This window comes from Protopterus annectens, chromosome 7.part0 (assembly GCF_019279795.1).
Source record: "Protopterus annectens isolate FY-2018-M chromosome 7.part0, PAN1.0, whole genome shotgun sequence".
In the NCBI taxonomy this organism is placed as follows: Eukaryota; Metazoa; Chordata; order Ceratodontiformes; family Protopteridae; genus Protopterus; species Protopterus annectens.
Window position 1 is genome coordinate 1,828,434,913 of NC_056739.1, and position 144,179 is coordinate 1,828,579,091.

A 144,179-nucleotide genomic window follows, 5' to 3' on the forward strand; every position below is an offset into this window, starting at 1 on the left:
ATATAGATATATACTTAGATGGTAATTTAGCCAGGATGTGATGGGAATTTATTTTTTTGCAGAACATCTAAAACCCTATCTCTCTTTTTTTGTCTGTTGGACACTCCAAGAAGGTGATCTATGCCTGACCAACATTACTGTAAGTGATCCTTTATTACATATATACAAAACAACTACTAACATGAATATACAACTAGAACTCAACTATACATTGAAATATAAATAGCACTTTTTGGTTTAACAGATATCTCTCTTAAAAATTTCTTGACCTCTCGAACAAACTAATGCTTTCTTTAAAACATTGTATGCCCTTCACTATCTTCTAGTTTTCCATAGAAGAATTGATGGGAAACCATAAATGTACCCCAGGACTATTCCCAATCCCTTATGGACTTGGGAAGTATGTAATCAGGTCTACCAGCAGGACTGCAGTAGCTTGAACTCAAAAGGCTTAACTGGTTTATTGTCCAGTTGTAACTTATTAATGTATGAACCTATAACTGTTGGAGCTGCAGACCAACCATGAATATCACTGTATACTTCATTTTTGAAATATTTCTTGCCAGATGCTAAAGCTTCCACCAAGAAATGACAGCATTATCAGTTTCACCCCAGATATTAATTTTCAGCATTTTTTGTTAGTCACCTTTTTGCTCTGATGGACATTAATGGTGTTTCAGAATACAGATATACAAAAATAAAGGAGGAGTTTAGTCATCCACATGACCCCCTTATCAGAGTTTCAACAGGTAATTAATCAATTAACTGTCCTGACATTGACAGTCTCCAGCAAATATGGAGAATAAGTATAAACTGCATTCTTACATGACTTGGTGGTGGTGATGTGGAACAAAATTAAGCAAACAAACAGAAGGAGAAACTGTATTTTACATGACTAAGTAGGGGTCGAGGAAAAAAGCTTCAAATGGATCTTACATGATGTGGTTGGGGGGAGGAGCTAAAAAGAAGCCTGAGATTCCATGTAGTAATATGTATGTTTCATTTATCTACTTGTATGGGAAAGTATATTAAAGTAGTTTTATCAAGTTGTAGGAATAATTAGCTAGAATTCCAGTTAGCTACTTCTTGTATATAAATTGAAGTTTGGGACTTCTTAACATGATTGTCAGAATGTTGCAAAATAATATCTACTAATTTCAAAATAGTGTTAATTGCTGAAATACCTGACTGATGTAATAGTCCCAACAAGCATCATGTGGCAAAGAATCTTGTATTTGTTATTGAAAATTCTGCCTGTTAAGCACTTTAAAAAGCAGGTGATGGCAACAAAGCCTACTTCAACGTTTTTCATTTTACTCATCTCACTGGCAAGCTCTGTACCATTCAGTATTTAAAGAACTTGTAGTGCGAGCTTTGGCACATATGTCTAAATTCTCTCACCTTCCTGCTGGCCCATTTTCAGTGTAGACCCAGGGAGAAAAGCTTCAACACATGAACAAGTTACAGACAATTCTTATTTTAACATCAGGAATTTGAACAGATAAAACCTAAGTTATACAAGAAATGCATTTAAGCATCAAAAATTCAGTTATACAAAAAATATAAATAAAAGTTAGAAATAGCAATGCATGCACATTTTTTTTGATAGTAGCAATTTTATTTACATAAGTACAAGCAGAGTTTTAACCAACAGAACTGATTAGAAAACATTAGCACATATCCTAAGATAGTGGAGTACTTATCTGAGAGAGGAGAGCAGAAGAAAGGTATTTCAGTGGGGTGACTAACTTGGCGCCTGACAATGACAACGTTTGAAGTTAAGTAAATAAATTTTGAGTTTTTCTTTAAAGTGTGCTGGGTTGATGATGGAACGTAAATCTATAGGGAGTTTGTTCCATGCTTGTGGAATGGAGTATTTGTAAAGGAGTTTGCCTATAGATGTTCTGGTTGGTATGTGAGCAGAAGTTGCTGACTGGAAGTGCGAAGAGTCCTAGGTGTTGTATACATAGAGAAGAGTGAAGAGAGAGCAGGACAGGATGCAGGCTTATTAAAAAGTAAATGTAATATTTGAAGTTGAGATAGAAGTAGGAGCTGTGGGAATTCAAGCCACTGGAGAGAGTTTAAAGCAAGGCAGTGATGTGCATTGTAAGGTGAGTTTGTGACAAACATAGTAAACCAAGTTTCTGGTTTGTCTTTTTTATGCCTTGGAGCAGGTGGAGATTAAATTTGAGTTAATCATCAGTGATAACCCCCAAGAGATTTGTGTAAGCTTCTGGTTGGATTATAGTCTTATTAGTGGATGTAATTTCAAAGGTGGATTTGTGGTGAGTGAGAGACTGAGGCAGAAAGAGTAAGAGTTTGGTCTTTTTGGGGTTAAAGATAAGTAGATTATTGGATAACCACTGTTCTGTGGATAGAAATGCCTGTTGAGTTAGGGTGTGGAGTTTAGAGATATTGTCAGAGATAGAGATGAGGGTTGAGTTGTCAGCATACTGGATGAGGGAGGATTCTTTACAGGATGTATAGAGATCGTTGGTAAAGACATTGAACAGGAAAGCACCCAGGATGGAATCTTGTGGTACTCTGGTAGGAAAAGATATAAATGGAGAGGTGGAAGAAAGCCATTTGACAGATTTTTGCCTGCAGGATAGGCAACTGGAGAACCAGGCTAGGGAAGAAAAAGACAGATTTAGATTTTGAAGTTTAGATAGTAGCAGGGGATGAGAGACAGTGTCAAAGGCTTTGGAAAGGTCGAGGAAGAGACAGGATATAAGTTTATTGTTGTCTAGGGCCTCAGCTATGGTATGTATGAAGGATAGGAGGGTGGCAGTGGTACTATGGTTAGGCCGGAAACCATGTTGAGTGGGAGTGAGCAGTTTGTTCTGGAGGAAATGGTAAAGAAGCTGAGAGTGTATGCATTTTTCAACTATCTTAGGGAGTGGGGATAGGATGGCTATGTGGCGATAGTTAGAAGGATCTGTAGAGTTACCACCTTTATGCAGGGGGAATGGTGAAGAAGGATTTCCAAAGGGTAGGTACAGTGGATTCCTGAATGGATCTATTGATAAGGATAGATACAGGATATGCTATGGAATCAGCAGCAATTTTGAGGAAGGTAGGAGGTAGGTTGTCAGTGGAGGGAGAGCAGGGTTTAAGCTTTTGAAGAAGAGATCTAATGTAGGAGGTAGGAATTGAGTGTAAAAAGAATGGAGTATTACTGGGAGGGTTAGGAGCATTAGGCAGAGAAGTAGTGTTAGAGTTGGTAGGTAAGAGTTTTTGGATGGAGTCTATGAAGTGCGGAAGTGCGTAATGAGAAGTGTAGCTGTTTCCAGTGTTGATGTGTCTGGGAAGGACAGGGAGTAGAGGGGCAACCAGGAGAAAGAATTCTATTTAGAGCTGACCAAAACTTCCGAGAGTTAGATTTGCCGTTGAGCTGTGAAGAGTTATAGAAGGACCATTTGTCATTATTTGTTTGTTTTTTTTGTCAAATTCATAAGATGCCTATATTTGTGGAGTAGTGGAATTTCCTTAGTTTTAGTCCAGGCTTTCCAGGTACTATCTCTCTTGTGCATGAGGGACTTGGTTTCACTTGATAGCCATGGGGCATGGTTAGATTTTATTCTGATCTTCCTAGAGGGGGCAAGGGAATTAAGGGTATTCAGGATGATGCTATTGAACATGGTTACTGCATCACTGAGAGGGATTTGTTTAAGGATGGACCAGTCTATGCTAGAGAGAATGGAGTTAAACTGGATTGCATTGAAGTTTGATAGTTTACGGCAGTCCCTGTAAAGTTGGGGTTTTGGGGAGTGGGTGGTATATCTAAGGACAGAGGTGGGAAGGTGATCACTAAGACAGTCAGGCAAGGCTGTAGGATTATGGTAGTGGTGGGGGGAGTTGGTGAGTATCCAGTCTATAATGGGGCTAGAAGATGAGTTTTTATGGAGACTGGTAGGGGTAGATATCAACTGATGGAAACCATGCAGGTTGATACTCAGTTGTGGAGAGTTAGTTTTACGTTTTGACCAATTTAGGTTAACATCTCCCAAAATGATGGTTTCATAGGGTATATTGTGGGAAAACCAGTAAAGGATATTTTCTAGGGTGGTCAGATTATTCCCAGGAGGGATGTAAATGGAAGCTATGGCAAATTTCTTTTGAGCATTAAGGTGGCAATTAAGAATGATAAGTTCTGCAGGGCAAAAGTCAGGGATGGGTGTGGGAAAAGGTGATAGGTCTAGGTTATTAGAGTGGAGAATGGCTACACCACCCCCTTTTCTTGCAGTTCTATCAGACTGATAGATATTTTAGCCTGGTGGGAGAATTTCAGTATTGGCGATGTGTGGCTTAAGCCAGTTTCAGATAAGGAGAGGATGTGAGGAGTTTTATGTGCTAACCAGGAATAGAACTCAGTGATTTTGTTAGTTAGGCTCTGAATATTTAGAGAGTATATTATCAGGTGCTTGGGTAAGCATGATTTTGTTGTATGAGGGTGGTTGAGAGTATTTGGGGAGGGAGTGGATGTGAGATTATTTTGAGAGAGGCAGGGGCCAGGGTTAGGGTGGATGTCCCCAGATATAAGTAAGTTACTTAAGATACATATATATCTTTCAGTACACAGTTCATAGCTGAAGTTTAAAAGTGAATGAACTGTGCATGTCTGAGGAATGAATGGCACGTGCAGATTTATTATGCATGCTAATGGGAGGAGGTTCTTTATCCAGTATGGCTCACATGATAGTATTAGTTTTAGAACTAAATCATGATTTTCCACAATTTACATTTCATTTTTCCTAATTCCTTATAACAGTGAATTGCACTAATGCCCACCTTATGTGAAAAGCATTTTAGTACACTGGGTTAAAATGATCACATATAGGCAAATCTTCTGGATGTGAATTTAGAATTATAGAGGTATAGGTGCTAGCAGTTTGCTAGTCAGACAAGGAAGATAGAGTGGACAAGGTATGAGGAGGTAGCAAGACACCAGTAGGCAGAATGGACTGACAAAGTATGGGGGTATGAGACAGAAGACAGGAGGGCTTCAACAGAAGTTGCCAAAAAATATCAAGCAAGTTGGGAGGTACAGAGTATGGTGAAGGAAATGTGAGATACTCAGCCATGAAACATAAACTGGAGAGAAAGAAGTTAATGTAGAAGAGCAAGTGCAGACAAAAGTAGCAAATGATAAATTCGAGTCAGAAACATATGTGGCCATGCAGGTGGCAGTACCACAGTCAGAACAGGAGGAAAATGAGAAGGAAGGGGCATTCAACCAGATGGGATCTACAAAGAATGACAGTGGCATGATGATGGAAAAGGCTTGAAGGAAGAAAGGCAAAAGAATAAGGTGCAGCAAAGGGAAGAAGAAAACCAGTTAGTCCAGCACAGGACTGGTGTTTGGAATGGAGGGAGATGTATCAGGTATGAGGGCAATATTACAGAGTAGGAAGTGAAGGAGACTGTAGACAATGTGTGGACACAAGAGGAATTTAGTGACTGGAGACTCAGCCTTCAAAGGTTAAGACTCTTAGTATGCAAGACAGGAGAGACAGATTTACAATGAAATTGGTCCGGCATTAATAGGGTCATAGGTTCATAGGTGTATAGTAGGCTATTGACCACTAGGGCCCTTAAAAGCCTAAAGGTGTACCCCAAATGTGACTCATAAATTTGATTTATATTTGATTTATAGAGAGTGATTTAATGGCTGCCTCTGTCCATCAGAGACATAGGAGGCAGACCTGGGATGAATTTCTAATAACCTATGTACTGGTTCAAGTTGCACATGGATGGGGAGCCATCTGTCTCTCCAACATGTCCTATTTATGTTGCAAGCAAAATTTATGTATTTCAGTCTAGTAGCTCTGATGCTGTTTTTTTGTGTATGTGCAAAACATTCATTAAAACAGGGTCCAGGGATGCCTTGTATACAAGGCAAAGATCACCTCTCAGAAGTCTGTATGATACCGAGTAAAAAGACAGGACTTTGACATGATCAGCATAGGACATTGTGTTTACTCCCTGTATTCTTTTTGCAAGGAACCTTTGTGGATGTTCCAGTTGTTGCACATGTCTTGTCAGCTACATACCAAATGGGGTATTATACTCTATGATGGGCCCGATGAGGCTCAAGTACAGTGGTATGATGACCTCTCTGGACCTAAATGCCATGAACATGCTTATAAGTTGAGAAGCATAAAAGGATTTTCTCACTACTTTGGACACATGTTGGTAGAAGACTAGGTTGTTATCTACATGTGTTCCCAGATCCCTGACTATTGAATCAACTCTAAGGGTGTTTTATTGATGATAAAGTTACCCATGGTGGCAAACTTTCCAAAAGGTACTATAATTTATTTCTTGGTATTGAGCTTTAAGCTATGGCTTTGTCACTAAGACTCTGTCTGTATTAGACCTTCCTGAAGGGTGTTCTCATCTTGGAAGGATTCAATGACTTCCCAGTTTGCAATCACCTGTGAACTTGGTTAGCCAGATATGTTTGACATTGGCTTTGACATCTAAGAAGTAGATTACAAAGAGGGGGGGCCCACTGGTGTCCAGCCTCTTTGTGGCAGTGGCCTTAGTGATTCTAACCTCCTCTATCAGTGGGCCAGTTTGCTATCCAGTGGGTTGTAAAAGGGTTTATACCTTGTTCTATAAGTTTGTTGACAATACCTGAGTGGGGTATTGTATCAAATGCCTTATCTAGATCTAGATAGGCACTGTGCACAGTTTTCCCCTCATTCATTGCCTTAATAACCTTTTCAAAAAAGTCCAATACATTCAGTAAACATGATCTTTCTTTAACAAAGCCAAACTGAGACTGATCCTGTATCTGGAGGTTTTCTATGTCCTTGTTGATAATTTCCATCTTAATTATTTCCATGGCTTTGCAAATAAGACTAGTCAGACTAATGGGTCAGTAGTTCCCAGCATCTGTTAGAGGTTCTCCTTTATGAAGGGGGATGACTATCACAGTCCTTCACTCATCGCACAAAGCCTATTTTAAGATTATAGTTAAATAACGACTCCAGGATTCCTGATAAGTTGTATTTTAGACTATTCAGGAGGCAACCTGGGATGTTATTGGGGACCACTGACACTTTGTTTTCTTGGCTTTAATGAGTGCAGCCAGAACATGCTCCCTAATTTTAGTTGGAGGGATTATATTTGAGTGTATTATTTGAGGGATGGTTGGGCATGGGGGGGGGGGGTAAAGCTGGAACTGAATTTGTCTGCTAACAGGTTCACTATATCACCAGGCTTAGGGAATGTGGCACCATTAAGCATCAGATCACCGCATTGCTGTCTGCTGCCCTTGAGGATTTTGACATAGCTGTAGAAGACATTATGGTTATCATTCACCTGGAAGGATATTTTAACCTCAACATTGGCTTTGCTTGACCTAATTAGCCCTCTTAGTTGCCTATTTACTTTGATAGGAGCATTTTTATCATTATTTGAATTATTCTTCCTGATTTTTACCATATTTTTTTTCTTTTTGTTGTATATCCTGTTTTATTTGGGATGCTATCAGGTCAATTTGTTTCCTTGGCTAGTCCTGGGCTTACTTCTGGTAGGTGCAGCAGCCTTTATGTAGCCATTGACATGGTTATAAAGAGTTTCTGAGAGCAATTCAGTATTGGCTGGTGTGTTCTCAGGATATGGAGGGGCACTGAATTTTGACAAACCATCACTTAATAACAGGCAACTTGTGTTGCAATAGTTCCTAACTATTACTGTGTTTAATGGGATTACAGAGCTTCACAATTCTAACCCCATCTCAGACCTTAGAAATTACAGACCTATCAGCCTAATGAGTCTTGCATGCAAAGCCATTGAAGATGTCATAACTGGCCTGATTAACTGATACCAGAAACCTTAGCAGAGTTGACCACCATCACTAAGATTTTGTCAAGGGTAAGTCCTTACTAATGAAGCTTATGAACTTCCTTGAGAGGGTTATTCAGACTGTAGCCTTTTTAAGTCCCAGTCTGACATACATGAACTCCACCAAGAGATCACACTTGTCAATAGATGGTTTACTAAAAATAGGCTCAATCTCAATGCCAAAAAAGTACAGCATTGCAGCATTTGGTATGCACCCCCTAGATCTGGCTAATAGGATAAATAATGCACCACTTCAAAATTAAAATGTGAGAAACCTGGGTACTTGAGAGGACAGCTCCCTTATATTTGACCATGTAGCAAATGTGGTTAGAAAATTCTTCTACCTTGCACAGCTCATAAAGGTATTGCTTACAGATCAAAAGAAGTTCTCAACTCCTTGTCTACTGCACTGATTAGACCTAGTGTTAAGTTTAATGCCCCCTTTGGGTTGTACCTTACTAAACATATTATGCGATTGGAAAGACCTTAGAGTGTTGTATCTAAAACATCAGGGGATTAAAAGACATGAAAACTAAAAAGAATGGATTTTTTCCATACTCAGTTTTATATAGCCTCCACAGGTGTGGTGTATGTATTGCTTTTAGGGCTATAAGGGATCCAGTAGTCAAAAAACTCTTACACATCAGCAAATCAAACACTCAAGCTAACCACAAGGCCCAGAGATCTAAATCTACTTCAATAGATGAATGAAATAAGGCAAATGATTATATTTGTCACATAGTGCATACCCGTTCTCTGCAAGAAACATCATTTCCAAGTTAAGCAGTGTGGCACACTGTCTGCCTTTAAAAAGGAGATGGACAACAGTATGGGCATTCATAAATTTACACCTGATGTGACTAACCTGGCCTACTTAAGAAGAGGCCTAAGTGTGGATATGGGCAAGGCAGAAATGACCTCATAGTTCAGTTGCCTTGTATCTCCTATAATTCTAGAATCATACAAACATAAAACAGTCAAGCTCCATTAAAATGAATTACAAATGGTAACACCTGTCTATTTGAATTAAACAAGGGGTTAATGTATCATTTAGCTGAAGCTGTAGTCAATAAACTGGAACTTGACAATATATTATGATTCATATTCAGGATCAAGTTCTGACATTTTAACTGCTAGAGAAATTTGTACTGTTGATCCAGGCTAGAATACAAATTTTGGCATTAGTAGCTGCTGCATTACTTACCTCTTGAGATCTGCTTTTTAAGTGAGCCCCATGGTTGTCATACACCTGTGGTTCAGGTCACTGTAATGAAAAGAAGTTTTAATTGCACCATTCACATGTTTTACAAATGAAAGAAAAAAATGAAGTGCAATACAATTAAAAAAAAAAAAACAAATAAAAAAACAAGCAAAAAAAACATATTTGCCTTTTAGCATGAGAGTTTCTAGACAAAACTTCTATACGTTCTTCTAGTAACCACTGTTGCAAATGTAACCTTTAGGACAGGCAACATCTGATGTTCAGCTGAACTTCCAAGGCTTTGCACCCTTCATTCCAGCCCACCTGGGTGAAATACTCGTTTAAGTCTCATTGTCACTCTCCTAGTAAAAGAAGGCAACAGCCTGTGTATTCATCAATTGATTTTCTTTTTTTTTTTTCTGGCTGTACCTAGAGTACTAGTTATTGTGCAAAATATACAAAGATGTCAGGATATTGCTGGCAGCTTGGTTTTGTGCCTGAGCTGGGCAAATAAATGTACTTCCTCTATTTTTTTGTATGTGTTGCTCCTTGTCAGATTTTGCTATTTTATCATGTATATATGACTACTGTGGTATTGTCAAGGGCAGACCTAGTATGTCCACTCTTAGCAAAGAGTCAAGTGCACATATGGACATCACATCACTGAAAGGGACTTCCACTCACACTGGATGTTCTGTATAGGCTCAGCTTTAGCTAGGTCAGGTGAGTGCCTCATGTGCAAGCTGTCTGGGCAAGATCTTCAAGTTTGTGATTTGCTCCAGATGTACCTATTGTTCTTTGTATAAAGCCATCTCATGCCATGTCTTCTTGTGGCACCTGTGCTGCATTCAGAAAAAAATATCTCAAAAGAATGTAAAAAGATATCTAGACTTACATCATCAAGAAGAAACTGGAGACCTTTTCTCTAAAGACCATATTACCAGGGGAGCAACAGTCTTATGCGTTAGGCACCACACAGAAGAAAGACTGGAAAATTAAGAAACAAAATAATTATAAGAAGAAACATTGGAGATAGGGGATGATGCAGCTGTCCTGGATGCCACCCCCCCCAGCTTGAGGGGTTTAGAGGATTATTATTACTGAGTTCTCTGGTAGTACCCCTCTGGAGGCTTCCATTCTGTTGGCTGTAAGTACGCTCTCTTAAACTGACACTATTTTTCCCATGTTCAGTCTGGACATTAGCTCCCAGGAGTTTGGATCCAGTACCTAATTAGTTTTCACTTTTGTAGATGGGGCTATTCCCATTTCTTTACTTAAAGATAGTACCCAAAACTATAACATTAATAATTACAATTACAAACCTGGAATCCTTTCATCAGAGGTGGCACCATCCACCTTTCAGAGGACCGTGCATGTCTGTCAGTTAGATGGTTGCCATGTTAGATACTTTCTCAACTGCCAATTAGTCCTTGGACCACCCCATCATGCTGTATTAAAAGATTGTCAGTATTTTATTTTTCTTCCTGACTTGCACACAAGTTTGGATCATATATCCACCACAGAGATCACCCTGTTCAGAAGAGGAAGAGACAGCCTTGCCTGTCCTCCCTCATATATATGACAAGGATGATGTTGACAATGTGTCTTCTGATTCCTCATGAGAAAACATCTCATTTGAAAGACTTTAGTCTTAATGAAGAGATATTCAAAGAGAAAATAGAGACCTCACTTATCCCCATAAGAGATACTTGGACCTTTATGGCCTAGCTACTCTAAAACCTTTTCTAATCTCTGCAGAGTCTGGGGATAGTGTGGATGTTTTCAGAAAAATATACTTCACCAGACACCCCCAGCGCCACCACCATCTGCTACTTCTAGGAAACCTGATTACTTTTTCAGGGTCCAAGATCTTCTGAAGGATGTCTTTATATTTCTGTACAAAAATGCCATACAATAACCAGCAAGAGTGCCCCTTAATGCTGCTGAGAGATCTAGAACAGTACTGACCCAAAGTATCCACCCTGGTAACTGAGAGAAGACAGTCATGGCCACTTTAAGAACAAAGATGCATATTTCAGTAAATCTGGGCTTCAGAACAATCATTTGTCAGAGCAATATGACTAAATATCAAAGTGAAGTCCTTTAGCAGTTGGTGAACAAATAAGGTAAGATTACCAATGTTTCCCAGAAAGCACATTTACTCATGTTTGCCCACTCAGCTATGCAGGTTGGCAGCTAGGTAGTAAAATGTGGGTAGCTGTTGCTACAGGGCCTGTGACTAGGACATCTTGAGATGGTGATTCTGCCACTGTTAGATGATTCATCAGTTTGTAATTTGTAGCAATTACCTTCTGGCAAGGGTTATTTATTTTATTTATTTATTTTTATTTATTTATATTTGTTAACCAGATTAGTCCAACTGAGATTGCGAACAACCACATTTTCAGTGGAGACCCAAGGGGAATAGCCACAGCAAACATAAGTAAAGATAAAGTGACAATATACAAATATTAAATAATAATCACAATAAAAAATAATTGTAAAAATTAAAGGTTATTAGCTATTTGCATTGCATTGACAGTAAGTAATCAATTTTTAGTGGAAACCCAAGGGGGAAGAGCCTCACCAAACATAAGCAAAAATAAATATACAGGACAAAAACTATTAAAAATATCAGTGCAAGTATGAAATTCATTATAAAGAGAAAAAAAACAAAAGAAAAAATGATGAACATTAAGGGTTGCACTGATAGCAGTGGTTTAAAATTTATTACATATGAGAGTAAAAACAAAAAGATAATCATTGTTCAAAAGAAGGACAATTGTATAGACACTGATAGGAACTGGGGGGGGGTAAATAGTGTGGAGAATGGGAGGGGGAGAGAAAGGAAGGGGCTATAGCAGTAGAGCTGAGGGTTTAGGAGGTTAGTTTAAGCAGATGTTACTAACAGAGAAAGAAAGTTAGGAGATGCAACAGGTTGCACAGTAGGTCAGACTAAGATTATGTGTGGTCAAGGCAATGGCATAATTTAAATTTAGTAGGTTAGATTTAAGCTCCTTTTTAAAATAGGTAAAGGAAAGGTTGGATCTAATATGGAGAGGGAGTTTATTCCAATTTAGTAAGACAAGAGTGTTTGTAAAGTAGTTTGCCAATAATCCTTTTGGGTTTATAAACTGAGAGAAGATGCTGATCAGCACTCCGGAGATGTTGAGGGGGGACTAGAGAGTAACATGGGAGGTGACAGCAGGGCAGGCAGTAGGGTTGTTGAGTATGGAAAAGGTAGTGTGAAGTTGCAATTGTAGGAAAAGGTGTGGAAATTCCAGCCACTGAAGTTTGTTTAGTGAGAGGCAGTGATGTGAAGAGAGTTGTTGGTTTAGAATAAATCTGGCAATTTTGTTGTATGTTTGTTCCAGTTTCTGCATTAAGGTAGTTTGGAGATTGTTAAGGATGGGCGAAGCGTATAGAAGACTAGGTAAGAGAAATGCCTATGCAAGAGTGTGTTTAGTGGCAGTAGCGAGGAATTTTTTGTTCCTATAAGGTAGCTCCAGTTTTTAGTGGGTTTTTTTTGATGGCCTATTGTATGTGCAAGTCAAATTTCAGTCGGCCATCAATTATTACCCCAAAGAGTTTGGTGTGTGAGGCAGGCGAGATAGTGGTGCCATCTAGGGAGGAAAGAGAAACATTGGATTTAAAGTGAGAGAGTGTCTGAGGTAGGAAGAGAAGGAGCTGAGTTTTCTTAGGGTTAAGGATTAGCTGATTGTTTCTGAGCCATTTTTCAACAGAGATAAAGGAATTCTGTGTTAGTATGTGTAAATTAGAGATAGTATTGGAGATAGATAAGAGAGTAGAGTCATCTGCGTATTGTATTACAGATGAGAGACTGCAGGATGAATATAGGTTGCTGGTAAAAATGTTGAAAAGGAGTGGTCCAAGTATAGAGCCTTGAGGTACTCCTGTTTGAACAGCAAGGAAGGATGAGAAAGCCTGCTGCCATCTAACAGTTTGTTTTTTGCCAGTAAGGTAGCACTGGAACCAGCCAAGAGTAGAAGGAGAGAGGTTTAAGTCTGAGAGTTTGTTAACAAGGATGGGATGCGACACAGTGTCAAAGGCTTTAGAGAGATCGAGGAATAGACAGGAGATGAGGTTGTTGCCCCTAGCTTCTGCAACTTTTTGAGTAAAGGATAGTAAGGCAGGTGATGTATTGTGTTTAGGGTGGAAACCATGTTGGAAGGGGGTGAGGAGATTTTCGTGAATGAGATAAAACAGTAGTTGAGTATGTATACATTTTTCAAGGATCTTAGAGATCAGTGAGAGAATAGCGATTGGTTTATAGTTAGAAGGTTCAACAGAGTTGTCACCTTTGTGCAGAGGAGTGGTATAGAAGGATCTCCATATTTCTGGTATGGTAGATTCCTGAATGCAATGGTTGATTAAGATAGATACAGAGGGTGCAATAGAGTCAGCAGCAATTTTTCAGAAATTGAGGGGGGAGTTTATAACTGGATGGAGAGAATGTTTTTAGTTTAAGAAGCAGGAATTTGATATATTTAGTAGAAACAGGTCACAAGGTAAAAGGCTGAGAGACAGAGGAGCATATAGGTTTAGGGGGGGTGAGGGTAACACAGAAGAGTTAGGATGAGCAGAGTTACCAGAAGGTAGGAGTTTAGAGATGCTGTCTATGAAGTGTTTGTTGACTAAGTCTGTAATTTCAGAGGGAGAGTGATAGGGAAAAGGTTAGGGATTGTAGGACAACCAGTGTGCAGCAGGGAGTTGATAGTACTGCAGACTTTTTTGGGGTCATTTGGATGAGAGCTTTGAAATTTAATGAAATATTGGCGTTTATCCAAAATAATATGTTTTTTACATGATTTCTGAGTTGCTCATAACCTTGGAGAAAGGTGGGAGTTTTATCGGTTTGCAATTTTTTCCATAGAGCATCTCTTTAATGCATCAAAGCATGAGTAGCTTTGGAGAGCCAGGGTGTAAAATTCGATTTAATTCTGATTTTGTGAGTTGGAGCAAGAGAGTTAAGGACATCAAGAAAAATGTGGTTGAATTTAGTAACAGCATCATTGAATGGGAGCATTTTTAGGAAAGACCAGTTGATGGCAGGGAACCTATAGTTAAAGGTTTCAGGGGAAAAGTTAGTTAGTTTCCTATAATCTCTGAAGAGGTGGGGCTTAGAGAGATGAGGAGAGTGCCTTAAGATAGAGATGGGAGAATGGTCACCAATAGAGTCAGGGAAGGCAGAAGGGTTACAGTAGTTGTTTGGAGAGTTGGTCAAGGTCATGTCAATTGTGGAACCTGTAGCATTTTTACTGTAGTGGGTAGGGGTAGTGTTCAGTTGTGAGAATCCATACAGGTTTATGAAATGTTGGGATGAGTCACAGGGAGTTCCAATCTATATTAACATCTCCAAGAATGATGGTTTCATAGGGGATGGAGATGTTTATCCAGGAGAGTATATGTTCAAGGATAGGGATGATTTATCTGGGGGGATATAGATAGAGGCAATAGCAAACTTCCTATAGTTATTGATGTGGCAGTCTAGGAGCAGTAGTTCAGCAGGGGAGAAACTAGGCAGGGTAATGTCTACAGGTGCTAGCGTTAGTGAGACAGAGTACAAGATAGCCACCCCGCCGCCTTTTTTGGGTGTCTTATCAGACCTATAGATATTGAATTGAGGTGGGAGAAATTCAGAGGAATTGATATGAGGTTTTAGCCAGGTTTCCAATAGGGCCAGGATGTGAGGTTTGTGTTGGGCCAACCATGTGTGACGTTTGGACGTTCTGTTGTTTAGGCTTTGGATGTTCATTGCAGAGATAGAGAGATATTTGAGGTTGGAGATTTTTGAATATGTTTTTGGGGGGACAGCAGATGAAGGTGGAGGGGGAGTGGTGAGAGGGGAGGGACCAGGATCAGGATGGATGTCACCAGAAACCAGAAGAGCAAAGACAAGATGGAAAAGGTGAGGGTGGTCAGTAAGGGGAATGGAATGGTTTGTGCCTTTAAAGGTACCAGTCCATTTACCTGAAAACCTAAAAAATTAAATAATCAAAAATAAATAAATAAACAAAGAAGCAAACAAACAAATAAATGTATATGTACAACTCCTTAATGTAGTACTGAATGTAGAGATGTTGACTGGAAAAGCATGAAATCATAGTCAGTCATCTAACAATTCTTTTCACTGATCCCCAAATGTAATAGAAATTGTCCTTCCAAACAATGTTGGCAAGCTGATGAGAAGCAGCAGAAGTAGAAAAAGGCCTTTTAGAGACCTAACTGACAAAGCAATCACAAATGAAATCTTGGGAAACCTCGAGGCTGAGATCAACCCAGGTAACAACATTTGACTATGTTATACCTTTCACTCTCCCATTACCCTCCTAAAATCCTAGCTCAGGTTTTAACCCCCCCCCCCTTTATGCTGAGAAAATGTCCCCAGAGATGGGGATATCCATCCATGTTTACAGAAAAAGAGAAAGAAACTGCAGGGTACAGATATGTGTTGTACTTTGTATACCAAATTTTTCAGGCTGCAGTTGTAATCTATCCTAGCCTTTAAGGGGTGCATCATGTTCCACAAGACTACACTGATCTGGTACTGTCCTTTTGTGTGTTATAGTTGTGCAAAATGTAGAAGGATAATTTTCATTTGATGAAAATGCAACAGGCTTAAACACAATGCTATTCCTTGTACTACGGAAAGAAGATCTTTGGAGCATAGTCCATGATCTGCCCATTCAAAACATTATCTCAAAGTACAAGCCTTAATTTTATATATTTTATTGCCTCTCCTGTTCCCTTAGTCCATTATACCTGCCCTACACCTGAAAGATGTTAAACTCCAAATTCCAATATACAGGGACTACAGATACATTCTTAGATTTAAGGCAAAATGATCCCTTGAGCAATTTATCCCCTGCCTTTTGGTTTAACAGCAACAACCATTATGTTTACCAAATGCCTGGGTATGTTAATAGTACAATGCTTTATCTGAGGCATAAACATTTACCCTTACTTAGGTAATTGCCAGAAATGGGCCCAGTCACAGACAATAATACATTGATCACTGAATGATTATGTAAGCTGCTTTCAAAACCTGGGATTTTACCCAAATTCACCAAAATCTATATGGACCCCAGCAATACAGTGGTAGCCTTTGGGGGGGTATGTTGGACTTCCATAAACAGAATGTATTTGTCCCAGGAAAAAGCAGATTTCCTGAAAAAGTTCTTCTTAGATATTTTCTGGATGGATTTATTAACAGTGAGGGAATTCTTGAAGATTCAAAATTATATGACATCTGTCATACCTATGGTCCAAGCAGCACGAAAGCACATGAGAAAATGACAGTCACGCCTCAAGAGTGTCAGGAGTCAATATACTTTATCTTATAGATTCATAGATTAGTACTAGGCTAACTGCCCTTGTAGGCCCCTTTAATCCTAGCCAAGTACCCCCTGTGAGAATCAAACCCTACACCTTGTGTCAGTAAGGTAAAGACATTAACCATTACGCCAACCTCCCACTTAAATGGGCCATTTCTTTATCATCCAGTATAATGCAAGAGGTCTCATGGGGCAGTCACCAGGTAATGCTCAGTTCAGTTGTTCTTTTCACAGAGGTCCATGAGGCTTTGACACTAAACACAGATGTGTCAGACATGACTTAAAGTGCCCACTCATACAACTTGAGAATTCAAAGCATTTTACCAGTCACTAAACCAAAAGTCACATCAGCATCAAAGAGGTGACTGCTGTGATCTTTTCAATAAAAGCTTTCAACGTGGATGTCAAGGGTCTCACGTGTCATTATGAATGACACAAGAGTGATGTGATACCTAAACTGGTGGGGGTGGAGATTCCCTCCCACCTTCTTTCCAGGTTAACTATGCAGCTAGAAGTAGGAATGACCCTCAGGACTTCTTACTTTCCATCATAGCAGAATGTTCTGGCAGGTCATTTACTCCGAACAGCTACAGACATTCATGAATGAATGAATGTCAAAGATAGACATCTGTCAAGACCTTATTCATAGGGTGTATATAAGAAATGTATCTTTTTTCTCCCTGATCAATAGACAACTGAAGAAATTCTGTTCAAGTGCAAACTGCAAAGGGTCTTGTGAAGTAGACTCCTTCTTCTTCAAATAGACTGATCTATTTCTTTATAAACACCATTTTAATCCCCTTTCTCCATGGGGTGATTAAGAATAAAAGACAGGAAAGCCAAGTGATACTTGCAGTAGTGCTCTTTGGTCCATTGGAGCACTGATTTTCTAGCTGGTGCAGATGGTTGCAGAAAAAAACAGTAGCCATGCCTTTGCATGTATACATCTTTACCCAAATCAACAAGGTCTTGTAAAACACAAACCTACATACTCTTGTATTGACACTTGAGTGATTTGACTAAGTTACCTTTGTTCATAGGACATGCAAAAAATAATCCCCCAGATTCACGAATCCTCCGTGTAAGACTAAATAAGTCTTACTCGGAGACTGCAGTTGAACAGTATGACATCAGCGTGCCATGAATATTCATGAGGGCACGCTGACTCCACTCTAAGTCTAACACGGACCATGCAGGAAAGCAGGGGGCATGTCCAACTGCCAAGCAGTCCAAAGCTCCATGCCCCTGCAAGTGTCTGAATTGTAAAATGTCAACACACAAGAGCTAGTCTTCTCAAATGTCCACGTACCCAACACCACACTCCCAGACATTGTAAAGCCCCAGCACAGTTATAAAAAGTAAAACTTTAATTTTTTTTTTCTAATTCCCGATATAGCTGCCCGCATTTGCGCGCGTGTGTGTGTGCCCATTGCTTAGCTGCAGTTAGCAATCTTGACATGGAAGAGCATAATAAGGAATGTTTATGCAAATCACACCAAATAGCAATAGCATAGTGGTAGAGCCTTTGCACAAAAAGGAGGCATTCACGGTTCGAATCCCACCACTCCCCTTCCTATTTAATGTTTTAAATTAGTATATGAAAAACACCCGACATATATGATTAAAGTTTTGCTAAACAGCATTGAAATGGCCTATGTATCAGTGAACAAAATGTATATTTATAAAGGATCCTGACATATAATTGCCCGCAGTTAAGTAACGCTTTACCCAGCGCAATATAGGTGCCCATAGTTAAGCAGGGCTTTAGCCAGTGCAATAGAGGTGCCCGTAGTTAAGCAGCACTTTACCCAGCACAATAGAGGTGCCCATAGCTAAATAGCGCTTTATCCGGTGCAACCAGTTTGCGCGAGGTGCGCGCTGTGCCAACCAGCGCACCGTAGGGCAACATGGAGCAACATAGAGCAAAGTTGCCTAAGCACAGCCACACCCCTAGCCTGTCTGGACAGTAGTAAAATAAAAAGCAATGACAAGGTTCGAACGCGGGAAACCTTGCACCATAATCAAAGTACTGAACCACTAAGCCATGACAGGTTAAGATAAACAGCCACTGTTAACATACATATACTTATAAATGGTAGATTAACCATTGCTAAGCAGGTCTGCAGTCAGCCGAGAATTTTCAAAAACGGCCAATCACAAAAAAGTGTGGGAAATGCTGCCTATGTAAGCCCCATAGGTGGGAATACTCGCCATAACTGATTGTAGCTGCCATCTGCAGTTAGAATGGCTGGTGCTGGAGAGGGTACATGCTTTAGAGCGCAGCGCTGGGGTATCGAGGAGTCAAAATACATGGTTTGGCTCCTTGTCCACCATCATGAGTCAAGACTCCTGCAGGGCCAGTTCCAAGGGACAGAGTACAAAGCAGAGGCTTGGAACCGGTTAGCTCATGACCTCACCAGTGTCACAGGCATTCCTCGGACTGGTGAGCAGGTCCGTCACCACCATGCAGACCTGAAGAGATGGAAGCAGGTCCTACTGAACCAATGGATACAGGAGGCCCGTGGGATGCAAGATGCCCCACTACTGAGTAGGTAGCCATGGAATGCAGTATGTAAGACATGCTAATTTATTCTATATAATGGATAGGTATGTCTCAATATCCCTTCATTTACTTCACAGCTGCAGGTGTCCATGCTGCGAATCATCAAGCCTATGCAGATAGGCTGCTAAGGCTGCACCACCAGGCAGGTTAGTAATTATTCTGCATGTATTGTTATATAAAATAGGTGAGAGAGCCTGAAAGAAAGTGTTGTAGCCCAATAATACAGCCATAAAATGCCCTGAATAATTCTTCTGCATGTACTGTTATATAAAATAAGTCAGAGAGCCAGAAAAAGAGTGTAGTAACCCATTAAGAAAGGTAAAATATGTCCAGAATAATATCTCTGCATGTACTGTCATATAAAATAAGTGAGCGAGCCTTAACAAGAGTGTTCTAAAGTATTAATAAAGGTATAATATGTCTTGAATATGTTTTCCATATGCACTGTAATATCAAATAAAGGAGATAGCCTGTGGAAAAGTGTGTAATGTAATTAATAAAGGTATAAAACCTGGAGTGTGTCTGTGTCACTTACTTTGAAATGTTGTTGTACCCTTGCATTATACAAACAGTACTGTTTTAATAAGTGCTGGCAACCCACAGTTGGGCAGTCCCATCTAAAGTGGTTGATGGAAGTGCCAGTAGCTGTGAAGCATATATACAGTCCTCAACAGTCAGTTACTGGCCAGCATGCATAAGTAAATCTGGCACACGAGTAGCTTTTTAATTCGATTCCCAGAAATGTGAGTGTGCTACACAAAATGTAGGGTTCTGTACAAATTTAACTGAAAATGTCATGTGAACACATCCAGATATGTAGATAAAGAAATATAAATAAAATCAATAAATATGTAGCAGTAACATCTGCATCTTGGACAGTTAGTATGCCAAATATAGGTCAGGTATATAATGAACTAGCCAAACCCAGTACACAACCTAATGCATGTTGCCAAGTGTAATAATACATGTAGGGGATATACACCTGCAGTCAATAGGAATGTAGTGTAGACTAAAAGTACTTATAAGATGTTAATTGAGGTTTCTTTCTACACCCTACTGTATGTGCATAAACAATGCAATTCCACACCTCAATGGGTATGTGTAATCTCAAAACATTTGTTGGGACATATGTCCTATTGTTCTATAAATATCTGCATTCACTTTGATGCATGTGCCCTGTTCAAACACCACAATCATGGTGGCCTGTTGCCACCAATCATCCCTGCATGCTGTTGGAATGTCCACTGTCGTTCAATATATGCATGTGTTATGCTTGCTGTTCAACTGTTGGAACCTTGGTGTGTTGGGTTAATAGGAATATTACTGCATGCTGTTACAACTAACTTGGAATGCTGTTGTTTATGTTGTAATTAAACACACCTAATCACAGAACGTATGGGAAGGCTGGTCCCAGTGGACCCACCTGTCCCTCCTCAGCTGGCGAGTGCACCTGGCACCAGCAGGTCCTGTGCCCAGCCCAGGCTCCCCTCCTCCATTGGTCCTGTGCCACCTTTGGGTGGAAGCACTGCAGAGGATGGGGCTCATCCCTCCCATGCAAGCGTGGGCAGAGAAGGGACACCTGTCACCCTTCAAAGGGTCCGGGCTGTGGTGCATAGGGAGATCCAGCGTTCAGTCGCTGATCCCCTATGCCAGCTCAAGGCGAGAGTGGCTCATCTCATGGGTGAGCCTGCCCGTCCTACGCAGTCCCTAGCACAGCCACCCTCAGGGCTCTGAAGGTGCAGTGGTGACTGACCATGGATGGGGATATCAGTTCCACTGTTACCATCTGTGGGCTCATGGACTTGCGATTTCCAAACACCCGTTCCCATCAATTGTGTTCACCCATCCCATGTGTCATACATCGCCCCTGTATGCGTCTTGTTTGTCTTGTCTGTTTTCCTCCCCAACCTACCTCCCCAAATATACCTACTTCCTCTACCTCACTTTCTACTCTCACCTGAAAAAAAAAAAGGGCAATCTGTACCCACAAAAAATTATGCTCCATACATAGCTGCCCATTTCACACACATGTCCGCTGGACATGTAAACTGATAATTATAATTGACAGTACAACATACTTTGTTGTCCTCACCCCTCTCCCAGGGGTGGAAGGTTTCAAATTTCACTCCAAATTTATTGCATATGCACAGCTGTTGCTGGTAAAGAAATGGGCAGCTATGGACCTTCCCTTCACCCGTCCTGCACATCCCAAGCTTGTTTTCCTACTGTCTTTCCCTCTTTGTGCCCCCTTTTTCACCACTTTCCTATCTCCCCATTTTCTTTTCTTTCAAAGAAATTAGCGTGAGGGTTAGCGGAAGTAAGCACTTTTAAGCAGTAGTAAGTGGGTTTAAGTGAGTGTGCGCATGTGTGCACTTAGCTAAGCATCGCTAAGCATCATGCAAACCCGCGCAAACCTGCTTACAACTGCTTAAAAGTGCCTTAGTCACTCTGCATGGCAGGGCCCTTGTTCTGCTGAGCAGCAAAATAAAACAACTTTGTCAGTCTCGAACCCCAGACCTTGGACACACTAGACTGCATGAAGTACCACTAAGCCACAGCAGATATACAATAACTTGGTGCTGAAATAAATATATCATGCATTACAATGAGTGAATGTAAAGGAAAAATAGGAAGGCCATAACACAAAGCTTGTTCTGTGGATCTTTACCAGCAATTGTTGTGGAATTGCATTACATGAGTGTGATATGAGAAGCAGCCATTCTAGCAGAAAATAATGTTACAGAGGCACTTTACAACCCCACACAGTATCATAGCAGGACAAACACTGGCATATCTGATTAGGGCAGAGGCCATACTTCCTAACTGTGACTACATTTCAGGGATGTCCCTGATTGTGAAACATATTTTAGCTGTGTCCCTCTGAATCCCTCTGAAAAGTACTGATGTCAGTCAGAAAGGTGGGGTATTACACAATGAATACTGACAATAATAACAGTAGACACCACTTGTACTTCATAAAAGGTGTACTAATCCATATGCACTGCTTCACTCAAGTCTACACTTACTGTCTCTATAATGTGTAAGGTGTACCATACTTTTAACTACCTATCCCTGACTCCATGCAAAGATGTATCTGAGTGTTTCATAGGCCTGGCAGAGGCATAAACACACAGGCATATCAGCTATTCTGCTGTTACACACTCTGCAAATAGCTTTGGTAGGACTTCCACAAGCATACCCTTATGTAGTAGTACAATACAGAATTCCCAAAGGATGTAGCCATGTACTGGTAGCAACTGACTGTAACAATGCCATTGTACCAGTGCTGAAAACACCTGTGGGTTGCACAGACAAAGAATAACAGTGTAACATCTGGCTACCATCTGGATAGGTTCACAGTTGGGAACTATGCAGACAGACCACCTGCCTTGATAAACTAACAGGTACACACCAATCCTTTAAGTCCAGTAAGATAACATTCACGCAATAATACATAATGTTCTCTGTATGTCAGCACCCCCCCCACAATTAAATATACTTGTGTGTTTAGGGTCTACCAAGGATGTAGGTAGGCATACTCAGTACTGGAATTGTCCAGTTGTCCTGAGAACCCTGTGCTAATGTCAACAATAAAAAACACAAACCCTGCAGAAGTGAGTACATTAATATTCAAAGTATAACAGTTCACAAACAGTTAATGTGCCAAAAGAATACTTCTCAATAACTAATTTTGTATGGCAGTTAATTATATGAGTAGAAAAGAAACTACATAGTCACATATATCCTGTGTAAGTATTTGTAGGGGTGAGTTAAACTCTACACTGATAGCTCTGTACTGGAAGTGGCAACAGTCAGGTCTGAGTACAACATGTACATCACTGTCTACACCTCTAGCTTCAGATATAAAAAGTATACCAACCTTCTGACTTACACAACAGTGTCCACAGCAAACAAGCATGGGCCCCACTCTGGAAATCTGAAAGGGCTATGCCTACATACCTTAGCAATTTATAGCATTGGGTTGCTATGACAGTGAGTACTGCAATTACCACACAGTAGGCTGTATGTATTTACCAAATGCTGGGCACCAATTGGTGCAGAGGGCATCACATGCACATGCGCAGATACCTATAAAAGAAGACTGTACTAGCTATCCCCACATGCAATCCTTACATTACACGTGTCAGAGACTATATAACTCCTGGAGAGTAGTGAGAAAAAATTATTACTTAATAAAAAAATATTTAATTAAGTAAAACAATATATACTTAATTACTAACTAAAAATATTAATTAAGAAAAAAAATACTTAATTAATAACCACAAATAAAACTTAAGTAAAACAACTTTACTTAATAAATAAAAAAAAATAAATAAAAAAGTTGTCAAAGCATATACAGACGGATCTGAAAGTGACAAACAGGTATGTAACAGATATGTAGTTACCGGCAAGTGGTAGATGTTTATGAATAGTACTGTACATACTTTGAAACATGCATATGTGGCAGCAGTAGGTATGTATGCACTGATGCCATGCATAACTACTGCCATGGACAAATTAGTGTGTAGCTGTGCGCAATGGGACATAACTGTGACATATGTAGCTCAGCATGATATGTCAAACATCTGATCATGTTATCTATGTTCTGTACAGTACTGTGTATAATGGCAGTTTGGGGGAGTAGTGCAAACACCTATATAAATTTGGATGTGACAGAGTAAGACATGCATGATAGTCATATAATGTGTAGCTTAGCATTGGCAACCGCTGTACCAGGCTAGTATAGTAATTTAGCATTTGCAGCTATATATACTCCCTGTACTATTACTGTATGCACACATGTTTCAACTGTCCATGTTGTTCCAAGGCCCAACAGGTCATCCGTGAGGTGTACAGACTTGCAACAGTATAGACCTTGTGTGTGTATGGCATACACATATTTATGTGTCCGATATATTAGCATCTTAACATGTGCATAGAACAAGGGACATACTGCAACTGTTTGTGAAGGGTGGACATTTATATGATGGTGCAGGTTGTTATGTGCATATTTATATGTAGGTTGTAGTGTGTGGCAAACAAGACAGCATACAGTGCTGGCATATGACATGTGGTGTTTAAATGCTGTGGGTATGATTTGTTAGGTTTTTAGTCTTCCAGACAGGGGGTCCTGCTAAAGATACATGGGCTGAGAATACCTTCCATGCATTCTGCACAAGACTGTGCAATATTATTACATAACTGTATCCCTCTCAACTTTTGCATAATTGATATTCCCACCATGAAAGGTGGACTGTATATGTGCCTATATGTATATCTATATGTACACCAATGGATGTTCATATGTACGCTCACGCTCAATGTTGTAAATGTATTGCCATCCCTTTTGTTAAAAACCCTGTACCCATGAACTACCACATAGGCGGTAGTCTGCTCAACACCAAAAGTGTGATAAGAGACTACATGACACAGGTGGACAGTAGTGTCCCTTTTGATAATCACAGTGCCACACTAGTCATGTAAACTGTGTATGGTCCACATGTCATCAGAAAAGGTGTGTCATCCATGGAAAAAGAGGTCAGTGTTCCACTCTACTCATCAGTCATAACACCCATCATAGAGTACAATGGCCCTGTTGGTATGTACCTCAGAAGACATGTACAGCAACTGTAGACGCCAGACACATACCTCACAAAGAGTATTACCAGACTCCAACAGATGCCCTATGCAGACTGTCTTACAAAACCAGAGCTACACTGTGTCGCATACTGCCTACCCAGAGGCAACCTCTGCCTAACATACAAAGATATGCCAAACCCACAGGTGTTGGACATGCTCCGTATAAACAGATTAAAATCCATACAAGCTACACACTGTACTGATCTAAAACTTGTACCATCAAAAAGCAGAACTTGCTGGAGTGGTACATCACCATGTCAGACACATACTATACTCTGGAACTAACTACCTATCAATAGCAAATGAAGGTCTTCATTAGCAGTTGTCATGAATAATCATGATGATTGGATGTGAGATAGGAAACACAACCCGGGAATCACCTCTGTGGCCCTGCATGACAGGGGCACATGAACCTAAATTACATGGGTGTTGAAGGGCAGGGTACCATATGGCTTGGCTTCCTTAGGCCCTACTGCTGATAGCTTATAAGCTACCTAGGACCCGATACACATACGCATGTACTTGTTGCATTACTTGATATGTGAGGTTGACTAAGTGTGATGGTGAATGTGTCAAAGTTGTGTATATGTGTGATAGCCTAGTGGGAAACTGTTTATATCATGGTATGTAGTGTTGTAGCTCTGATTCCAGCAAAAGAGATGTATGCTACTGCTAAGCAGGAAAAGCAGTATGGCATACAGTGTGACGTAATCCCATGGTGTTGACTGGACTGTGCCAGTATAGGCTAAAGCAGTACATGTATGTTTATTGATTGTTAACAGTAGTGAATACAAATCCTGTATGAACTGTAGCAATACCTGAAGCTGTAGGCCTAAACAGCACAGTATGGTGTATATCCACACTGCTTGTAAACACTGTTTTGTTTGTTACCTGTAGTCCTCACACATTACATACTTCAGGCATGAGGTTTTGTAAGTGCTGACACACAGTACTGTATGGTACACAGGTAAAACTCATCTGGGTTGCCATACCTATGTGTCTTGTAGGTATTTCTGATGTGTGTGTGGGCATGCCTGTAACATGGCCTTGGTGGTATGTGTGTCACAGGATATAAGTGCATATCTGGCAACATGTATAGTGTAGTACAGCAGTATGCCACCTATATTGATGAATGTGCACATATGTTACTGAGGGGTTTGCTATCAACAAGTAGTGTGGTGTACTGGTAGTACTGTAACTGTACTACATTCATTTCAATGGATGACAAATGTTTGTATGCATTAGCTTCATATATACCTCCTGTGGCTAGGTGGTGCATTATGTCACATACAGTGTGCCATGTACTGTTGTATAGTCTTTCATACTGGTTTCACTTTGTTGCTGTGCAGAACATGGTTTGGTATATAGTATGTGCCTGGCACTGTCAGGCAGTTGTGAGCTGAGCAGTGATATGTGGTATTAAAAGTGTGTACCTACTGACAGCCAATAGGTTGCTATATATGGCATTTCATTGATGTCTGTACTTCAGAATGTTAAGTGTGCCACAAGACTTGCTCACAATTATTGTTTTATTATCTTCCAGGGACATGTCTCAAAATAGAAAACCCACATATTCCCCTGAAGAGGAGGAAGTCATCCTAGATGCCCACATACAACATCACAACCTGCTGTTCTCCAGAACCAGCCAGGACCAGCATGGGCTCACTGCACTGTGGCAGGATGTTGTCCATCGGGTGTATGATGTAGGCATGCATAACCGGACTTATGAGCAGGTACGCCATCACTGCAGTGATTTAATTAGACATGTCCGGCAGCATGCCTCCGATGTACACAGACAACAGCTTGCCACAGGTGGTGGTGCAGCAACGCATCCACCCCTCACCAGAGTGGAAGAGCTGCTCCTCAGCATGGTGGCTCCTGGCCAACCACTACAACAGACATGTGTCATCATGGAGGCCAGAGTCACCCAGCATGTTGACTCAGAGCGTGCAGGTATCATGGCATATCTGTAGACTACTGTTAGCTTGATTGTTAAAACATGCATTTATCAGATGTGTACTGTGTATTCAGAAGATGTGGAGCCTGGTGTCATGCAGTACTGATAATTTGGAACATAATCTGTATGCCTGTGACTGTCACCTGTTGTACTACTGTAAAATTGCAAACTCACAGCAGCAATGCCATAGTTGTTGACACTGACAAACTGTCTCATATCCTTGTAGGTCCCTCTGGTGTGATAGCAAGACAGCAGACCCATGCTGGTGAGTGTTCTACATTTAATATAGCATATAACATGTGCATGTCATAGGAGAGTTGTAGGCCATATACACATGTAAAACACCTACACATAATGCATGCTCTGCATGTTCTCTGTGGGACTATGCACATCCCAGTAACATGAGTAGCTGCCTCAAACACATGCAATACACAGATCATCCCAAACAATTGTGATACACTGTAGAGGACATTGTATAGGCAGAGTCAATACACATGCTCACAACATACACCACTTTGTCATATGCAGTAAGTGTTAATATGATACACATGGTGTATGTATACACCTGCTGTAAGGTCATACTCCAGTATCCCAAATGTCATCAACACAGCACACATACTATACCTGAGGGGTAGAGACCTATCATGGGGCAGTGCGACATGCTTCAACACACAACACAGTCATGTTTGGCAATGCTCCCTATTGAACACCTTACATACCCATGTAACAACTGGCTGTGAAATGGTTAATGTAGCCAAAGTGGTGCAGGTCAGATACAACAAGATAGTTGCCGGTGTGGCATACATTAGTGGCCTTGAGTGACCACATGATGCTGCCTGATGATGGTTCATGGTACTACACTACATCCAATTACAGTAACTACAGTACTACACATAGCATTCATTGCTATACACCTGACAGTTGTGTGCTTCCCACCATGGTATGTATACCTATGAGTGATGGTGCACAGGACATTGGAAAACGTTTTGGACTTGCACAGCAATGTTATGTCCATGTACACATTGTGCTCCAGGGTGTGGCCAATCATTGAACAACACACATGCATCAAAGACATGTATACTGTTATCAACAAGGACTCTCTATACTCGCACTGCATGCTGTTGAGCAACACACATCCTGCATGCTGACACGTGTGATAGGACTCTTTGGCTTGTGATACTCTCCTCCACCATCAACCACTAATGAGTATGTTCCGTATTGCTGTTAGTGTGTGTGTGTGTGTGTGTGTGTGTGTGTGTGTGTGTGTGTGTCAACTTGACTGCGTAGTGTATTTGTGTGCATGTGTGCATGTGTTCGTGTGCATGTGTTCATATGTGCATGTGTGCATGTGTGCATGTGTTTATGTGTGCATGTGTTCATGTGTTCATGTGTTCATGTGTGCATGTGTGCATGTGTGCATGTGTTCCTGTGTGCTAACATCCTGTACAGATTGTAAAGTGTGTTTCCTGTCTTCCTCTCACAGGTGCTGAGGTATTGTTGGATGAGTGCAACAGGGAACCTGAAGTCACTGCCACAAATAGTGAACATGATGATACATGTGTTGTGGCACAGGCAGGTTTGACAGGGTCTGTCGCTGGTCCGCCAATCGACAGTACACAGCTTTCCACCCCATCTATGTGCACATTCATACTGCCGATACATCCCCCAACACCAATGGCCTTAGCTGAGGAACAGCATACAGTAGGCATTGACCAGGATAGTGTGGAATCTATGCCACATGCAACCCCACACAGTAGCCATACCCAGTCACCTGGAACGGTACCACATAGGCATATGTCCAGGGGTTCTCGTGGGAGCACTGCTGGTCGTAATGCCCTTGGTAGATGTGCCCCCAGAGGTCTCACAACCTCAGGTATGTTCCGGGCTGTAATGCAGGCACAGGCATGTATGGAATGGTACACCATGCAGGGACTAAGGGTGCAGAGGGCTCATAACACAGCTATCAATGACAGTATCCGTGACCTTGCTGATGCCATCTGTAATTACACCGAGGTCATTGATAGACATTGGGGGAAGACACTAGATGTCCTCCGCAATGTAATGTCCATGTGCCAGGACAGTGAAGGACGGCTGAGACGTCAATGTGGATGTATGCCAGCAACATCATCAGCTGGCAGTCATCACAGATGACAGACAAGTCCCAGCCGCTCCCGTAGTGGCAGTACCAGCCCCAGCAATGTTGGGGTTGGGCTGTCAATAGACCGTCCTAGATGACCACGTGCACGTGGATCTGTCCAGTCCCAGCAGGGACATGGGTCCAGTCGACATCCCTCTGCCTCTGACGATAGTACCCAGTCTGGCTTAGTACCTAATACTCTCTGTGGCACCCCTGCCAGGCACAGGTACTGTGTCCACGGCCAGAGACAGTGATCTGTACAGCCTGGCAGGTACAGTCTGTGGCTGTCCCACAACCTCCCGTATTTGGCAGCCACAAGGTAGAACTGTGTGCATGCAGACACACACACATAAATCAAACACCTAGGGCTAACACATACACACACACATTACATCAACATTGACCCATACTGTACTGTTGTCCCACACACACACACACACACACACACACACACACACACACACATACACACACATACATACATGTTGATTGGATGGGTCATTGTCAGGCTCTGGCAAGCCAATAACACACCCTGTGCATATGATGAAACTGTGCCACCTCCTGTCATCTGTGACATTGATGCAGGAACAGGCTTACATGGTGCTGATGCACGGGGTGACCTAACAGCAGTGTAGCAATATTAGCATGTCGTCAACAGTAAAGTGTAATGATATCCTTGTAGGTATATCTTAGCAGGCATGATACATTAAAGCTATGATTATCAATGTAGTATTGTTTACACCAGTGTTAATTCCAAAAAATGTATTGTCCACCCATGTGCCACTTGGCTGATGTGTGTGGTACTGGCAGCATGTGTTGGTGAGTGGATGGTACGTGTGTGATGTGTGCAGTACAGATTTGCAGGTGCACATTTGTGAACATGGTGGAGGTGCACTGTCTGCATGTACGTGCATAGTGGACACATGGGAAGGGTGACATGCCCTGTATTACACAGTGTTAACACTTCATATTTCTTATTGGTGGCCAGTATGCATTTTACTACACATATGATACAACTTGGGTACACGTGTGTATGACATGGTTTGACACTATGCTGTGGGTGATACTGTTAATATCGGTCATTGGTTTGCATTCTGGTAGTATACATAACCTCAACAGCCTGATTTTAACCAATCGTTAGATGATGTCTTGACAACTGACACACAGATGTAGGCTACACAGTAGCATTTGAATCCTTCCGGTACTATACTATACCAGTAACCAGTGGTATTGACCGCCACCCATTCCTGGGACCACTCCTGTTTGGCATGTAGCCATCCTGGATACAAGCAAACACACTAGGGATATGTCCGTCCACATCTGGTAATGCATACAGTGGCCTACAATGCATTCTCTGGATGAGACACTTATCCGCCACAAGGGTATCATACAGACAGATACCTGTTGACCAACCCATGCTGTAAAGCTATAAGCCAACTATAGCATAGTCATCCACATTTACTATACATAGTATCCTGACAATACCACATTGGTAGTAGCCCACAACATGTAGCAGGGGTACCAATGTGTACATACTGCCACATGTTATGTCATCTGTCCTTTGGTATTCACATTTCCAAAGGTATGCTGATGTCCCTAAGTGTATCACATAAGCAATAAGGGGTCTGTATGCATATCCACAGAGTTGTTGTACACCTATAATGAATGGGCGGTGCAGTGGTGCAGCGGTTAATGCTGTCACCTCACAGCAAGAGGTTCTCTGGTTCGATTCTCGGCTGGGGTGCCGTCTGTGTGGAGTTTGCATGTTCTCCCTGCATTCGCGTGGGTTTCCTCCAGGTACTCCGGTTTCCTCCCACATTGTAAAGACATGCTTCTGGAGCATTTCTCCCCGGGCCTCCGCTGAAAACAGGATCTGTGGAACCTAGTCGGACTTTCCCGGTCAACAAATGTTAAATAAAAATAAAAAAAAAATAAAAATGCCCATTATTGACAGACTGTGTTGTGTTTGAACATGTCTGAAATATACCCCAGGCATGAACCCTCACTCACACTAGTCTATAGAAAATGTCATGGGTGTGTGTGACACAGATGACCTAGGCCACAGATCACTACAGTGGCTGGCCTTGTCACATACGTACATATGTGACCTAAGGTCTGAGAAGCAGCAGCACAAACTGTCAATGGTAACAGATGTATTCATGTAGAAAGCAGACTTCACAGCTATGAACTAATTGAGGTCACATGTACATATATGTATTTGCCACACAGATACCAATTGAGGTCACATGTACATATATGTATTTGCCACACAGATACCTGAAGTGTGCAATGCACATACTGTTGTTTTACTGACATGTCATACAGCTGTAAAAGCAAAAACCACAACACATTGACCAACAATGTCTCACACACACACACACACACACACTCAGCAATTGCAGGATTCAAACCCCTATTTAACTATGTTATGATGCTAGAGAAATATGCATTAACACAACGCACTATATGCTTTACTGTGAGTGTTCATTTCCACTGCTGTATTTGTGGGATACTGACATCATCAAACTTGCCAAAGAGGAATGTACCTATTTTAATGTGTTTTCCTAGTCTCCAAAAAGGGAACTCCTCTCAAAGGAAATCACACACACACATACACCCCAACACAATCAGCAATTGCAGGATTCAAATCCCTACCTAATTATGTTATGATACTAGATAGATACGCATTAACACGACGTGCTATATGCTTTACTGAGAGTTTTCATTTCCACTGCTGTATTTGTGGAATACTGACATCATCAGACTTGCCAAAGAGGAATTTACCTCTGTTAATGTGTTTTCCCAGTCTCCAAAAAGGGGACTCCTCTCAAAGTAAATCACACACACACACATACATACATCCCCCACACACACTCAGCAATTGTAGGATTTAAACCCCTACCTATGTTATGATACTACAGAGATACGCATTAACACAGTGCGCTACAGGATTTACTGGGGAATTTTGTTTCCACTGCTGTATTTCTGGGATACTGACATCATCAGACTTGCCAAAGAGGAATTTACCTCTTTTAATGTGTTTTCCTAGTCTCCAAAAAGGGCATTTCTCTCAAAGGAAACCACACACACACCCCCACTCAGCAATTGCAGGATTCAAGCCCCTACCTAACTATGTTATGATAGTAGAGAAATACGCTATATGCTTTACTGGGTGTTTTTTTTTCTACTGCTATATTTGTAGGATGCTGACATCATCAGACTGGACATGGTAATGTGTGTGCACTTTGTTTTATGCAATCCCAGGAATGAACCATGTGGGTCAGCAGGTGTTAACAGCTTGAACAGGACTCCACAATTCTTAGCTTGTGTGATCTATCTGTGGACAAATTGCCATTCCTTCATATGACAATACATATTTATGCACAGATTGTTGATTTTGTGGATACGACATGGGTCTGGGATGTTGATAAAGGGCTATTCAAGTCTATGTGGGACGTGTGCAGCTCCTTTCAGTGATGTATGTCCTGGGTGGCTGCCTTGCAAACAGTCTAGCAGGTTTGGGAGCCATGATCTGCCCATGAACATAGCAAAGGTGGTAAGGTTGTGTGTTTACGGCTTCCAATAGCTCTGTTTATGACTTCAATCATGATGGACTCATTGGCCTTGCAGATCAGATGTCATAGGCTTATAGGGCTATAGTTCCTATGGTCTGTTGTGCACCAACACTTGTGGGGTGTGCCATATGTTGCTGTAACACATTCAACAGTTTCAGATCCTGTAGAGATGGTGAGGCTCAACAGACTGTTCAGGTGCAGGGTCTGTTTCTTCTGTAGTTCACTTATGACACATATAGGGAAACAATGTAATCCAATTGATGCCATGTTTTCGGCTTTGGAAGGAGCTGTTTACCCATTCCATATGTGATATCTCCTGGTATGATGATAGGGCCGTTTTTCAGTGGGAGGTGGGTATGTATGTATGGGCCTGTCTGACAGGATGTCGGTATTGTCAGTCAGGTACAATTGGCCCTGACTCAGAACATATATGAGTGTACATTGCTATTTATGACATAGATGAAGGAAGTGGCATGGTTCTGTATGGACTCCTTCACAGATAATCTTTCCAAAACTCCGACAAATCTGAGCACTAATACCCTATTATACTCTTTTACACACTTAACACCCTACTGATCCTTTTTGATCAGTCAACAGAGTATTTTATCATAATATCCTGGCATATCCAAAGGTCAGGTTCATGTGTACTCTCCAGTCCAGCTGGTGAATATGGGAATTTTGCGATAATGTTACAACTGCCTTATGTACACAGACAACCCTCTCCTCCTTCCAACAAACTGAGATATATGTGAGAGATGCAACTATATAGACAAACAGGAGGCTGAGCTTTCTCAACCCATGACTGGCACAGTCTATCAGGTGGTGAAGGTAACCACACACACCACAAATCCAGTCTCACATAGACCTATAGCGACAGCAAACAAAATACATTACCACACAAAAACATACTCGGAGGCTCTAAATAAAATCTACCCAAGCAGCAGAGACCTCCATAGCAGACACCCAAACAACTTCTACCCCACAACAATACCCACATATCACATAGTTCACAAAGTCAGTGTGCCACACAGTCACTGCCCTTAGGGCTAAACAACACACCTAATACACTTGTAATAGGTGACTCTATTGTCAGACACACTGATGTCCCACTCACCAGGCTGAACAAGGAGAAGGTCACTTTGAGCTGTCTGTCGGGTGCCAGGATCCGCCACATAACATATGCACTCAGGTCACTCCAACGCAAGTACAAATATGGCTCCATCATTGTGCATGCTGGTGTGAATGACCTCAGATGTTCCTCCCTAGACTACATGACAAAAGACATAGAGGAGTTCTATGATCATGTAGCCCAGGCCAGTATGACCCTGACCTTGTGTAGCATCTTACCCTCACCAAGAATGATGGCACAGTATACAGACAAAATGATCAATTTTAACAGTTGGCTAATGTCTTGGTGTCATTCAAAGGGGATCCAATGTCTGTCAGCCTGGGATGACATGCACAACATGCCACGTAGCTTCGCTATGGATGGCTTGCACCTGTCACCCCTGGACTTTCAAATACTGGCTAAGGCTCTTGCCACCCCCATATTGCCTCTTTTAGGCAAGGCTCAAAAGACAAACCTACCTCCATAGACAATACAAGGTAAAAGAAACTAAGGGTCATGCTGCTCAACACCAGATGTCTAAACCTCAAAATGCACGCACTCAAGACTCTCCTCAGTATGGAGAATGTCGTTATCTGTGCAGTAACAGACACCTGGTTCAGGCTCCCAAAAGCACCCCAGCACTACCAGGTTATACTTCATACCATGCTTTTCGGCCACAAGACTCGGACCGACCAACAAAAATAGGGGGAGTATCCATATACATCACAGATACACACACCTCCAGGTTAGTAGCACTGCACGAAGCATCAGAGACCATACATGTGCAACTAACAATGGGCAAAACTGCCTTTCAGTGTGTAGCCTGCTACAGACCACCCTCCCAAACTCAGGAACCCCACTTGGCTTTCCTGAGAACACTGGAGAATATGAAGGTCTCTCCAAACACCATTATATTGGGTGACTTCAACTACCCAAACATTGACTGGGAACACTACTCAAGCGCCAACACCCTCGCCCAACGGTTTCTAGAATTTATAAACTCAAATGCTATGGCACAACTGGTCACCACACCCACAAGTGGGGAAAGCATATTAGACCTGATCATCACCAACACGGGGACTCTATGTTCCACACCAGCGGTATACCCCTCATTGGTAAGGTCAGACCATACATTTATCTCACTGGACATCCATATCCTGTCCCCACTCCCATCCTAGGTAATCTCGGTGAAGAACTTCTCAAAAGCAAATGTCACAGTTCTCAAACCCAAGGTGGTATCTTTCATAGACCCTGGGACAGTGGTAAATATGGCTCAGACTGTTACAAACGCATTCGATGGATACCTACTGGAATGCATGGATCATGCTATCCCAAATAAAAACAAGACTCACTCCTCCAAAGGCAGAGGACCTGTCTGGTGGACCCGGGCCATAAATAAGCTATACAACAAAAGGAGAAGGCTACTACATGATAGAGCACAATCCCAAAAAGGGAAGGCATCTCTGATCAGTACTAGCAAGAAGCTACGATCACTCATGAATTTATCTAAGGCCAGCTTTGAAAGGAAAATTGCACCAGACACTAAGGACAATCACAAGGCCTTCTTTAGTTATGTCAGGAACCTGGGTGGCAACTCCCAGATATGCTGTGAGTTACTGCAAAATGACAAAACATACACTGAACCCACAGACATTGCCAACATCTTGGCAAACAGGTTCAGTGCAAATGCCCCCCCCTTCCCCCCTAATGAGCAAATGTCCATCCAAACAGATTGTAGCCTCTCTGACATCACAGATGAACAGGTGAGAGCTGCCCTCTCCAAAGCAGACAACAGAGCATCAATGGGACTGGACGGTGTCCCGGCCTGCGTCTTACACAAGGTTCATGATGAATGTAACCCTCACATTAAGTCACTGTTCAGTATCAGACTTACTACAGGATATGTACCCAAGGAATGGTGTACAGCAACAGTGTTCCCACTCCACAAAGGTGGTGCAACAATGGACCCCGGACACTATCGCCCTATAAGCCTAACTAGCCTGGTCTGCAAAGCTATGAAGTGTATCATCATGGAACTCATACACAAAGACATCAGGAACCTACAGACACTGGATCCTACCCAATTCAACTTTGTTGTGGGCAGATCTTGCCTCTTGAACCTGGTCGACTTCTTTAAACAGATACCAGGTCCATAGACATAGGGAAGGTAGTCCACACAGCCTACCTGGACCTCGCAAAACCCTTCATCACAATACCCCACTCGGGCATCATACATAAGCTCACCAGCTTAGATATCGACACATATGTCACAAGATGGATTGCTAACTGGATCAGGGATAGCACCCACATGGTCAGTATTGCAGGTGCCATGTCTGACTCTACACCAGTTACACGTGGCACCCCACAAGGTTCAGTCCTGGGACCTCTCTTGTTCAGTATATATTTCTCTGACTTACAGGCTAACACAGGAGGAATATGGCTGACCATGTTCGCAGATGACTGCAAACTGGGTGCCATATTCGGCTCTCCAACTGGCACAAGCATCCTCCAAAAGGGTCTCACAGAGATGGATAACTGGTGCCAGAGTCATTGCTTACAGCTAAATGCCATTAAATGCATAGTCATCCCCTTTGGGAATAACAAAGTGCCCACACATTACCACATAGGTGGTAATCCATTAAGTACGGTAGAAGTTATTAGGGATTTGGGGACACGAGTAGTTAGTAATCTCGCCTTTGACAATCACGTTGCCAAAGTGGTTAGACAGACCTTCTATATAGCCCACCTTATCCCAAAAGGTTTCACATCTAGATCAAGTGAGGTCATTGTGCCCCTATACTCATCAGGCCCATGACTGGATACAATGCCCCATTTGGGATGTACCTTACCTGACACCTGCAGCAACTGTGATGGCCACAAATGTACCTCACCAAGTGGATCTAGGGACTCACAGAGATGCCCTGTGAAGTTCGGCTAAAGTAACTCCAGCTCTACTCAGTCGCTTATCACCTACTCGGGTGCGATCTGTGCCTGTTGTTAAAAGCCATGTCCAACCCAGAATTAATGGACATGCTCCACCTCAGGATATCCGAATCCCTTAGAGCTACACACTTTAGGGACTTAAACCTCAGCACAGATATTAATAGGACATGCTGGAGGGACAGATTCATATCCCAGAGGCTCCCCTCACTCTGGAATGAGATCCCAGTCCCGCATAGGCAGAGCCCTCCACTGACCCCCTACAGGAGACATCTTGACGAGTGGATGGGTGATCGTATGTTTACCCCTGGGATCTCTTCTGGGTCCCTGCTAGACATAGGCACAATAAACTAAACGTAAAAGGGCTATCTTGTGTGACCTACTATTCACAGGCACAGTCTACTAATCTAACAGGGCTGTGAAAGCCAAACACACTCTGGCTAGGCTTATAAATGCCCTAGGGCAGATAGCCTATTATCAACCTATGTACCTATGATAATGTTCGGGATGCACATTGTTTATTGATGATACTGATTGCAGGTTTTTTATCTTCTTTGCTTTCCCACTTTCTATGAACAACCTAAGTATCTGCAGAACATATTTGATTATGACAGGGTTTCACTATATTATATATGTATCTGTTGTCATATAACTGTGTGCACAAGGTGGATTGGTGAATAGTGAGAGGTTCCTGGATTAACACATGCAACTGCCAGATATGTGTAGCCCACTGCTGTACTCAGACATGGCCTAAGTGTGTGAGCATACCCAGTTTGGCCTTTCAGAGTTTTGTTGCCTGACATTTGTCTCATTTATTCAAGTGTGTGAGCATGCCCAGTGTGACCTTTCAGTATGTTGCTGTCTGAAGTCCACTACATTTGTTGATGTGTGTGAACATGACCAATATTAACATTTATACTAAATGTGTGTTGAAGATCAGGTTCTATTCTTACTGCAGGGCTCAACTTTGTGTCATAACTCGACAGGGATTATGCTGTGCCTGCAGGGTTTCCATGAGATACTTTGCATAGACTTATCAACATTTCTTCATACAGGCTGACCAGTGAAATACTGTCATGGTTTAGTGGTTCAGTACTATGATTATAGTGCACAGTCTCCTGGGTTCGAGGCCTGTCACTGCTTTATATTTTCATACTGAGCATACCAGACTGCTTAAGGGCCAGTAGAGCAAATATGAGCATGCTGACTTCTATTCAGCTATGCCCAACTTAGACCAAGCTTTTCCAACATTGCTCAACATTAACCAACATTGCTGAACGTTGCCCAATATTGCTCAACATTGACCACAGTTGTGCTAGTTAGTGTGTGCAATTTTGTTTATATATACTAAATGGTGGTAAAAGCTGTTTAGCACTGCTTTATATTGCTTAACACATGGCAATCATGCCTCAGGTGGTGCTGCAGGGCTGCCTATGTTGGATGCATATACTACACTCCCTATACATGTTTGATAACAGGTAGTGTCAAGTTAGGCATCCCTTTTACTATATGTGTGAGTCAGAGAGAGGTATCATTTCCAGGGTTCCTACTGAGCCAGTGTATGTGCTATGCGTTGCCTCTTTGCCAAGGCCAAAGCATACTGGGCATGCCTCCTTCTGCCTACTGGGGCAGGCTCAGGTTGTTCCTCCTCCGAGTCACGCTCTGCCTGTGATGGCCTTGGCAATGGTGGGGGGCTGTTTGGCCTGGGCCTATGCTGCTCCTGCTGCAGCTGTTTTTGCATGATCTTATTACGTAGCATAGCACATACCATGACAATCTGGGTACATGTAGTTGGTGAGTACTGCAGATGTGTCCAGGCACTGGAACCATGACTTGAGCAGCCCAAACACACGCTCGATTACATTTCGTGTGTGTGCGTCTGCCTCATTATGGTGTTTCTGTTCAGGTGTGTGTGCGTTTCTGAGGGGTGTCATCAGCCACGGCTCCAGTGTATAGCCAGCATCCCCCACTAAGTGACCATGAGGGATGTCCCCATTGGCAAATGTCTGGTACAGCTGTGTCAGATGCCAGATATGGGAATCATGGTAGCTTCCAGGGCAGCCAGCACACACATTCAGTATTATGCCCTGGGCATCACACACAACCTGGCAGTTGATGGAGGGGAAGCCCTTGCAGTTAAACTAGACCCTGCCCCGCTCACCGGCTGGTGCTTTGATGCATATGTGCGTGCAGTCTATTGCACACACTACCTCAGGGTATTCCGCTATTTGCTGGAAGAGACACATATTGCTGGCCAATACCTCATGGGAATTGAAGAAATATACATGATCACCAACATGTGTTGACATGGCATCCAGGAACTGGTGCAGTACCCTGGATGCTGATGCCTGTGATATCCCCATGATATCACCAGTTGGTCTCTGGAAGGTACCTGTTGCTAATATTCTTAGGCCAACACATACCTTGGTTTCCACTGGGATGGGTTCTCCTCTGTTGGTTCTGTGTGTGAGGCGTGGCCTGCACAGCTCAACAATTTGCTGCAAGAGGTCTCTGTCCACTCTACAGCGCTCCACTATCTCCAGCTCATGTAACCCCTGATGGGTTACCCTGGGCCTGTACACTCTTCTCCATCTCCTCACTGTGGGTTGTCCAGCAGCATTCGCATTGTCACCACCCTCAGCATGCTGCATATGTCGCTTTATAACAGCAATGGCAGCCCGTAACATTTCTTTGTCTCAGTAAAGCTTTTTCAGTTTTCACTTCTATTAGCTTACTGCAGTGTTGCAGTGTCTCTGAGAGAAACATAGTGGAATGTTGTTTGCAGAGTTTTAAGTGCTGGGCTGGGCTGGGCTAGTGTACTGCCTGTCTAATTGACTGATTCTGATTGTTTTCACCTGCTAGCTCTGCTAGTACTCCCTGGTTAACTTCCTACTATTTGTTGTGCTTTCTTTTCCCTTTCTGTCCTCAGGGGGGCAGTGCCATGCACACAAGTGGAAACACATGCACACCAGCTCACACGCATGCACACATGCTTACACGGACTAAAACTTGCTTATTCTTGCTAAAACACGTGCGCACAGGCACATACGCTGTTACACACATTTCAACAACCTTAGACATGCTTACTCTGGCTTAAACATGTACACACAGGTGCACACGCATGCACACAGTCTTACTTGGATATACAGGAGCGCACCCACATGCAAACATGTTGCAAGCACTTCAACGAGAAACTTTAGTGTTATACACGGCATACACCTTCAATTTCTTGCCGTTAGCTAGGGTACCTGTTGACACACCTCTTCCAGTGATGAGTAACTGACAGCAAACACATGCCACTCTGCTCCAATGAGCTTCACTTCTTTCATACATACCCCCCTCGTGATGTCACCTATCTTCTACTCTGATACTCCCCTTATCCTACTCCTACACTCCACTGACTGTGTTCATTTGCTATGTAAACTTGGGAATCACTATCCTTACCCTCATTTGCATAGGATTGCCTACTAATGCTTGGTTACATCTCTTAGACTGAGCTTCCCCCTTAGCAACCTCTACTCGGTAGCCATGTTGTCTTCAGCCTGCCATTCTCTTGCATTGTACATTTGGAATTACAATAAAATCCATATTTGTGGATTTTAATTATTGTTTTTCTGGTTTTTAGCGGGCAGCACGTTTGCGTGGCGCTGCGCTACACTTAAACTTCTGAGATCGGGATAAAAAAATTATTTTATTTTTATTTTGCATCGGTGAACATTGCCAATGGCTGTATTTTTGGCCATTGGCATGCTTATTCAACTGGAACGGTACTCAGTTGTCAACAGAGTACATTTCTGCAAATAACACTACTCTTACTCAGACAGGTTCGGGTTTCCTGGATCGCAAATTTACCTCATTTGCATAGCTTTCGCCTGCAATTGAGGTAATTTGCATATTCTAGCCCTGTCCGTGTAAAAGTCGTTTTAGGAGCTCTCTTGCACTCCCCTACCGGCTGTTCCTGGATCGCTCGGCGGACATGTTGGCTGCATGGAGTCTTACTCTACTCTTAGACTCCGTGCAAGCCTTCGTGAATCTGGCCCAATGAAGAAAGCCAGGACGCCTAGTTCTAGAAAGTCTTGTTCAGCTAAGTTGGAGTGTTTTTTTTTCTCTGTTGACAAAGAAGAAATCAAACCCACTGTATGGTGAGAATACATTTAGTTTTACAATGCTATTGCAGTTTTTTTGCAGCAGCAGGATTAGTTTATTCCTCAAAATTGCATTTGTGTACTGTTTTAGCCTATCTCCCTGTGGATCTCATTGTTACTGATAAAAACAGTTTTTCAATGAATCTCTTCAATTGTGTCACCAAGGAAATATGTGGTTCTGCGATAAAACCTATAGTTTGAACTGCAAGAGATAATTCAAGCTTTCTTTGAACCATCTACCACTACTCCTCTCAGATGTCTAACTGTCATTGTAATGGTTGTGATATCAGGAATGATATCAGAATTCCAGGCTCTGGTGTATACAGAACCCTACTGGTGTTCCACATGGATGGGGTTAGCTTATGTACCAACAACTCCTTTATGCTTAAAATTGTTGAATAATTGTAAGTAAATCACATCTTCTACCAATCTTCTTTACTAACCCAGACAATAAAGGAGAAAGGATCTTATATTTCTTGGACATCTATAACCAACTGAGATACTGTTTGAATAACCATATCATTGCTGGAGCAATAAACATATTATTGCTGTAGCCTTCCTGTGTCCTGACAGAGTGCTCTTCAAACTATCTGGAGATATACAGAGCTAAGTATATTTTTCTGGCACTTCAGAGTTGTGTACTGTTAATTGTTGCTTTACTAATTTTATATCATTGCTGGCTGACTTCAGAGTTGTGCACTGTTATTTTTGCTTCACTGTATAGTTTTTCAGATCTCTGCTGAAGGTGTTGTTTTTCCCCTACCCACCCTCCCTATTTCTGTCTTGTTGTTTAAATTTGGAGGCTTTTGCAGTTGCCCACCCCCACTGTAGATCTGATCGGGGACACTCCCTCCAGTCCCATCTCTTTACCTCATTCTACCTAATAGACTCCTTCTGCACTTGTTTTTAGTCATTTTTAATTTAGTTGCATTTTTTTAAACTGTTTGGTCTAACTGCTACATACTCAAGTGTGCTATCTTGCACTGCATTTGAATTGTTTTTACTGCTGTTTTAGCTACTTTTCTGTATAAAAAAAAATCTAAGCCTGTTTTCTACCTTTCCTGTAACTAGTGTAGTCCAGATTCAGATTTGCTGTATCCAGAACTGTATGTAAGCTTCTGAGCCCCCCAAGCTTTCTGTGTTGGAGGGAAGCCTTCTAGCTTATCAGTGGAAGTTGTAAGAACTAGGTAACCTATCTACCACAAAAGGAGTGGTTCTGGCCCAGAAATTGTAGTTATTGGCCGTTTGGGCATTTTTCCATCTCTCTCAACTTTCTGATTTAAAAGCCTGCATTTGCACTTGTTTCCCCCCTTTCCTGTAACTAATTTAGTCCAGATACAGATTCTTAGTTTTAGCACTTGCATTTGCTTATTCGTGATCAGCACTTGTTCAGAACTTGTTGTAAGCACTAAATAAGCTATTAATTACTAGAGCACTCAACCTTCCTCATTACCTAGAGGAAAACAGTTTTCGTACTTACTTTCCTCACTTGCTTAGAGAAAAACAGCTCTTGTACTCACTTTCCTCACTTATCTACAGGAAAATAGATTTTTATTCAGGCATGTCCAAGGGTCAGCTCCCAGTGTTCTCTCCTGTCTATCTGATGAATATGGGCATCTTGGGGCAATGTAGAAATTGCTGTGAAAGATGCACTTATCCAGCCAAACTGAAGGTAAAGTTCTCTCCAACCAAGACTGACATTGACAGTCAAGAGGAGAAGGTAAACACTTGCACCACACCACACTCATCACATAGTGTCACTAAATCAACACCACCAAAGTCCACACATAGAAACAAAAAAACATTTGCGGAGGCTCTCAGTAATAATCTGCTCAAGCAACAGAGACCTCCAAAGCAGAAATGCAAGCAACCTCCACCCCCCAACACATCCCAAATGACACATAGCCCGCAGACTCAGTGTGCCACTCAACCACAGCCAATAAGGCAAAACAACGTACCCAACACACTAGTCATAGGTGACTCTATAGTCAGGCACACTGATGTCCCACTCACCAGGCTAAACAAGGAGAAGGTTACTGTCAGCTGCCTGTCGGGTGCCAGGATCAGCCACATAACTCACGCACTCAGGTCACACCACAAAAAGTAAAAATATGACTCAGTCATTGTCGATGTTGGTGTGAACAACCTGAGATGTACCTCCCTGGACTACATGAAAAGAGACATGGAAGAGATCTCCAATCTTGTAGCCCAGGCAGGTATGACCCTAGCCCTGAGTAGAATTCTGTCATCACCCAGAATTATACCACAGTACAAGGACAAAATGATTGACTTCAACAATTGGCTAAGCTTCTGCTGTCATTCTAAAGGGATCCAGTATCTGTCTGCCTGGGATGACATGGTTGACAGACCACGATGCTTTGCCAGAGATGGACTGCACCTGTCACCCCTGGGATTCTGGATACTGGCTAAGGTTCTTGCCGCCCCTATAGTGCCTTTTTTAGGCAAGGTTCAAATGACAAATTCACCACCATAACAGGAACAGGCAGGCAAAAACTGAGGGTGATGCTACTCAATGCTAGAAGTCTAAATCTCAAAATGCACTCACTCAAGGCACTCCTTAAAATGGGGAACATCGATATCTGTGCAGTGACTGACACCTGGTTCAAGGCTCCAAAGAGCACCCATGCACTACCAGGCTATAACTCATACCACACTTTTCGGCCATGTAACTTGGACCGGAAATCCAAAGGTGGAGGTGTGTCCATATTCATTAAGGATATTCACACTCCAGGCTAGTTACTCAGCATAAAGCATCCGAGGTTATCCAAGTGCAACTAACTCTGGGCAAAACTGCAATCCAAATTGTAGCTTGCTACAGATCCCCCACCATACCCCAGGATTCCCACTCCTCTTTCTTAATGTACTGGAAAATATTAGGGTTCAACCAAACACCCTAATAATGGGCGATTTCAACTACCCCACCATTAACTGGGAAAACTCCTTCACTCAATGCTTTCTGGAATTCATAAACTCCAATGCCCTGGATAAACTTATCCACACCCCCACCAAGGGCAAAAACATCCTAGATCTAGTCATTACCAACATGAGTGACGGGTGTTCCACACCGAAAGTCAACTCCTCATTGGTCCGATCCGACCATAAGCTAATCACCGTAGATATCCACATCATGCCCCCACCCCCCATTAATGAAACCATGGTAAAAAAATTTCTCCAAAGCCAATTTCATGCTTCTTAAAACAGAAGTGGTGAACTTCATGACACCCATGCAGATGGACAATACAGTTACGACTACTGAATCATACAGAATTGCACTTTATAAGCACTTACACGAGTGCATGGTTCATGCTATCCCAAACAGAACCAAGATGCTATCCTCCAAAAAAAGGAAGCCAATCTGGTTGTCACCTGCCATAAACAAACTGCACAACAGAAGGAAGAAACTATTGAAAAAGAGTGTAAAATCCCATGAGTGGAGGAGCTCCCTGGTCAACCTCAGTAAGAAACTGCGATCCCTGATAAAATCCTCCAAAGCTAGTTACAAAAACAAAATCACCACTGATTCTAAAGACAACCACAAAGCATTCTATAGCTATGTCAAGAATCTCAATGCCAACACTCAGATCGGCTCTGAGTTACAGCACAATGGCACTAAATATACAGACCCAACCTGATATTGCCAACATCCTGGTAGATAAGTTCAGTGCTAACGTTATCGCCCTCTCACCCCCTAAAGGGCCCATCTCTATAATGGAAGAATGCAAAGTTCCTGTAATTATGGCTGCACAGGTAAAAACCACACACTCCAAAGCCAAGAACACAGCATCCATGGGACCAGACAACATCCCAGGCTGCGTTCTACATGAACTACAGAACGAACGGGCATCCCACCTAAGTACCATGTTCAATCATAGCCACACCTCAGGCTTTGTGCCCACTGAATGGTGCACAGAGATGGTTATCCCACTCCACAAGGGGGGGAGCCACCATGGACCACAGGAACTACCACCCCATTAGCCTGACGAGCCTGGTCTGCAAGGCCATGGAATGTATCATCATGGAACTTATAAATAAAGACATTGGTAATCTCCAAACTCTGGACCCCACCCAGTTCAGGTTTGTAAAAGCCAGATCAAGTCTCCTAAACCTGATAGACTTCTTTGAAATAGTCACTAAAGCCGTAGATGAGGGTAAGGTGGTTCACACAGCCCATCTAGATCTTGCCAAGGCTTTTGACACTATCCCCCACTCTGGAATTATAGATAAACTCACTAAACTAGGTATAAATCCCTATGTCACAAGATGGGTTGCCAACTGGCTCACTAACAGAACCCACACTGTGAAAGTGGCAGACTCCAAATCCGACTTCAGACCAGTGACAAGTGGAGTGCCACAGGGTTCAGTCCTGGGTCCTCTGCTGTTTGGTATCTACTTCTCTGAAGTACAGGCTAACACAGAAGGTCTTTGGCTAACGAAATTCACAGATGACTGCAAACTAGGAGCCATAATCAAAACTCCCAATGATGTGGACATCCTACTAAAGGAACTCACGGAGACAGATGCCTGGTGTCAAAGGCATGGCCTCAAGCTCAATACCAAAAAGTGCATTGTCATCACCTTTGGTAAAAACTCTGTACCCATGAACTACAACATAGGCGGTAGTATACTTAACTCTGAAGGTGTGATAAGAGAACTTGGGACACAGGTGGACAGTATTCTCTCCTTTGATAATCACATCACCACAGTAGTCAGGAAATCCTTCTATGTGGCACACCTCATCACAAAAGGTTTCTCATCCAGAAAAAAATAGGTCATTGGTCCCCTCTACTCATCACTCATTAGACCCATTATAGAGTACAATGCCCCTTTTGGTATGTACCTCACAAGACATCTACAACAGAAATACCTCACAAATAGGATTACCAGCCTCAAATAGATGCCCATCACCTACTCAGAGGTGATGCTATGTCAAACCCAGAGCTGTTGGACATGCTCCACTTAAAGAAATCCCAATCCCTCCAAGCTAAACGCTCTAGGGACCTAAACCTTGTCACCACAATAAAGAGAACATGCTGGTGGGATAGATTCCTGTCCCAGAGCCTTCCCATACTCTGGAATAAACTACCTATCTATATCAAACAAAGCTCCTCATTAGCACTCTTCAAGAAAAATCTTGATGATTGGATGGGAAATTGGAAATTCACCCCAGGGATCACTTTGACAGTGGCACAGGAAAATAATTTTCTTGGGTGGCAAATATAGGCCCTAGGGCCGATAGCCTAGTACCTACTTATGAACCTATGAACCTATGAACCAAGAACCTAAGGAAGACAGGACACATTTTTTCTGGTTTTGCTGCTACCACAGAAGGGAGTTCAGTCTCAAAACTAAATATTCTGAAATGGCAGTCTCATTTCATTAATGTTGCTTCTATGTTCATGACAAGATCTTAGAAGGATAAATTGTGTTATACCCTACCAAGGCTGGAGTTGTTACTACTGCTGTAATTGGAGGAATAGATACTCAAGCAATTCCTGATGATGACTTTTGTTTCTCTGTATCCAACTTTTCTGAGGAATGCAGATTTCACATCCTATCTAGGAAAGGGCAGATGTTGCCATTTCCATCCTGCAGGAACTCAGTGGGCAAGCGATTTAAATCTTCCCAAAGGTTATGACTTTAACATTGATTCATATGCAGAACATTGTACAGTCGTGTGAGTAACTTACAGTAAAACTAAATGTCTGAGCAGGATCACATTTGCATATAGTTTCCGTCCCTCTTTCCACTTATAGAATCCTGTACATTTGAGGGCTAGCGGAGGTACCATTTCACATTCTTTTTCTCAGATTAACTTATGTTTGTTGCTTTTGCTTGTTATCATATATATCCACAAGAAACTCCAAGTCATTTGTATGCCTGACCTTGAATTTGGTAGGTTGAAGATGGAGGAACATTCTGAACCCATGTAGGTTGAATGCTTCTCATGTGTGTTCATGGATTAGAGGCAAGAATGAGCGGAAAATGGTGGAGTCTGGCTTCTTCTTATAGTAGGGATGTGATGATAATCTTTGGAGGACTCTGCCCAGTTAGTGAGTTGTAGGACACAAAGCTTTGGAAGTTGAGCTGGATGTTGGCCCTACTCTGCTATTTAGTCCTAAAGGCTATGAAGGAAAGACTGATTCTACCTGCAGATAAACTCTTACAGCAAACTTCTTAGACAGCTGTACTTTATTTTCTAATATTTGATGCTTGCATAAAAGATCGACTACTTTTTATTAGAACTCACAAGTTGACAAATGTATTTTACTTAACCAACATATTTTTTACAATACATTTTATTCCTAACAAAGGGCTTGTAGAGTTTAAAAGCTTAAGTAGCCTGCAATGTTTAACTTGCATCAGGGCAATGAATGACATCACATCATCTCTGTGTTTTAATGTTTTCTATAAGGGTAATCAAGCTATTTCTCCTGTCTAATTTTGATAATTTTGCATTCAACCCCTTTCTCAGACTTATCCACACTCTTGCGAACATTTGAATGGTTTAGCATTGTGTATTAACAATGTCAAAATGCCTTTTCAAATGGGCTTTCCACTGCCATTCAGGTACTGCTGATATTTTTGTCTGTATGACCCAGTCCACCAGGTAAAGGTTAGCTCCAGTTCCTTTTATATATTTCTTTATATAGACCATTAACACAAATCTAATGGGTAGGCAAGGGTGCCTTTTAGGTATTTTACTTAGTTTTTTTTTTTTTGATTTTCTGGTTGTTCTGCACCTTTGGAGATTCTTCTCCAAAATACCCACAATCCATGAGGCTTTAATCCAGCTATGCTCATCCTCATTATATTCTGCCTCACATTGCTCCCCTACCCTACTCCTGCTTCGGACCTACACCTTCCTTCTCTACTTTTATAGATTTCTGCCTCCACCCATAACCTTCACTGTAACCTGCATATTGCTTTTCCTACACAACCAGTTCCTATAGGAAGAAGAATCATTCCTATTGGTAAAACAATCAATCATACACACGTATGAAGCCTATGAGGAAATCCTTTCTAAAAAGTCATCGTCTGATGACCATTTTGGCTTGTTACTCTGATTTTCACCCCTTAACGTCTCACACAAAGCCTGAGGCACTATATACATTCTCTATCTAAGTGATACTTGCATTTCTATAATGTTTTTCTAATGTTTTTCTATCTACTTCAGCTTGTTACTGTCTATGTTCTCTACCATGTAATTTCTTACAGTTACCAGCTACACTATAATCCTACTCAATCCTGTTATCAGCCCGGTGTCAGACTCACCACCAAATGACTAAATCTCCAAATCTTTATACTTTCTACAAAATCAACTTTTTCAAAGACTTCTAACTAAAATGTATCCACTGAAGCACAAACTATACATAAAGTATACATCTAAAACTAAATAGCTACTTTCTGCCAGCTAGTCCTCCTACTCTCTATTTCTGTGGTGACATCCACCTAAATCCAGGACTATCTTATACAATTACCATAAGCGCCTCTATTAGAACTACTCCCAAACAGCACTCTATAACCCCCAAACACCACATGTCTAAAACTATTTAATATTAATCTCAGAAGTACATGCAATATACTTGCTGATCTGAACGAATGGATAGCTCACCACAGCCTTGGCATTTTCACTATTACTGAAACCTGGTTCAAACCAGATATAACAAATGAAGAAATCTTCCCAAGATGATACAACTTTCTTAGAATTAACCAAAAGATAAGGAAGGCTGGTAGAGTATAAATTATCTACCTAATACTCCAGATTTAACTCATTAGCCAAATAGCACATGTCAATTCCATAACTCCTTATCTCTTTCCAAAAACTCAATACCAGCAAAAAGTATGTGTTATTGTTTTATACATTTCTCCTGGGGATAAAATTGCTACTATTGAATATATCCTAATCTTGGTATCCTCCAATATCCCCAAGAAACAATCACTTTAGAAGATTTAGATGTTGTCTGGTACTCTGCAACTACTAATTCCCCTACAAGGAGCAACAACTTTTGTGAATTCACTCATCTTATCAATACATTAACCATATACAACAGAACTAGTAATAGGGCATCTGTACTTGATTGGATACTTAGCAGTGAATTTTAGCAACATCTTGTCCTCAGACACTCTCCCTGACATACTTACTGACCATCTCCTAACATTTGTTATCAGATAGCCATCTACCATACCCAAGTAACACCTCTGTAACCAAGTGTGCATCCTCTCAAATTCTGATTATCAAACCTTCATAGCCACCCTAAAATCAGTTACCTATTTCAGAATTCAATAGATATTTCAAAATATTTCAAATAAATATATGCCCATCATAACATAGTAAAATCAATCATAGCCCCATTGGTATCCTTATCTAATGGAAAAGAAAAAATACAAGGCTTGGAAGATATGGTCACCTCACTGCTAACTTAACAAGTACTCCAACCATCTTATAGCAAAAGCTTACCTCTCACCTTGTTACAGTTCTTGTATGCCTACATCATTTGCTCTATGCTTCTGCATATTTAACTCCATTAGTTTACTAATGCACTGAGAAGTGGTGACACTGTTACTGCAGTGATATTCAGACTGCTGTATGCTATAGCCTGTAAACCAACTTTGATTTGTGCAAAACTATAGTATTATACCATTGTCATACTTAGCATATTATGTTCATTGTTATTGCATGAAATGCATGAAGCCTTTCTGCCTGCACCAACACTAAAAAGGGGTTATATGACCAACTGGACCTTCCAATAAATGAACACAATAAAAAAAATAAAATATTTTATTAGAATAGGATACCAACTGAATTGACATTCATCTATCTTTTTTTCAAAGCATGTCTTGAGTTTGAATTTTCACTAAATACAATATTTTGTAATAGACAGCAAGAGAAACTTGAAAAGTTTAATTTATGTTACTTTCTGATACTCATTTAGAGCTGCTGAATGTCCAAAGGTCTGCCAGCAAGGAACGTGAACCATGCCCTTCTTTCTATGTATGTTCAAAATGTACTGTAACTGCCACACAGTGAAAACTGCCAGAATGGCCCTAGGGAGCCACAGACATTTTAACACTTCCTGTCGGGGGGAGGAGCTGTCAGCTGTAATTCACATTTTGGAGAAGAGTTAAGTTACAGGACTAAAATTTAATAGAAATACTACTCACAGCATGACAGAATAACCACTACTTACTGTATTTCAAACAATTAACACAGGGATGCTAATCAGAAAGAATTTTTTGTGTGAGAGAATGCACTGGAGATATGCAATACCTATGCTTTTATAGAAGCATCAGTGGTACACTTGGTTTAGAAACTAAATATTTCATAGTTTTGCAGGAGATCCATGTTAATTGTCTGTTAACATTATTTGGTCACATGGCCAGTTTATTTCAAGGCAGGAAAAAGGAGAAGAATGTTGAGTAATTATAAGAATCCAATCCGGTAGCCGGACTGTAAACCAAGACTACAAATTGAAATCATCTTTTGTCTTAATGCAAAACTCATATCTGCCACATTTTAATCTTCTAAACACTCACTTAGATGCATGTCTGACTAATGAGCTAATGTAATACTTATTTTAGCCATAATTTTGCATACTGTGTCAAAATACTATATGTACTATATGTCAGACTGACAAACTTGTCATTTTGCTGAATGAGTGTAGTTTCTATAGTGTGTTTCACATTTTTTAATGCTTAAATATCTGTTATCTATCCTATCTATATCAATATCAATTGAATATATATACAGGGTGGCGCAGTGGTGCAGCAGTTAATGCTGTCGCCTCACAGCAAGAGGTTCTCTGGTTCGATTCTCGGCTGGGGTGCCTTCTGTGTGGAGTTTGCATGTTCTCCCTGTATTTGCGTGGGTTTCCTCTGGGCACTCCGGTTTCCTCCCACATTCTAAAGATATGCTTCTGGAGCATTTCTCCCTGGGCCTCTGCTGAAAACAGGATCTGTGGAACCTAGTTGGACATTCCTGGTCAACAAATGTTAAATAAATAAATAAATATATTTAATATAGGTTTACTATCATATACTCATGGCTGACTCGGTCAAACCACTTTGAGAAAAAAAATGAACCTCAAACGTTGACAATGTCAAACTCCGATATTGCAGAAGTACAACTCTCACCTATATCTCAACCCATGTAAACGTTCATCCCTAGATCACATTCAGTCTGTAATTCGGCAATACCAGAGTTTGCACTGTCAGTTTTCATGGATGTGAGTCATTGATATGGCCATTCGACTGGGTCAGCAGCAAGTATATGATAATAAACCATATATATATATATATATATATATATATATATATATATATATATATATATATATATATATATATATATATATATATATATATATATAGCCCTTCAGCTTTTCCCGGTTAGGGGTCGCCACAATGGTCCGCTAATGACTGGCAGTGGATTTTTACGGTGTTGAGTTGCCAGCCTGATGCCCAACCTTCAAAGAAGGCGCACCCATTCATGCACACACCTACCTGCACATCTTTAAACATCACTCGACCACAGGCTGGACATGCAGACTCCACACAGAAGGCAGAGGTCTCATCTCAAGAATCTACATGTCGCTTAGTACAGTGAGAGGTACTCAAGCCTTTCGTGATAGCTATGATTTTTTGAGACTCAAGGTTCTTTTTGCTAGGAGCCTCTGATGCCTTTCAAGTTTTTTGATATGTCTAGTAAGATGCATATTAAAGGATGCATTATATTCTGTAATGGATCTAACCAGCGCAGAGAACAGGGGGACAATATGTTCCCTGGTTTTGGAAGAGGTGCCCTTGGTGTTTAACCGTGATACATATAGAAAGACTGCCTGACTGCATTCACTTTGTTGAAATAATACCAGTAGAAATAAATTAAATCTGAATGTTTTGGGACAGCACCCCACCTCTCAACTTATTTGGTCAAAAATTCTGAACAAAGCCAAAAATAATGGTGGGATAAAATCAGGAACAATTGTTTAAGTATTACTCAATTTCACTTACAAAAGTAATAGAATGACAAGTTTTGCATTAATATGCTTTTTTTTGAAGAATATGAAGACTAAAACTGTAATGACTAGTATTACTAAACTGACTGTAATCATGACCAGTTTACCAGAAAATCAAAAAAATGATGAGGGACAGTGGATAAGAACAACATTTGAGACAAAATGAGAAAGATTTCTGCAATGATAGAGACAATTGACAGGTATGGGTAGCACTCAAAAGGGAATATCTGGTCACAATAACCCATTCCAGGATTTGAATATTTTTTGGATGTGCAGAATTTAAAATGATCCAGGTATAATATTTTGACTGTTATTATATTATGAACAAGTTTCAGCAGAAGAGTTTGTAATTTTAATGACCAAGGTAATTAAAACTAAATATCCTTAAACTTTTAAGATGAACTTTCTTCATTTTCAGACTTAGTGTGGTCTGACATTACAATAATATCCATAGTACCAGTAAGGAAAACAATTAAAGAAACCGCATCTGTAATCAGATTACATCTTCAAAATATAGAAGACTATTCTACATCTTACAAGGTGGAACAAATGGGCCAAATATGAAACATTTACCAAGACCTAGGAAGGGACCTTACAGCATGGTTAAAATGTCACTTTGTTCTTCTTTATACCTTTTTTTTCCACAACCAATTTTTCAAGCATTAGAAATTCTCAGGAGAAACAGTTCAAGTTGCAAATGTCTGAGTCCCCAAATTGTCAAGCCAAGTAACACCCCCCCCCAAAAAAAAAAAATAAAACATATAAGCAACTCCAGTCAACATCAAACAATCAATCAACCAATACAGGTAAGAGAAGGCTTGCAACAACATGAATACCAAAGTAGCTGTAACATTAACAAGCAAAAGAATTAAAGAAACTATAGCCTTAGTCAACCTTACAACGTCAAAATGGGGAATATTCCCCTCTCTTGCCTGGATAAAATGTGACACATTTACTAATAACTAGGAAGGAAGCTCACTCTATGGATAAACACTGCATTTTACATGCTTTGATACCCCCAGTCTCTCTCTCTCTCTCTCTCTCTCTCTGTATCTCTCTCTCTCTCCCTTTTCTTGCAAGAACAGTTACTTAGTTACAAAACAAAACTTTCCATGTACACGCTATTTCTAAGAAAAAGTTAAACATTGTACAACAGTCATAATATGTTGCATTTCATCATACACCCAGCTCTCAAACATCGGCGACTTGTGAGCAAGTCAAAAAAGTCCAAGATGACCCCCCCCAGTACGCAAAAAGCAAATTACTTTCACACTCTCTTTTAGCATCTGTAGTTACCAATTCTCAGTGTCAGACTACTTTAGCCCTTCTCCCTGCTCAGTTATTATTACTTCATTCTACCCACTATATTGCTAACATTTTGATCTGTGACCCAGACACACACACACACACACACACACACACACACACACACACACACACACACACACACGCATGCACGCACACACACACACACACGCATGCACGCACGCACACACACACACACACACACACACACACACACACACACACACACACACACACACACACACACTCACGCCCATCAATTACAGTCACATGCATGACTGTACACCTCAGATATTTCCTTGCGATCAAGTGAATGAGCAAATTTATAAATAATGGCACATAAATCTACCTCATCTTCTTAGCTCAGAGCCAGACAGTACACATTTCATCTGCCTTCTCAACTTTTTGGTTCAAGATTCAGAAATAAGGAACAAAATTAGGAACAGCTTTTAAATATTTCTTATATACTTCTGGATAAAACCAAACATACTTGTGGACAAAAATAGATTTTTTTGTGTGTCTTTCCCTAGTTAGGGGTTGCCAAAGCAGAACTCCGGTCTGCTAATGATTGGCAGTTGATTTTTATGTACTGGCTTGCCAGGCCTGATGTACAACCTTCAATGAAGGTTCGCTCATTCGCGCATGTCTCCACGCAGAAGACACTCTAGCTGAAAATCGAACCGGACATCATCTTACTATGAGGCAACAACGCTACCGCAGCACCACCACCACAGGTGTTGGTAGATGTTAAATTTTAATATTGTATTTTATTTATTTGTTAACAAGATAAATCCAATGGGCAAAGTGTCATTCATCAGAGATGACCCAGAAACACTGTTTAAGGGACTTGCTCAAAGTCACAAAGTAGACAATTCATTGACCTAAGGACCAGACAATTCCAAATCACTTAAAATGTTAATAGAGCAATAAGTATGCATGGACTGAAATGACTTGCATTTTTGACTGACAGTAATCTTCCCTGATTTACCAGAAAAAAAAATATTTATCCTTTGTTTGACCAGATTTTTCTCACTTGGGTAATCGCCTCTTTTCTTATTGACTGACAGAAATTTTCACTGTTTTACCAGGGGAAAAAATTGTGTGTATCTGTTTTTGACCAGATCATTTCCACTTGGCTAATGGCTTATTTTCATGGGAGACTAAGGTGCTATTTATACTACTGGGAAAATCTGGCCAGGGCATCAGGGAACTTCTCCTATTCTCCACTGTTGTGAGTGGAACATTTGAAAGCTTTATGTAATGAAGTACCGGACATTGCAAACTTTTTATGACATAAGGGGTTAATTAACTTGTGGATGGGATTGTAATATTGTGTTAAAAATAGAAATAGAAAAATTATACATATGCCAAGCATGAAAAATGTGGTAGGGAATAGTGGTGTTGTAAAATACTGGGACAACCCAAACCATGTTTTTTTTTTTTTTTTTTTTTTTTTTGTGGAAAAGAAGGGCATTTGATAAGTAGCCATGACAAAAGGAAATGTTATATTTGCGGGCAAATGAGACATGGTGCACAGATGTGAATTGAAATGTTATAAATGTAACAAAATTGGACATTTGTGGATGGAGTGCCAAAATGAAAATAACAATAAGGAAAAAGAAAGAGAATTACTTCAACAAACAGAAGACATTTTACAGGTAGTAGAAATAGAAGAAAATTGAATGAGAAAATAATAAAGACGGCATAGAAGAAGGTTCTGAAATAAGTGATAAAGAAGACATGAACAATTAAAGGTATAAGTACAAAAGAAGAAAAGAAAAGAAATGGATGGAAAAAGTATATATGGAGCTAAAAATTGGGGTTTGGTGTAATGGTTAAGGTATTTAACTTGCAGCTACAAAATACAGTGTTTGATTCTTACCTTTGGGAAGGAAATGGGTTAGGCTTAGAACAGCCTTTTACGAAATCTAGTCCTGTAATTAGCTATGAATTTTTGAAACCATGAATCTAAGGAAAGGAAAAATGAAAACTGTAGAGCACTTTCTGTAAATTAATTAGTATTAAGAATATAATAATAAGAATAGGAATTTTGATGTAGTTTAATCCATGTGATGTAGATGTAATTATATTAGAAGACACAAGTCTTTTCACAAATGAAGAAATATTGCAAACAGAGGAACTATGAGGAAGAAAGATAATCTGGAATTTGGGAAATGAGAGATGTCCTGGAATAGCCATATTCTGTAGAAATAAAATAAAAATATCAGATTAAACTTTAGCAAAAATGAGAAGATTAACCATTGTATATTTAAAATGGAAAGAACAAGTCTACAGAATTATAGCAGTGTATGCCTATACTACGTCTAAAGAAAGGGAAGGCTTATTTCATCCATTTTAGACTATGTAGTGATAAATATGAATATTATAAAAACAGCAGACTTTACTTGTGATTTATGAGGCAAGCATAAAAAGAAAATGTTAAAAGTTATAGGATGTGGTAAATTAAACCTTTGGGACAAAAATTCATGGACTACAAAAGGGGTATGTATAGAACTGAAATAGATTATTTTAAAGTATCAGAATTGTAGGGAGGTAGTTGGTACAGGATTTTTTAATCATCTTACAAAAAGGCTAGAGATAGAGGCTGCACTGGTGCAGCGGTTAGCATTGTCACCTTAGAGCAAGACCCTCTTTGGTTTGATTCTCAGCTGGAGAGCCTTCTCTGCATGTCCTCCCCATGGTCAAGTGAACTTTAAAGACATGCAGGTAGGTGCGTGCTTGAGTGGATGTGACTTATTTGAAGGTTGGGCACTGGTCTGGCAACTCAACACCATAAAAATCCACTGACAATCATAAGCAGACCAGTGATCTGCTGGGGTGACCCCTAACTGGGAAAAGTTGAAAGAGTTTGCTTTTTTTACAAAATGGCTAGAGATAAAAGAAAAAAAACAAATATATATATATATATATATATATATATATATATATATATATATATATATATTAAAATATGGAAAATAATAAAAAGTATAAATGAGAAAGCATGGGATGAAGATGGAAAGAAATTAGTAATACAGTTATGGAAATGGAAATATCATATTTCTATGAGAACATTTTATAAAAATTGGTCTGAATGGTGGGTGATATTTATGAAAAATATAAAAAAATGTATTTACAGTGGCAATATGTAAGAAAATTAGAGAAAGAAAAATATAAAAGAAGACATTATGATGCTTCAGAAGATTTAGGACATAATGATAGAAAGTACGTTTACAAAGAAAAAGAATTATATTGAAGAAATAAAATATACAAGAATTGTTATAAAAGCAAATATATTTTTTACAAGGAAAAATAAGTTACTTAAGTAGATTAGTAAAGAAATATAACAGAGTAATGAGAGAAATAAAATTGCAAAAGGAGAAGTAGAAAAAACTCCGGAAAATATTACAAACAGTGTAGTACAATATGTACATGAAATGTTAAAATAAAAAAGAAGTTACTGAAAAAATGTAAAAAGTAAAAAAAGTTAACAGAAAAAGAGAGTAAAGACTTGGAAAAGAAGATTTCTTAAAGTGAGCTACATAAAGTATTAGTACAAGTAAATATAGCTTCAGCTGCAGGCTCGGATGAAATATGATATAAAATGAATATAAATTTAAGGGAGTGGCAAAAAATATTTTTCAAAAATTTTGAATGAATTGCTAAATTAAGGTTTTATGTATGAATAATTATGTAGTAGAATAGTTAAATTCATATGGAAGAAGGACGATAGAAGATAATTAAAAACTGGAATATTGAATAATAACAATTATAAGATATTTATGAAAATAATACAAAATAGACTTAAAAGTAAAATGAGAAACATTATGTAAGATAGCATAAATAGTATAAAGGGGAAGGTTTTGTCAAGAATTATTATTAATAGAGAAATTGTGGATGATATTATGACAGAAAAAAAGAAGCTAAAATCATGATAGGAGACCTTAGTAAATCATTTAACACAACTGGACATGAAATCTTATGGGTAACAATAAAAGGATATAATATAAGTGAAGTTAGGAAATTATATATGCCAGCATATAATAATAATAATAAAGTAAAAATACTTGTAAATGGCTGATTAAGCCAAGTGGTGCATATGAAGAGTGGTATAAGAGTTTTATATTTTTTGAATTAGTTATGAATGGGATAGTTTGTGAAATAAATTACAAAATGAAGGAGGTGGGGTATATAGCACCTGAAGGGTTAAGAATTCCAGTTATGTTAACATATGCGTATGACATTATAATAATTACAAAAAAGAACATTTGGATAAAATAAGTAATACTTTGCACAAATAAGTGTTTAGAGATAGCAGGGATGGCTTTAAATAAAGAGAGAAATAAAGGTTTATGTGATGTAGTAAAGAATAGAGATAGCTATTTTACAATGAGTGAAATTTCTGTGTTAGGTATAAAGTTTGGCAGAAAAGATGCAAGTAGAATTCAATGGGAAAAATAACAGAAAAAATAAAGCAAACATCTTTTCTGCAGAACATATAAATTATCACTCAGAAAAAGGCTTATTTGATAAATAGCATACTTAGCAAGAGTATTTATGTTGCCTACAGTATTTGAAAAGGAATTATTGTAAATAATGTTTTCATTTATCAGCGGTTTTAGACTAAACCCAGTAAAAACAGGTGTTTTTTATGTAAATAAAGAAGAAAGAGGATTGGTCTGATTTCTGTTTCTGTGCCTTAAATAGCCAGTGTTTTAAATCAGATATACCTGCTGCTCAAGCTGTTGAAGAGAGACTGACTTACTGCCTGTTGTGATATTTAGAAAAGATAAGAGTTTTTTCTCAATTATCATCTGCACTTTTGATTTAATATCTCTGTAATCTGTACAACTGTTTTTTTCTCACCCTCCCACCCAGTTCTTGTGGTGGTCTTATGTCTTGGTGGCTTTGAGTTGCCCGCCTCTGGTATAAATTTGATACTGGACACTCCCCCCAGTCACATTACATCAGTTCATTCTACTGTTAATAGTGAGAACTTAGCAAAGGCCCACCCCTTTAGCTTCTGCATATTGAATTATCTCATTATCTTCTGTCTTTTCACTTTCTACTAAAAAAAAAAAAAAAACTATTTCCTGCCTTTCCTGGAACTAGTGTAGTCCAGATACAGATTTGCTGTAACCAGGACTTTTGTAAGCTTCTGAGCAGTACTCTTCGATTCTTCCCTTAGATCTACTAGTTCTCTGATCTCCTGCACTTTTACTAGCTTATTAGTCTAGCACTTTACCAGACTTCTTGTAGCAATTATTATAGCACACAACAGTGCTACCAGCACTAAACATTCTACAAGGAAACAGCTCCAGTACTTATTATTAATACCCACCCATCCAGGCATGTCTAAAGGTCAGTTCCCTGTGCTTTCTCTTATTAGCCTGGTGAGCTTAGGCATCCTGAGGCAATGTAGCAACTGTCTCATGTACACTGACAACCCTCTCCTCTTACCTCTCAACACTCAGACTTGTGAGAGATGTACTTATATATCCAAACTGGAAGCCATGCACTCTGCAGCCAAGACCAGAATAGCTGGCCAAGAGAAGGTCAACACTTGCACCACACCACATGAAACACATAGCCCTCCAGAACACACACCAGCACTGCCTTCACATAAAAACGCAAACCACGCACCCACCTTCGTGGAGGCTCTCAATAAAAATCTACACAAACAGCAGAGACTTCCAAGGCAGAAACGTACTCGATCATCACAACATAACACTAATCATGAGACACATGACTCTCTTAAACAGTGTGCCACTCAACCAAAGCCCCTAAGGCAAAACAGCATGCCCAACACACTAGTCATAGGTGATGCGATAGTGAGGCACACTGATGCCCCACTTACTAGGTTGAATAAGGAGAAAGTAACAGTGAGCTGCCTGTCAGGTGCCAGGATCCGCCACATGATGCACATGCTCAGGTCCCTCAACAACAGGTACAAATATGACTCTGTCATTGTACATGTGTGTGTGAATGACCTGAGACATACTTCCCTGGACTACATGAAAAGAGACATGGAGGAACTCTCAGATTATGTAGCCCAGATGGGTATGACCCTAGCCCTGAGCAGCCTCCTACCATCACCCAGAATGATACCACAGTACAAGCAGAAAATGATTGATTTCAACAATTGGCTAAGTTTCTGGTGTCATTCTAAGGGGATCCAGTATCTGCCTGGGATGACATGATTGCAAACCTAGATGCTTTGCCACAGATGGCCTGCATCTGTCACCTTCTGGATACTGGCCAAGACTCTTGTTACCCCTATAGTGCCTTTTTTAGGTGGTGTTCCAAAGACCAAATTGCCACCATAACAGCAAATGCAATCTGAGGGTCATGCTGCTCAACATTAGAAGTCTAAATCTCAAAATGCAATTGCTCAAAGCACTCCTTAGAATGGAGAACATTGACATTTGTGCTGTAACAGAGACCTGGTTCAAGGCAGCATATAGCATCCCTGCACTACCAGGCTATAACTCATTCTATACCTTCTGGCCCTAGAACTTGGACCAAAGATCTAAATGCATGGTGTTTCCAAATTCACAAAGGATGTGCACACCTCTAGACTGGTAGTCCAACGTGACACATCAGAGATACTTCAGGTGCAGCTAATATTGGGTAAGACAGCGATTCAAGTCATAGCCTGCTATAGGTCCCCAACCAAGACTCACACTTCACGTTCCTAAGCACCCTGGGGAATATTAGGGTCCAACCTAACACTCTCATACTGGGTGACTTCAACTACCCCTCCATTAACTGGGAAAACTATTCATGAACCAATATACTTGCCCAATATTTCCTGGAATTCATTAATTCCAATGCCCTGGACCAACTCATTCATGCACCCATTAGAGCTAGCAACATCCTTCACTTGGTCATTACTAACATGGGTGACTGTTGCTCTGTACCAATATTCAATTCCTCCCTGGTTAGATGCAACCACAAACTAATCACCTTGGAAATCCATATCCCTCCCACCCACCCACCCCCCGCAAAGGTAACCACCATGAAAAACTTCTCCAAAGCTAACTTTTGGGTCCTAAAAACAGAGGTGGCCAACTTCATGGCACCCATGAAATTCGAGAGCAGCTGCATGACCACCGAATCATATACTAATGCCCGGTATGAACATGTATACAAATGCATGGATCTCGCCATACCCAATAGAACCAAGATGCTCTCCTCCAAAAAAAGGAAGCAAATCTGGTGGTCCCCTGCCATAAACAAACTCTACAACTGAAGGAGGAAACTGATGACAAATAAGGTGAAGTCCCAAGACTGGAAAAACTCCCTTATCAGCCTCAACAAAAAGTTAAGATTCTCCATCAAATTCTCTAAAGCTAGCTATGAAAACAGAATTGCATCAGATAGTAAAGACAATCACAAGGCCTTCTGTAGTTATGTAAAGTATCTCCACGGCAATACCCAGATTTGCTCAGAGCTGTTGTACAACGACACCTCCAATATCGAGCCAACAGATATTGCCAATATACTGGCAGACAGATTCAGTGCCAACTTTACCCCTCTCACCCCCACCAAAGGACCAATCACAATACCAGTAGATTGCCAGGCACCCAGTATTACTACTGCTGCACAGCTTAAAACAACACTGTCCAAGCCAAGAATACAGCTTCTATGGGACCTGACAATATCCCTGGCTGTGTTCTACATGAACTACAGAGTGAACTGGCACCTCACCTGTGTGCCCTGTTCAATCACAGCCTCACCTCAGGCTTTGTCCCCACCGAATGGCACACTGTTACAGTCATCCCTCTCCACAAAGGAGGAGTGACTACAGACCCTGGGAACTATTGCCCCATTAGCCTGACAAGCTGGATATGCAAAGCTATGGAATGCATCATCATGGACCTAATAAACAAAGATATAGGAAACCGCAAAACTCTGGATTCCACACAGTTTGGTTTTGTGAAGGGTAGATCATGCCTGCTCAACCTGGTTGACTTCTTTGAGTCAGTCACTAGAGCTGTGGATGAAGGCAAGGTGGTTCATACAGCCTACCTTGATCTGGCCAAGGCCTTTCATACCATTACCCACTCAGGAATCATAGAAAAACTCACTAAGCTAGGCATCAACCCCTATATCACTAGGTGTGTTGCAAACTGGCTCACAAATAGAACCCACAGTGTGAAAGTAGCTAACTCCAAGTCAAACTGTCGACCAGTCACAAGTGGAGACCCACAGGGTTCGGTCCTGGGTCCTCTCCTGTTTGGTATCTACTTCTCTAAAGTGCAGGCCAACACAAAGGGACTCTCCGGCTGACACAGTTTGCAGACGATTGCAAGTCTGGAGCCATAATTAACTCCCCAAGTGATGTTGACATCCTACAGAATTGCCTCACTGAGACCAATGACTGGTGTCAGAACCATGGCCTTAAGCTCAATGCCAAATATGTGTTGTCATCCCCTTTGTAAAAAACCCGATTCCCATGAATTACCACATCAGTGGTAGTCCACTCAACACAGAAGGCATCATAAGAGATCTGGGAACACATGTTGACAGTAACCTCTCTTTTCACCACCACATTGCCTCTGTGGTCAGAAAGTCCTTCTATGTGGCATATCTTATTACTAAGGGTTTTGCATCCAGGAAGAAAGAGGTCATTGTCTCCCTCTACTCTTCCCTCATTAGGCCAATCATTGAGTACAATGCCCCATTTGGCATGTACCTCACTAGACACCTACAATAACTGGAGAGGCCACAAAAATACCTCATAAAGAGGATCTTAGGCCTTAAACACTTGTCCTATATGGACAGGTTCAAAACTCCAACTATTCTCTGTCTCATATCGCCTACTTAGAGGCGATCTCTGCTTGACTTACAAAGTCATGTCTGACCCAGCTCTGTTAGAAATGCTACATCTAAAGAAATCCCAATCCCTCCATACTACACACTCCAGAGATCTCAACCTCATTACCACAATCAACAGAACAAGCTGGAGGGACAGGTGCATAACCCAGAGACTGCCCATGCTATGGAACAGACTTTCCATACATGTCAAGCAGAATGCCTCACAGGCCGTCTTCAAGAGAACTCTTGATGAATGGATGGGAAATAGAAAATTCACCCCGGGGATCACACCAGTGGCTGTACTTAATAGAGGCACTGGGAACTAAGGTCGGGTGGCATGATGCCAAGGCAATCCTATGGGCTAGGCTTGTAAAAGCTCCAGGGCCATTAGCCTAGTACACATCTATGAACGTATGAACCTAATTAACCCAGTGGTATACACTGCTTCATTCAATTTGCACAAAGTGTTAAAGTGGATAAATGAAAAAGATGAGAGATTAGTAGTAAAACAGTATGAATATAAATATAATACATTTTGGGGTATGGTAAAAAAGAGTAAAAGTGAAAAAGAATGTATAAATGAAGAAATAAAATATTACAAAGAAAAAATATTTTTCTGGAAAATAAAGACAGATGATATAGAAAAAAAGTATGGCATGAGAATGTAATGATAAAACATTACTACCACAAACTGAAGCAGATGGGACGTCTTTTTGACATCTCATCCCAAGGACAGCATACTCATAGGAGTGTAGCAACCTCAACTCTGCTTATGTTGGCAATCCATCTACCTGATGTGGGAATAAAACTCACAACCCACAGCCTTTAGCATCGAAGGAAGTATGGTATTTGCTGTACCAAAGGCACTACATTAATGAGAGAAATAGCATACATATGAGTCCTAGTCAGTGAAGTTCTACAAAGATTTGAATCAGATAAGATGGAAGCTACTCTATTTCATTTAAAAAGTTAGCAGAACAGAAGATCTAGCAAAATGATTGTATGAACATTTGAACAACAAAAACTATGAAACTCTAATAAATTGCTTTACTGACTATAAACCTTAATGATGTTCTCTCAGAGATTTATTATAAAAGAAGACACAAGTGAAGGTCTTACAGTTACAGTTACTGCAGAGGATGAAAGTATTAACCTCTTGATGAAATATTTCCTGTAGTCAACCGCACCATGTTTGATTCTTTCTAACTCTTTTTGACTTTGATTCAGTTGCTTAACCAGACAGCACTCCTCAGTTGCCACTGCACCTGGTTTAAAATACAGAAAAAACAAAAATTACATGACATTCATGTGTGGGTAAATACTCATGTGCAGTTCCTGAACAATAAGAGAAGAGTAAGAGCAGATTAGTATTCCAGACCCCGCCCGGCAGCCATTCCAACTGATGGTCTCTCCCAGTTATCATAAAACACTGTCTCAGTTATTTTATGCTTTACTTTTACCACGATCACATCAATTGGATTTAATTTAAAACTTTTATTACATTTATTTAATAGCAAAAACAGTGACGGCCATTTAAAGAACAACTCAAAATGCCTTCACATTTGAAACAAACAGCATGAAAATCTGCAGTACAGGAAACAACCCATTAACAGCTCACAACCTTGACTCATCTGCACTAAGAATCAAACTGTTGCAGTCAGTTCATTTTACATTCTAATTTCAGCAAAAAAAGAATAACAAGTTAAATTAAAAATGCATTGATAGCTAATATTTTAACATTACACTCATAGAATTAATGTTGTGCACTTTATTCACAGTACCTGCGTTGATGGTGCTGCGGTAGTGTTGTCACCTCACAGTAAGACGCTGTCCGGTTCGATTCACAGCTAGAGCGTCTACTGCATGGAGACATTCATGAATGGGCATACCTTCGTTGAAGGTTGTGCGTCAGGCCTGGCAAGCCAGTACGTAAAAATCTACTGCCAATCATTAGCGGACCGGAGTTTCGCTGTGGTGACCCCTAACCGGGAAAAGCCAAAAACTTTAAAACAAACAAACTTTATTCACAGTCAAATAAACCCACTGTCAGAAGGAAACCAAGGATCATAGCCAAAGACCTAAAACATGATTCATATGATCAAGCCCCTTTTTGCTACAACTGATTCCTTTCTTTATACCATAACAACTCTGGGATACAGTGTTCATACATAAATACCTACAGAATCAATTACAGCCTCTAGTATGAGTGTGCACATTCATATGTTTGCTTGTGATAAAATGAATGAACAATACATATTGACTGAGAAGTGTATTTCAGCTCACTATTGTGAGATTCATACAATACATCACATTTTATACCCCCAGTGCCCTCACTACCTCTTAGCTCAAGAATCAGTGACAAAAGATCCAACAGTGTACATGCTGCGACAATTGGGGAGAGATGGGAGAAGGCTACCAGCCTAGTCAAATAGAATTTGATATATAATTTTGGCATTTGTAAATAAATGTAAAATACAGGCATGTTTTCTTGAATGTAAAAGAATACTGTGAAATGTGGAACTGCAAAATATCTGACATCATTGCACTCTACTGGCCCAGTGAAGCATGTTGTGAACCTTTCATGTTAGAATTCAGCTCCAGTGCATCTGGATGAAGGTTTCATGCCCATTGTTTTAAGGCTAAAGTTTATGACCAGAATTTACACGTGGAAGGTGCTTTATTGCTCTGAGTTCTGCTAGAGTGTATATGTGAAATGCCTTGTATTGTTGTAAGTTTCTGAGCAGGTGTTAGATTGCTAAATAATGCAGTTTGTGGCCTGAGAACTCAGACCAGGTGTTAAGATGATGCAATATGAATACTGGGAAAGCCTAAGTGTCAAAAATGATGTAATTTGGGAGGGCCTTAGAAACATGTTTGTTAGTAATGTTTAAATACTATTTCTCACAAGAGACTTGAGAGCATTTGATCTTGGATATCTAACTCAGCACTCTGCCTAAGCTCACATGTAAGTTTCAAGCACTGTGATTTCTTGTAAAAATAGTTAAAGCTAGTAAACATTAATTAGGTATTTTTCTTTGAAATCAGACCTGTCCTATTGTATTATTTTAAGTTTCTGTGTGATCTCTGAACTCTTAGATATCTCTGGGGTGTAGTAGTTTTGTCTTGTGTTTTAATTATTTATTATTAAATATTTGTAAAACCTTCTACCTGTGGCTGGTTTGTGTAGAGATAAGCTCTAGAGTACATTGCATATTTATAGAGGTTATTTTAACAGGCCACTCTAAAGTAAGCCTTGACTGTTAGTCATACTACCATTGGATTATAATATTGCACAGTAATAATTGGACACCCTTTTAAGGGCCTTTTAGTAGCTGTTATTATTAGCTGGTTGGTGGCAGTAATTACAACCATATGGTCTGGGTAAAGGGGCACAGCTGGAGAATCTGTGTCAGCCTTTTTCAGGAGTGTCTGTGAAGTTGTATAAATACTTATCTCAAAGTGTGTGTGTGTTGTGTCAGCTACTTGGCAGGGACATGATGCACTGGTTGGACAGAGAGGGTACTGGAAGTTTTAGCTTGCCCAGCTAGGCTGAGAACTGGACCCTATAGCTGTGCCAGTGGGGAGTCTTATTTAGGACCTGGTCAGCAAAGGAGCAACCAGCCCCAGACTGACTGTGATCTCTGTGTACACTTAAGGGAAATTGTACTTTACTGTGTGTATTAGTTATCCTTTCCTCTCTTCTATGAGATGACCTCCATGGTGTTAGTGGTGAGGATTGAGGCTCCTTGATTGCTGGGCCAGGGCACGGTCGTCACACATGCATATGGTCAAAAGGTGAATGGTCGAGTGGATATGGCTGAAATGAGGGTGGCAACATCTTAAAAATGTGATTGCCAAGTGCTGTGAATCGAAAAATCCTGTCCCCTTTTTGACCCCTGTTAGCACTCGTTTTAGCATGTAGAGTGATTGGAAATGTCAATTTCAGTGTTTTGATGACATTCCAACCATTTGGCATTGTGGGATTCCCAGAGAACAGTGGGTAAAATGTATGGTCGAGCAATGTGCGCTCGACCATATGAATGTAAACCGATCCAACAATCAGAAATAAATTCTAAATCTTTCTGTTATATATTTAGAAAGTTACATTAGCAAGCTTTTTCTGAAGGAAAAAGTCTGAAATTCACATGCATGATGTTTGGTGACTGTAGTCCAAAACAATTTGTGAGAAAGCCACAGATTTTATAAGGAAGAGACAAAAATAATTTTCAAGTTCTTTTCTCAAGAATTCTGGACAAAGTCAAAAATAATCGTGGGGCATATTAAAAACAAACATATATTTTATCTCTTCGTTAAGTTAAACCCAAAGGAGCCTGGAGAAAGTTTTTGCGGTGACTCACCATTATTAAGAGACTTGCTTACAGTCACAACATTAGCAAATGGAGGTGATAAGATTCAAACCCTGTACTCTAGCATTTGGTGTGGAGGATTAAGCCTACATCTCAAAGGTACATGATTGGATTCTCCCACTGTGTGATACTGAGCATGTTCCTTAATTAGGAAACCCTTAACTAACTTGGGCATTACACACACACACACGCACGCACGCATGCACGCACACACACACGCACGCACACACACACACACACACACACACACACACGCACGCACGCACGCACGCACACACACACACACACACACACACAGATACACCTTGGCATTTAACCCTGAAAAAAATCAGCAGTTGGAATAAATGTACTTGGTGCACCCGGGTCATTACAAGAAACATTTGTGATGTATAGATATCAGCTGTTGGGCTAAGACTTGGAAAAAAATCCATTTAACTGGGTTTACTGGGGAACTTGCCCCCCCTCAAGTTGCCACTGACTATAGCTTTTGCTCTTTGTTGATTTCATATCCTGTAAAAAAACTTGAAACCATCTCAAAATGTTCCACAACACTGAAATATCATTTTCTTTATATACCAAGTACAAAATAATATCATCTGCAAATAAAGCTATTTTTTTTTTTTTTTGTGGGGGAGCATTATACCAGTAATACCTTTAAAATTGTGTGCCTTTTTTGGACAATAGCTGTAAGCTGTAAGTATAAGGCAAATAACAAAGGAGAAAGAGAACATCCCAATTGGTTTATCTGTTCAAACACAGCTTGCCCGAGAGAAAACCTTGTACCTTGATGCTTGCTTCTAACACTTATATATCTTCCTAATTGTCCCTATTATTCTATCACGAGACAGAAACAGCAATTGGCATACTCATACAACCTTAACTAACTCTACCAAATGCCTTCTCTGCAACAATAATGGAGTCTTCTTATACTCTGCTTCACTCTAGATCATCATTGTTTTGTTCATTTTGTCAAATATTTGCCACCCCTCCAGAGAAACACATTATCAGTCACGTTTTGCAATACTCTAGCCATTCTCTTATCTAGTGTAGGCATAAAGACTTCAAAATCATGGTTCATAATCAAAACTGGCCTATATGAAGTTGGGTTTAAAGAGTATTTTTCCTGTCTGAGTAGTATATCCACATAGCTTTCTTTCAAGATACTGGTACTGTTCCTTCTTTTACAACATGGTTAAACAAAACCTTCTAAATCTTTATAATTTCTTTCCCCTCCTAGCATTCATGCTTCCACAGGAATACTTCATCTTCTGTTTCTGGACACTCCCTGTTAATTGATTGTATATCACCATTTTATCTCATCCCTTCCCATCACAGAATCTTCCTCTAACCTTGGCTTGTTTAAGTCTTCCATGAATATTTCAATGTGTGTTTTTTCTTTGTTTCACCATTCATTTGCTCTATACAGATTTTCATAAACTTTCTGAAATATTTCTAATACCCCTATCAGGTTACAGATTATTTTTCTAGTCACAGGCTCTCTATATTTGGCAAAACCTCTTCCTTCTTTATGTTGCCTAAGTCATTTTGCTCTTCTTACTGTTATGGCAGATTTCCCTTCATCTGCACTACTTTACCTTTGATAATCCCTTTAAATAATTCCTATTACTTCTTTCTCAAAGGCAGAAAAGCATTCTTGAGGTTATGACCTCTAATCATCCTGAGCTGATGGTTACAGGTTGGTTTGCTCTAAAAATATTTTATTACTACAAAACTGTATGATCTCAAGAACAGAAAAATGTGAAACAATATTGATGTGAGCATCTGAGTTGTTTTCGGGCTTCAGGAAACATCCCATGAGGATAATGAAATGCACAATCCATTTCAAGAATTTGCATCATGCAATGAAGGATAAAACTAATCCACACAATTTGAAACCAGTTACTGCTATGCTCACATCTTTGTCATGTGCTGATATGTAGTATGTAGTTCAGTAAGTATTATTAGGCAGACTGGTCTTTCAAGCCTGTTGTCTAAGATGTCCTGTAAAACTATATCAGTTCTAGTTAGCAAGCAGCAGTTCTCACTAATTTCTCCATCAGCCTTGGTTCAGATGCAGTAGTTCTTATTGTGTATTAATGTCTGTCTTCAACATGTGATTAACAATAATAAAAAAAAATATATATATATATATATATATATATATATATATATATATATATATAAAGAAAATATATTATGCCAGCATAACATTAAAAATAACTAATTAATTATTAAGTAAATAAGTAAATTTTACCCGGCCAGACTCCATACAGAATACTCTATGGAAATTTAGTGGATCAGAATACAACAATGAATTTTCGAAACTTTTACTCTGACTGCAATATGCATTTGGAGAAATGTGGCTAGACAAGTGATTAGTATCAGGTCCTGTTCTATGTTATAAAAAGTCAAGAAGTACATTAGAACTATTTTATTCAATGTGTGCCTTGATTTTAAAAGTGTATAGATTTAGTCCACAGAGGGACATAGCTTGTCTGACTGTTATGTCTTTTTATATTAATCTTGAGTTGATTTAAAGGCACTTGATAAAAGAAATTTGGCTCACAGATATGATATTTTTTTACCAGAAATACACACTCTATAGTCCAGTGCATCACACCCACTGTCCTCTACCACCTTCTGTTTGACTCATATGATTAATAATCAGTTTTTAATAACATGCTTTGTAATCAAATCAATAGCACTGCCCATTTCCATTGCAAAATTGGGGTGGGATGCAAGAAAGATCATGCATATGATTTTGTATTATAAATGTGGAAGATGATTGTTATTGATATAAATTTTTATAGATGGGTGCATTTAAACTTGTAACATTGACCATGGCAATAAACTCTCTCAGATAAATTATGTGCTGAGTTCATTTTATGTTAACTACAATTACTTTTTTTCTGATTATAGAATGTTTTTCTGCTGTGGCCTATGCATCTCAGCCACAGTTGTTTTTTAGCAGGTACATCAAAAAATTGCTATTAGCTGGTTTGCACAGGTGGCTTCAATAGCAATTCATAACACTCTTCTCCTTCATTCTTACTGTGCTCTGGACGCACCTCAGGAGACAACTGAGTATGATGGTTCAATTTCCTTAAACTTCCTGTCTTGTTAAGAGATTTAAATACAAAAAGAAAACCAGGAATGCAACATCTGAAGAATTTCAGCAAAAATAAAAGGCAAAACTTTCAAGTTAGACTCTTCTCCAATGCTTCTTGATGAAGTATTGAAGAAGAGTCTAACTCAAAAGCTTTGCCTTTTATTTTTGCTGTGATTCTTTGTACTTTGCGTACCTGGTTTTCTTCTTGTATTTGATTTAGTTATTTATTTATTTTACATTTGTTAACCAGGCTAGTCTAATTGGATATATGTCCATTTTCAATAGAGGCCCAAGGAGAAAAGCTCTGAGAAAGAAACAGTTAATACAAAATGCTGAAAGATACCTATACAATCAAAGTACAATTAGATAAATTATACAATCATGTACAATTGATTTTCAGCAGCATTAAGCAAAATAGGGTAACACTATGATGTTAGATAACTATACATTCAAAAACAATTTGATAACTATACATTTATGTACAACTTGTTATTTCAGCAGCAGTAAGCAGGATAGGGTAACATTCTGAAGATTATTGTTTCAGTCATTTGTTACAGCATTTATCATAGATTACGTATAAGCATTAGTTAGTTAGTATGTTGTGTAAGGAAATTGACACAGTAATGAAGGGTATGAAGAGAGCAAAGTATTTATAATTTTAGAAGAGATAGAAGTAGAAGAATTGGTGTCAAAAACGCTAAAGGGAAGGGAAGATAGTATCAGCCAGGATTGGTGCATGGGCAAAGCCATTTGGATTTTAAAAACATTTTTACTTGGTTCCTGAAAAGGTGGGTGGATGTTGTAGAAGTTAGTTCAGTTGGGAGTTTCTTCCATGTTTTACCAACAGAGTTAGAAAACAGACAGTCCCCTGATTTGTTTTTAGATTTTAAGGTGGCTACTTGCAATCTATTTGCAGAACGTAGGGTTGGAAGGTTTTGATAAGGATTGAGGAGGTTACTGAGTATAGGGGTATTAGTGGGATGGTGTAAGATTTTGTGGATAAAGGTGAGTTGCTGGTAGAGTACTTGATTTTGTATTTTCAGCCATCCTAGTAGTTTCAGATTTTGACAGTGGTGGGTTCTAAATGGGGTACTTGTGGCAAATCTGGCTATGTTGTTGTAAGAAGTAGCCAGTTTATTTAAATTGCTTTTGGTTAGGTTTGTATATATGGGGGAGCATAAAGGAGGGTTGAAATCAGGTGAGTTTGAGCAATAGTAATCTCGGCAGAGGCTGTAAGAAATGGTTTGAGTTTATACAGGAAACCAAGTTTTCTATTTACAGATTTAATAGTTAGGTTAATGTGTCTGTCAAAGTTGAGGTTATTATCTATAGTTACACCTAGGAGTTTAGTGGTAGTGTCGGGAGTGATGACAGTACCATTATTAGAGGTAAGTAAGAGACTGAGTGGAGGGGTCTTATGTGTAGGTGTAAACACTAGTAGTTTTGGGTTTTTTTTGGGTTCAAGAGGAGACACCGTTGGTGGAACCATTTTTCCACTAAGGTGAATACAGTTTGTGTCCTGTTTTGGAGTTCAGTTGGAGAGGAAGCATGACAGATTAGAGTTAAATTGTCAGCATATTGGATGCAGGTGGTTTGGGGAAGGGGGGGGGTTTAGATCATTAATGAAAATGCTAAAGAGGAGTGGACCCAAAATAGATCCTTGTGGGACTCCAAGAGTGATTGGGAGCTGGGAGGATAAGTTGTTCTCCCAGCGCACTGCTTGTTGTCTATTTTCAAGGTATGAATTAAACCATTTAACTGCTTGAGTATCTAATGAAAGAGATTTGAGAATATTTGATAACAATTGGTGGTTCACCATATCAAAGGCCTTGGAGAGGTCTATAAAGAGGGCTGAAGAGAGCAGATTATTATTTCTATTTTTATTAATGTAGTCTGTAAAGGATAGGAGTGCAGTGGTAGTGCTGTGGAAAGGCCTGAAACCATGTTGGCAGTCCACTAGTAGGTTATTTTCAATGAGGTGATGTAGTAGTTGATGGTGAATACATCTCTCCATAACTTTTGCTAGGGGAGAGAGGAGGGCTATAGGGCAGAAGTTTGCGAGTTCATTTGAGTTTCCTCCATTATGCAAAGGGATGATATGTGAGATCTTCCAGAGAGATGGGATGTAGGATTCAGTAATGGATCTATTTATTAGGATGGAGATTGGGTAGGCTAGTACTCCTGCTGCAATTTGCAGGTATTCAGCTGGGAGAAGATCAGCTGATGGTGCACATGATTTTAGTTTAAGAAGTAGAGTGTGAATGAGGGATGTGGGAATGGGCTGGAGATGAAAAGTTTGGGGTAGATTGGTTAGTGGAGGAGATTCTGAGGTGGTGGCAGGTGGTAAGGTCTTTGCTAGGATTGGACAGTTTCAGAGAAAAATTTGTTAAAAGTGTCAGCAATTAAGTTTTGAGGGCTTTGTGTTAGGTTAGAGGGTGTAGGGGTTTTGGAGTGACCTGGATGCAGCAGTTTGTTTATTCCTGACCAGAACTTTTGTGGGTTTTTCTGCTGGGATTGTTGGAGTTTGTGGTAGTAGCTTTTTTGTCAAGGACTATAGCTCTTTTTGTGGAATTTCGAAGCTGTCTAAAGTTTAGGTGATCTATTGTTTTTTTTTTATTTCCTCCATTTAGACCAGATTTTATTTCTTAGTTTAATGCTGTGCCTAGTCTCATTGGAGAGCCAGGGAGCAGGTTTATTTTTTGTTCTGACAGTACGTGAGGGAGCATGGTTATCAAGGATTTGCAGGAATTTATTGTTAAAGAAAGAGACTGCTTCATCAAGTGGCAGGCATTTTAGGGGTGACCAGTTGCATGCTTTGAGCTCTGCTTGGAAGTTCACTGAGTTGAAATTTTTTTGTTGTCGGTTGTTCTAAATATTGTTTCATTGGGAATGGTGGTCTTTTTCTAGCTATGAAGGTAAGGGAATGGCCACTAATTTCATCGGGAAGTATGCCGGTTTTGTACTTGAGGGGGTTGCTGTTAATTAGTATCCAATCTAAGGTAATTTGTTTCTTGCTAGGTTTGTGGGTCCTGGTCGGGAATGACATGGTTTGGTGAAAACCAAATAGGTTTATATGAGTAGTAGGTTTGGGAGTGGTACACCTATTCCAGTCAATAGTAAAATCACCAAGGAGTATGGTTTCCTGTGGGGGGGGGTCAATGAGAGCCAGCTAAGGGTATTTTCAAGAGTGTTAATGTTATTTCCTGGGCGGATATATGCACAAATAATGTATATGGATTTATTAGCATTTAATTGGAGCTTGGTGGTTAAAATCTCGAGATTTGAAGGTGATGGTGGATGAATGTCTATTGAGGTGATCTTCAATTTAGATTTAAACAGTAAAGCAACCTCACCACCCTTTTTATTTAGACGGTCAAGTCGGAGTATGTTATACCCTGGTGGAGTTATATTGTTGTCTTTATTTGTGGGTTTGAGCCAAGTTTCAGTTAGGCATAAGATGTCAAAAGAATAGGTGTCTAATAGGGCATAAAGTTGTGTAATTTTATTGTTTAAGCTGCTTATGTTAAGATGGCCTATCAAGAGAGAGTTTAGGGTGTTGGTGGGGTTTTTAGAAGGTGAACTATTGGCTGATGTGGAGTTGGTAGTGGTAGTGTAAGGACCTGGGTTTGGATGAATGTCCCCATGTTGAAGTAGAACCAGTTGATGATTATATTTAAGTTTAAAGACTTTAAAGAATAAAGTGTATTCCTTTTTGATTTGGAAATATTCCGTGTGGGATAATCTGTGAAATTGTGGAAGAAGGTAGGATAATGATGATGTTATGTTAATATGGGTGTGAGAAGTTGTAAGAGAGAACGGGTTTGTTTGCCTTGTAGGGTGTTGAAATCTGGTAAAGCTTGGGACTTCATAGTGGCTTAAGCTGTAAGATATTAGTAGAGACATAAGACATGCAGACCAGAGGATTACTTTAAAGTGTATTGGCCTGCCTGGGCTAGTCATTGTGAGGCTTATAGGTTTTGATAAACAGGTCATATTGGGTTGTAGAGTAGGCCAGTGAATGGGGTGGAGCTGGTAGGGGAAATAGGGAGAGGAAGGCAGAAACCAATCAGGGGTAAAATATCTAATTGATTAATGAGATAAGGTAGATTATTGGTTGGATGTGTGGCTATGGAAGTATAATGTTAGGTGCTCTGGGGGTGGATGGAATTTGGGGGTAGGGTAGGGGAGCAGAGTGAGCCCGCAGGGTGAATGGAGTGGGTAGAACTAAAGGATGGACAAGACACCGCAGAAAAAAATAATCAGTTGAGAGATAAGTGATTGCTAAAGAGAGTTTGCATGGTAAAAGAGAAGAAATGCAAGTTGGGCAGGGCAAGGGTTATTTTAGGAGTTTCATGCAAGAGTAGTGAAAAAAATAGGTGAAAATAGCTGAACAATAGAGGTTTAATTGAGTTTGGATTGAAAGAGGTGAATAAGGTAAGGTATGTTATGTTATAGGTATAGGGTGCCACCTAGTGGTGACAGAGGGAACTGACAGCAGAGAAGAATCCTTCACAGAAAAAAATGGAAGTTTGTAATTAAGAGAACACTTATTTATAAGAGCGTGGCTAGACTGGGGGTACAAGGGGTCTGCAGATGGCTGCTATCGCGCACTGGTAGGGTATAGTACTAAGCTCTAACAGAAATAGTTAAAAAATGCAACATCATAGAATAAGGTTACGTACACTGAGTTTGTATTTTTTTCTAATGAGGGGAATTGTCGTTCCAAGGGGAGCAGAGAGGGTAGGAGTCTTCACCGGAACCCTGGAGATGATTATTCTTTCTTTCCTGTGGTGTCTGTGGGTCTAAAGAGTTTTTGTGGATGTTATTGTCTTTCCTGGGTAGGAGACAGTGGGAGCCTACAGGTAATAGACTGTAAAAAAAAAGGACAAGATAATTAGTGAGGGACAGGTACTGTATTAGAGGTAGGGGATAGTGCAAGGAAGCAGTGAGGTATAGCTTGACGAAAAGGGAAGAAAAAATGCCTTTAGGAGATTAGTAAAGATTTGAGTGAAGGTGGAGGTACCATAACAGCATGTCCTGTGCCTCAGAATGCTGAGGCATACACGAGAATTCATTTTGATTTCATTAACAGATTTACTAAATCCTAGACTTCACGATGCAACTCATTAACAGGTCATGACCTCAGTCCTCTGAGCTAATTTTCAGACTCTGTTTTCCGGTGGCAATGTATGACTACAGGTTCTGGACAGATCTCTACATTGAAGAAAGGAGGAGGCATTGTATGACAACCTTAGGAAACTCTATTGCATTAAAAACCAGGTGGAGGAAGTATTTTCTACTCTTAAATGGGACATTAGCTGAAAATAGGATCTGGTGGGTTTGGCAGAGATAAACCTTGATCAGAACTTAACTATGTCAGGAGATGAGCATGAGGAAAGCTCATTCTGTTTTTGCATTCTCTATGTGGTTTACTCTCATTTTTTCTATTTCTAAGGTAGTTCTGTTAGTTGGATTCTTAAGTATAGCAAAGCTCCACTTCCTGATAATCTCATTCCTGAGTTGTATAGGGTAAAACTTGAACATCCAAATATCTTTTGTCTGTCACTTAACTTTATACGTTTTTACCCACTTAAGATCTGCATCCCTTTTCACTGGACTCTCTCAAGTCATATGCACCAACAGGTCTGGATTACTGTTTCATAAAAGTATAATGTTTATCAAAAATGTAAGGCCTACACTTGCATAATCTTTTAAAGAAAAATTTGGGTTGATCAGGATGGCATTGTTGTAGAAAGTGCTGTACCGATTAGATTTTATTTTACATTTTTTATTTTACATTTGTTGACCAGGCTAGTCCAACTGGATATATGTCCATTTTCAGCAGAGGCCCGGGGAGAAAAGCTCCACATGCAAACATTAGTAAGAACAGGTACAAATTAAGCATGCATATAGTATATACATAAAAACACATTAGATATTAACTACAAAGCAGAAGATGAGAAATAAAAAGTGTGTTTTTTTAAGAGTTTCTTAAAGCTAAAAAGTTGAGAGTACCTAGATACACAAGGAAAGCTAGTTAGTTAAAGCAGAAGTGTTGAGTGTACCTAGATACCCAAGGTAAACTAGTCAGGGTTGCTATAGGGGCAGAGCCAGTGGGTTTTGAGGTAAGTTTTGAGTTGGGATTTAAAGCAGGGAAGAGAGGAGATTGCTGTGAGATTGTGAGGAAGAATGCAACATCAATCCACCCCACTGTCTCCTTGGTTTGCAAAATATTGAAGCAATTTATTTTGTCACTTTAGTCAAGATAACTGGAGATAGAACATTAAGGCATTAAAGCTACTGTTCATTTATGCTTCCCTCCATCCTCCCTCCCTTCTCAATACTGGCCAGATTGGCAGTTGTAATGCATTTGATGTACCCGGAACCTTCTGCAGTACTGGAACTCTTAAACATATGTGCTTACAGTGTCCATTGTTGAAGGTGGGGTAATTGTTTTGGTAGAAGTTCTTACCTGGAAAGAATTGATAATGCTATAATTGCAGAAATCACAGAGAGGAATTTCCTAATATCAATAAGGTAGGTTATTACGAGGGTTACACTACCTGGTGACATTGCTATATATATAGGTTAAATAAGCTACTTTTGTTTTACTACTGTCCTGATATATACTAAACTTCATTCTGGTAAGAGATAATCTGGTGTATTTTAGTTTGGCAAAACAGAGCATTAATTATTGGTTTCAGTTTATAATGGGTGAGTCTTCAGTCTAATTCCATGATATAAGTATATCTTTTCCTTTTTGTCCACATGATGGTCACCCTATAATGAAGTTAGATCTTTTTGACTTTTTTGAGTAGTCCAATTTGATTACACTGCCTTTTCCTTCTCTTCAACCTGTAACGCTTCACTAGGATCTCAGTTAGCAAATCAACATGATAGCAACAACAAAAATGAAAAGCTGCCATCAAGTACAAGTTCAGTTTTTTTAAGATAATTGAATCCAGGCATCTATAAAAACAAGTTAAAAAGCTCAGATAAATAAACTGCACAGAGTATAACTACACATAATACATCAGATATTAGTCATAAGCTTATATAGGAAACTTGACTTGTAGCGATCTTTGATAACTTTCCAGCATTAGGGACTTCCTAAGCTACTGTGAATGAAATATTTCAACAATACTCCTTCCCACCAAACTCCTACCTCCTCATGCAGCTGCAACACAAATTTAACAAAATCTTGCAATGCCCTACAATACACCTTCCTTTTATAAGCTGCTCGGGATTCCTTTGACAAACATCTGATTATTCAAAGCCAACCTGGTAACCTACTTTTTTAAAAGAATACACACCATGCTCTTTCTCCTGCCCACACTCTATACCTTGCTGCTATCTGCATACTATCATCCTACACTCACCTACAGATACAACATGTCCATAGCCCCATACTATATTATACTAATACCGTCCACTCCTCAGTCTCCTACCTTGCCATCTCCTCCCAACACTACAATCACACACCTACTGCATACTACACTTCAAACATGTAGTTGTCAGTAATACCACTATCCACTTCAGCAAACACCTTCACATACTCTCTAAATTGTCACACAGACATGCATGTGTATTAAAACTCCGTAGTGGTGATATACACTCCAATCCTGGGCCACATACTGCACAACATACCATCATGGCTACCATTCCACCCCTTCCTCATATTAAAACTACAGACCTTCTCATTCTTAACATGAACCTTAGAAGCCTAGTTAGCAATATCACAGACCTTCATGCAGTCATTGCACAATACTCACCAGACATTCTTATAGCAACAGAAACTTGGCTAAAACCCCATATAAGAGACCCAGACATACTCCCACAAGGTTATAGCATACACAAGGTAGACAGAATCAGAAAGAAGGTTGGCAGGATTACAATCTTCTACAAAGATAACCTAAGCATAGACTACCTACTCATCAAATACCCTTATGATAACAACTTTAAAGTTCTAGTAACACGGCTCAGAATCAACTTAAAAAAAATATTACCATAATAGCCACTTACATACCTCCCAATAATACTCCCACTGTCATTGAGGAACTCATAGCCTGGGCAGCCTTCACCTACATCCATGAAACCATTATTACAGGCGACTTCAACTTAGACTGGAACACTTACTCTGGTGATAACCCCTCTACCTTCATAAATCTACATAGTTTCTCCAAAACAATCCAGTTTCAAACATGAATAGATAAAAATAGCAAAAGGGAATCTATCTAAGACTGGTCCCTTGTCAACAGTACCAGTCATAACTATCTCTCTGGATGCCTTTCAAATAATTTAAGTGATGATAGACCTACCTACTTAATCCATCATCAGCTCAACTCACCCAGAACCATAGTTTACAAAGTCGTACGAAATACCAAAAACCTCTCCAATGAAGCATTCATAGACATGCTCAATAAATGTAACTGGACACCACTTCTTCATCTTCAACGTGACCAGGCCGTAACATACTTCAATGACACACTTCTAGCTATTCTAAACAGCTTAGCACCAACTCTTATATGTCATGTTAAAAATAAGAGATTGCCCGGGATATCAAAAGAAACCATTAAACTTCAAAAACTAAGGGACAAAACCTGGAATAAATACTAAAAAACAAAATTCAATAAAACTCTGTTAGCATACCAGCAGCTTCACAATCAAACAAAAAAAAAACAACTCAAATTAGACTAAAAAAAATATATTATGCAACTATGCAAAACAAATATGAAAACAATCCCAAATAGTCCTGGCAAGCAATTAACTCACTCCTCCACCCAGGTAAAGATACAACTCCAGAACCAACAACCAATAACCAAAGCTTGAGTATTGTCTCACAAATCAACACCTATTTTATAAACACCATCCGCTCCTTAGTTACAGGGAACAATTCTACCCCTCTATTACTTCCACCTAATGAGGAAACTAACAACTTTTTTGACCACAAACCTGTCCCAATTAACACCATAAGAACAATGCTGAAAAAACTGAAACCTTCTCCCTTAGCAGCTGACTAACTCCTCAATGAGTACCTCAAACTGTCAGCTGATGCCATAGCTCTGCCTGTCTCCATTCTGGTAAATAGGTCTATAACATAACAATATATCCCAAAATTATGGACAATTTCCTATATCACCCCTCTGCATAAAGGAGGAACATCAACAGAATTAAACAATTACAGACCCATAGCCAGCCATTCCCCCTGTGTCAAAATTCTGGAAAAATGTATCCACACTCAGTTACTACAATACCTGTTATCTCACAACCTTATCTCTCCCTCCCAACATGGTTTCAGACCAAAACATAGCACCACCACAGCCCTATTTAATTTCTCTAACACCATCAACCAACTGAGAAATTCAAACCAGCAAGTAGCATCAATCTTTCTAGACACATCAAAAGCATTCAACACTGTCTGCCATCAGAAACTCCTTAGTAGTCTTGCCTCACCAAACCTATCAAAGACTTCCCTCTCCTGGTTCCTAAACTATCTTTCTGACAGACAACAAGCAGTACGATGGAAATCTAAACTCTCACCACTTCTGCCTGTCTCAGTTGGAGCCCCCAAAGGGTCCATATTAGGACCTCTTTGTTTCACCATCTTCTCTAATGATCTAGCATCATCCACAACAAACACTAAAGTAGTTCAGTGTGTGGACGATTCAACTTTATTCTGCTCAGCAGATACCTTACCAGACCTCCAAATAGTAGCCCAACAAGGTTTTAATAATATAGAAACATATCTAAGTAAATCACAACTAACCCTCAACCCCAAAAAGACACAGTTAATGCTATTTACCAGTAGCAAACCATGACCACCTCTCCTTTCACTATTCTCTCAGCAAACAACACAGTCATCCAACCAGTTGAGCATACAAAACTCCTTTGAGTGACAATTGACAACAAACTCAGATGTGACCAACACATAGCCACCACAATTAAGAAAGTTCACATCAAACTTGGCTCACTGTACAGAAGCAAGCCATTCCTCACTGACAATACCAGACTAGCAATATCCAGAACGTTCTTCCTCTCTACACTCCTACATGCTTTTCCTCTCTTTACCAACTTAAAAACAATCAGAATTAACCAAACTGGAAATTTGCTACAATACAATAGCCTGTTTCACAGCTAACCTTCCCCACCAAACCCACCATTGTATTGCTCAACATAAATTAAACTGGCTCGAGCTACCTAACCTTCTTCGTCTCTACCAACTTAAATTCACACACACTATCGTCTTCCATCCTGACAGTTGCCCATCCCTCAAGGAACTTGTTCCCTACAAAGTCTAAGATCTGCAGACAGAAACTTTCTCACAGTAAACAAAGCTATCAACACTCATGGTGAAGTCCTATTCTCAAATCAAATAACCAAATTATGGAACTCTCTTCCCCACACCCACCAAAACACATCTGAATCTACCAATTTAAACAACTACTATTTGAACATCTATCCAAGAACTGGCATTGTTCCTGTGCCAAAAGCCTGACTGGCAAGATATCTATAACTCTCTCAACACACTGTCCACTTATCTCATTTTCTCCCTCTCCTAAGTGTTTATTACTACTCAAAAATAAATATATATAAAGGAAATCTCATTTGGTCATGACTATTATTTAATATGTACACATTACTAACTTTATTTTTTTCTCACAGTGATCTTCACTGAAATGCTTGTGTTTTTCTTTTTGAACCTGTGTCTACTAGAAAACTGTATTGAATACTACTTTGTATAGAAGATATGTATTCTGCATTTTAAGATATGTATTCTGCATCTTACTGTATGTATACTATTGTACTATCTAATTATTGCATATTGCTTGTATTTCTGTGGATCTTTTCTCCTCAGGCCTCCACTGAAAATGGGCTTCTGGCCCAGTCGGACTTTCCCGGTAAACAAATGTAAATAAATAAGTAAATAAATAATAAACCTGACAAACCTTGTTAGTCAATACTAGCACTCATACCTCTGCCATATTGACCAAATGAAATGTAACCCTTTTCTCCGCAACTTCTCTTACTATACCTTCAACTCCAGCCAATTTGGAACTAACTCTAAACAATAAACATCACTTCTCCCATCATCCTTCTATCCTGCAGGCCAAAGAGCCACAAACCATTTCCCGCAAAATAAGCCCCCCATTCCAATACTACCTGCCACATCTTTAAACAATTGCAAATCCCCTTGAACAATCCAATCTGCCTGATAAAAGCTATACCATTAAACTGCTCCAAAAAGACCACCACAATGCTAAATCAGCCCGCACCAACTTATTAATACTCACTCAATGATTTTTGCTTTTCTCTCTGCTCAACAAAAGGTCACTAACCTACAAAAGGAATGACCTGAGTGCACTATGCCTTAATCTGCACCTTGACCTTGGACTTCCCCACAGAATCTTTCTTTCAAACATGCTACTTTTGCATCTGGTAAACAACCAAACCATGACTTGTATTCTCGGAAAACAATGCCTTGCTTAAACCTTCTAACTACTCCCTATCTAATGGAACACCCAGTTCCTCACCCATTCCCAAAACCACATGCATACCTTCTAATACTCCATCAAACCCTTCACCTGCTCTTAAGAAATCATCCAGATAATGTACCCCTTCTTGCAAACCCCCACTGTTGCAAATCTAATGGAAAGCAATGCTGAACCTCTCAAAGAAGCACAAGCTACTGAATATCTTATCAGCATAGCTTGATCAAAGTAAAACTGTAACCCAACCACCCTAGCCAACAATGGCCACTCTTTCTCTCAAACTGGTAATAAACAAAAAAAGGATCCAATATCTACCTCCATCAACCATGAGTCCATAAGCTGCTGAATGACCTGCATTGCATCATCCAAAGATACATAACTGACTTTTGTGTCATCTCCTGAAATAAAATCATACACAGAATTCCCCTCAGGATAAGTCCAATGAAGTGTCAAATAAAATTCCATGGTGACTTCTTAGGAACTAACCCCAATGGAGAAACCTTAAAGCTGTTATAGGGAGGGAATATCAATCGGACCCAATAACCTACAAACCCAACATTCCTTCTCCACCAAACCTTCCCAAATCTCTTCCTTCCCCTGCAAGGAATATGGATTTAATAGAAAATCCCTGACAAAACCCATCTATTAATTCGACTGCAACTGCTGAATCAAGAAGCTACATGAGCAGTTGACAATACCTGTACGTTAATGGAAAAATGCATCCCCCAGTCTTCCCTTTGACCCACGAATGGACACTCCCAAAACTCTCCTTACCTTGACTACCCTGAACCAGAAAATTATAAAAGTAAGCCATCTGATTCAGGTCTCTGTGAACTGAAATTAATGTACCTCTCCTCCTACCACCTGCACAGCTGAATGCATACTTGCACACTTTGAGCAGGTGTATGAAAACTTACATGTCACCCATGAGCAACACCCCACATTAAATGCCCGGCACACACCCTTCATGACTCCCCTTAATGTAACCATTCTGCTAACAGCTCCAAGGCTATCAACCATGGTGGTTAGCTAATCTCAGGATGTCTCACATCCCAGCACGGCAATTGATCCATTGCCTTCCACCTCCAAAACCTCTGAGCATATCACAACCAGGCACTCCCAGCCCACAGATGCTTTGCCTCACAGAACGTGAAAAAATAAGCCGAGAGAGGTAAGACCAAAAGCATTATCTTTTTCCAAAAAAATCATGATGCAATAAATGAGCATAACATCCAGTTGGCCCCATGTCCTTGGTCACAGTTCACCTATCTTCTTCTGCCCCGACATCACTAAAGCCACCAAAAATCTCTGTTTGCAGTTTGATTCCATCAAACATCGAACCCCATCCACATCAATTAATTCACAATATTGACCAACTCCCCCTTCCAGATCTTTCCCAAACTAAAAGCAGTATGCAAGGTGGTCAAAAGTCCCCCTTACCATGCCCCAGATCCTACTTAGCTAACCAATCACCTGGCTGTATTTCATAGTCTGTCCCAACCTTATGCTGCTGTGACTCCATTAAACCTGTGGATGACCCTCAAACTCCACATAATCAAACATGAACCCTCCTTATCAACAAAAATCCACCTCATGAAACTGTCCTCTTCACTAAAAAAGGACTCCCAAATCTCTGTTGTTCTTCAGCTGTACCATCTACTTTACCCTGCCCCTGACATCCCTCATCCTCACCTGTCCCCACACAACTTGCAAACTGCATCAACTCATATATATACCAAAATGTGCCCCCAACAGAGTATCATTACCTCTGACCTCACTGCACACCACAGCAGCTGGGACATCCACCTTAGCAGCATCCATCACTTGTCCAGCATCCATTTCTTATCAAATCTACTTCCTTCAAGCCACCAGCTGATGCAAACTCTGCTTTTTCACCATCTGCAAAATAAAAGCCAACTATAAATCCCCTGAACAAAAGGGAATTCCTCTAATCAGAACATTACCCACAACAGCAAGGGTAAAAAAAAAAAAAACTTATTTTTTCCTTCCCTTCAGTCAGTGCTCCCTCTTGTTTCCCTACTCTGCATCAAACAAAATAACTACCTGAAAATTAAATTGGGCCCTTCTCATAGCAAACAGGTGAACTGATGTGTTCCAGGCATGCCTGTCATTGAAATGAAATGCCCCAGAAGCAAGTATTTACTACCGTAATGATCTGGTATACCACCATTACTCTTTGCATTAACAAGAATGCTTTCATTCACTCTTTCCATTTGCAAGTTATTCTGTTGTTTTAAATGAAAGTAGCAGAAGAAATGCTGTACTCCACAGAGAAAAGAATGGCAGACTAATGGATATGGGTCTAACTAACTTCCCAAGGAAGTCTGCTAGTGACTTATGCTGAGAAGGGTGATAAACATTCACAGAGTGCCAGCATGTTTGTGTTAGTGGTGGTATCGTGTATGGAAAGCAAGAGCCTGGCAGGCACACTTTCCATGAAAGATATCCCCCACGTGCCAAACTCATATCAAGCAATAGCACTTGTCCAAAATATTATAGCACATTGCTGCCACCATCTGTGCATGCCTAGACCATGGTTACTTGTAATTATCAGCATAGCTCTCAACCTCATATCACAAAATCTGGACAAAGCCAAAATTAATGGGGAGACAAAACCCCAAAAATTAGGTCACATTCTAAATATCACTCTTAAAAACTTAAAAGGTTGCTAAAATAAAAGGTCTGGAATTGCCATATAGTTCTGAAGGATATGAAATCTGAAACTCAAATGACTGTTATTATCCAGTGAATGCAGTCTTCATTGATGTGGCACAAAATCCAGAAAATCAGAAACGTTGTGAGGAACAGACCAAAAATACAAGGCAAAAATCTGGACACTGTGAAAACTGACAGATGAACACAAGGCTCCCTGCATCAAGAATTGACATTCCCACATCCCATTGAGATTCCAGGGATAAGTTTTCAACCACAAGGCTGGCCCACTGATGTCTCCTCCCCCCTCAGACACCTCGTAGTCATTGTTGATCTTTGTTGAGTCAGAATGGTATATAAAATCATATTAAATCCCAGCACAACTATTTAAGTACAATAATGAGCAACTGAAAATAGGCAACACGTTAAAAAACTTAATAAAGTTATTTAACTTCTTATTGGACCTACGTATTTGGGCAGGATCAATGGAAATCCTATTATTTAAGTCATGTTTCTCTCTGTTGCTAAAACAACCTGCCATTTTGTTTCCTTTATTATAGTAGCAGTGAAATTTCCATTAAAATGACTTCTTTACAACAGATATCAACTCTGTCTCCAGCTTTCAGCATCTGAAATTTACACTAATAACAATGAATGTTTACAAGTTGTAGTCCTTGCACCTCTGTCACATTTGCTCATACCTCTCAACCTCTAAGTGCAAGAAATCCAGATAAGGACCGATAAAATGGGGGTAGAAAAGCCCAAAATTAAGAACCTACCCAAAATATTACTCCTACAAGCTTTGAAAGTTGCCAGTATAGCAGGATCTGCCTCAACACCCATTTTCTGAAGGATCTGAAGTCTGAACTGAAACACACGTCATCACCTAGTGACTCCAATCCTTAGATCACCCCAGATTCCCACCAGAAAACCACAAACTCTTTGAGGAACAGACCAAAACTTAATATTGCTCTTATAAACTTCGAAAATTCATAAAATTACAGTTTTCTCATTAGCATGAAATTTCTGAAGGGTGTAAGGTATAAAACTTGAGTTCCTGTTGTCATTTTCATTTATTTATTTAGTTTTTTATTTATTTTTACTTCAACCCTCAATGTTTTGCCAATAGCTTGTCAGAAAACCACAATTTTTTGAGAAACAGACCAACAGATCAACAGACCAAAGCTGTAAGGAAAAAATCCGTACAGTTGAGAGGTATAATTCAGCGAAATCTGAACCGTGGAAACTACGGACGACACCAAGGGACTCCCAAACCTCCTCCTTGCAGTCGTTACTGCTTAATGCACATGCACAGCACCCAAGTGTTGATGGCCTCATATCTCAGCCCATGAAAACCTGAACTTCACCTGAGAGGAGCAACCCAACTGCAAGATGCTGTCATCACTACTCTACCACCACAAACAGCTGTTACTGAGGATGTTCCTGAACCAAAGATCACAGGGAAAGAAAAACAAAACATGAACTGCAGCAAAAGAAAAGTCATGATCAAACCCAGTGGTATGAAGCAACCATCATAACCAGTATGCCAAACCACAATCCTGCTAAATGGAACCCTGAACTCTCAGCAAGACTGAAACAAAGAACCTGCCATGGTACAAAGTAAATGCAGCAACCCACACTCCACACACAACCCACAGACCTGTTTACAAAAATACCTCAAATAACTCAGCAAACTGACAGCTACCATTACAGTTGGACAAAGAATTTTAATAGGTTAACGGACCAACTACCTAAAAGCTTCCTTCATCTCCTAACTGTATCTAATGTTCAACCATGCTATCACAATCCCTCTAAACCTATTCCCTTCCCCTGGATGTTATACTACCACTGAGACCATACTTGCATGCCAAAAATACAAAAAACACTCAATTTACTCCCCCATACCAGCCATTGTTAACCCAAGGCCTACCTGCATGAGAAATACCTACTGGTTGTCTTGGATATAGAACTTGCAAGTTCACACCAAAATCTGATCCCTTACCCAGTTGCTCCCATGTGTACCAGTTAAGCCCCTTCTTGCACTTACCTCATTCCCTACCAACCCTTCTACTTTCCAATTTAACCCTTCTACCACTGCCACACTAACTTTGTTCCACTACCATCTTAACTGCCATTACTATTTCTACCTGACCGTCCTCCAAAAATGTCCCTGAACAAATTGCTTTGTTCCCAAACTTCATTTATTACTCCATATTTTCAAATTTGCACACAACATTTCCATATAGTATAAACATCTGAAACTGATTAAATAACTCAAACAAAAGAACAATTAAAAAAAAGACAGTCCTCCAAATTATTTACAAACATACATATGTACATATTTATAAGTCTTAGGTAGCTTCCTCATTAGTTGAAATTCCACATTCCAGTTCCTAAACTATATTTTTCTTAATACCTCAGCTAAGCGCCATTGTTTATTACATAAAAACTCGAATCATACTTCCCTCCATAAAAAAAAAAGGCATGCCATCAACGTCTTAGTTACCTTTTCTTTTCTTTCAGTGGTCTCCCTTTAAAAAAAACACAAACTAAATCGCATCAATATTCTTAGTTTAAAAATAAACCTTCTATAACACTTACATTATTTTTATCCCCGGGTTATCAGCCATGTAATGTTCTTTAAGAACATTCATGGTCATCTCTTCTACCAATCATGGTTCTCTAGCCTTCAGTAAATGCCACCTTGATACTCTCTTGAAAATAGGCTTCGACTAACCTGATGAACAAAATAAACAAAATAATAACTGGAAAAATGGATGAAAAAACAAATAATTCTTTCTATGTCACAAAATATATTCTTTTTCACAACCCATGTCTTTTCTTACCTAATCACCATAATCTGGGGTAATATACCAAACCATTTTAGGAATCGCACCACCCTAAACCATAAAAGTAGCCTTGTTTCTGAGCAGCATCACATATTCATTTTGGGGGACCCCTTTTTCTTAAACAATGAAAATCCCTACTCGTATAGGATTATTAGATACTCAAGCAGCTAAACTATATACTGTCAGCCAGTAACTTATAATCCTTCTTTGCCAGGTAGTTAATATTTCTCAATGTGTAATAAATAACATGATTTTTGACTTCTCTGATTTTGATAAATTCACTTACAGGCAAAGTTTACAATGTGATCTGCTTAACTGTTACATGATTGCTTTAGGTTTTCATTTATTGGACACTTGACAAGAAGTAGTTTATTAACCTAGCCTGATATATACTTTTTCTTGCATTGTACACAAGTAATGGCACTATTTACTGCATGTATTCCAGTTTCAAATTGGTTGAAAATAATAGATATTTTCAACAGGAAAGACCTTTTGTTATTGCAAATCAGTCACTGGGGTAGAGAAAAGGGTGGGGCATATATAAAAAAAATGGGTCTATGTTAAATCCATGAATGCTTAGAAAAAGTGAATGATGATTTATCGCACCCAGGTCAGCAAAAGCTTACAATCTTGAACGCTTAGAACAGCGTTTTTTTTCCAAGGGAAAAAAAATCGCTGTTCCACAAAAAAAAAAAAATGTTTAAACATTACATAAAGTGGGGGGGGCCCTCCACAACCCCCAATGGGTGGCTGTGCCCCCACCCCCTAATTAAATATACCAACCTGAGATCACACTACAGTCACAAAAACAGCAAAGTAATGGAAGCGGCCAAGCGATTTCTTTCTCAGGGAAAGAATTTGCTTATATGCTGTTTCGCTATTTTGCCTTTTCGTGCTTTCAAGTTCGATCATTTAATAGGAACCCAAACAAATATGCCTGGGGCTGCAAGCATAACACTGTAGTGGAATATCTCAATCTCCTTGCAGGGAGTGGGAAGGCTTCAAGTTAGATCTAGTGGTTCATGAGTGACTCCCAGCATATGAGATCAAGGAGAGGTACCAGCGACAGCTGATGGTCAAATCCATAAGGGCCAAAAATGATCTTAAAAATTTCATTTATGCATTGTCTATTATTACTCTACACAAATGTATTAGCATTTTATTTGACTATGCCTGTTGAACAGATGTATTTTCAGTGTTAGCATTGGTATGACATTATTGCAGTTTGGAGTAGTGATGGAGGCTACAGTATGGAGTTCCTCGATTATGCTCCAATATTGAGACAAAGGTAAATATGCTAAGAGCTTCCCTAGCATGAGAACCAATTGTAACAATGCCTAGGGGGAGCTTAACAATTCTTATTTAATCCATAGGCCCTGCTGTGATTATGTCTTGCACTAGGAGCTAACTGTGGATGGCGCCAGATGGCAAAGAACAGTAGCAAAAAGTAAAAGAGCTTTGGTTCTGCCAACTTCCATGTCTCTCAACAGTCCTTGAGCTTGTCTCATATTTTTACTGTGTTCCTCAGCATTTTTTTTGGAATTTCAAGTAAAGCACTGTTAATTACTGTCAGTCAAAAATGCCAGATATTACAGTTTCATACTTATTATTATTCAGAAAATCTATAACCTGTTGTTATAATAAAGTCATAAGTGAATAAAATCAATATTTAAAAATTGTCCCTGACTTTGATTCTTTAGCACCCCAATATTTTTGGATTTTTCCAGAATTTGTAAGCAAAGAAGCAAGTTAGCGTGTTGTTTGTTTGACAGTGGTATGATTTGAAAGCCAGAAAAATATTTTCCGCACCTATACTTTTTTTAGGAAACTGGTGGTACCCGGAGCAAATAAAACTTCATGTGTTACAAATAATTATGATTTTGTCACCAATCATAACTGTTTATTATGTATTGTCAACATGGAAGCCTAGATTCACACCTTGAATCACTCTTGAGGTGAATTTCCTGGCATCCATATCCCAAACAGACAATATATGAAGCGAGACCCAGTCATAATATTCTATATTGCTTGTGAATTATCTTTATTCTCATCGCTTGTAGCCTGAGCGGTCAATGAAATGAACTCTTTTTGGATCAGTCGATTAACACATTTATCAAACTGTAAGTAAATGTCACTTTTTCAACTTGCACATTCTGAGACAGTTTTTTTAACTGTCATGAAATACTGGGCTAGACATAAAAAATAGTTACATACCTTGTGTTAAACCAAAGAAAGAGCCAGCACTGAGAGACAAAATAAATATTTTATTCTTTCCCTTCCTTCAGACCGGTTTTGGTGTCAAACCTTCTTCAGTGATGTTACAAACCTAAGTCAGGAATAATATTTATACATATTCTATATCAATCATGACATCACTTCCCCCATTTCACTAATTAAGCCTCCAAGTACGTATAAAGTGTTTTAACAAACTAAAAAACATGTGGTTTAAGATGAAATAAATATATAATCAACTTCATATTAGTGAACCATTGATACATATGATATCATTCTTAAATGTACACAAATAATGAAGCCACATAATTTATCATTCAGTCCTGGATGACATAGGGCGCCCAACTTGATAATCCATTTTCTTTCTTTTTGAGCCAATATTAGTATGCTGACCCTGTTTTGTTGATCTATTCCCCTTGACCTGATCTATAATGATAAATACAAAAGTGGCAGTTTTGTGTGATTGACAGCGTCTGTATAATGCATTGGTCATTTTATTGTGACGTAAGTCACTCAGATGTTCTGAAATTCGACATCTCAATTGCCTAGAGGTCTGCCCCACATAAAAGGCAGAACATTGGCAGGTAGCCAAATATATTACCCAATCTGAACTGCAGTTCCCGAAAAATTGGATGTCAAAAATTTGGCCAGTGTTCTTACTACTGAAGGATGTGGTTTTGAACATATATTTACACAAACCGCAATGTCCACAAGGATGCGAGCCAACCAGCCTGTCCCCCATAAGAGTAAGTTGATATTGGTTTACATAATCTGAAAAAGTCCTTTTGTAATGGGCAAAATAAGATGACAGTATTCTGCCCCTCCTAAAGGAGAACTGGCATCTAGTTGGCAAACACTGACCCAGATCTGAATTGATTCTAAGGATGTTCCAATGTTTGTTAGCAACATCCTTTAGTAAATAGGTATTGCTGCCAAATGTAGTGACTAGCCTCATGGCTCCTGATTTGTCCTCTTTAGTTTTGGTTTTGTACTCAAGTAAACTAGATCTCGCACAATTTGTCATCCAATCGCTGGCCTTTTGTACTACTGATTCCTTATAGCCCCTGTCAATAAATCTAACCTCAAGATCCTGCCTGGCATTTTGATAATCAATGTCTGCTGAACATATTCTCTTTATTATCATAAACTGAGATTTCGGAATACTATTGATAATATGTTTGGGGTGTGAACTAGTTGCATGTAATAAGTTATTGTATTGTGGGTATTTTCTATAAACTGACGTTTTAAGCATACCATCGGCTTGTTTCAATATATTGACATCCAAAAGATTAATCTCCTTACTGTGATATGTAACTGTAAATTCAATACCCCACTGGTTACCATTAAGGTATTCCAAAAACTCCAACAAGTAGTCCACTCTCTCACAACACCAGACAAGCCAACAATCATATAAAAAACATCTCCAAATATCCATCTCAGGAAGGAAAATGTTATGCATCTGATCATATATGATCTGATCTTCAACAAACCCCATAAAGAGGTCAGCATAAATGGGGGCAAAAGGTGCCCCCATAGCTGTTCCCTGCTGCTGCCAATAGCATTCTCCCTGAAATAGAAAACGTTTTTTTGTCAGTACATGTTCTGCCAGACATATGAGAAGAGTATTGAATCCTGGTGCATATAAATTAACCCTATTAAGCCAATATTCCAAGGCAAGTAGTACTGCCCAATGGGGATACCAGTGTATATGGATTTAACATCAAGTGTACACACAAGCCAATGAGGTTCCAATTAGGAATCTGAAATAATTTGCAAGAACTCTGTAGTATCCTTTATCCATGTCCCTAATGTTAGATAATAATGGTTTCAAATAGTATGTTAGAAAAGCAGAAATGGGTTCAGTTAAGGACCCTCGCCCTGAGACAATTGGCCTTCCTGGAGGTTTATTCAAATTTTTATGGATTTTGGGCAAGAGATATAGGTACTGTCGGGTTGGATCTTGAACCATAAGTTGTTCTTTCGTTTTCACATCTATAATTCCCTCTTGCACTGCTCAGTTCAAAAATGAATCAATTTTAACCTTAAATTTGGGTGAAGGATCTGTAGACATTGTAATATAGTATTGAGGGTTGGATAATTTTCCATTTCCCTCATTCCAGTAATAACTGGCATTCATTATGACTACATCTCCACCTTTATCTGCTGGAAGGATAATTAAATCAGTGTTGGAATATACATTTTTCAGAGTCTGCTGCTCTCCTCTCGAGAGATTATGTCAAAAACCCAAAGATGAAGTATAATTAAAATGAAAATCCCTCAAAACGGCTTCTTGAAAAATGCCCACATGTTTGTTCATTGGTGGCATAAATGTAGACTTGTGAAAACAAAATTCTGTCGATCTTTGAGAATTATCTGAAGTTGCAAAGAACAATTTTAGGTTCAATACTCTACAAAAAGCCATGTGATCTGAGACCAAAATATGTTCATCTACAAAACTAGGAACAAATCCTAGACCTTTATTAAGTAGAGATTTTTCATCCTTGGATAAAACATAGTTTGAAATCTTTGTACATTATAAAATTCAACCCCTACTTCATCATTGACTGTAGTAGATTTTCTAATGCTGCCACCTTTGTGCTTACATCCACCCCTATGGGTCTGTCTCCTAAAGGGCCATCCTGAATTTGTACTTTTTTAGAAACAGGAGAATCGCTAATATAAATTCCTTCTGTATCAGTCATGGAAGATTCTTCCTTTGAGGTGCTAGGGCCATGTGTGGATCTTTTACGTATGGATCTTGGTCTTTTCTTTCTAATATTGGATCCACCCTTATTATTCTCAGTAAATTAAACCCTCTTCTGTGAATCAAAGGGCCTTGCTCTCTCATAATCTTCCACATCTCTCTGAAATTTATATAGCTTTTTTTCTTTTAGTCCATTCTCAAAATTGAGAAGATCCCTGGATAGTTTTTCCAGGCCCTCCACAAAAAAGACATACCCTCATATTTTTTCATGTTCTCACATGTCTCAGTCACATCCTTGATATTTTGTTCAATAATCCTTTAATAAAAGAATGTTAAAATATCTACAAAAGCCATAGTGGCCCTTTGTGTGCCTTGTGCCATTCTTCCACCAATAGATCATCTGGCTTACCAACCAGTGGCTGGGTTTTCACCCTCAAACCCCGTGGAGTGATATAGTTACATTTATATGCCTTGAATAATTTCAAGTGCCATATATTGGTTCTTAGGATTCTCATATCTTTATTTAGTTGGTGAAATAGCAAGTTACAGCCGTCATGAACATCTCCTACTTTTTCACCAGGAGCTCCCTCCATATTTATTCCAATACCAAAGACCTTAATGTCATCTCGATCCACACAGAGCCCCTGTAAAATCTTCTGGAGATCCATGACCATAAGCCCCTAACTTGCACGATTTAGCCAGTGGATCTAAATGGGTATAATGTAATGTAGACCAAAAAGTACAAAATACCTATTTATGCAAGGTCTGAACCCCCCCCCCCCTCCCAGGTCTAATTTCCAAAATATTAAATTTGGTTATATGAGAGAGGCAACCTCCTATAAAATCCAAAAGAATAGTTTAAATTAAAATATACCTAGATCCAAAACAAAGGATTCTGGTCTCACCAATTGTAAAAAACAATATGGTGTTATCAGTTGGTTTATTTAACAAAATCCTGGCCTCACCACTTGTAAAGAACAGTATTGTGTTATCAATTGGTGTGTCTAGCAAAATAGAACTTATTGTGTATGATTTTTTTTAATATATATAACAAAAGGCTTGTCCCCACAAAGGGAACCTGCTTTAGAATATCAAAAAGTAAAAACTGACCAATACAAAGGTATTCCAAATATGGCCCCAAAACACTTGTATAATAAAGCAAACAACAACAAGTATACAATATTGATCTTTTAAACAACCCAAAACATTACAACATGCCTAAAATGCACTCTAATGATTGTCCATGGATAGTGAAACTATGGTTTAACACTTGTGGAATTATTTGTAAAATGTTTCCCATTAATTCACTTGATTACTAAGCCAATATTTGAACATATAAGCATGTTATAATTGTAAAAATAAACAACAAGTATAACAAAAATCCTGAGAACTACTTCCTCATTGATTAATTGTACATATTCTACTAATCAATGTATAAATTAGATTAAGGAGCCATTCACCTGGTTCCTGTCCTGATGTTTGCACATAAAATAATAAGTAATAACTGAGAAAAAATCCCAGTAACTGTTCACTCATTAATTAAATACTAATTACACACTTTCTGCTCATGTACCAATCAGGTCCTTATTGACAATGTTCATATGTACCTGCAGATAGAGCTATTTGCATGTTTCCATAGTCAAAAAAAGACTAACAATAACAATAACATGCTAAATGTCCCAAAGATATATTCAAAATATTAGTTTGAAACAGAATATTGCGACCAACGCCAAAGTTCTTCACAAAAAATAGCAGTTGTGTCCCCCTGCAACTAAAGTGTCATAAATACAGATAGTATAAAAATAGCCAAAGCAAATTCTTTTGAAGATTGTTACACTTAGCAGCCTTGGAACAATATTCCAAACCTTTTGATGAGGACAAAAAAAAAGTGTCTTTAAATCAGAATACAAAATAAAATGTCACCTTGATTTCCAAACTTTGTATAAATCAAAAGATCTTATTAAAATACTAAATGTCCACAGATATATTCAAAATATTAATTTTGAGAAAGTATATTATGCCCAACACTGAAGTTCTTCACAAAAAAATGGTGGTTATATCCCCATGCAGCCAAGATGTCATGAATGCAGATAGCCTTAGGTTTGTAACATCACTGAAGAAGGTTTGACACTGAAACCGGTCTGAAGGAAGGCAAGTATTAAAATATTTATTTTGCCTCTCAGTGCTGGTTCTTTGGTTTATCAGGTTTGGTTATGCCGTGCACTAGCCGTACTTGCTAGCTCGTTTTGAAGGTATACCTTGTGTTAACCCAGAAAAAAAGTAATATTAAATTCATTAATAAAATGAAAAAAATGTTCAAACTAAAAAGTGAGCAAAATGTCCTGTATGATAGATACTTAAAATATACCTTTTTTATCTGTCACCATCTATTCAGAAAAACAAAATTAATTATTAGTTTGCTTAGTACATTGAGTATGATAATATGGAAGATAGGCAATCTAGTAAAACATTATTATTAGCTACATAAGTTGAGAAATAAGAATATAATAATTCCAATTTTTATTAATATTTGATTGAGGCAGGATATAGGAGTCAATGCAGAGATTTTTGTACCTTTATTCTATTACCTGTGAAACTCAATTAAAGTAAATACAAAGGTTAAAAAGTGCTCCTCATTTGACTTCTGTGAACTGAAGTAAGAAAGCAAGCCTGACATTCATTGCTAACGCCACAGAAGGAATCACAAATCTATAAATAGTAACTGACATAATTTGTAAGTTGTATTTGAAAAATAATAATAAAAATATATTTTTGTGATGTTCTTTCAGTTACTTGTTATTAGGAAAAAAACGCAGCCACCTAAAATGAACTGGAGAATTGCATGTGATAACATCTGGCTTTAATTTATTTTTTGAATCACGTTTGAATATTTTTAAAGTCTGAAGGTGTGTTGCCGTGGGGTGACCTTATTAGTATTAGTCTCTCATACACGTGTTGGTCTAGTAGTACTTTCAGTCTAGTGAACTTTACTTTTATAAAACGTGATAAATTCTACCTATTTTTTTTTACCCAGATGTATTATATAACTATTTAACATCTGGTCATTTGTAGGCTTTCTAAGACTTTAAAACATGAAAAATGCCAAATATGCACAAGTACTTTTTTACTTATTCTCTCTTCTGAACATATTTTTTTAAAAATGTAAATATTAGAGTTTGGTATGTAAAGTATGAGGCCCGCTGGTTGTTTACTTCAAAGAATGTGACTCTAGCCCTTAATATGCATGCACATAATTTTATGTGTGAGTGTGTATGTATGTGTACATGCATGCATGTGTGTATGTGTGTGCATGTGTGTTGTAGAAACACCTAAGAAAGCATTATAATCTTTAAAATGGCTCCATTTTCTTGCCCTGACACAGCATGACCTATTCAGTCAGAATAAGTTAACAACAAGAGATTTATAGTCTTCATTTTTGCTCTCTCTAATTACTGTGAATGTACATATTGTAATTATTATATGTATCACAAATATAAATGAATACATACAAATAAATAAGTTAATAATTACATACACTTCTTCAGTATTGTATTTGTTTCACAAGTGAATTGCTTTTTCTTAAATTCAGACATATCTCTCAACTGTTCATGATTTCACAGAGCATTCCAGTTTTGCTTTATATTTTTGCCTTGTCCCTTATAACATTTTTGATTTTCTATTCTATTAACTTTAAAAGGGAATTAGAGTAATATTTGAAAAATGCCCCTGATTTGTGGCCTTGGTCTTGAGTAAGGAAGGTGAGAACTATTTTTAGACCACCAAAAAAAGGCATTCTATCCCACACTAGAAACCAATAAATAGGTTCATAGGTTCATAGGTTGGTACTAGGCTGTTGACCCTAGGGCCTATACAAGCCTAGCCATAACAATTCCCTGGATATTTCTTCCCACAATATTTACTTCTCTGGACCCCTGTCTAGCAGGGTGACTGACATGATCCCCCGGGGTGAATTTCCTATCTCCCATCCAATCATCAAGGTTTGTTTTGAAGAGGGCCAATGAGGCACTATGCTTGACATGTATGGGCAGTCTATTCCAGAGTATGGGGAGTCTCTGGGTCAGGAACCCATCCCTCCAGCATGTTTTGTTCATTGTGATGACATGGTTTAGATCCCTGGAGCATGTGGCTCTGAGGGATTGGGATTTCCTTAAGTGGAGCATGTCCAACAGCTCAGAGTTTGACATGGCCTTGTATGTTAAGCAGAGATCGCCTCTGAGTATTCAATATGCCACAGAGTATAGCTGGAGTTTTTTTAGATGGTCAGCATATCGCATCTGCTTTAGGCCTGTGATTCTTTTAGTGAGGTATTTCTGTGGCATTTCCAGCTGTTGCAGATGTCTTGTGCTGTACATACCAAATGGGGCATTATACTCTATAATGAGTCTAATGAGGGATGAGTACAGTGGGACAATGACCTCCTTTTTTCTGGATGAAAAGCCATTAGTGATGAGGTGTGCCACATAGAAGGATTTCCTGACAGTTGTGGCGATGTGGTTATCGAAAGTGAGACAACTGCCCACCTGTGGCCCCAAGTCTCTCATCACACTTTCGATGTTTAGTGTCCCGCCACCTATGTGGTAATTCATGGGTACATGTTTTTTTCCAAAGGGGATAACTATACATTTCTTGGCATTAAGCTTGAGCTCATGGCTCTGCCACCAGGCATCTGTTTCTGTAAGGCCCTTTTGTAGAATATCCACATTGTTTGGGGATTCAATAATGGCTCCCAGTTTGCAGTCACCTGCGAACTTTGTTAGCCAGAGTCTCTTAGTGTTGGCCTGTACTTCAGAGAAGTAGATGCCAAACAAGAGTGGTCCCAGGACTGAATCCTGAGGTACTCCACTTGTCACTTGTTTGGAGCTGGATTTGGAGTTGGCTACTTTTTAACCAAAAAATAGAGGTGTATTGCGGAAGAAGCAGAAATCTAGAAGAGTAAAAAATGACACTTTCAATGCAAAAAAATGGTTAAATGCTTTAGTCCAACCAGAATTTCTCTTGGACTTCATCAGAACAAATTTCATGAAGACCCACCCTCCTTATTTAATTGTTGCAATCCATTAACATATTAATTAATATTAATGTCTATTTACAACAAATCATATTATTTCTGTGTCATGGAATCAGAAGATCATACAGACTTAAGCTAAGCAAATGTTATTTTGATATTTATTTTATATAAAAATGTGTGCAAACTGCAGTTTTTGAAAATGCATATGACTTGGAACATTGACAAAACCTACTATTTTTACTGGAAACACTAGCAAATATCTGTTCCAACATTGTTAGAAAAGGTGGTCACTGTTACAAGTGGGTCTTGTTGCTCTGACCCTGTATTTATGTATGTATTGCAAAGCAGACTTGCTTTTTGATCAATCCTGTCAACTTACTTGCTGTTACTCAGTATTATTTAAATTATATGTTCCTGTTTGAACAAGTCACAATATTGTTTCAACTAGTTAATATCCTAATAATTGTAAACCACCACAATTATCTGAGATCTGTTGATTTCAGTTGCAATTTTCACGTGTGAAATTGTACTGCATTTTACAGTGACAATAACCTGGGTGCCCCCTTTGTGGTGATAAACAAACAGATGCTCATCTACTATGAGGAGCACACTGTCATGTAATAAGTTTTGTAGCTGTTGACTTTGATGCAGTGTGCCCAACAGCAATACATAATAGCTTTTCCTACAGCTTCACATGCTGCCATTCTTTTAAGCAGCTCAGATTATGCAGCTTTTGCTTTTTAAATGCTTTCCAAGAATCAGTTTTGTTCAATTGATGGGGCTAGTTGGTACCTCATCAGAAGCACCAATTATGCCCCATAATGGCTTGCACTTTGGGCTAATGCCTTATTCACTCCACCCTAGTTAACAAGGGTATAGACTAAAAGAGCAGCTGTGATTTTAACTTTTCATTTATCTTGTACATTTTATTCAAAATGTACACAATAAACATAATTGTTCTATTAGTCTACAAATTGTTGAATTATAACTGTTTCTGAACTAATAAGACTTAGATTTGTTGAAAGGCTACTTTCTGATGTATGCTGTCAAATTAGGTATACATCTTAAAAAAATGAGTAGAGATGATGAACTTTACTTGTAATCTGAATTTTATAGATGCTAGGCCTGAGATAGCCATGAAGGAGATCCAGAATGGGCTAAAGATGGCATATGCAGATCAGTAGCTACCTATAGAGACTTGAATGTACAGTGCTTGGAATGACTAGCCTGATACATACTGATTATATCTAGGTAGAATCATTAAACATGGTAGACCCTTGCAGTTCATAACTTTGATTATGCAGGCAAACTCCTCATATACCTATGGACATTTCAAAAGGTTTACACTCCTTATTCTTATACTTATAAAATAAACTTTTTGTTAAGAATACTCTTATTGTAGGCAACTATTTAGCAAAATATGGTTATTAGGAAAAACAGATGATAAATTTGGAAAACTATAATTAAAGGAAACATAAGAGTAAATCTAATATACAAAAATGAATAAATGTCCTAGTTCTGTGGTACAGAGGGATAAAGCCCTTAGTAGAACTGAGACAATCCATGATCAATCACTGATATGTGCACTGGAAGAGTAGGATAGAGTGGCATATACCAGGCCACCTGCCCTGTAAGAAAGGGATGGTGGCAAGTGGCTGGTGAAACTGCTGTAATCAGATATATGGGTTTGGCCTAGTATGCTGAAAATGGTAGTGTTTATTAGGCATGTGGAGGGGGAGACACTACCATGCAGGGGGGGGCATAGTAAGCCCATATTGTGAAGTAGTCTCCTACTTAAAAAAAAAACAAGTATGGCTTTGTGGATGAAAACATCTATGGTCAACTTTTACACAAAAGGGAATGAATGGGCTGGCCAGTCATGGATGGCTGATGCCAGTCAGGCAGTGAGAATGTTAAAGGAATGCGATTAATATTAACACTAATACTAATACTAATACTACTAAAAAGAATATGACTAATACTAATATTAATACTAACACTAATATTACTAATAATGTGTATACAGCTTGGGTGTACTGTTATTTTTTAATATATAATTTTCCATTCAGTCTGAATAAGGCCACAATAAAGTCATTTGTCCTTTTCAGATAGATACTGTCATAGGAGACTTGGGTACTTACAGTATTTGTAAACTGCTCTGTCATTTAATTATTGTGTTTCCACCATAGTCATTAAAACCTTCTAACTTGCTTAGTTAATTACTAAGGGGATATCTTCAAAATCCAAAGAAGTCATCGTGCCACAGTACTACCTTTTATGATAAACGTGATGGTTAGATGAGTAGATACAAATTCACAAGAGCATCTAATGAACAGCCCTGCTTCATTTGTGAGGTGAGGACTATAAAGTGCTTGGAAATGGAGTTATTAACTTTTTTACGTATGTCTGCTTAAAGGTGTATTTTGTTAGATACCTTATGGTCCTTATGATTATTTGCCCAGTATTGTTTCTCTATCCCTGTGTTCCTAAAATATTTAGACATTTGTAGTAAGTACCTCAGTCAGCCACTTGTTGTTTTTCTTTGTAAGCATTACTCTGATCCTCTTGATTTTAAGAATTATAGAGAGAATTATAGAGAGATAAAACTTTGCAGCGGATGAGCTTAAATTATCCAACCATTATTTTTTTTTCATTCAGGCTTCCTTTCCACCTGTTATACCCAAAATAATAAACTACATTGTTTCTGTCAAAGATTTACTAAAAAAAATCCAACATTTGCAGTTATAGTAAGTACCTCTTATGCTTTCTGTAAGGTCAGCATAGTTTTTGGATTAAGAATGATATCAGCTTTTAATTTTTTTTTCATTATTAATGGGTATTGTTGAATTAATGTATACTATTCCTATGGTACTGTTGTTGATTTAAGATCTTTATTCCTCACTCAGTAAAATTAAGTCAAGCAGACTCATGGATGATGTATCTTTTTTTTTACCCAGCCATTATTTGCATCCATAATTTGTACAACCTCAGAATAATAACTTCAACTAAAGTTAGATAAAAAAGAACCACAGCAAGCAAATAAACAATTACATGTCTTTCTGGTATGAATGTTTGATTTTTTTTTTTATTAAGAAGAGTTCCCAAACTTGATTATACATATTTCGATTATTTTGTTTTAAAAGTATTGTTTTTTTAAATAATGTATCCACCAAACATCAATATTAATAAATTGATTCATCATTCATTCGTTTATCCATTCATTCATTCATTTATTCATTCATTCATTTATTCATTCATTCATTCATTCATCATTCATTCATTCATTCATTCATTCATTCATTTACTTATTTATTCCCATTTGATAAGCAAGTAGACTGGTCCAAAGATCCTTTTCAGGCATAACCTAGAGCCAAACGCAGTATTCAAAAACTGAGGTTTGGAAACAGACAAAAAACAGTCCCATGTGTGGTGGCCTGGGGCAATGCTTCAACAGGCGATTATGCAAAGTGTCTTATTCAATGGATGCTAATGATGTTGATTGCAGTGTGACCTATTCAGGAGAGACATTTGAGAGACTGCTCAGTGTGGAAGTGGCTACTCAGTTGTGGTACATCAGGCTGTTTTGTGTGATTGGGGATTAGTTTAGTGCAGTCAAGTTTGATTTTGTCTTGTTGAGGCAGCGAGGCTGTTATATTGTTGGTTTCTTAGTATGGCTGGTATCGAAGGGTGGACAATGGTGGAGTTTTCTCCTTGATACTGAATATTAGTGACTGAGGTCAGTGTGTGGTTTGAGATGCTGCTTATATACACTTTAGTGTGGTGGCATTCATATACAGATAGTTTTCGTGTTGTGCTTGTGGAGTGTGCCATTTGATGTGTGGGTTGGTGTAGCAGCCTTTTGGAGGATTTGTGGCAGCATGAGGAATGGTTGTTTGCTGCTCGGGTGCAGTTACAGTGGGAGGCACTTGGCGTATTTGGTTCACTCATGGGTTGTGGTGGTTAGTGGGATACTGCAGCTTTCTGTGTTGGGGTGTTTGTAGCTGAGCCGTTTTCATGGGCTTTGTGTTGCTTCTCAAGTCTTTCCCCTCCTTGCACATGTGTGTTGCGGTGATGACCATAGCAAATTAGATAGTTGGATGGATGTTTTCATGCTAATCATTCTCTGTTGATCTTCTGACCTATAGCATATCTGTAATATTATGTGGTATTATGGAGAGGGAACTTATAATTGCAGTTAACTATTTGGCAAATGTGCATGGTATATTTTATGATGGAACTGGGTAGGGGGACATATTGATTTTTTTTTTATTTTATTTTGCATTTGATTACCAGGAAAGTCTGACCTGACATATATCTTTTTCCAGCAGAGGTCCAGGGAGAAAAGCCCCTCAAATACATAAAAGTTAAAAACATTTGATTACATATTTATACACAGTGGGTTACAAAATACAAGATCATTGCTTATAGAAATTCTCTACAATCAAATAGAATACCTTGACATGTTTTCACATAATGGCAGTGGTTTAGATCGGAGGGGTTTCGAGTATGTCTGAAGTGTTGAAGATATGCAGTTATTCTAACATTTAGTGGCTATAATGCTGGGGTTGTCTGGTAGGGCTTGATGTAGCATTTTGGGGTATGTGAGTAACATGGTACTATGACATTTTGATTTGGAGAGGTCTCATGTAGCACCATGTGGCATAGCTCTTCCTCCATGTGCTTTGTGTGGAAGGGAGGGGGGCAGACCATGCCATTTACCTAGAAACTATGCAAGAGTTGGAGCTTAACCTTGCAGTTTTACTCTATTTTAATACAATTATGGGTTTCTGTCAAAGTATTATAGATTGAAGTTGAAAAATAATTATAGGCTTTTGTTCAGACTTCACACCCTTCCAAAATCATACCTCTCAATTGTACAGATTTTCACAGAATGCTCTTGGCCTTGGGGTTGAAATGGCTAGGGTTGTAAGTCCTAATACGGAGTGTCCTTGAACCCCCCCTTTTTTTTCCTTTATAGGGCTTAATGTGGTCCTTACGAAGCATTAGTTATGTGTGTGCTATGAATTTACAGTTTTTTCTTTCTTTTGCGAGGTGTGGAGGTGCAGAGTGAATGAGTGGCTAGAATGAAGAAGTCCAGAAAGGTGATGGAGGCTGTTGCAGTGGATGTCCCGGTCACCAGAGTGGTGCATAATAAGGCACAAAGGGCAGTGCACAGAGTGAGCAATTGTTCAGTGGCCTGAGGGGAGTGTAGTTGCAAAGTAATGGATTCTGCTGGGGTGGATGCTCTGCTGGCTGGAGTGTAGCACAATAAGGTCACAGGTAATCCTATATATATTCAGGTTTATTAAGGCACGTCAAAGTACTGCATTTTGGGTACTGTGGGGGCAAGTGGGTTAGAGGCAGTTTGGGGTTGAGGGGTAAACACTGTTTGGGATTGTTTATGGGGAGTGTGGGGTTCTCACAGGTGGAGTTGAGTCACAGCAATCACTGGAGCATAGCAAGTTATTAGGCTAACAGCTCTAGAGCTCTTACAAGCCAGAAAAGTTCAATACAGTTGTTTATGATGTATGGTCCTCTGCAAACATTGGCCCTCTACAATGACATGATCTTTTTGGTAGGATGCTGGAGTTTGTTCCTAAGGTGTGGTATCCTTGGGGTAACAAATCTGTCCCTCAGATAGGATTTGGTAATGTCACATACCAGGTTAAAGTTTTAGAGAGAGTAGCACGAGGACCATTTCACTTGTGCTTTGGGTGAATTTTGTAGGTAGGGATTCAGGAAGCATTGTAGGTATGCAGGTGTTTTCAGGATATTTTGCAAACGGAGTGCCTTGTTGTCTACTTGGCAGCTAGAAGACTTAAGCAAGGCATGCTTTTGGAGTTTTGCAGAAGCAGGCTGTGTTTAATTCCTTACTAGCTGCATGGGTAACATAAGGGAAGAAAAGGTTTGAGGGAAAGGTCAGGGACAAGGAACAGATTAAGGACGTTCAGCCTTGTGAGGGTTCTAGCCATGATTGTCATTAGAAAGTAGTGAATTTTGTGGGTGTTTCAGGTTATACAGGTGTTTAAGGCTTTCAAAGCAGTCTGCAAATTAATCAGGAGCATAGTATTGTGGTTGTGTTACCTTTTCAGGTATGATATGTTGCTAGAGTACTTTGTTGCTGCACTTCTTAGGTGAGTTTTCAGGAACTAGCCATGTGGCACTCAGGTAAAGGGGCATACTTCTGCTGTACAAATTTCCCAGATTGTCTAAATTTAGGCCTTATATTTTGGGCCATTTTTCAGAAAATTCTATTTTTCCGGCAACTGGTGTCAAAGCATTAAATGTGGAGTTAGATAATTTCCTTCAGTAAATTCATGCTACTGCAAGCCCATTCTATCTTTCTAAGCTTGCTACAGCAATAATTGAAATTGTTCTGATTTTGGGCTTTGTCCCACTTTTTTTACATTTTTTCCAAGATTTCTTGGGCTAAGAATCTGAGAGGTATGTAAGGGGTGGTATATTTTGGAAACTTAATTCTCGTGGAGCGGGATTACAGGAAGAACAGAATTAAGATATGCCTAGTGAAGGTAGGCAGTGTAAGACTGATGAGCAGTCAAGTTGTGGTCATGGTTAGATTGGTCATGATTGAGTTGTTTCAGCAGAATTGCAATGGTAGGCCACAGGGGCATACATGGAAGCTAGACAGCATGTGACTTGGGGTGTAGCTGCAGGTGGTACACCTGATTAGCTGGCATTATAGTTAAGGGGAATGATTAGGTCGCATTACTGGCCAAGCTATCAAGGCTCAGGTGGAAATGTAATTTTGGTGCTAATTTTATGTTGGCCAAGACCTTAAATGGATTCATTGGAAGTGTATTGAGTTTGTATACATGATGTGTACAACCTTTAGTGTTTTGGTTTTTGGGAGGGAGGATTTTCACTCATTTTAGGTGCATTGGTGGGCCATTGGTAGTTAGTGAGGGAGAATTAATTTAAAGAAACATTTTTTTTTTATTTGGCCATTCTTAAGTCTGTTGGGGAGGCCAAAGGGGGCTCCAGGTAGGCCAGGCAGCATGCAATTTGGCTTGCATGGTTGCAGGTGGCATTGTGGTCTGCTACATTCCTTGTGGAACATTTGCAAGGTTGCAATGCGGGAATAATTATGGAGTTACAGCTGGAAGGAAAACTGAGGATTGGCGATTTAAAGAGGTTATTTCAAGGTAAGGGTATTTGTGGTCTATTGTGGTAATTTTGACTTTGGGGGAGGGCTCATCAATTAAGTCAGCTATTTAGACAACTGGTTCTTTGGTGATTATATGTTAGGCCACTGTGAGGTTGATGACAGGGATCCAGTTAGCTCAGAGGGTATGGGTGCACCAACTGACTTTGATGCAACCTTTAGATAGGGTTAGGTTTGTTTTGAAGATTTGTTGGAAGTTTTAGAATAAAGGAGCGGGAACAGCCTGGTAAGGCTGGTGGGTGGAGAACAGGGCCAGGCTTGTCCCTCTTCTGTTGAAGGTTTATTTCAAGGAGTTGGGAAATGCAAGTGAGCGGTTGGTCACTGCTTGGCAAGTATAAGTTAGTAAGCAAGCGAAGGTGAGGACACTGCCTTTTGGTTGGATGATTATTTCAATGAGTTGAGAAATTCAGGTAAGTAGTTGGACGCTGCTTGATAAGTAAAGTAAGCAAGCAGTAGCAAGTATGCTGCTTACTTGGTCAGGGTGAGCAGGGTCACACTGCCCTAATTTAACTGTTATATGGATGTTTATGCCGTTATTAATAAATGGAAATGTTAGTCAGTGAAGTTATGTGTATGGAATTTTAATAAAGGTTGTCAAATGTCATTTGGTGTGAGGTGTGTTTATTGAAGGGTATCTGGACAAATGAGGTTTGGTAACAGAACAATTTTTTCAGAGACATCTTCAGAGGGGGGGTTTAGATTGAAATAGTAATGAGGTTTTAGGAGGAAAACGGAGGACGATAGTTGGGGGGAGGAAACGGTTAAATAGGAAAGTAGAATGATTGGAAGGAAGTGAGGTAAGTGTAGGGAGGGGCTTAACAGGTGTTGAAAGAGTGTAACTGAGTAATTATCACATTTTGGCATGAACTTGTACCCACCCTCCCTCCCTGTTTGGAGCATTGTGGATGGTGTGATAAATTTTGGGAGGTGGAGAAGAGGGCCAGGCTTGTCCCTCTTCGGTTTCCCCTCTGGTGTTACAGGTTCATTTCAATGAGTTGGGAAATGCAAGTGAGCAGTTGGGCGCTGCTTCATAAGTAAAGTAAGCGAGTGGAGGTAAAAATGCTGCTTACTTGGTCAGGGTGAATGGGGTCATGTTGCCCTAAGTTAACTGTTATATGGATGTCGTGAAATTCAACTGAGCAGTTGGACGTGGCTTGATAAATAAAAGTAAGTGAATGGAGATAAGGATGCTGCTTACTTGGTCAGGGTTTGTGGGGTCATGCTGCCCTAAGTTAACTGTTATATGAATGTTTATGTCGTGATTAATAAATGAAAATATTAGCTGGTCAATGAAGTTATGTGTATGGAATTTTAATAAAGGTCATCAAGTGTCATTTGGTGTGAGGTGTGTTTATTGAAGGGGACCTGGAAAAACAATAGTATTCATTTAAAAGAACAAAATATAATAGTAACAGAATATAACAGTGTAAGATGAATATACACAGAATACAATCAGGTTAATGACAGGTACCACACACATGTAAGCATGATGCAGAATGTGTGCTAATACACAATTGTAGATGGTAAGAAAAAGACATAACTGAAAGGACTCAGTGCATGATGTAAGTAGGGGCAGTGGAGTTACGGTTCATATTTAGAAAGTAAGCTATTGTTAAATATTTTACAATTCTATCTCACTGTTATGACTTTTCTTTTCTGGATAAAATTATGGCTTTTATTTGCCAACCATTAGACAAGAGCCCAGTTCTTTAGTACAATTAAACATCAAAACTCAAATTACAAGTTAAATTCTATTAAAATTATTTTAATCTTTTTGAAAAATATCTGCCATGCTTATTTTAAAAGTTTCATTCACTGACTGTTACAAGGTAAAGAAAAATATATTATGGATTATGTTTACTGAAAAAAAATTTATATAAGAGAAAGTTTCACAAGGATGAAACTAATATCAGCTTAGATCTTAATAGATGAAAAAAACAGAATTTCTCTTTTCTTTCAGAAACCTTAGTGTGAAATGATGCCCCCCACAGATGCAAATATGCACATACAGAAATGCACAAACATATCCACACATACACACACATGCACTGATACTGCCCCTGACAAACCAGGTAAATCACACAATGCACAAACAAATTCATATACTGCACTTTTACCTTTAGGCAAATTGGAGGAATTTCTGCTCACATATGTCAGGGCTTTTGGATACTGGAGGAAACCAGAATATATGGATAATCCCAAAAAGAGACAATGAGGGCATGTGGACACCACACAGAAGAGACAGCCAAGAACTAAACCATTGTCAAGAGCTGTGAGATGACAATACTACTTATGGCACCACTGTGACAGTGATTAGTTGCAGACGTGCTCACTGTTAGATCACCAATGATACTCACTTATCATTTGCAATACAGATGTTCATGATGGAAATTAAAAGGACTTATGGGTAATTTCTTACTCTTAAATGTACGGATTTCAGCAAATGCAGTACATTGAGTGGCAAATCTTCTAGTGTTTCAGATCATTGACTGCTGTTTAATAGTGACAAACAACATCAAGGATAATTTACCTTTACCCACAGACAGTGTCTGTACCCATTAATTACAACACCTTTACTGACTAAGATCTGAAGTCTGATTGTGGTAGTAATAATAATAATAATAATAATAATAATAATAATAATAATAATAATAATAATAATAATAATAATAATAATAATAATAGTTATAGTAATGCACTTTGTTTCACAGAAACACATTCTAATCACTTTAAAATATTTATCTTACTTCATACAAATGTGTAGTTGCTCAACAAAACAAGTCTAGTGATTGCTGAAACTGAACATATGACAAGAGAGTCATTTACTTTCATATTTAGGCATCCCTCCCTCCCTTCCTGCCCACACCAAAAAGTTGTGACCACTTCTGCATACACTTGGATATCTGATGTGATCAGATGATGGCCATGTAACATATTTCAGATTTGTTCCACACAAATTAACATAATACAGGTTGATTCAAATAAATCACAAGTAGTCCTGCAAAGCTAGTATAAAAAGGAAATAGCAGTTAGTTATTTATTTCTGTAAACAGTCCCAGCAATTATAGCTACTCTCAAAAATTCCTACATAAATTAAGGAAAGCAAGGTCATGCATTCATATAGCTGTCAGCCTTTCATTACATGAGTCAGGGAAAAGGCCTAAAATCAGGCACAGATTTTAAATATTGTTCTTACACATTTAGAACTAAAGGAACATGTTATGCGTTTTCTGAAGAAAATGAAGTCTGAAACTCTGCATTTTCTGGAGGAAATGAAGTCTGAAACTCAAATGGCAGTCATTATTCATTGCCATCAATCCCAAATGATTTGCTAGAAACCCATACTTTTTATGAGGAACATACCAAAAAACAGACAAATCAGGAACAAGATAAGAACGTTAGGAGCAGTTTGCAGATTACTTTGCAATCTAATCGTTTGTAATAATTAGTCATTCTTTTGATCATTAGTCTGAGTTCCATAGATCTTACCATTTTTGTGCAAGAGTCAGGGAGGAGTTTAAAATGCTGAGAGTTAATAGCAGAACATCTTGCACCATAGGTTCATAGGTTCATAGGTAGATAATAGGCTATCTGCCCTAGGGCATTTATAAGCCTAGCCAGAGTGTATTTGGCTTCCGCCTCCCTATTAGATTAGCCTACTGTGCCTCTGTAAAGTAGGTCACATAAGGTACCCTTTTAAGATTAGTTTACTGTGCCTCTGTCTAGCAGGGACACAGAAGAGATCCCAGGGGTGAATTTGCGATTTCCCATCCACGCATCCAGATTTTGCTTGAAGAGGGACAGCAAGAGGCTATGTCTAGCATGAATTGGAATTCTATTCCAGAGTGAGGGGAGCCTATGGGAAATGAATCTGTCCCTCCAGCATGTCCTATTTATTTTTGTGCTGAGGTTTAGGTCCCTGGAGCGTGTAGCTCTAAGGGACTTGGATTTTTTGAGGTGGAGCATGTCCATTAATTCTGGGTTTGACATGGCTTTGTACGTCAGGCATATATCGCCTCTGAGTAGGCGGTAAGCAACTGAGTAGAGCTGGAGTTTCTTTAGTCGAGCTGCATAGGACATCTGTTTGTAGCCCATGATCCTCTTGGTGAGGTACTTTTGGGGTCTCTCCAGTTGCTGCAGGTGTCGGGTAAGGTACATCCCAAAAGGGGCATTGTATTCAATTATGGGCCTGATGAGTGATGAGTAGAGGGGCACAATGACCTCTCTTGATCTAGATGCAAACCTTTTCGTGATAAGATGGGCTATATAGAAGGTCTTTCTAATCACTTTGGCAACGTGATTATCAAAGGAGAGATTACTATCTACGTTGGTCCCCAAATCTCTAATTACTTCTTCCATACTTAATGGATTACCACCTATGTGGTAATTTGTGGGCACCTTGTTTTTCCCAGAGGGGATAACTATGCACTTTTTAGCATTTAGCTTGAGGCCGTGGCTCTGGCACCAAGCATCCTTCTCTCTGAGACCCTTTTGGAGGATGCTTGTGTCAGCTCGAACCAGTATGCAATTTTTGAAGAATGAGAAGCATGAAGCTTTAATTCCTTGGATTACTGACTGTAATCTTCAGTAAATTACCAGAAAATCAAAAAAGTTTAATTTGGAAAGGGTAAAAAATAAGGCAAAATCTGGAAGCACTGAGAGGCATTCAGAGCTATCCCACTGCCCATGACATCTTGTTGCTTACCAGGAAAAAAACATCAACTTACCTGTTATGTACTGACTCTTTTCTTGTTGCTTTTTTGTTTTGATTTGTTTTTCAAGGATCTGGTTATTCACTCTATTCAATCTATTTGTTAAAATTCCCAGGCTTTCAGCACAGTCTCACCCACAACCTATGCAATGAATCCTGATTTGTTTTGTAGATAATGTGTTAGTCAAGAATAAAACCTAAAAATGATGCCTATCTCGAAGAGGGCTATTGCAGCAGCAGCATTTTTTCCTTTGTTGGGAAATAAATACAAAGCAGGATTGCATCTGGGCAGAGTTCGCCTTAGTTACCCACCTACTTCTTATTTGCTTAAGGCTAGCCATGTTATAACCTGTTCCAAGTTTTCATTTGAGGTCTCCTCTGCAACTTGTTAAAAATTCTATATATATTATTATATAATTATATAAATAAGTATACTTCAAATGATTTAAAGATTTAGAGACCATAATATTGACAGTCAAAATATCTAAACTGCAAAACATCTAAGCACAAAATATTGACAAAAAGTTATACTGGGGAAGGGTTTATGCCATTTCCCCATTGTTGTGTAACCTTGGAGTTGGTATACATAAATAGCAGGGGGTGTGAGGGGTGCAGGGGGGCTTGCCTGTCCTAAACATTGTCAAAATATGGATTGATATTTTCAGATTTTTCAGTGTTAGATTTGTTCATATTTTCATTATTTTTGCAGGGGGCAAGCCATATCCTCTGCTAATTATATATACCACGTCCAAGGTTCCACAACAGTGGGAAAAGAGCATACGCCTCTATAGTTTATATTTTGACTGTTGATCATTTGAAAGTCAATATTATACTGTTTAGATCATTTGAGGTAGTTAGATTCATAGGTCTCTGCTGTGCTAATGGCCTTTTTATACCTAGCCATGCATCCCAAATCTCTTACAAGTTCTGGTACCCATGCTAAGTGTAAGCAGCGGCTTGGCAGATGAAACACTTATGAACAAATGCCTGTGTCCATAAGAGACATTGGTGCCAAACCAGGGATGAATTTCATGTTCCCCATCCAATTGTCTAAGTTACACTTGAATTGGGTTAGGAAGGAACTCTCTTTCACATGGATGGGGATCTTATTCCAGAGAATGAGTAGTCACTGAGATGCATACCCGTCTCTCCATCACATGAAAGATTTAAGTCTGTAGAACAGATAGTTCTGGTGCAGTTCATTTTGCGGATATGCAGGAGGTCCATTAAGGTGGGGTCTGGTGATGACTTTTTTGCCAGGCATAGATCTCTCCTCAGAAGTCTGCAGGAGACAAAATACAGGGGATAGGGTCTTGAGGCAATCTGCATAGGACATGTTACTTATGCCCTGTATTCTTTTAGTGAGTAACCTCTGGATGTTCCAGTTGTGGATGTGCCTGGTTAGGTACATGCCAAATGGAGCACTGTACTCAATGATAGATCTCATATTTGCTTAATACAATGGAACAATGACCTCCTTAGACCTAGATGGTATAACTTTGTTTATAAGTTGCACAACATAGAATGATTTCCTTACTACTGTAGACACATGATGGTCAAATACTATATTACTGTCTGTGTGCCCCCCACCCCCATTTCCCTGACTACTGGGTTAACTCAAGTGTGGATGACTTCTTAAAGGATACTATTATAAATTTACAAAATGGCTATTGGAGAAGGAGATAAATAATCAGTTTGTATTTGTGCTAAATATGTTAAAGTTTTTTAACACTTGTTCCCCCTGGCTGGCACTTTCCACCAATTTATTTTTGATCAGTAATGTTATCTGGTCACACACATACACCCTACCTTAAAATCAAAATTGCAGTTTAAATAGAAAGAGAGAGGCAGAGAGAGAGAGAGAGAGAGAGAGAGAGATGATATAAGAGGCCAAAAATATTTCTTGTGAGTTGGGCAGAGTTCACTATTCAGCATTTTAGCCAAAATATGTCAGCAGTAGCGAACTTAAATAAATATTATATTCCTTCCACTAAGATACACTTGCCAAAAAAAATCATTGCAGTACTTTAAAAACATTGCCTTGACAACTCCTCATATGTTAATTCATAAAGTTAATAAAGTACATAAAGACTGAATTATACACGGTCTGTTGTGGTAAATGGCTTTCAGATACACAAACATGATCTGCCCTTCAAACTAGAAGCAGCATTAAGGGCATTTCAACTACTTGGATGATGGGTGTATGATTTGTATATAGAATAATGTGTCTAATAGTCACAACTGTAGTTAGGTGATATGATTCATTGTGCAGTTCTTGGAACTGGTGACCCTGCAAGTCAAAGCTAAAGGGGAGCAAGTTTGAAGAACAGAGGGGAAAAAGTCTTCTGCTCAAAGTTAGTAGCAAGCTCAAACAAAAGCCAACATGCTCATATTTGCTTAACAGGCCCTTAAGCAGTCTGGTCTGTTCAGTTTGAAAATATAAAGCAGTGATAGGCCTCAAACCCAGGACACTGTGCACTATAGCCAAAGTGCTGGACCATTAAACCATGACAGTATTGCAGTGAGCCACCTGTATGATGGAATGTTGATAAGTCTATGCAAAGTATTCCATGGAAACCCTGTAGGCACAGCATAATCCTTGCTGAGTTATGACACAAAGGTGAGTCCTGCAGTGAGAACAGAACCTGACTTCCAACACACACAGTATAAATGTTAATATTGGTCATGTTCGCACACATTAGCAAATGTAGTGGACCTCAGATAGCAACATACTGAAGGGTCACACTGGGCATGCTCACACACTTGAATAAATGAGACAAATATCAGGCAACAAAACATGGAATGTCAGAACTGGGCATGCTCACACACTTAGGCCATGTCACGCATATCTGGCAGTTGCATGTGTTAACCCAGGAACCTGTCACTATACAGCAATCCGCCCTGTGCACACAGTTATATGACAACAGACACATCTATAATATAGTGGAACCCTGTCATAATCAAATATGTTCTGCAGATACTGAAGTTCTTCATGGAAACTGGTAAAGCAAAGATGATAAAGACCTGCAAACAGTATCAGCAATAAACATTGTGCATCTTGAACATTAGCATAGGTTCAGAGGTCGATACTAGGCTATCTGCCATAAGGCATGTACAAGCCTAGCCAGAGTGTGTTTGGCATTTGCAACCCTGTCAGATTACTACACCGTGTGTGTGAATAGTAGGTCATACAAGATAGCCCATGTACCTTTATGCTAGTGTGCCTCTGTCTAGCAGGGACACAGAAGATATCCCAGGGGTAAATATACAATCACCCATACAGTTGTCAAGATGTCTCCAGTAGGTGGTCAGTGGGTGGCTCTGCCTATGTGAAACTGGGATTACATTCTGTAGTGACTGGAGCCTCTGGGATAAGAATCTGTCCCTCCACAATGTCCTTTTAACATCTGTGCTGAGGTATATGTCCATGCAGTGTGTAGCTCCAAGGGAGTTGGATATCCTGAGGTGGAGCATGTCCAGTAATTCTTGTTTGGGTATAGCTGTAAACAACAGGCACACATCATATCTGAGTAAGTGGTAAGCGACTGAGTAGATCTGGAGTTACTGCATCTGAACTATGCAGGGCATCTGTGTGAGTCTCTAGATCTGCTTGGTGAGGACCATCTGTGGCCAGTACAGTTGCTGCAGGTGTCAGTAAGGTACACCCCAAATGTGGCACTGTAACCAAGCATGGATGTGATGAGTATAGGGGCACAATGACCTCACTCGATCTAGATGTGAAACCATATGGGATAAGGTGGCACACATCGAAGGTGTGTCCAACCACTTTGGCAACGTGAATGTTAAAGGCGACAGTACGAACAAGTGATGTCCCCAAACCCCTAACAACTCCTACCGTATGTAATGGAGTACTACTTATGTGGTAATGTGTGGGCATGTTGTTACTCCCAAAGGGGATGACTATGCAACTAATGGCATTTAGCTGTAGGCCATGGCTTGGGCATCAGTCATCCATCTCTGTGAGACCCTGATTGAGTATGCATGTGGCAGCTGGAGATTTGATCATGGCACCCAGTTTGCAGTCAAGTGCAAACATGCTCAGCCATATTCCCCCTGTGATAGCCTGTACATAAGACAAATATATACTGAACAAGAGGGATCCCAGGACCAAGCTGTGTGGGATGCCATGTGCAACTGGTGTATAGTCAGACATGGCACCTGCAATTCTGACCATGTGGGTGCTATCCCTGATCTAGGTATCAATCCATTGTGTGAGATATGTGTCCAAATTGATGCTGGTGAGCCTATGCATAATGGCCCAGTGAGTTATTGTGTTGAATGGTTTTGCAAGGTTCAGGTAGGCTGTGTGGACAGCCATCCCTATGTCGATGGACCTGTTAGCCATTTAAAGAATACCTACAGGTTCAATAGGCAAGATCTGCCCACAACAATGCTGAAATGAGTAGGACACAGTGTCTGTAGGTTCCCGATGTCTATGTGTAGGAGTCCTATGACAATATGCACCATAGCTTTGCAGAACAGGCTACATAGGCTTATAGGGCAATATTGTCTGTGGTCCATTGTGGCACCAACTCTGTGAAGCGGGACCACTGTCACAGTACGCCATTCCTTGGGTACATATCCTGTGGTAACTCCGATATTGAACAGTGATGTAATGTGAGGGTTGCGTTTGTCATGATGCTCGTGTATGATGCAGGCTGGGACACCATCTGGTCACATTGATACTGTGATGTACGCTGTGAGGAGGGCAGCACTCACCTGTTACTGTGTGATGTCAGGGAGGTTATACTCTGTTGGGATGGTAGTTGCTCTTTAGGGGGGATGGGTGCGAGACATCTGCACTGAACCAGTTTGCCAGGATGTAGGCAATGCCAGTGGTTTCAGGGTAGGTTTAGTCAGTATGCAGTAACTCACAGCATATCAGTGAGTGTCCACCCAGGTTCCTGACATAAGTGAAGAAGGCCGTGTGATAGTCCTACGTGTCAGGTGAAATTGTCTGGTAGAAGTGGTCCTTAGAAAAGTCCATGAGTGATTGTAGCTGTCTGCTAGTACAGATCACAGATGCCTTCCTAGTCTGGGATTGTGCTCTATCATGTAGTAGCGTCGTCTTGACATTGTACAGCTTATTAATGGCTGGGGTCTACCAGACAGGTACCCTGCCATTGTAGTAGTGGGTCTTGTTGTTATTTGGGATAGCACAATCCATGCAGTCCACTAGGTGTCCATAGAATGTGCATGTAAAGGATGCAGCAGTGTGAGCCATATGTGCTACTGTCTCAGGATCTCTGAAGGATACCACCTTGCTTTGGTGAAGTTAGATGTTGTCTCAAGAGAAGGTCACCAAGATTACCCAGGATGGGTGTGTGGAGGGTATATGTATGTCCTGTGAGATACATATATGTTCTGACCTTACCAATGAGGGGTATACCACTGGTGTGGAACATAGAGTCCCCATGTTGGTGATGAGCAGGTCCAATATGTATTCCCCCTTGTGGCTGTACTGACTGGTTGTGCCAAAGCATATGAGTCCACAAATTGTAGTGACTGTTGGGTGAGGTTGTCGGGGCTTGAGTAGTATCCCCAGTCAATATGTGTGTATATGAAGTCACACAATATAATGGTGTCTGTGGAGACCTTCATATTCTCCATAGTTCCCACAAAAGCCGAGTGTGGTTCCTGAGTTTGGGAGTGTGTTCTGTAGCAGGCAACAAACTGAAAGGCAGTATTGCACAATGGTAGTTGTATATGTATGGTCTGTGATGCTTTGTGCAGTTCTACTAACCTGGAGGTGTGTGTATCTGTGATGTATATGGATACTCCCCCTAGTTGTGTTGTGTGTTCCAAGTCTTGTTGTCAGACAGCATGGTATGAAACATAACCTGGTAGTGCTGGTGTGCATAAGCGTGCCTGAACCAGGTGTCTGTCAGTGCACATATATTGCTCTCCTCCATACTAAGGAGAGTCCTGAGTGGCCACAATATGAGGATAACACAATTGTTGTTGAGCAGCATTATCCTTAGTTTCATATAACCTGTAATGTCTATGGAGGTGGGTCTGTCTTCTGAGCCCTGCTTAAAAAAGGCACTCTGGTGGTAGCAAGAGCCTTAGCCAGCATACCAAAGTCCAAGGGTGACAGGTGCTAGCTTTCCATAGTGAAGCTACGTGGCATGTTGAGCATGTCACCATACGCTGACAGACACTGTATCCCCTATGAATTAAACAAATTTGTTAGCCAACTGTTAAATGTGATATGTGTGTCCGTATACTGTGACATCATAATTGGTGGGTGTAAGATGCTAGACAAGGTCAGGGTCATACTGGCCTGGGCTACATGATCAGAGTGTACCTTCATGTACCATGTCATGTGGTCCAGGGAGTAACGTCTGAGGTTACACACACCAGCATGGACAATGATGGTGCTAGTCTTGTGCTTGCTTTGGAGTGACCTGACTGCCTGTGTAATGCGGCAGATCCTGGCACCCAACAGACAGCCCAAAGTGACTATTCCCTTGTCAGGGCTGGTGAGTGGTACGTCAGTGTGTCTGAACATAAGTGTCGCCTATTACAAGTGTATTAGGTGTGTTGTTTAGCCCGAAGGGCAGTGACTGTGTGGCACACTGACATTGTGAACTTTGTGATATGTGGGTATTGTAGTGGGGTAGAAGGTGTGTGTTTGTCTGCTTTGGAGGTCTCTGCTGCTTAGGTAGAGTACATTTACAGCATCCGAGTATGTCAATGTGTGATAATGTGGTTTGAGTGCTGTTGCTAGAGGATATGTGAGACTGATATGTGGTGTGTGTGGTTACCTTCACAACCTGATAGACTGTGCCAGTCATGGATCGAGAGAGTTCAGCTCCCTGTATGTCTATATAGGTGCATCTCACACATATATCTGAGTTTGTCGGGAGGAGGAGAAGGTTGTCTGTGTACATGAGGCAGATGTGACATTGTGTCAATATCACAATATCCACCAGGTAGACTGAAGAGTACACACAAAACCGACCCCTGGACATGCCAGGATATTATCATGACATACTCTGTAGCCTTACAACAAAGGATCAGTAGGGTGTTAAGCGTGTAAAAGAGTATAACAGGGAATAGTGCTCATGTCCGTTAGTGTTTTGTAAAGAGGAGCTGAGAAGGAGTCCAGACTGAATCATGACACCTCCTTCAGCTATGTCATAAATATCAGTGTACACCCATATATGTCCTGAGTCAGGGCCAACTGTACCTGAGTGTCAATGTCGACATCATGACAGACAGGCCTATATGTACATACCCATCCCCCACTGACAATAGTCCACATCATCATACCAGGAGATATCACATGTAGAATGGATGAGCAGCTACCCCCACTGCCAAAAGCATGGCAGTAGGTGGAATACATTGATTCCCAATATGTGTCATGCACAAACTACAGAACAAATAGATCATGCACCTGAACAGTCAGCTGAGCCACACCACCTACACAGGATGTGGAACCGTTGAATGTGTCACAGCTACATATGGCACTCCCCACAAGTGTTGGTGCACAACGCACCATGGGAAGTCAAGTCCAGTATGCCTATGAGGTTTGATCTGCAAGGTCATGGAGTCCATCATGGTTGCAGTCATAAACAGAGCTATTGGAAGCTGACACACACACAACCCTACCAACTGTGGTATGTTCATGTGCGGATCATGGTTCCCAAACATTCTAGACTGTTTGCAAGGCAGCCACCCAGGACATACATCAATGAACACATCTACACATTCCTGGAATGGCATAAAACAAAGTGTACACACATCACCATGTCCAGTCTGATGATGTCACCATCCTATAAATACAGCAGGAGAAGGGAAACCAGCCAGTAAAGCAAATAGCGTGCTGTGTTAATGCGTTTCTTTCCAGTATCATAACATAGTTAGGTAGGGGGTTGAATCCTGCAAACTATGTGTGTGGGAGGGGGGGTATGTCTGCAGTTTCCTTTGAGAGGTGTTCCCTTTTTGGAGACTGGGAAAACCCAGTAAAGGAGGTACATTCCTCTTTAGAAAGTCTGATGATGTCACCATCCTACAAATACAGCAGGACAAGGAAAATCAGCCAGTAAAGCAAATAGCACGCCATGTTAATGCGTCACTCTCTAGTATCATAACATAGTTAGGTAGGGGTTTGACTCCTGCAAACAGTGTGTGTGTGTGTGGGGGGGGGTTGTGTGTATGTGTGCAATTGTCTTTGAAAGGAGTGCCCATTTTGGAGACTGTGAAAACACACTGAAAGAGGTACAATCCTCTTTGGAAAGTCTGATGATGTCAACATCCTACAAATACAGCAGGAGAAAATAAACCGTCCACTAAAGCAAATAGCGCGCCATGTTAATGCGTCTCTTTCTAGTATCATAACATACTTAGGTAGGGGTTTGGGTTGTGTGTATGTGTGCAATTGTCTTAGAAAGGAGTGCCCATTTGGAGACTGTGAAAACACACTGAAAGAGGTACAATCCTCTTTGGAAAGTCTGATGATGTCACCATCCTACAAATACAGCAGGAGAAAAGAAACCGTCCACTAAAGCAAATAGCGCACCGTGTTAATGCGTCTCTTTCTAGTATCATAACATACTTAGGTAGGGGTTTGGGTTGTGTGTATGTGTGCAATTGTCTTTGAAAGGAGTGCCCATTTTGGAGACTGTGAAAACACACTGAAAGAGGTACAATCCTCTTTGGAAAGTCTGATGATGTCACCATCCTACAAATACAGCAGGAGAAAAGAAACCGTCCACTAAAGCAAATAGCGCGCCGTGTTAATGCGTCTCTTTCTAGTATCATAACATACTTAGGTAGGGGTTTGGGTTGTGTGTATGTGTGCAATTGTCTTTGAAAGGAGTGCCCATTTTGGAGACTGTGAAAACACACTGAAAGAGGTACAATACTCTTTGGAAAGTCTGATGATGTCACCATCCTACAAATACAGCAGGAGAAAAGAAACCGTCCACTAAAGCAAATAGTGCACCGTGTTAATGCGTCTCTTTCTAGTATCATAACATACTTAGGTAGGGGTTTGGGTTGTGTGTATGTGTGCAATTGTCTTTGAAAGGAGTGCCCATTTTGGAGACTGTGAAAACACACTGAAAGAGGTACAATCCTCTTTGGAAAGTCTGATGATGTCACCATCCTACAAATACAGCAGGAGAAAAGAAACCGTCCACTAAAGCAAATAGCGCATCATGTTAATGTGTCTCTTTCTAGTATCATAACATACTTAGGTAGGGGTTTGAATCCTGCAAATGCTGACTGTGTGTGTCACTGTTGGTCAATGCAGTGTGGGTTTTGCTTTTACTATGGTATGACATAGTATGATGACAACAGTAAGTGCCTTACAGACATCAGGTATTTGCATGACAAATATATACGTGTACATGTCCCCTCAATCAGTACATAGGTGTGAAGCCTGCATACTACATGAATACATTTATTTCCATTGACAGGTTGTGCCGCTGCTTCTCAGATCGTAGGTCACATATGTATGTATGTGACACGGCCGTCCACTGTCGTGTTCTGTGGCCAAGGTCATCTGTGGCACACACACCCATGAGAGTTACATAAGAGTAGTGTGAGTGAGGGTATATGCCTGGGGTATATGTCAGACATGGTCATACACAACAAAGTCTGCCAAAAATGGACAGTCCATATAGGTGTATGACTGCCTTGTGGATATACATTCAGGCCTCTAATCTCTTATGTGATACACCTTGGGACACCACAATACCTATGGATATGTGGATACCAAGGGACACATGACATAACATGGGTCTGTATGTACACAATGGTACCCGACGTACATGTTGAGGGCTACTACCTGTGTGGTACTGACGGGATAGTATGTTTAGTACATGAGGATGACTATGCCATAGTCGGCATACTGCTATACAGCATGTATCACACAACAGGTATCTGTCTGTATGATACCCTTGTGTAGGATATGTGTCCCATCCAGGGAATGCATTGTAGGCCAATCCATGCATTCTCAGATTTGGATGGACACATCCCTAGTGTGTCTGCATGTACCTAAGGGAGCTATATGACACACAGGTGTGGTCACAGTAATGGGTGGCGGTCATCACTACTGGTTAGTGTTATAGTGTAGCACCGGAAGGATCCAATTGATACTGGGTTCCCTACTACTGTGTGTCATTTGTCAGGACATCATCCAATGATTGCTTATAGTCATGCTGTTGAGGTTGTGTATACTATCAAACTGCAAATCATTGACTGATATTAACGGTATCACCCGCAGCATAGTGTCAACCCATGTCATACACACGTCTACCCATGTTATTACATAACTGTAGTAGAATGCATACTGGCCATTGAAAGATGCAATGAGATGTTAACAATGTGTACGACAGGGTATGCCACATGTCCCATGTGTCCACTATGCACATACATCCAGACAGTGCGCACCCACCATGTTCACAGATGTACACTTGCTAATCTGTACTGCACACATCACACACATACTGTCCACTCACTAACACATGCTGGCAACACATCAGACATCAGCCAAGTGGCACATGGGTGGATAATACATACTCAGACCTAACAGTAGTGTAAACAATGCTACATTGACAAACAGAGCTTTGATGCATAATGTCTGCTGAGATACATCTACAAGGACGTAGTTACACTTCCTTGTTGACAACTTGCTATTATTGCTACACTGCTATAGTGTCACCCTGTGCATCAGCACCATGTTAGCCTGTCCCTCCGTCGATAATGCAGATGACAGGAGGCGGCACAGGTATCATCATATGCACAGGGCATTTTGTTGTTTGCCAGACCCTGACACTGACCCATCCAATCAACATGTCTGTGTGTGTGTGTGTGTGAGAGAGACAACAGTACAGCATGGGCCAATGTTGATGTAATGTGTGTGTGTATGTGTGAGCCCTAGTTGTTTGGTTAATGTGTGTGTGTCGGCATGCACACAGCTCCACCATGTGGCTGCCATATACGGTGGTTTGTGGGACAGCCACAGACTGTACCTGCTTGGCTGTACAAATCAGTGTCTCCGGCCACGGACACAGTACCTGTGCCTGGCAGGGGTGCTACGGACAGTATCGGGTACCAACCCTGACTGGGTACTGTCATCAGAGGCAGAGGTATGACGACTGGACCCATGTCCCTGCAGAGCCACGTGCACATGGTCTACTGGGACGGACAATGGACAGGCCAGCCCCAGCATTGCTGGGGCTGGTACTGCCACTACGGGAGTGGCTGTGAACTGTGGGCTGTCCGCAACCACTGCCAGCTGTTGCTGTTGCTGGCATGCGTCCACGTCACAACCGTCCCGCACGGTCCTGGCTCGAGGAAGACATGTTGTGGAGGGCATCTATTGTCTCACCCCAACGTCTATCAATGACCTCGGTGTACGTCCGGATGGCACCGGCAAGGTCACGGATGCTGTCACTGATAGCGGTGTAATGTGCCCTCTGCGCCCTAAGTCCCTGCCTGGTGTACCGTTCCATACGTGCCTGAGCCTGCATTACAGCCTGGAACATAGTGGTCATTGTAAGACCTGTGAGGGCACGCCTGTCAGGGGCAATACGTCCAGTAGTGCTCCCCCAAGAACCCCTGGACCTCCGCCTATGTGGTACTGTTCTGCGTCTACGGCTATGGCTGCTGTGAGGGGATGTAAGTGCCATGGGTACCACACTCTCCTGGTTAATGCCAACTGTATGCTGTCCCTCCCCTATGGCCATTGGTGTTGAGGGATGTAATGGCATTATGAGTGTGCGCATAGATGGGGTTGAATGCTGTGTACTGTTGATTGGCGGACCAACGACAGACCCTGTCAAATCTCCCTGTACCAAAATACATGTGTCATCATCACCACTATCCGTGGCAGTGGCTTCAGGTCGCCTGCTGCTTTCGCCAACCCCTACCTCAGCACCTGTGAGAGGAAGACCGGAAACACACGTTATGGTTTGCATATGCACGCATGCACACATGCACACATGAACACATGCAGACATGCACACATGCACACATGAACACATGCACACATGAACGCATGCACACATGAACATATGCACACATGCACACAGGAACACAGGAATACATGCACACAGGAACACATGCACACTCCTTACTACAGCAGATACACACACACACAACAGAAATCCAAATCATACTCAATATTGCTTGAAGGTGGGTGACAGTATCACAAGGCAAACAGTCACGTCACACATGTCAGCATGCAGAAAAAGTGTAGATCAAGTCCATGCAGTGTGAGTGTAGACAGCCATAGTTAATGACAGTGTACATGGCTGTGGTGCATGTGTGTACATGTTCAGTGATTGCCTACACCCTGGAACACAATGTGTACAAGGACACAACATTTCTGTGCAAATATTATAAGCTCTGCGATGTCCTATGCACCATCACACACAGGTATACATACCATGGCTGCATGTGTTATCTGTGTGTCAAATGGATTTCCATGTCTGATTGCAGTGTTTGTGTCTGTAGCAGATAATTGTAGACACAGGTGTAGCACATGCATGCTATGTACACACATGGGATGAGTGGTGCATGTATACTTGATGGGATACCAATCCTGGACAAGGCCATTGTAACAGTATGGGGTATAGTACCATTAGCCATCAACAGCATGCATCATGTGGTCACTCAAGGCCACTAAAGTGTGCTAGACCACCGCCTAGCATGCTGTACCTGAACAGCAGTCCTCCTGTGGCTAAGTTCACAATTACACAGCCATGTTGCACAAGGGTGTGTGAGATGCCCAGTAGGGAGCATTGCCTAACATGACTGTGTTATGTGTTGAGGAGTGTTGCACAGCTTCATGCTAGGCCCCTACCCCTCCGGTATATTATGTGTGGTGTGTGGATGACATGTGGGATACTGAAGTGTGACCTGGCAGCGGGTGTCCGGTTACACTATGTGTAGCATGTTGAGGTGTACTGCGTATGACAAACGTGTTATGTTGTGTACACGTGTGTCAACTATGCCTATCCAATGTGCAGTACAGTGTTGCCACATTTGTGTCTGATGCTCTGTGCATTGCATGTTATTGAGGCAGCTACTGACATTACTGAGATGTTTCACATCTCACAGCAAACATGCACAGCATGCATTATGTGTAGGTGTGTTATGTGTACATGGCCTACACCTCACCTATGACATGCACAGTTCAATACCACGTTTAAAGTGTTAACACACTCACCAGCATGTAACGTCTGCCCTGCTGTCACACCAGAGGGACCTGCAAGAATATGATACAGTTTGTCAGTGGCCACAACTGTGGCATTGCTACTGTGAGTGTGCTAAACTACAGTAGAACAACAGGCATAGGTGTACAGATACTACTCAAATTATCAGTATTGCATACAATAGGCAGCACAACTGCTAAACACAGTACACATCTCACACATGCATAATCTAACAATACAGGTAACAGTAGTCTACAGCTAGGGCATGTTACCTGCACGCTCCATGTCACCATGCTGGGTGGCTCCGGCCTCCATGATGACACATGTGTGATGTTGTTGCTGCTGTAGGCCAGGAGCCACCACACTTAGCAGCAGTTCCTCCACTCTGGTGAGGGGGGGATGTATGGCCACCCCACCACCTGTGGCAAGCTGTTGTCTGTGGATATCAGACGCACGCCGCTGGACATGTCTAATTAAATCACTGCAGTGATGGCGTACCTGCTCATATGTCCGGTTATGCATGCCTATGTCATTTACCTGACGAACAAGTTCTTGCCACAGTGCAGTACACTCCTGCTGGTGCTGGCTGGCCCTGGAAAACAGCAGGGTATAGTGCTGAACCAGGCTGTGGTGGATTTCCTGTTCCTCTGCAGCTGTGTAGCAGGGATTCCTGTGATGAGCCATAAGCCTGGAAGACAAGTAAACGATATGTGTGAGCAAGTCATGTGGCACACTTAACATTATACAGTACAGATATCAGTTAACTGCCATATATAGCATCTGTTCATCTGTCAGAGGATACACACATTCAATACCACATATCAGTGCTCAGCCCACAACTGACTGACAGTGCCTGCCACACTCCATATGACACACCAGTATACACCAGTACTCGGCTCACTGTTTGGGATCCAATGCACAGCCTTGCCAGGTTGGTACATATCAAGCTAATGCATGCAGAAATATGTCATCCATTGCAATGAATGTAAAGTACAGTTACAGTATAACCAGTAACCTACCCTAGTCGTTGATGCCATACCCCTACCTAACATATGTGCACAGTTGTTAATATAGCTGGTGTACTGCTGTAACAGAGTATACATGTTGCTAGGTACACACTCAAAATCTGCATCACACATGTGATTGCGGACATGGTACAGGCATCATTACACACACATCAGACATTCATACAACACACAAATGTATGCTGACACAGATGAGCATTTCCTGTGTACCTTACAGTATTGTGTGCCCCTACTTACAGATACCTATGCCTGAGGAATGTAATCTGTGCAGACTACAGGAAACACACAAGACAGTGTTACCAGGGAATGTGAACATACACCATACTGTGCTGTTTAGGCCTACAGCTTCAGGTGGTACAACAGTTCAAATGTCGGCTGGCTTCACCAGCAGTACCACTTATTGAGCATACACATATTGCTTCAGCCTATAATGGGACACCACAGTCGTACACAAGGAACTATCTCACAACATATACCATCCTACTATGTCTGCATCCCAATAACTGACACATCTTTCTCTGGCCTCACACTTAGGACACAAATGACCATGACAGAAACAACCTCACACTTAGCTATCACACCGTTACAGACCTTGCACACATTTACTGTCACACTCATTCCACCTCACATAGCAGGTATTGCACTGTGTACATGTCTGTGTGCATTGTGTCATAAGTAGGTAATATGCTATTGTCCCTGGGGCCTACAGCAGCTTAGCCATATGCTACCCTGGCCTTTGACACACATGTAATTAGATTTCACTTCCTCATGTCAACCGGATACACAGAGGTGATTCCCAGGGCGTGTTACCTATCCCCCAGAAAATCATCAAGGGTATGTCTGACATCTGCTACTGAGGAGCCTTGTTTGTTCATGCTGGGTGGTTTACACCAGAGTATGGCATATTTACCAATAGGAGCCTATCCCTCCAGCATGTGCTGTTTTGTGAGGTTGCGGGGATTAGGGACCTAGGCCATGTAGCCCGGTGGGATTGTGAGGTGTTGTCATGGTGGTTGTCTGACTGCTATGGGTGTGGCCTACCTCTGTATGTTCGGCAGAGGTAACCTCTGGGTGGAGGGTATGCAACGCACTGTAGCTGTGGTTATGTGAGTCAGTCTGCATAGGGTATGTGTTTCAGGGCAGTATTACCCTTTGTGAGGTATGTCTGTGGCCTTTCCACTTGCAGTAGTTGCCATGTGAGGCACATACCACATGCGGCATTGTGATGAGTACAGGGGAACACTGACCTATATTTCCACACATGACACATCGTTTGTGTTGACACGTACCACGTAGACAGATTACAAGACTAGTGTGGCACTATGAATATCAAAGGGGAGGCTACTGTCCACCTGTGTCCCATGTTCCCTTCTGACACCTTCAGTGTTACTCAGGCAACCACCTATCTGGTAGTTAGTGGGTAAAGTGTTTTGGAATGGGGTATGGCACTGCAGTATCAACACTGGTGTTCAGACCAGGCACCTGTTGCAATACGTCTGACCCTGTGTCTCCCTCTCTCACTATAGATATATATATATATATATGAATATTTATATACATATATATTTATATATCACTCTATATATACATATCTATCTATATATATATATATATATATATATATATATATATATATATATATATATATATATATACATATCTATATATATCCATAGATATCCATATATATCTGTATATATCTATATATCTCTATATATATCTATATATGTATATATCAATATATCTATATACCTATATATGTATATATCTATATATCTACATATCTTTATATCTATATATATCTATATATGTATATATGTATATATCTGTATATATACATATATCTATATATATGTATATATATATATATATATATATATATATATATATATATATTTATATATGATTTAGACAATTCATTTGATCGACTTTTATTTGGTCGACAATTCATTTGATCGACAGGCAGATTTGCCCCCTTACCCAATGTTGTGCGAACCTGGAGTTGATATATATAGTTAGGGGGAGTGTGGGGGGCAAAGACCCCCACATAGAACTGCTTGTCGATCAAATGAATTGTCGACCAAATAAAAGTCGATCAAATGAATTGTCGACCATGTGAAGTAGACCCATATATACATATATACATACATATATATATATATATATATATATATATATATATATATATATATATATATATATATATATATATATATATATATATAGATATATATATATATATATATATATATATATATACACACATACTTGTAAACAGCCACTGCTGTACATATACATGCACATATATGCACATATACTGCCCACCTTTCATGGTGGGAATATCAATTATGGAACAGTTGTGAGACATAAAAATATGTAATAATATTGCACAGTGTTGTGCAGAATGCATTTCGCTGTCCTCAGGCCGTATGGCCGTAGCAGACCTCACTGGCTGTAACTCAGTCCCGCAGCATTTAACCACCACATGACATATACCTGCACTGCTTTCTGTTTTCAATGTCACACACTACAACCTACATAGATATGTGCACATAGCAACCTTCAAATACATATATATGTCCAGCCTTCACTGACAGTTGCAGTATGTCCCTTGCCCTATGCACATCTGCATATACATATAGATACGGACTGCTACCACATAAGGAGTGTTCACAGAATGTAGAGTACCCTTCAGACACATCATTCGGATGCCAGCAAATACATCTGTGTTACATATCTTACCTTTGTATTTCTCACCTCAGTCTGTTGTACCTGTTGATGTTTTTTTTTTTTTTTTATTTGTTTAGGTTGGTGTCTTTCACTGCCTGTGTTTTTTTTTTTTTTTTGGTTTTGGTCGGTTGGTGTCTCTAACTGCCTCTGTTTGTTGTTTTTCTTTTGTTTTGGTTGGTGTCTCCAACCACCTCTGTTTTTTTTTTTTTTTGGGTTGGTGTGTCCAACTGCCTCTGTTGTTATTTATTGGGTTGGTCTCCAACTGCCTCTGTTTGTTTGTTTGTTTGTTTGTCTGTCTGTTTGTCTCTTTCTCTCACTCGCTCTCTCTCTCTCCAGTTGCTGCAATGATATTATTGCATGTGTGGACAGCAAGTACAGGCTGCTTTTGTAGGTATCTGCACATGTGCATGTGATGGCCTCTGCATCAATTGGTGCCCACCATTTAGTGATTGCATGCAGCCTGCTGTGTGTTAATTGCAGTTCTCACTGTGATTTCAGGACACTGCTATAAAATGATAGGTTAGGTAGGCATAGGCCTTTCAGTTTTGCAAGGTGGGGACCATGCTTGTTTGCTGTGGACACTGTTGTGTCAGTCAGAAGGTTGATATATGTCTCATATCTGAAGCTGGGTTGTAGCCAGTGAAATGCATGTTGTACTGAAACCTGACTGTTGCTTCTTCCAGTACACTTTTCTCAGTATGTAAGTTTACTCACATCTTCTAATGCTAACACTGGATACATGGGAGTATGTACTTTCTTTTGGAATTAGGGAATTAACTGGCATACAACAGTAGTTATTGCAATATATTCCTATGGCTTTCCTATTTTCCCTTTACATTCACTCCTTGTAATGCATGTCATATTTCTTTATTGCAATGTATTCCTATGGCTTTCTTATTTTCCCTTTACATTCAGTCCTTGTAATGCATGTTATATTTCTTTATTGCAATGTATTCCTATGGCTTTCCTATTTTCCCTTTACATGCACTCCTTGTAATGCATGTTATATTTCTTTCAGCACCAAGTTATTGTATATCTGCTGTGGCTTAGTGGTACATCATGCAGACTGGGGAGTCCAAGGTGTGGGGTTTGAGACTGACAAGGGTATTTTATTTTACTGCTGAGCAATGCAAGGGCCTTGTCATACAGAGTGACAAAGGCACTTTTAAGCAGCTGTAAGTGAGTTGGCATGGGTTTGCGCAATGCTTAGCGATGCTAAGAGACACTTAGCTTAGCTTATTGTATTTTAGCAATACTAAGCTAAGCTTAGCTTAGCTTATTTTATGTTAGCAATAGTAAGCTAAGCTTGGTGTAGCTTATCATAGCTTAGCAATGCTAAGCTAGGCGCACACATGCGCACACTGGTGCAAACCCGCTTACTACTGTTTACAAGTGCTCACTCCCGCTAACCCCCATGCTCATGTCTTTGACAGAAAAGTAAATGGGGAGATAGGAAAGTGGTGATAAAGGGTGCTCAAAGAGGGGAAGACATTAGGGAAATTATCTTGGGATGTACACGATGGGTGTGGAGAAGGTCCATAGCTGCCCATTTCTTTACCAGCAACAGCTGTGCATATGCAATACATTAGGTGGGATATTTGAAACCTTCCACCCCTGAGAGAGTGGTGAGGACATCTAAGTATGTTGTACTACCAATTATGAATATCAGGCACATGCACTGTTTGTGAACTGCTATACTGTCATTAGTACATTACTCACATCTGAACAGTTTGTGGTTTGTGTTGGCATTAGCACAGTCTGCTCAGGACGACTGGACATAGTTCTGTACTGTGTATGCCTACCTACACCCTTGGTTGTGCCTGACTACATGGGTATATAGTACCTTTGGATAGGGGTGCAGAACTGCAGTGTGCATTATTTATTATCGTGTGATGTTTATCTTACTGGACATGCAGAGTTGCTCTGTACCTGTAAGTCTATGAAGGCTTGTAGTCTGTCTGAGTAGCTCCCACCTGTGGACATATCCAGATGGCAGACAGAAGTCAGCCTAGTATTCTTTGACTGTGCACCACGGCAGTACACGGCTACATCCTTTGCTATTTCTGTGTTATACTTCTACATAAGGGCATGCTTGTGGGATTCATTCTACAGCTATTTGCAGAGTGTGTAACAGCAGACAAGCTGATATGCCTGTGTGTTTCTGACTCTTCCAGGCCTCAGATACTCTCACATATATATTTGAACAGCCTCAGGGAAAGGTACATATAACTGGGATACACTTGTGATATAGTTCAGACATTTTGCAGTTCAGACTTTGGGTGATTCAGAGCATTTCTATTACTACACCTTTTCTGATGTGCAAGCAGTGTCTACACTCACTTATTGACATTTGTTATTAAGTGAGATTCAACACCTTTCTGCCTACTGTTAGTACATTTCACAGGGAGTCAGAGGGGCACAGCTAACATTTGTTTACAAATCAGGGTCATCACTGTAGAGCAGTCACTGTTGGGCAGTCTGGCCTGTGACCTATACTAATATGCCAGTGTGTATCCTGCTCTGATACTGTGTGGGGTTTGTAAGCTGCTACTGTAACCTTATTCCCTACTAACATGGCTGATTCTCTTTTCACAGTCATGTCATGCAATTCAACAACACCTGCTGGTTGAGGCCCAGAGAACAAGATTTGTGTTATGCCATTCCTATTTTCCCTTTACATTCACTCATGGTAATGCATGATAAATTGCTTTCTGCACTAAGTTATTGTATAGCTGCTGTGGTTTAGTGGTACTTCATGCAGACTGGTGAGTTCAAGGTCCCGGGTTCGAGACTGACAAGGGTATTTTAATTTTGCTGCTGAGCAATACAAGGGCCTTGTCATACAGAGTGACTAAGGCACTTTTAAGCAGTTGTAAGTGGGTTGGCACAAGTTTGCGCGATGCTTAGCAATGCTTAGCTAAGCTCACATGAACTCACACTCGCGCACCCGCGCTAACTACTGCTTAAAAGTGCTTACTCCCGCTAACCCCCACGCTAATTTCTTTTAAAGAAAAGAAAATAGGGAGATAGTAAAGTGGTGAAAAAGGGGTGCACAGAGAGGGACAGACAGTAGGAAAACAAGCTCGGGGAGTGCAGGAAGGGTGTAGGGAAGGCCTTTAGCTGCCCATTTCTTTAACAGCAACAGCTGTGCATATGTTGAAAATTTGGAGTGAGTTTTGAGACCTTCCACCCCTTAGAGAGGGGTGAGGACAACATAGTTTGTTGCACTGCCAGTTAGAATTATCGGTGTACATGTCCTATGGACATGTGTGCAAAATGGAAAGCTATGTATGGGGCGTAATTTTTTTTCGGGTACAGATTGCCCTTTTTTTTTTTTTTTTTTTTTCAGGTGAGAGTGGTAAGTGTGGTAGGGGAAATAGGTATATTTGGGGAGGCAGGTTGGGGAGGTAAACAGACAAGACAAACAAGACACATACAGGGGCAGAATTTGACACATGGGGTGGGTGAACACAACTGATGGGGAAGGTTGTTTGGAAATCGCAAGTCCATGAGCCCACAGATGGTAACAGTGGAACTGAGATCCCCACCCATGGGCAGTCACCACTGCACCTTCACAGCCCCAGGGGTGGCTGTGCTGGGGGCTGAGTAGGATGGGCAGGCTCACCCGTGAGACATGCCACTCTTGCCTCAAGCTGGTGTAGGGGATCAGCGACTGAATGCTGGATCTCCCTACGCACCACAGCCCCGACCCTTCGAAGGGTGACGGGTGGCCCTTCTCCGCCCATGCGTGCACGGGGAGGACAAGCCCCATCCACTGCAGCGCTTCCACCTGAAGGTGGCACAGGACCAATGGAGGAGGGGAGTCCGGGCTGGGCACCAGAGCCACTGGTGCCAGGTGCACTCGCCAACTGAGGCGGGACAGGTTGGTCCGCTGGGACCGGCATTCCCATACGTTCTGTGATTCAGTGTGTTTCATTGCAACATAAACAACAGCATTCCAGATTAGTTGTAACAGCATGCAGTAATATTCCCATTAACCCAATGCACCACAGTTCCAACAGTTGAACAGCAAACATAACACATGCATATATTGAACAACAGTGGTTATTCCAACCGCATGCAGGGATGATTGGTAGCAACAGGACACCATGAACGTGGTGTTTGAACAGGGCACATGCATCAACATGAGTGCAAATATTTATGGAACAATAGGACATATATCCTGACAAATATTTAAGATTACACATACCCATTGAGGTGTGGAATTGCATGGTTTATGCACAAACAGTAGGGTGTAGAAAAAACCTCCATTAACATCTTATAAACACTTTTACTCTACACTACATTCCTAGTGACTGCAGGTCTATATTCCCTTCATGTATTATTACACTTGCCACCATGCATTAGGTTGTGTAGTGGGTTTGGCTAGTTCAATCTATACTTGACCTATATCTCACATACTAACTGTCCAGGATGCAGATATTACTGCTACATATTTCATGGTTGCATTTATATTTCTTTATCTACATATCTGGATGTTTTCACATGACATTTTCACTTCTAATTGTACAGAACCCTGCATTTATTGAAGCACACTTACATTTCTGGGGAACATATTTGCATGCTACTCATGTGCCAGATTTACATATGCATGCCAGCCAGTAACTGACTGTTGAGGACTATATATTTACTTCACAGCTACTAGCAATTCCATCACCCACTTTAGATGGGACTGCAGAACTCTGGGTTGCCAGCACTTTCTAACACATTACTATTTGTATAATGCAAGGGTACAACAACATTTCATACTAAGTGAAACAGACACACTCTGGGTTTTAAACCTTTATTAATGACATTACACACTTTTCCATAGGCTCACTCCTTTATTGTTTTAACGGTATATATGGCAGACATGTTCACGACATATTATACCTTTATTAATAGGTTAGCACACTCTTTTTTCAGGCTCACTCATATATTATTTTATATGACAGTGCCTGCAGAGATATTATTCCAGACATTTGTTACCTTTCTTAATGGGTTACTACACTCTTTTTCCTGCCTCTCTAACGTTTTTATCTGACAGTACATGCAGAGGACTTATTCAGTCCATTTTATGGCTGTATTATTGGACTACAACACTTTCTTTCATGCTCTCTCCCATATTTTATATAACAATACATGCAGAATAATCACTAACCTGCCTCGCAGTGCAGCCTTAGCAGCCTATCAGCATAGGCTTGCTGATTCATTACACGGTCACCTGCAGCTGTAAAGTAAATGAAGGGATATTGAGACATTCCTATCTGTTGTACATACTCCATTTTAAATCCTTACATACTGCATTCCATGGCTACATACTCAGTTGTGGGGCATCCCGCATCCCACAGGCCTCCTGTATCCACTGGTTCAGGCGGTCCTCCTTTCATCTCTTCAGGTCTGCATGGTGGTGACGGACCTGCTCACCAGTCCGGGGAACGCCTGTGGCACTGGTGAGGTCACAAGCTAACCGGTTACAAGCCTCTGCCTTGTACTCTGTCCCTTGGAACTGGCCCTGCATGAGTCTTGCCTCGTGACGGTGGACTAGGAGCCAAACCATGTATTTGGACTCCTCTGTGCCCCATCTCTGTGCTCGGAAGTGCACTCCCTCTCCAACACCAGACATTCTGACCACAGATGTGAGCTACAATCAGTTATGGCATGTGTCAAGCCTGTGGGGCTTAAATATGCCGCATTTCACGCACTTTTTTGTGATTGGCAGTTTTGTAAAATTCTCGGCTGACTACAGACCTGCTTAGTAATGGTTAAACTACCATTCCTAAGTTTATGTATGTTAATAGTGGCTGCTTCCACTATGTTGTCATGGCTTAGTGGTTCTGTACTTTGATTATGATGTAAAGGGTCCTGGGTTCAAACCTTGTCATTCTTTTATTTTAATACTGTCTAGACAGGCTAGGGGGTGTGGCTGCGTTTAAGCAACTTAGCTCTACGTTGCTCCCCTATGCCCTACGGTGCCTGGTTGGTGTGGCGCGCACGTCTGTGCAAACACATTGCACTGGGTAAAGCGTTTTTAAATGTTGGGCAACACTATTGTGCTGGGTAAAGCGCTATTACACTATGGGCAACTCTGTTTAGCTGGATAAAGCGCTATTAAACTATGGGCACCTCTGTTTAGATGGGTATAGCGCTATTAAACTATGGGCACCTGTGTTTAGCTGTGTAAAACGTTGTGTAACGGCAGGCTATTATATATCTGGGTCTTTTCAAAATATATATTTTGTTCGATGATACATTGGCCATGTCACTGCTTTTAATAAAATTTTAATCATATTTGTCTGGTATTATTTCAAATACTGATTTAAAACATAAATAAGAAGGGGAGTGGTGGGACTTGAACCATGAATGCCTTCTCTTTGGGCATACGCTCTACCATTATGCTACTGCTATTTGGATTAATTTGCTTAAGTAGTTCTTATATACTCTTCAATGTCACAATTGCTAACTGTGGTTAAGCAATGGGCACACCCGCGCAAACATGCGCAAATACGGGCATCTATATCGTGGATTGAAAAAAAAAAAATTTTCCGTTTTATAACTCTGATGGGGGGTTACAGTGTCAGGGAGTCTGGTGTTGGGTGCAAGTACATTTGAGCGGACTCGATCTTGTCTGTTGACATTATGCTTTTTAAAACCTTGCAGAGGTGTGGACTTTTAGACTGCTCGGCAGTCGGACATGCCCCCTGCTTGCCTACTCAGTCCGTGTAAGAGTTACGGATGAGTCAGTGTGCCCTCATGAATATTCATGGCACGCTGATGGCATACTGTTCAACTGCAGCCTCTGAGTAAGACATATTAAGTCTTACACGGAGGTTTTGTGAATCCGGCCCAGTGTGTTTCACTATTCCCTCCCTCCTGGTCAGTGTCTTCCTCAAACTGGTATGTTCACCCTAAGAGCTGGGCTTAAACTTTGAAACTTAAGCACACCTGTTGACTCTTTTGGCACTAAATTTTCAGCCATTGTATAACAGCTAAATTATTTTTTTTAAGAAGATAAATATGTATACACACAATGAAACAGAAAATGTAGCTTTGCCATTCATCTTTGTAACACCAGTGCAAATATTAAAGTAAATCCCTCAGAAATTTCAGATTATTATATGTTTTTCTTCTTTCGCCTTCTTCTTATGCATTTTGAAAGTGTCCTCCCTCGATAAATCAGAATTCAAAAATATAAGGAAGAACGTTTCCCACTTTAACTTTAAGGACTTTTTAGATTTCTAAAGTGCAGCAGGCATAGCTCTTAATCTCTTAGCATATAATTCTGCACAAAGCCAAAAATGATGGAGGTACAAAGTCCAAAAATAAGGGACAGATTTTAAATATTGTTCTTATAAACTTAGAAATTTTATTGAATAGCAGGTTTTGATTTAGTATGCATTTTCTGAGCTCAAATGCTTGTCATTATTTAGTGACTTCAGCCTAATGATTTGCCAGAAAACTACAAATTTTATGAGGAACAGATCAAAAATATGAATCAAAAATCTTGGCATTCTGCAAACTTCTGGACAGTTGTAAGGTAGCTGATTGCTTCCCCCCTGCTTCTGATTCCTGCAAATGACATCTACAGAGGTGAAATAAAAGTTTGGTCCAGTCTCCTTGCTCATTGTACCATTTACAACCCATTTTTAAATAAAAATTCCTTTGAAACCTAACCAAGTCTATAGTTGAGAAAAACAGCACTGACATCAGCTAAACTGAAAATGCAGTTTCTTTATTGAAGTTGGATTTATAAAATCTAATACACATGGTGCACTAAGAGTGAAACTGAAATTAGTAGTGTGCAAATGAAAAAATACCACAATCTGATAAACTACAATGCATGTAGGATAATATGCAGCACAGACTCTGCATCATGTATTAGGAGGCAAGCAATAAAGATATAGGTCCTAAACTGGTGGATTCAGAAAAAACACTGGACAACCAGCATACAGCAGAAAGAGTTTAAAAGAGAGCCTCGTATGTCAAATCAACTGATGAGCAGCAAGCACAACTGGCTGATCTGATGACTGCGGTATTATGGCACAATAGATGGCGAGAGAAGGAAGCATCTATGCAACCTGTTGTCAAAAGCATGCAGCCATGAATGGAGACATCCATGTGATCTATAGCCATAAGCAACCAACCATAAATGGAAGCATCCATGTGACTTCTAGCCACAAGCAGGCAGCCATGAATGGAGCATCCATGTGACTTCTAGCCACAAGCAGGCAGCCATGGAAGGAAGCATCCATGTGACTTCTAGCCACAAACAGAACAACAGGCATAAGACTGGAAGTCACTTGGAAAATTGTATATTGTACAGCATCTGAATCATGCTGCTTGACAATACATATGGGAATAATCAGAGCTGGATACAAGAATGGCATCACGGGTGTAATCTATTACACTAATTACATGTGGTATTATTGTCATGGCATGGAAGCCACTCATCATCAGTGTCCTTTTAACTTGGGGGGTTTGGCATTTGCATTCCCTTCTCTTCGTGCTCTATTACTGCTGTCAGAAATTGGTTTGGTATCTTATTTGCAAAAACTTTGTAATGTCCATCTGTGCCCCCCCCCCCCAGCATGAACTGTGTCTTTTGCTGGGAATGCAAAATAATGAAACTGCAGTGCATATACCTGACTTCAGCTGTCTCGGTTTCCCTGCACCTTCATGGCTCTGTCTCTCTGTTAGCTCAGGGTAGTTACCACTGTTCTTTAATGCTGAAGTTGCCCCTGTCTGCATAGACCACTGTAGAGTAGTTATGTCTAGCAAGGATTTACTTATTTATTTATTTTACATTTGTTTACTGGGAGAGTCCAACTGGGCAGAACCCATTTCAGAGGAGGCCTGGAAAGAAAAGCTTCACATACTAACAATTACATAGTTAATGAATTACACATAAATGAAACATAGATGAACCATTTCATAAAAGAATATCAACATAATAAATATGTTGATAAAATAGTAAGTTACATAGCCAGGAATCTTAATTCAGTACTTACAATCAAAATGATATAGCATTCATACTTGCTGAAATTGATAGAGATGTAAAACAGAACCAATCCACAGTGCTCCATCTGGGTCTGGTATCGAAACTGTGACCTAGATGGTAACAGGACAAATGTGAAGTAGTACTAAGATTAAGCCCAGAAGATATCAGCTTAGCTCTTAGAATTATGAAAATGCATATAATCCCCTCTCAGTGAAGGAATAAGATGCCTTGCAGATGTTTTTTAAAAGTTTTTTTTTTAATTATTCAAGCCAGTTTAGTGAGCTGATGGACAAGATGAAGATTCCAAGGGTGTCGGGTGGTAGGAAAGGTAAAAGAGGGACTGTTTGCAAGGCTTGGGATTAAATCCCATATCTGAATATTCCAAACAGCCCAACTTAGCCTCTTATGAATCCTCCCATTAAGTGTACAATTCAGCAAGAGTTTGTTTAGGTAAAAAAGGTAAATATTTACTACAACTTGCCAAATGAGGTATAAAATGGTTATATTTACTAAACTTCACATTATATTATTATTATTATGAGGTAAGAAGACAGCACAAATAATAAGTAAATCACCTCTGAAACACTTTTGCAATAAACTTCAGCAGGTCCGTCAGTAATACAGAAAAATATCAGTTTTATAGCAATGTAAAGCCTGCTTTTATGAGGTTAGTGCTGGCTTGTGTTGACTCCTTTTACTTTCATGTTACCTTCATTTATATATTTTTTTTATCATAGATATTTATTTTGCAAATCTTTATTGTTGTATTTAACCAGTTTATAAGTTAAAAGAGAATCTGTACCCGCTTTTATGGGGTTCATATTAAAACAATGCAACTGTCTTGCTTACAAACATCTGTCTATCTCCTGGTCTATAAAAGAAGGCAGTACCTGCTTAAAAGAAGCTTATTCTTATCATGGCAATAATGACAGTACCTGCTTATAATGAGCTCATTTCCACTGAAGTGACACACATGCTTTTTAGTAAAACCCCTTTCCCCTCATCAGCAAGGCTAATTCTTTGATACATTGATAATAATAGCAGTGGCCATTTGCAAGGAACTCATTTCAGTTGAAATACCACAGATCTGTCCTGTAAGCAGTGTCTAAAATTCAGAAACAATAATAAGAAAATGTGATACAGCAAAAATAAAAATAAAAGCTTTGGCTGAAAATATTAAGTCAAACCATATCTTTTTGTAGAGTCGACTTACCCTTGGAAGTAAGTCTGCATACCAGGTGAAACCAGTAAAAATCCTTTGTCTAACTTTCTTTCTATATAAGTGTACCATGCCAAGAGGACAAAATAACCTTAGTTGGACACAGAAACATGGGCAATGGAAGCCCCATGCTTTAAAACCTCTGTCTATACAGCAGAATAGATTATAAGTAAAGACATATTTAAAACCTTTTGGTCAAAATATTAGGCTGACTTAGTCCAATATCAGCTGAAAAACTGAGTTACACCTTTGGTCAGCAGGACTCTCCTTGGAGTCCAAGGGGTCCCAGGGAGGTATTTTTATCAGGATGTGGTATTCACTGGGTGGTAATTGGGACTCTGTGTTTTGCCATGGTGTAAAGCACTCAGTATTCTCGCTCTCTCCTCCTCTTTTCAGGTTTTCAGTGTCTGATGACAGATTCTATACAGAGAAAAATGCTGTTTGTCAGACATCAGGCTTCATGCCTTCAAAAAACACCTGAAAAAGCACCGTCTTGATTTTCCTGATCACAGAGCTTTCCACTTCCACCTAACAGGTAAGGTCATAAAGGAGCCTCTAGAAAGAAATAAAAAAATGTCCTAGAAAAACAATGGAAAAAAATGGGACTGTGCTGGCAGATTCATCTGAATGGCCACCACAACCCAGGCTTGAATTTGAGCATTTCCAAAAAAGTAACCTATCACTCAAACAATTAAACCTTAAGTCCTATGGTTAACTTAGTTCCAGAGCCCATAGTTGTTTCTATCCCATAAAAAGACAGCTGCAGTTACTGTTACTAAGAACTTAAAAGGACCTTTTTTATTGTGGATGTCCAAACACAAAATCACTAAGTGGTTTATCTCACTAGGCTTAAGATATATTCTGATTTTGATTCAGTCTGGCTGCCACTCAGTTTTTCCAGTGCTACACTTATTCCACTATTGTTTTACAATGCTAGCAAGAGGTTCTCCCGTTCAATTCTTGGCTGGGCTTGGAAGTGCCTTCTGTTTGGAAGTCTGCATGTCCTCCCCGTGGTTGGGTAGCGTTTGAAAGACATTAGGGCGTAAATGGGCATGCCTTCGTTGAAAGTTGGGCATCGAGCTGGCACCTTGGCATTTCGTAAAAATCTACTGTCAATCATTAGCGGACAGGAGTTCCACTGTGGTGACCACTTACCGGGAAAAGCTGAAAGATAAACAACACCATTAAGCTGCAGATCTCTTGGCTTTGAAATGTGTTTTGATTTTGATACAATCTGACTGCCACTCACTCAAGGGGTGCTGCATTTATTCTACAGTGGTCAAGTTGTTCTTGTCATCCTAGGACTGATAGGACTGATTATTGGTGGCGTGTCTATTACAGGTGAAGATGTGGTCTCCTGCACATGTGTAACACTACTTGTGCTCTTTGCATCAGTATTATAGTGAGCATGCTTTTGCCTCATCTCCACTACATTGTGTAGTGAAGTTGTAGTGCCACATAGCTCTTTAGTGAGCTATTCTACAGCTTGGAACATACGAAAGGTCATATTTGATCTGTATTTCTAATTGTATCTAAGATAAATCTTGCTGCTTGTATGCTTATGTTATGCAAAGTTTCATGATTACAACCTGACATTTCAGCACCTACATCGTATGAGACTCAGACAGATGTCTTGCTCTAGCAGTTGTTAAATACATGGCCCCATTGTATTCCAGGCAGTAGTTTATTAAACTTGGTCCTCAGTTTTTACAAACTTATTAAAAATAATCATTTTGACCTAAACATCATTGAGTATGGTTGAATGCATTTCCTTTTGAATCATTTTATATGTTCAGCTAGTACTGCGATTTATGGAGAATGGATAAGGAAATTACTGCCAGTGATATACTTGTGATACTAAAATACCGTATACCCCTTAAGTGTAACATATGAGGACCCTAATAGAGTTTTCCATGCTGTATACATCAGCGGAACTCTGTGAATAAGCCCACAAGTGTTGGTGCCTGTAGCATTATACTGTAGGAAGGCATATAACTGTGGTCCAAAGCATAGATATAGGGTACAGTGTCACTTTGCACCATACCTTACATGCTGTTTTTCACATGGGAGCAGTGACCTTCTCACCAGGTATGACATGCTATGTGACAGCTCATACATCACACAGTTACCCTGCTGAACACTAGGCATGACAAGCCTGTGGAGGATTCTGTTTGTGAATTACCTGTTTGATGCGATTGCTGTTACAATTTAAAAGAAAGAGAGAGCAAGCTATTATTATCGACCAGAGAAAGCTGAGTTGTAATGGGTAATTAGATTAATTAATAGGAAAGCAAATGGGCAAACTAAATACCAGCAAATATATATCTATTATCGAAGGCTTTAATATACCATGTAGCTTGCATCTATTGTAAAAGACTGTCTCGTGTTCCTCTTTTTTTCTTTTCAGGCAATTTATGTGTTTTGCTCAGTCCTTGATAATAACTTTCTGTTTTGGTCTATTTTGCTCCTTTAGGTATAATACATTTCATGGGAAATCCCCATACAATAATGAAATTTTAATTTAGCACAATCTGAGACTTTATTTCTTGTCTTTTTCGTCAATCATATTATTTACTTTATTAGTCACTTGTCTATCAGTCCTTCGGGTTTTGTACTTGACAGTAGATCTTTTCAATGTTTGGATGATTCAGGAAGTTTGCTCTTCTGTTTATCTATTGTGTCTCAAAAATACTAGAAAACAGCACTGTGTACGTTCTGCTAAAACACGTTACACAAAAAACAGATTTCTCAATAGTAATAATATAGGATGGACTGGCTAATGAACTGTGAAGTAATATTCTGCAGAGCTGCAACTATTTGACTTCTGCTGTGCTTGCATACTTTCTGCGTAGTTAATTAACCATACCAGGAGTTGTTAGGCTATACCTAAGAGCATGCAAGCACCTATGATGGGTCTTATCCATTTACCAATGATTAATCAAATCAAAATAAGTAAGAAATGCAATAGGCTCTCTTCCTCTCTCTCTCTCTCTCTCTCTCTCTCTTTTTTTTCTGTGTTCCCTTGTTCTCTCTCTCTGTCACACACACACACACACACACACACACACACACACACACACACACACACACACACATGCACACATCCACACAAACACACACACAAAAGCATCAATGTTAAGTTCTTACAGTACAGTTCTTTTTAATTTGTTCACATTAATGAAATTGTTTATATGTTAACTTGCAGATTTGGAACAATATATCATTTCATTGTTGCCCTTGGTTCTTTCAGATTAGAATTCCTTTTCATTGCAAATAGAATGCGATTAGTTAAGAGATAAAAAGAGGCTTTAATGGTTTATGTCTAAAACTACAAGGCAGAAGATGGATTTTATTGAAGAATGCACCTCCCTCATATAAATAAGTAGCAATGTGTGAGCAAAGACTGAAGTTTCTTTTGTCAACCTCCTACGCTTTTAGCTTTCAGCAAGTCATTAGCCTTATTTCATTACACAACTTTTATTGATAATCAACAATTTGAATGAAACTTGCGTTGTACTGGTTAACAAGGGTTTTTCATCCTTGCTCCAGCTAAAAGTAGAAAGTGTGCGTATTGATGAGAACTCATTCTGTTCTGCTTCATTGTTTAAAATATGTTGACCACTGACTGACCTCTTCTAACCTCTTGTTCGAAAATTACAACCAGCCACACAGCCAAGCAGCTTGAGGTCAGAACAGGGCAGGGTCTGCTGAAAGTTTGTAATCACACATTAATTCACTGACACTATTAATCAAAATGAACTCTGTTATCTAGATAGGAACTTTTAACCTAACACAGAAGGGTCAATTTGCAAACTACTTGAGTTAGGGAGTGAGGTACAAATGGAGCACACCTTTACTCTGTAAGCACAAGAAAGAAAAAATGTCTTTGAAGTTAAAAAAACACACCAGTTTCTGATATAATTTCATCAATCAAGTTAAAAGGCTGCCTCTTTCAAGAAAGAGTTTCTTGTAGATCTATCATCCTGCTCACTTCATGGGGAATGGAAAGTCCATTTGTTAGGGTGTTTTTGACAAGGTGGGGTTAGCAATGCTTGGCATTACTTGTTAAACTAATGGAAAGATTTTCATTCACAGGCAGGAGGGAAAGTTTTAAAAGAGTGTAGTGGATCATGTTAAATTAACACATGCTTGTTGTGACATATATAAGAGTATTCTTAACTGCATTATGTACCATAATTGGAATTATTTTATTTTTAATTAAGATATGTATCTACTACTGTGACCATAACTATTAAGGATGAGCACATTTGCTCCATCATGGAGAACAAAATGTCACACAATGATAATCTAATCAAGTGTCTGATTATTCAAAGCACAAGCATTGTTTATATACCCCTGTAAAATTACTGGATTTACAAACTCTGAATTAATTAATTAAATTTGAAAGCAGGCTTAAACCATAATAAGGGACAGCTGTTTTATTTGTGTGCCTTAGTAAAATATTGCCTTGTCTTTGCTACTACAGCCCAATTTTACACTGGCTTTAAGTATCTGTAGTATAAATATGTGCAAAGCTTTCTCGGTATCCTGAATAGGGGTAACTGAGAGTTCCCAGACTATAAGTTGCTGTGTACAACAGTTATGGTGCTTCTTATTATCACTGCAGAAATTATATTATTTTATTATGGCATGTCTGAGCTTTTTGCATATGTTTTTAAAATTATGATTTTGCTGCATCATAGGTTCATAGGTTCATAAATTAGTACTAAGCTAACTACCCTTGTGAGCCATTTTAAGCCTAGCCAACTATCCCTTGTGAGACACAAACCTAGAACCTTATGTCTGTAAGAAACCATTAGGCCACCCTCCCAACCCTCCATTAGAATGTCTACATAATTACAGATAAGAGAAAACCATTGCACATTAGCATTACAATTCCATTAAACAAAGAAGTATATTCTATGTGATATGTATTTTTGCACTCTAACTCCCTTCTACCCCATTCACACTGCCTCTCCTTTAATGTAACAGTACATCAGAAATCATACCCCTTGCTGCTCCTCCCAGAACTCTTTCCCTTACTTCTGATATCCTTCATTCTTAGCCCTACATTATTTTTTTTTGTAGTTAGTCCATTCCCACCAAGCAGTGCAGTACCAAACTCATAACTTTATGAAATGGGCCCGAGTACCCTATCACCCACACTCTCCTACCACTTCAGTGCCCTCAAGAATTTACTTACTTTTCTTGACCTCCAAAGTATCCAGCCGTCCTTCCAACATCAAATAATTAGCTATCAGTACTTTCATCCTGTTGGTCATATAATTCATAACTTCATATCTGAACCCAGCATTCCTACTCACAGTCTTAAACAAAATTTACAGATGAAATCTTCCTTCTTGCATAATAATCTGAAAAATGTTTCTGCTACCTTCTTCACAGTCACAAAACCTTCTTATATCTCCACCACGTGTTAGTTATCCACTTTTTCCCCACACTGCCAATATACACCATTTGTAGAAGTCTCTCTTCTCTTAAACTTACCTAAGTTGTATGTCATCTATGGAACAAGGTTAACTGCAAGCCATAGTTCAAAGTCAGCCCTCTTATCCAGCCGATCATCTTACATACCTCTTCCTCAACTCATCATTCAACATCTCCAACTATCTCTTTTCCAGCTGTTTTTGCTGACCCCCAATGCTTCCAGTTGCAAATATTCTCCCATCCTCCTACAAAAGCACAGAAACAAATCCTAAGAGGTCTTTTCTCTTTCTTTCCCTACAGTCCCCTCTCTAAAACACTTTTCTACAACATTTTGACCTTAATATAGCCTAGTCACTACTCCTCTAAAAAAATAAACTCCACTCTCAACTTTTACCGTTCTCCCTACTTTCTCTTACAGTAGGTGACTCACCTACTGTACCCAATTTCTGTAACCTAGATTCAATGGCCTCCTCAGTAGTTACTGTATTACTCCAATAAAACAGTGCATCAGAATCTCCATAATTTTTCCACTGTCCTAACTTGCACTCATCTTTAGCAATTCAGCCATTATTGTCTCACTGCCTTCCTTCTCTTGCTATATCTACCTCATTCACCCTTTATTATTGTTTCGTGCCATCTGACTCAGATTAGATGTCAGTATATATCTTACAAAACTCCAGCTACCCATCACCTCTGTCTCACCTATTTTGCCAAATTCTGTTATTCCCAATTCTCACACTATATCATCTTCTTACAACTCTGTCAAATAACTTCTGTAAAGTTTGCCTTCACCATTATGCTTCATAACATATTCAAATACAGGTACTTCTATCATCAGCATTACCTCAGGCTTCTCTTTCAATGACTTTTGCCACAATCTAGTTATCCAAAATATTTTTGCCCTTCCCAACAACTCATCATTCATTTTTATAGTTGCCTGATCCACAGCCTCACCAACAGGAATGCAATCTTTGCACACTGCTTAATCAAACACAGTCCTCCCCAACAACTAATGACCTCACCATACATTTCAACCATGCCTCCTCCCCCGAATATTCAAAAAATCCTAACTTTTCCATCACCAGGTCCCCTACTGCCTTACAATGAATTCATCTGAAAAAATGCTTAAAGGAATTTTAAAATAATTTGTCATTGCACAACCCTTAATTCCATTGTAAATATTCTCTATTTCTCATTTTCAATATCTCCATCACTAGCATGAATCCTGACCACTCCATTATTTTAGGTTTGAGTTTCCATGTCAAGAGCTCCTCCTTCATATCCTTGTATCCTTATAACATTTCTGTATGTAACCCTGGTTCTGCTGGAGTCCTGCTCATACTTCTCCACCTCCAGCTTCCATTTTAAAACCTGGATCCTGCAATCTCCAATTTCATATGCTCATTCTACTCTCATCTGTGTTACTTTCATCTCATTCAGCTTCCTTTCCACATCCTTTACTATTTGTCCTTATTCCTTCCTTCACACAAAACTCTCATTCATTGTGCTACCACAACAAAGTGCTTTAGGAGGTACCCATCACCCAGCCTTCCTAAGAGGCCTACTTTCTTTCTTTCTCTCTTTCTTTCTTTCTTTCTTTCTTTCTTTCTTTCTTTCTTTCTTTCTTTCTTTCTTTCTTTCTTTCCATCCTTCTGTAATCATCTGACTTGCCATCACTTTACCATTCCCATTAGCCACTTCAAGATCCCTATAAGCCATGTCTGAATCTCCTAAATCCTCCAGTCCAACATATTAACTGCCATGTTCATCTGTTTACATTTCCCACTTCACCCTCATTGTTACCATTTAATGCTGTGAGATACCCCTTTATTCCAATCCTATCCATCAGACCTATCTCGTGTCTTCCTAGCTGTAGAAAACCTTCCAGCATCTTTACCTGCATTCTGTCTTCTCGACTAAACATAACATTTGTTGTGTATCCTTATAACCCTTATCACACATTTTCTACCCCTGTACCATGTATCAAAACCTTCTTACATTGTGATTAAACTCTATATCCCCAAACAGCCTACCCAATCTAATACACTCTACAGCACTAAAATCTCTAAATACTAATATTCTTTTTCCACTTTACCTGTCCATCTACCAGCCAGTGAGAAGTCCCACTGCACACTTCAGCCCTATCCTGATTGAGGCATTGCACAGTGCCTATTACCATTTTCCCATTCTCTCCTCTATGTTAACATGTATAATCACTGACATGTGCTCTACAACCCTCATAACTTCCTCAACCCCTTGATTATACAGTTACTAATTTATATTGCTGTTTTCCTCTTCCCCCTTGGCAGAAGCCCCCTCCAGCTCAATAACCTTTCCTAAACAACTGCTTCATCTCTTCCCTACTATTACAACACTCCATGAATCAATGCCTACTGACTCACGGTAGAATTTCATGAAAATCTTTCTTTTATTCTTATACGACTGTTCAGTTTCACAAATTTTCCACATCACTGCCGCCTACCCTCCTGCATCACCCATTGTAGCCAACCTATTTAAGTTGCTGGATATGCCAAATAAAACTTAACATTTCTGTTCTTGCATTCTTGCATTCTTGCATCCACTGTGGAATGATACCCTCATGTTAGTTATTGTCACTGACTAGTCACTATAAAAAACATACTCTTCCCTACCATACAAAAGCATGCTTTTCCAGGACTTGGTTGATCAACAACCGACTGTGTTGCAAATCCAGCTTAAAGCTATCAGCCAGGATGTAAGCTACAATCTCCAAACAATATTTGCAGTCTTCTCTCTCTGGCACTCCAATGACACATGTATTTTCTGTATGGCTTTATCTTCCAGGCAAACCAAATGTGACTCAAAAGTTGATAACTTCGTCTGGAGGTCAGTAACAAGTCCTTTAATGACTATTTTATTTTTGCTGCATATTAGGATGATTATGAAGCAATACATCTTTTTTGATATCCTGATATTTCAAAAATGTCATGTACTTTCATTTCCATTTTAGCCTTGTCCCTTAATAAATTCCTATTTAATTGTCATAGATTTTCTGTGCTATTTGTTAAAAATATCCCAAATGCCACCACAAGGACAGCAGTATTTCTCTATCATAGACAAAATGGACTTCCATGATACATCCTCATTTGGGAATCTTCAAGAATATATTGACTTTATAGAGCAGATGCTTGTAAATTATCACCCACAATACTTATAGACTACCAAATATTCATAAAAGTAAAAAGAAAAGTACTGGAGATACTGAAATGTTTCTCAAAAATAAAAATATTCCCCTTAAATGATGCTATACATTAATTCAATACAACTTTCCTGAATATCCTAAATAGTCTTGCCGCTCCTAGAAGGAAGAGATTGAAAACAAATAATACCATTTAGCTGCCCCAAAGGAGATGTTAATGCAGGCTAGAGAAAAGCATGGAAAGAATGGCAGAAATATAAAAACACCACACTATCTTATTAAAAGCAAATTAATGACCATTCATCTGAAGCCATTGTTTTGATAATTTTGGGCCCCTCTTAAAATTTTTCTAAAAGCTAGCTAAACTAAACTAAAAAAAATAGAGCTCAATTACCAAAAAAAGAGGAAAGGGGGA